Source organism: Carassius gibelio, chromosome B14 (genome assembly GCF_023724105.1).
Source record: "Carassius gibelio isolate Cgi1373 ecotype wild population from Czech Republic chromosome B14, carGib1.2-hapl.c, whole genome shotgun sequence".
Lineage (NCBI taxonomy): Eukaryota > Metazoa > Chordata > Actinopteri > Cypriniformes > Cyprinidae > Carassius > Carassius gibelio.
In genome coordinates, this window is record NC_068409.1 from 11,985,554 (window position 1) to 12,127,173 (window position 141,620).

The following is a 141,620-nucleotide window of genomic DNA, read 5'->3' on the forward strand; positions in this document are numbered from 1 at the left end:
CACTGTATACATTTTCCAAATGTCTGTTGTAGGAATATTGTGAATGATTCATCTGTGCATATTTTATTTTTTAAATGAAATTTACTTCATATTTTTTTCCTCAACATGTCATAGCTGGATCTTTTGGGGAAAACAAGATAACTTCAATTACTTAGTTAGCTCCTTAAGTCATATACTTTCATATTCATAATTACATTCTTCAATCACATACCTCACTTCATCTGCTTCCAATTTTTGGGGCACAACCTCAACATCTCACAATCCAATCAACATTGAAGCAAAGAGCCAAGGCTTTTTTGATGAGCCATTCACATCTATATACGTACAGGAGAAAAGATCAGTTTATTGTGAAACTCAGAATATTTTAATTTATCTTGTTAAATTTGAATTTAAAATGTACATTCTTTTTCTTTCTGAAAGTGTTTTTTCAATTTCACTGAAATTATTGGGTGTAATAGTGATCTCTACAGGTCAAAAGAAGTACAACACATCTGCAATGACTTTCAAATGAATGGACACTGATGCCTATTTTTAACATCTGAGTGCATCAAGGGTGCGATCAAACAGGAGGTAGGCCTTGGGTCAAAAGAGTTAACTAAGACTGATAACGGTGCAGACACCTGTCAATCAAAGGGTCAGATCCACACCTGCAGCCGCTATCCTTCAGTTCACCTGAGCAGAAGTGTGGCTTTATTCCAAAACCTAGTCAGCTGCCTTGCTAAGGCTTATAGACAGCTACTTTATAAGACAGCATCCTGAACAGCAAGGTTTTGACATGTTGCTAAGATAACAATGCACTCTAATAGACATTTTTTAAAGTCAAAATTAAATTGAAAGTGCCATAATCTTTTCTTCCATTTTGTGACGTATATCGACCTTCTCAATCGAGAGAAAAAGAAACTTAGAAAAAAAGAAAAAGCGCTACCTTAGAATTTGTCTATGGCTTGGAATAACCTGTGCATTAATAGCTTCCTTATGATTCTTTAAAATGGTGCATATGAAAAAAGGTCAGTGTTTTGGAACAGTGTGTTTTTCATCCTTTAAGAATCTGTTTTATGTGATACTAAGAGAACGTTTTTGATCAGAAATTATCTGTGAGATTCCGTCCATTTTCCATCTGTAGAAAAGTTTTTGACATTTTACTTCTACTTTGGCATTTGAGATCTTTGTTGACCCCAAAGACCTTCCCCCCCCCCCACTGTGCTGATGTCTGTATCATGGCGGTGTTGACTGATGGGAAAACTGAACATATTCTGCCTTGTTTCTACATGACCTGAAGCGGCTAAAATATCAGAACTCGATCTGTATTTCGCTTTCTCTGTTGAATAAGTCATCTCATCTGAATCAGGAAAGAAATTTGCACAGATAGTATATCTCAGATTATTATACATTCATATATTATAAGCCAAAGAGTTCTAAACAGATATGTTGGTGGATTTTGATGTATGAGTTCCTATGTAGAAACAAAATCATCTACATCTTTGACAACCAAAGAAGTAGTATATTTTTAGTGAATGTTCATTTTTGAGGGAACTGTTTCTTTAAGTAAGTCAATCAACCAGCTGTGCCATTTTTGAAGCTTTTTTGTACAAATACAAGTGACCTTATATTACATGCTAAAGAGCAGCATGAACAATCTTCCTGGTATCTTCTTTTGTGGTGTTATTCACATTTCAAAATGTACGATGCAGTGACTGACCAATCAGAATCAAGTAAGAATGGTAGTGATAGAACAAAGTTTCAACATATTTCTGTAGTGTTGGCAGCCACGGTGCAGCTCCATCCTATAGCTATACATAGAGCTTTAGCACAGATTATGATTTGCAAATGAGTCATACCAGCATGAGGGGAGGAGGAGGGGAGGAAGAGCTCTCATCTGCAGTCCAGTTCAGCTACACCTCTCTTCATTTTTACAAATTTAATTCAAGGAGTCATTCTTTAAATTTTCACTTGATCTCCCTTTATCATTCTGTCAGAAAAAAAAGCACTTCCACTTGCTGAAACAATTTGATTCACCTGCAAGATCCTTTTTTAAACATGTATGTAGGCCAGCAGTCTCTCTTTGGCAGGTCATTTGAAATCATCCACAAAATTCCTATCATCTCTCGCTCTTTCTCTGGCATGTGAAAAATCAATCCAAACGTGGCACCTTTTCAAGTGCTGCTCATTTTAGAGAAAACTACTTGCTTTAGGGGGGGAAAAAAATAAAGGAATACATTGAGACATTTGATAGCAGCGTTCATATTACTGATGATTATGTAAACTAGTAGATCTTTGTTTTTTCTAAAGGAAATGTAAGTGTTCTTTGTCATTCAGAACTCACTGCCACAATTCTAGAATGTTGTGAGAGGTTGCTATGGCATTGTGTTGCAGTCGCTAAGGTTTCTTGCTTTGTTGCTAGGTAGTTATTTACTGTTCCCAAGTCCAAAATTGTAGGTCTCAATGATACAGCTTGAGTCCTTCCTTCAAAAGCAAACATCCCTAACTTATTGCATTTGCCATGATAGCAACACCATTATTACTAATACCAAAAATAAAAGCTTATTTAAAGAATAATTTACAATAAAATCTTTCATCTTAATCTCTTAAGGAACCTGTTTTACTGTTCTGCAGTTTGAGTTTGCTCACACTAAAAGGGTGTGTATTGCCATCTAGTGGAAAGAGATGCACATCACAAAAACATTTAATGGCGACACGATACTAAACACACAAGAGGGCTGTAAACAAAATCTCCTTTATACTTTATGTGCAAAACTACTTAAGTTCATGTAGGAGTAATCATGTGGTACATGTTCAACTGAGCTGGAAACTCCAGTGTCATAATAACAAAGTGCATGTGTGTCCTCAAACAGCTAACTGCCTGTAATTTGAATTTACTGAGCCGTGCATTGACCTGGCCTACTGTGCTTTTTTGCTGTAAAGTCATGTGTCGCATGTGTCTTGTGTGCATCCGATGGATTTGTAATTGCATGGTAAACTTGAAATGGTTATTGTGTGTCTGGCCTTTCAAACCAGTTACATGCATATGATTCTCACAAAATGATAAATGACAACTGTTTCTGCTTGATTTAATAGCTGTTACTAATTGTGTTTAAGGTCATCTAGATCAAAGATAGAAAGATTTTCCTTGGATATTTCATACTGTTTGCATTTCTTAACAGCATTCCTTGTCATGTTGCCTCACATGCTGGTCATGAGTCCCAGCGTCGTCCCACTGGGATCCAGCTGTTCTTCGGACTGTCCGTTTTTTTCCAGGAACCGACAGTGTCACAGTCCATTACTGCAGGAACATTCATTAAAAAGGGATTGTTCATTGATTCGGAGCATTTTAGATTAATCAAAAGTCAGACGTCAGAGCTTCAAGGGCAGAGGAAAGAATCTCGCAGGAACTCAAAAACGGAAACATGAGCTGGTGAGAAATTGGCTGAGTTTTCATGAGGAATGAGGCAGGTTTGGGTCTTTGGTATATAAACCAAAGACGCCAACAAGAGCTGAAATCGAAAGAGAAAAGGAAGTTGTGAAGGACTTTTCTCAGATAGCAGCACAACAACACTGGACCGTTTGAGAGAAATAAATCTTAGTAAACATGCAGCCCACTGTGGAGGAGTTCGATTCTGAGGATTCTGGTGTTCAAGATGTGGGACCTCAAATCAACGGGCTGGTGGTCCAGATCCTGGAGACAATGTCAGTGCTTCTGTTGCGAATCAGACAGAAGCTTCTGGAAATTTCTATCCTGATCTGTGTGATTCTGCTGGTGTTCTGGGTGGCTTTATTCCTCTATGGCAGTTTCTATTATTCCTTTATGCCCACAGCCAATTTCATCACACCTGTCTACTTCTTCTACAGGTGAGGTGTTTACAGGTACCAAGCAGAGTAAGCTGCTTTAAATCATTTTCTTAATCAGGTTTTCTTCTCGCTTCTAAACAAGCTTTCTTGAAAAGCACATTTTTTAAGCATATGCCTAAATTGTTAAATATCTTGTTGAAAACATTAAAATTTGTCTTGTCCCATTCACAAAATCATTATTCATGATTGAAGCATTAACCTCATGAACATTATATACATTAAGCATACAAAAATATATTATTTCTAAAAGCAGGTCTTTTTTAAATGAATAAATGCTAAATTAATAAATTAATGTTTCAAAAAAGCCAATGTATCAAACTGTGCTCAGTTTATATGCTCAGCTAAGACCAGTTCATCTGAACTATGCTATCCACATTTTATAATTTAACAGGTTTATATTATCACTGTGTCTCAGCAATTGTCTTATATGTATCTTATTTTTATTGCTATATTAATTTAAATGCGCAGTAGATCTTGGAAAATGCTAACTTTAGCCTGATAGCACTGAAAGTGAACCAAGCCGCAACCGTCTGGTCTCTCACTTGAAACCAACACAGAAGTGACTTAAACTGCAATTCGTTGAATGGCCACTAGAGCCAAAGGGAGTAAGTTCCATGGTTCCCAACCCTGGTCCTGGATGCACCCCAACACTGCACATTTTGCATATCTTCTTCCTCCGACACAACAATTTCAGATCCTGGAATCTCTACTAATGAGCCAATGACCTGAATCAGGTGTGTTTGATTAAGGATACATATAAAATGTCCAGTGTTGGGGTGCCTCCAGGACCAGGGTTGGGACCACTGCAGAGACTACCCTTGTTAAAATGCCCAACTTTACAGCAGAAGAAAAAAGGTGTTTACAGCTTGGTACAAAAAGTGGTTTTGGTCTATATAGTTAATTTTGCCCTTTGTGGGGGTGTGATTTTTTTTTATAATTCGTCAATTTTAAATTATATCAAGCCTTAAAGTTCATGCATAATTAAGGGCGTGGCCACTTGAGTGACAGATGGATTGCCGCTGCTGTCACCACCGTTGTGTAAGGCAGGCATGGTTTCAGCAACCAGCTCCACCCACGTCCCGCCTTTTTGCCTATTTTCTATTATCTAGGTGTAACGCGCAGCCAAGATGACGGTGGCTCTTCAAAAACAATAGGTTACTTGCATAACCCCAGTTCTCTGATAGCATTATGTGAGGTGTCTCACTATTGGATTCACCCCTTCCATATACTCCTCAAAAGCCCAATTCCATTACGCCAGCCTCAATTGGCTGGCAGACATGACGTTGCGTCAGGGAGTGGCTCCCTCCCCTCTTTATAAAAGGGACGATGCAACGTCATTACGGCATTCAAAACAAGCACACCTCTTCCTCGCTTCACAGAGCAAGGAGGTAGTTCTGGTGAGACACCTCACTAAATGCTATCAGAGAACCGGGGGTTATGCAAGTAACATATTGTTCTCTTTCAAGCATACATTTCGTGGTCTCACTATGGGATCTCCTAACTCCTGTATTGCCTGTCTCAAAGTCTCCTGCTACCCAAAGAAACTATTATAGGGCTGGTAAAGTCAACACTCAAGATCCAATGCTCAATATGGCATGTGCAAACATTTGAACTGTAACATCCAGTTTATAGAATCTTGCAAATGTGTGCGGTGAGGACCAACTTGCCTCTTCACAGATATCTTATAGCCCATTACATAGATATTCCTTTCATTGAGTGAGCACATAAACCAGATGGAGGCGTAAGACCCTTACTGGAATATGCAAAAGAAATTGCCTCCACTATCCAGTGGGATAAACACAGTTTAGTAATTGGCTTCCTATGTGGCTTTGCCCAAGACACAAACAGCTGATCACTCTCTCTGAACTCTTTAATTATCTTTTTATACGTGAAGCACACACCAGACCTCAAATATTCAGCCTTTGCTGTTCTGCTAAAGCATAGGTGGTGGTGTGTTATAAGCTCTTACATTTATGCATTTAGCAGACACTTTTATCCAAAGCAACTTACAGTGCATTGAGGCTACACACACACACACACACACAAACACACACACAAACACACACACACACGCACACGCACACACACACACACACACATATATATATATATATATATATATATATATATATATATTAGGGGTGTAACGATACGCGTATTCGTATTGAACCGTTCGGTACAAGGCTTTCGGTTCGGTGTGCAGTATGCATTATGTACCGAACGGATCGTTGGACTAATTAATTATATTTGGGAAATAAAAAAGTGTGTGAAATATAATGTAATGCGTTCAACAATGTAGTGCAATAACCCAAATGATGTAACAGGCAATGCCCCTGACACCCCCGAAGAAAAAAAAACCTACCAACTTATGTTTATGTTATGATACTCAGTCAGGCGCTCGCTCACTCAGTACACGCTGAGTGAGCGAGCAGTTCATGCACGGTACGCGGTGGCCAATTCGTTTAACAGACCAGAAATAGAAGATCCTCCAATAACCAACAGGTCTGGTGTTTGGGTGCACTTTGGATTCCCTGTAAGCTATAATGGTGATGGCAAGAGAGTAGGGTACACCAGCGGGAATACAAAAAAACTAAACAAAAAAAAAACACTAGCGGGAATACTTAAAACATGTCAACTCATTTACGCCGACATCACCTTAGTGTGTCAGTATCTGGGAAAAGACGAAAAAAAGGAGAAACATACACGCAACAAACTATCCCCGCAGCATTTAGACAGACATTTCCAACTGACTCAAACAGGGCAAAAGACATCACCGTGGGGATTGGTAGGCTTCATTTACGTTGCATTTACATTATAGTCGCAGATATGAGACCTTACTATTTACCATTCATTCTATCATCACCATTATAGTTTACGGGGAATCCAGAGTGCACCCAAACACCAGACCTGTTGGTTATTGGAGGATCTTCTATTTCTGGTCTGTTAAACGCATTGGCCATTTTGTAAGGAGCCTTCAGCGCTTACTGAGTGAGCGAGCGCATTACTCTGTAGTGGAAAACGCAGGTTTTAAGAACATTCTTAATGTAATTGAGCCCCGTTACAATATTCCTTCACAAGCTCATTTCAGACAGACCGTAATTCCTGCTTTGCTCCAAAAAACATAAGCCCTATAGAGAACCAATTGAGTAAAAACACACTCCTCAATATAAACAGTTATAGAGTTCCATATAAAAAGTTACATCTTTGTATTTGTTCATAACTACTACAACAATATAACATTTTCATTTTTTTTTTTTTTTATAAGGAGCTGTTTTTGTTTTATACAATATGCTGCTAAGGAAACACCATAGAAGATGTGTAAGGAATAGCTCCATCAGTTCAATGTAAAAAAAAAAAAAAAAAAAAAAAAAAAAAAAACATTGTTAGTTTTAATAAAACATTTTTAAAAAATCAAGGAAATTTATCTGCCAATTTATCTGTGAACCGTTACACCCCTAATATATATATATATATATATATATATATATATATATATATATATATATATATATATATATATATATAAAATTTAAAATTTTACCAGTCTGTGTGTTCCCTGGGAATTGAACCCACAACCTTTTGTGCTGTTAATGCAGTGCTCTACCACTGAGTCACAGTGATACTCTCTTAACTCAAGAGGAATAATAGAATTGACCATCTTGAGCATAAAAGCAGTGTGTGAATGTCACTTACATGCTTTGCTGAAGCCAAAGCTAACAGCAGCACCATTTGAAACATCTTAAAAATAATTTAAGTCAGCCTTGTCCAGTGGCTCAACTGGAGTCAGAAAGCAGAAAGCGCATCAAGCACCAGAACCAGACCCCATGAAGGAGAAATCGGTTTTGAGAGTGGTAAAGCACAACACACGCCCTTCATCAACCTGAATAAGAAAGGATGCTGCTCAACAGTATTGTTTTCAAAACCTACATGACAGGCAGATATCATGTCCAGAAACACTATGGTTGAGAACGCTTTGCCCTGATCTATCAGATCCTGCAGAAAACATAGAATAACTTACATTGAACTCTGAATGGGGATTATGTGTCTAGCCGCGCACCAAAGCTCAAACACACCCCATTTACATTCATAGAGTGAGTGAGTGAGTGGACCGGGCCCTATAATTCTGTATACTTCTGATGACACTGTCTGGCAGACCAGCCGGATTCGTAATTTAGCCACTCACTGGCCAGGCCCACATTTCCAGGTGTTCTGGATAAGGATTAAAAATATTCCCTCGGCCTGTGACGGCAGATCTCTGCGCAGTGGAAGGGACTGTGGCTCTGCAGAAATATCATTTCTGTCCCTCCTCACTCACTCTGTGAAGGGCTAGGGATATCAATACTATCCATGCGAACGCATACAGGAGAGTGCAAGGCCACTCATGCACCAGTGAGTCTATTCCCAGAGGCACGCTCTGATCCTTCAGAGAGAAGAACAGAGGACATTGAGTATTGTCCTGCGACCCAAAAAGATCCACTGTTGCTCTGCCATATATGCTCCAAATTTGACCGACCACTTCCATGTTCAGCTTCCACTCTCCATAAAGGGGATTTCCCCTGGACAGCAGATCTGCACCCCGGTTCATGATCTCTTGTTAGTGCATCGCCCTCAGTGATAACAAAGGCTCCACAAAAATCTGTTTGCATGCCAACATGTGTAAATGGAGTGATCTGAGACCTCCCTTTCTCTTAATGTAAGCCACAACTGTAGTGTTGTCCATTCCAACGAGAACTTGATATCCTTTCAGAAAAGTAAGAAAATGCTTCAACATCAGAAAGACGCCAGCATTTCCAAGTAGTTTATGTGACAGTGGCTCAGATGGGGATCCCCAATTCATTGTTCTTCCCTTATGAAATTCCCTCCAGCCGAACAATGATGCATCCATTGCTATGACGTTCCTGGCCTGGACAACGCATAAATATAATATTATAAATATTCTGCCAAAGGGAAAGATTATTAGAGTTGAGGCCATCAGACTTAATAGTATGAGGCATGTGCGAAAATAAACACTTTTCCCTTTCCAAAATTTGGCCAGGAATTTATCTTATTTTGGGACTATCCTGAGTAAAACCCACTTTGACTTTCCACTGGTGGAACCACTCTTATTGCCTTTTTTTCAGCAGGGAGGTAATCTCGTCCTGAAGAACATATTCTAAACTTCCCAGCACCTGAGAATAAATTATTCCTTCGAACTGTGGGGAACAAGTGGCGAACTGAAGTCTGTAACCGTTCTGTACTGTCCTCAGCATCCAGCGGAACTGTGTGCACACTCGCCAATAGTTTACTTGCAGCGTGTTCTGATAAAGTGTTTTTCAACATTTTTGGGGATATTATGTTTTTTAAAAAATGTTTTGAGGAAACAGTGAAAACTTTTTTTTTACTTTGAGCATGTGCGTGTACCACTTTATCGTCTCTTGTTCTCTACACTGCTCTGCATCCCCTTGCACAACTCTGGTTTCCCCACAGAACATCTGTAAACATCCCTTTTCACTGAAATCTGAACAACTGAGGGTCAGGAACTAGCAAGGGGGGGGGGGGGCTGTGAGTCCCCTTTCCTCAGCAAGACCCCTTTTTCTTCCTCTACATCACCTGGGTAGGATGCGGAGCTGGCTGGTCCATCTGAGCTCTTGCGGGTGAATAATGTTTCCTGGGCCAGGTGGGTTTCTGCCCTGTTGCGCCACTCTGACCTGCTGCTGCATTCAAACATTATCTCTGTCACCTAGGAATGCGAAAACTGGGGGGTGGGCGAGCTGTAGCCTGCGCAAAGGTCTGCCGAGGAAGAGGAGGGGGTGCAGTCTGCATCTTCCTTGGCATGCAAAACTGCAATGCCTCATTATCCCTTTTCTGCATCAGTATCAGCGCTGAGCCGAAAAGACCTTCTGTGAGCTGAAAATACCTTCTTTAAATGCCGGTGCATCTAAAATGGCTTTTCTCTGTTAGAGAGAATAGCCAAATTAAATCAGCGTCCTCTCTCCTGAATGACCATTGTGGCCATGGCCTTGCCCACAGCCTTAACGGCATGGGCGTAGGTTTAGGGGGGGACGCTAGGTACTAGTCCCTATCAATATTTTGAGATGGCAAATTTGTCCCCACCAGTATTTATTACTATTTGGATCTTTGCACTCACTGCTATTTGGATCGATTCTAATGGCCAGGACGACGACAGTACAAGAAACGCCGTAATTTGATTGGAAGCGGGGTATCTGACAGGCTACACGCGCGGGCTACACGCGTGTCCCCACCAAAGCTGAGACCAAACCTACGCCCATGCTGAACGGCATATCCCTGAAGACGGAGCTAGAGATCTGTGATGACACAGATTTCTTCCCACTGTGTCTGACCTGGCGTGACAGACACCTTGACTTGTAGCTCCACCTGGTACGCGGAGAGCAGAGAGATGGCGTTCATTGCCTGGAATGAGAGAGCGATTGCTTTGACTGGAAGCGGTCCGCTTTTGATGGCAATGTCAGGTTTGCAGTCGCCATACGCTTTGGATGCAGATGCACGGCGACTAAAGGCTCCATGGGGGGCATGCAAAGAAGGCCCTCCTTCTCCACACCCTCCACGTCAAGTGCAGACCCAACCCCCCTCATTATCACTCAGACAGAGCGTTTTGATTGGATGGACATTTATTGGACCTACCCCTTCCACAGAATATATAAATACAGATAAATACATTTAAATCACTTAACTTAATGATACCGGGATGTGAAGAGACTTTCAACCAGCATTACAAAAAGTGTTTCTGAAGACAAATTTCCAAAAAATCTTTTTATTTTTATTGATTAGTTTATTTAACCTTTAGACAAAATAGAAAAAAAAGTTTGCATATGTGTTTTTGTTGAGTATTTATTTTAAACATTTAGTGTTGTGTAGTATAATGTGGACCTCATAATTGAAGAGGATAAAAAAAACTCAGTTTTATTCAGAGGCCTAACTGTGCCCAAAATATGAAAGTTGGTTGAGTTGCTGATATTTATATGGCCAAAAAAGTAAGAGCTTGGTTTAATAGGGGTTATACGATACGTGCTGCATTTTGTCTGATGTAGTCCAGACTGACAGGATTTGTCTTGGATGTTTCCTAACAGCATTCATTCTCATAGCTTGTAATGTAAATCAATGAGATCTTGATAACAGTGAAGCAGACTAACATAGATATCATTTGTCTCTCTATTTATCAACAATGTCTTAGTAAGATCAAGATGCTTAGTTTTATGATCAAAGCTCTGAAGTTTTTAATGTGGAGAAAAACATGTAATGCATTGCAAAATAATGATGACTGAAGAAATTAACAAATAAAAAATATCCTCAAAAGCCTGATGGATCAAATTTTATATATTGATTATATCATATATGATATACATATTTGATTTATATTTTAACTTGACTTTTTTTTCTTTTCTTTCTTTTTTATGAATAATTAAGTAAATAAGTTGCTCCAGTCCAGTAAGTGTTCATCCTGGAATATTGCTAATAATATAAACGTTGTTCTTATGCTTCATAGCAAAAAGACCTAAAGAAATACATTTTTAGATTTATACTTAAAGGCCTTTTACAGTTGTGTTCAAAATTATTCAACCCCCTTGACTTGCAAGGCAATTTGCTGTGGAGGACATTTTATGAAATAAATTTAACAAAGGCATCAGTAAAGTATTAGCGAAAGTTTGTTAATACACTTTTGAGTGATTCTGAGAATGGAACATTGATGAATCATGATAAAATACGAATTGGCTCTTAACATTGATGTTCAAAATCATTATTGAACCCCCTTTGTGCAGAATCTTTTATTCTTTAAAATCACCAATAAACGCTGTCTCTAAGTGTTTAGAAGCTTCTGTCACCTCTCTACTACAGTTAGGCCCATTCCACACCTGAAAAAGCTTTCAGATCACTGATAATCTTTGGTTTTCACATTGCCACTGCTTTCTTCAAATTCAACCAGATATTTGAAATGAGAATTAAGCCTTGAGACTGAACAGGTCACTCAAGTACATTCCATGACTGATCCCTGAACCAAGCAGAAGTAGATTTGGATGTGTACTTTGGGATGACTGTCCTGCAGGAAAGTCCATTGATCATCTGCTTCAGTTTTTGCACCAAAGGCATCACAATTCTTGTCAAAATGGCCTGATAATTCAAAGAATCCATGATGTCTTTCATACAGACATGATTTCCACTTCCTGCTACAGTAAAGAAACCCCATAACAGGACTGATCCACCTCCAAGTTTGAGGATGGAGATGGTGTTCTTCTGCTTATGAGTTTTGTCATTTTTTGCAGTAGACATACCGCTGATCCATGGATCCAAAAAGTTCCAGTTTGGTCACATCACTCCATATAACATTCCTCCAGAGCTCCACAGGTCCACACAAATGAATTGTATCAAGTTCAAGTTGGCTTTTTGTTCCTCTTGATCAAGAGTAGTATTTATCAATGTGTCTCAACATGAAGGCCATACTTGTCTAGTGTTCTTCTTATACACTGCATTGAAATGGTTTTCCTCCTTTCATCGGGTCATCTTGCAAGTCTTTGGCTGTACATTGCAGGTTTTTTCTCAGTTGCTCTGATTAAACATTTTATGATATTGTGCTTTTTCTTCCACACCCTCAAAGGTTTTCTGGTAAAACACACTTTAAGCTAAGAAATAAGGCTGAGAGCTGTGTCTCTAGGAACTTTCAATGTCTTGGAAATCTTCATATAGCCTTAGCCTTTCTAAAGTATTACAATATTTCTTCTCTTTTGCTTTTGTGAGATCTCTGTTGACATTTTTGCTACTCAACTTCAATACATGCATGGGCTAACTGTATGTGTAACGGCTCAAGCTAATTCTGTTTTTAATAGAGTTTCTAAAGGCTTAATTGTGTTTTGAGACTGTTTTATTCCCCACCATGCAAATAAGTGATTTAAAAACAGCAATGTTGAATAGGGGTTGAATAATTATGACATAGCAGTATTATTAAAAAATCTCATAACTCAAATATATTACATTACATATTGACAATATCACTTTTAATATGCCAGTGAACTGTTATAGATGCAAGTTTTATTATATCCTGGATCTTCAGAAAAGCTTGTATTTGTAAAGTACTGCAGTCTCTAGGGGGTTGAATAATTTTGAACACAACTGTACTTGCTATAATGTATAAACTATTGGATAAAAAGAGGCATGTATAGTTTTTTTCAGCAATGTTTTGATCATGTTGATAATTCAGATGCAGTCGAAATGAGAACAGGCTCAGATGGTAACAAGCTGTAGAATATTTGGATTACAGTAATATCACAGAATCAGCCTAGATTCATCAGAGGCTTGACTGTGGTAGCTCTTGATGGTTGTCATCTGCTTGTTCATGTCAAATGTGTTTCTGATCAGCAGGACTGATTGTCTATCTCCTCATCACTCTTTGTGTTCTTTCCCTGTGGCTAATGTCTCTTTACTGAAAAATGGAAAACATCAGGTAATCATCCTTGAACTCTTCCTTGCGTAGTTTCTTAATTTTAACCAAACTTTATTTTAAAGGTCCTTTTATTATTATAAATAATTATTATATATAATTATTATTATTATTATAATTTTTTTGATTATCTTTTATTGCTGAGCTTAGTCAAAGACTATAGCAGGGACTTTGGTTTAGTATAGTATGTAGAAATGTGTATATTATGTCATAAGTGTTTCAAATACTAGCATTCTACATTGTTCTCTAATGTCACTATGACATATTTATTTTCATTTATGTTCAGTGATGTTAGTAATAAATTTAGTTTGCATCTATCCAGCCTGATCAAATAAATCCGGGGGAAAATTTTGTTAAAAATAAAGGTTGACATCACTTTACTTTGCATACTTTGGTTGCATGCTGCACATATTGTGCAGTCCGAATATATGTGGACAAAGAATATTTGCATACTATGCACAGTGGATATATATGAGTATTTTAGTAGTATATTGTCCTAGTGAAATATAAATACACTAAATACATTTATTTAACCTTAAGCCAACTACATGCATGTTCTTAATAAAAATATACTGCAATTGAAATTTTAGTATACTAAACTGATATACTTAAAAGTCTGATAAATTGGAACAACCAGTTTTTTTAATGCACTTTAATTTTGTGGAAGTAGTGCTGAAGTCAAACTAAAGTTTTACTGATGTATATTTGATTGTGCTAAACTGGAAATACGCTTTAAATATCTTTCATTTAAAGAACAATATTATTTTAAATTCATACAATCCTCATCAATGACATTAAAACATATTTTACGCATTATATTTTGCACAAGTAGTTCTCCAAATAAAGTGTAATGATAATTATTATTTATATCAGCAAGTCTTGAGCAAAATGTCAGTAGATATGTTCATAGATTTGAACTATACTTGATGAAATAAATGTATTTTAGATACGTTTTTCTCTTTCCTGCCTACTACAGGTAATGACATACGGTCAGCCTTATCGGATCACACTAGAGCTGGAAATGCCAGAGTCTCCAGCCAACCAGGAGCTGGGAATGTTCCTAGTAAAAATGAATCCCTATTCTAAAGCTGGTCCGATTGTTGACAGATCGGCACGTTCTGTAAGTATGCAAACCAGGAGCCATGTACACAGAAAAAAAAAAAAAACCTTTTTACGTTTATTGTGTACATCAAATATTTTCTTCTTGATAGATTACACTCAGTATCTAAAATGTGAATTATCCAACCAGTCAAATTCATTTAATGCTTAAAAGGAATTGTTCACCCAGAAATGACATTTCTATAAGCATTAACATCATTCATGTCAAATGGCTTCAACAGACTTTGAATATAGCACACTTCAAGTCATTTTATGGTGCTTTTCCATAACAGAATTTAAATTTTCACATGACATTTCCTATTAAGTAACTGTTTCAAAATGTAGGTTCATCAGGGCGAGCCTTGTTATCTTTCTTCGTTTTCACAATGCATCTATGGTAAGATGTCAGATCGACTCCCATTCTCTCTCTCTCTGTGTGTGTCTCAGGCAATGCTCCATTATCGCTCCTCTCTTCTTCAGGCTCTGGGCACAGTAGCCTTCTCCCCCTTGCTGTTAACAGGAGCATCGGAGCAGAAGCAGTCAGTCATGGTGGAGCTGTACTCTGAATTCAAAGATGATTCTGTGAGTCATGGAGTCCTAGCAACCACATAGAAACTCTACAAAACTTAGAATACCTTTAGCAGCTTCTGTACAATATATGGGAAGTGGAACTAAATTTTAGAGCTCATTTAGTATATTTTTGACTCTCTTTTCTCTGTTCAGTACAACCCCATTGTTGGAGCCATCATTGAGATCCATTCCCAGCGTATTCAGATCTACAGAGCTCATCTCTACATCTTTGCTCACTTTACAGGCATCAGGTGTGTATATTCCTGTCTTTTTGCTGGGTTGCTTAAAAAGTCCTCACATTTTTCCATTTATTGTTAATTTAAATAATGTGCTCTGTGTTTGAGATCAGCCCAACATTTGTCTCGTCAAACAGATGATGAGGTCTTTATGAATCTGTCTGATCTTCATAGGTACCTGCTGTATCACTTCCCCCTGATCTCAGCGCTCATCGGGGTGATGAGTAACTTTACTTTCCTCAGTTTGATCATCCTTCTCAGCTTCCTGCAGTTTAATCTGGGTGGTCGCAGGACTCGTGGAAAGGTACGCTTCTCTAAAATTGAGCATTTAATGTTCAGTTATACAAGACACTGGCCAAGAGCATACTCTACAAAAGTATGCAAACGTAGATGTGAATGCGTGTAAATATGTAATGCGTTTGTAATTAATGAGGCTTTTCAAACCTTAGTACTCAAGGGAGAACAAATGTATGAAAGCTTGTTTTTGCAATAAAAAAAAAAAAAAATGATGTTCATGACATTTTTCTCACAATTCAGACTTTTTTCGTATAAACTCGGAACTCCAAAATGGTATTCCATAAATCTGGGCTACAAATCATAAAAACTAGCAATTACACTTTTAATCTTGTATACAGTATGTTATGGGCATTCTTGCCTTGAAATAGTGACTTTGTGTTTCTTCTGCGAATGTCTTTGATAACAACATTTTTCATACAGTGTTTTCATTGATTCAGGCTGTAATGCAACAAGAGGAAAATAATGAACCAGATGATGTAAATGATCAGTCTGAACCACAGGATGAAGGAAAGGCACCAGGTGAAGTCTGGTTTAATCACTGAAATTTTCACTGCATTGATCATATTTCTTTATACAGCCACTATAATACATTTGTTGGATTTCCCCCATTATTATAGAACGTTTCGATGACATAGGGTGTAAATCAGTGGAGGCGGAAGAATCCATTCCAGACGTGGGGGTGGAGGAGAGTGAGGATGACTCCATAGAACTTGCTGAAGATGAACCCACCTGTGAAGCTGGGGATGGAGAAATGATTTTGAGGCACAGGAATTTGTCCCAGAGCATGTTACAGTCATCTCAAGTGTTAACAGACACCACAGATAAAACTTATCAAAACAGTGTTGGTGTCTGTTCAAGCTGCTAGAGAGCGAATGGAGCTGTCTTTTAAATGAGGGTAAAGGTTATGAAAAGCAAAGGCCACCCACTGGATTTCATAGATTTGGTAACAATGTCCTTTTTAAAAAAATGTGGACTTGATGCTAGCCCTAATCTCTTGTATCATTATTGTAGACAACCACAAGTATTCAGTATATTAACCATTTATTGTCTACCAAATGTTGAGATAAAACTGACCCTTCTAGACATATCCTTTGTTGTTCTTCTTATTATTATTATATTCCACAATGAAAACAGTGACACTGTGCCAATAAATAACCAAAGGGGGAGAATGTCATTTGTTTGTGGTTTTTGTCTGGAAAATAACATTAATTTGCATTCATTTACATGTATTCCACTTTTAACCCTTTAACTGCCTTCTCAACCAAATGGTTGGTTTGTCACTTTATGGTAAACATAGAAAAGCTAAGCTAATGTTTTCAGATAATCCTTTCTGCTGTCAGAATGTACTATTTGCTGAGAAATATAACTTTCTGATCATTCATTATAGTTCATATTTTCTGATTTCCATAGTATGTGTATGAATTCCGGTACTTTTGCCATAAAGTGACATATCAACCATTTGGTAGAGGCCGATAGTTTAAAAATTACGGGACGTGTTGGAAAAAAAATACATTGAGTGTGGTAACTAATGACATAAGGAGATAAGAAATGCAAACAAAAAAAATTTCAAATGCTTTTTTCTTGGTGGGGCAGTTAAAGGGTTAAAAATGCTGAGAAAATTATAGAAATATCAATAGGATATTATTTTACTGAAATCTATTTATGGACATTTATAATCATTACTTTAACATGATATATATTTTTTTATATCTGAAAAACAGAATAAATAAAGTTGTAAAATGTCAATATTGGGTGTATTAATATGCATAATATTGTATTTTTATGCTAATTTTATACATACATAATTGTAGAGAGACTCTAATATGGCTCAGAATTAAATGGCAATTTGTGGCAAGATGTATACCCACCGAAAAACAAGTGGTTATTATTTTTATTATCTAAATCTATAATTTACTGTAAATGGTATCGCAAGTCAAGGTTCAATTCCTGTGAAATCTGTATGCTGATTAAATAAAAATTTCCACATGGAAACACATGTTGTATATGGATCGTTTGTCAGAGTATGAGCTGCTCTCACATTAGAGAGAGTGTGGGCCAGCCGTCGGCCCAACCTCAAAAAAGCTCATTGTCAGATATGTTGTGGAAAACCATGATGTCACATTATGCAAAACACTGCTGGAAAACGCTGACAGCAAGACTTTAAACTGGTGTCAAGTCTTTAGCTGGTTTAGCTGAACTACTGGTGGGTTCAGTTTAACACACAGGAGTGATGAAAGATTGGCGACTCAGGTACGTGGGAGTACATGCTTTTTCCCCCTACAAGTATTGTTTTGAACTTTGTGCCATTTAGCATATGTGGGCTATTTCCTGGACAAGATAATGTTTGTTTTTTTATCGATTTCTATAGGAAATCACAAGTGACGGCAATATTTTTTAGACCGAGGCTTTGTATATGTCAAGGAAATTCCCTACATAATGTGCCTCTTTAAATAACAATAAAGATATTGAATATTGTATTATGTTATTAAGATATCATCGGTCTATTCATCTGTCATCTTTAGGTATGGTTTATCAAATTTTGTTTATCCCATCAGATTCTTTTCTGGAGCTCAAAATAACAAAACAGGAGTTTTGTCCATTTTCTGATGAAAATTTCCCTTCAAGCAGCTTCATGAAATACTTGGATTCTCCTCCAGAAAGAATGAGCACATTGACAGAAAAGAGAAGCAATGGAAGTGATGGGGAGACAATGAGAGATGCCATAGAAGAAAGGATTTTTGATTTCTCACCATCCTCAATCAAGAAAACTGGCTTCAGAGCCAGACCTAAACTGGCTTCTGCTCATGCCGTCCTTTCATCCAAGCTTGAAGATCCAGCAGAAATGCAGACAAATGCAGATGAGGAAGCGGAGGATATGAAACCAGAACCTCTGAAGCGCAATTGCATGGATCCTCTACAGATACCTACAGGAGAAAAGACCAAGAACAAAGACATAGAAGAGCAGAAAGTGAAAGAGAGTATGACGGCAAGTGATAATCTTGTTGAAGAGGGTTCAAAAGTGGCAATGAATGCGGCAACAAAGAAAAGCCTGTGGAAAAGCAAGATCGAACTGAGGGAAAGACTGGGAGGAAGTCTGGAGAGTATCGATGAGAGTAATGAGGGAGATTTTAGCAACAAACGACTGCACAGGAAGAAGAGTTGGGGTTCCAGACAGAGAAACACACAAACGCTTGGGTCATCACGGGATGGAGAACATTTCTTGGAGAAAAGTATGGCGAAAGATGGGGAGGAAGAATTAGTTCCACACCCTATTCTCTCTCGGGTTCTCTTTCACTCCTCAGCTTCGTCCTCTTCTTCCTTCAACTCCTCAGCAGAAAGTGATGAGGTTTTCAGTGAAAATGAGGACACTGTTGCCAGGAGGCAGACCATGAAGAAGGTGAGTATAATTTTGGGAAGGCTTAGAAAACACAAAGCAGTTTATCTAGATTCTGCAGAATCTCTCAGGAGCAGTGAACTGACGTCAGGTTCAGTCTGATCTGTGGACTAACTGAAATGTTATGTATTTTTTCGGTGCACTGAAATGTATCAGACAATTTGCATGATTCTCAAAGTGGACCCATAGCACTGCGTATTTGAATAAGCTATTTGCATAGTACTGTAGACCGAGATAGGGTCAGAGTAGCGTGTCACAGTCACATTTCCAATATTCCCAAAACAAATTCAACTTATCTTCAAATTTTATACTTGATAAACATGCAATATACAGTACCCCATAATAGACAAGCAGTAGGCAATGTCTTCGGGTCTGAACAGTTTCACAATGGGTAGAGTATAACTGTAAAGCAAGCTATTTTATGAACCATTTTATGAAATGAAACCCCAAAAAATAGTTTTAAGGTACTGTTAGATCTCTGCCCCTAAATGACTCCCATTTCTTTCCCAGTGTCGATCTTGGAGAACGTTTTTGACCATAATGCAGTGGTCCAAATGTACACAAAGCTCATGGATCCAGCTTGCAGGACACGAAGGTACTCAGGATTTTGACCCTGACCATACCTACACTTTCTATCAAAATCCATTAGGTTATAGGTGTAAAATAGGTTTGAGCATTCCTTTTGTCTCTGCCTGGTCCAAAACCATTATTCTGAAGAGAGAAAATGAGTTTTGTATGTTCTGTCTAGGTAACGTGAGGCTGAGTGAGGGCGGTGAGGTGCTGAAGAGGTTTTGTGAGGTGGAGGCCATCTGTCTACAGGCCCTCATGTCTGACGCTCTCTATCAGTTTGTGCCTCATTATTTCGGGCCCATCAGTCAGGATGGAGAGCGATACATCCGACTAAAAGATCTGCTTAGCGGGCTCAAAAATCCTGTCATCATGGACTGCAAAATGGGTGTCCGGTAGGAAGGAAGGAACCCTTACTTCAAATACTGATTAATTTTTTACTTAATATATTTAGTTTAGATTTTATTTGTTCTCTTAAGCCATAGTGCTTACGGTAGCTGAGAATCTCAAAATGAGAGACAATATTTTAAAATAATGCAATTTGTGGGTAGGTTTTATAAAATCATGATGCGTTTGCCTGCAAGACAGAATATTAGTATTACACAAATTTTGGGAACTGATTTTTTAATTATTTTTTTTTTTTGGCTTTGGTCAAAATAATTTTGAAGGGCCAAAATCATTAACAGAGTTACTTTTCAATTAGTGCTTCTCCAATTATGCATTTTGACCTTGTGAGGGACTATTTTGTGCACTCAACATGGATAAGCTAACAGGTCAACATGTCAGCAGTGTAAACACTTAATGGTTTAATGTATTACCCAAGAACACCATGAACAGCATTCAATTCAATTCAAGTTTATTTGTATAGCGCTTTTTACAAAACAAATCGTTACAAAGCAACTTTACAGAAAATTATGTTTCTACAATATTTAGTAGTAGCTAGCATACGGAGTTCTACTGTCTATTACACAAATGTTACTTATTTCAGTGCATTTCTAGCTCTGATCACCTCCAAGTACCATTTTAGTTTGCTACTCTATGCTTCAATGACCTTTATAAATGTACAATATTTGAACAATGCAGTACCATCTGAACTTATGGCATCACTTGCAGGACATACCAAGAGGAAGAGATCATTAAGGCCAGGACCAATGCCAGTGTACGCTCTGATATGTATCAAAAGATGATGAAAATAGATCCGGAAGCTCCCACTGCAGAAGAACACGCACAGAAAGGTGTGACGAAGCTGCGTTACCTGCAGTGGAGGGATGACAGCAGTTCCACCTCCTCACTGGGATTCCGCATAGAAGGCATAGTGGTACGAAACATGAGGCTAAAGGCCTGATCACAATGATAACTATAACCAGGGAATGATTTGTCGATGGTTCCCGCCTTCTGGTCTAGGCATCCCTGCCTCTGCTGAATTATTTTTATCCCTGTTGGGGATAAAATCATCCCGCAAACCCACTGTGATTGATGTCCAGATCTGAATCAAATGATTCGAGACACTTGGTTTTAAGTCCTGATCTGAATCAAATGTTACGAAATCCAATTGGTATGAAAGCCCATTTCCACCACTAAATATAAAACAAAACATGGTAATTGCGACTTATTATCTTTTATCTCTTGAGTTATAGAGTCAGAATTGTGAGATTTGAACTCGCAATTCTGAGAAAAATAGTAAGAATTGTAAGATAAAAAGTCACAATGACCTTGTTTTTTTTGTGGGGAGCGCTTCAAAACAGTGAATCATTTTGCAACACAATGGTTTAACTGATTTGGAGTTTCAAAAAGCTCCATTGTGTTCTTTGCTCACTTTCTCTATATAATTAATTTCTACATTTGAACAATCGTGGAAATTAAATCATTACAATTAATAGGCCTAACATACAATGTTTTTATTAAACTGTGATCACATTAAAATACAGTTTCCGTCATATCAAAAACTTTTCATAAAACGTTTTCAAAAGCACCCCCCCCCCCACACACACACACACACAAATCACACCCTGGCTATAAAGATAATATAAGCATGTGCTGCATTTCTCTTGTCTGCTGCTTTAAATGCTCAAGATCTTTAAGGCAGGATTAATTCTGATTGGCTGTCAATGCTTTGCTAATGTCATTGATCAGCCAGAAATTAATGTTCTGGAAGTGATTGCAACAATTTTGCATTTTCATTATTTTTGTGCAGTGGACTCTGTTATTCTTTTCCATTTAAAACAGTTGTTAAACTGTATCATTATAGTCATTGTCTTTAGTGTGAGTGGACATTTATATTGATTTTTAACTTCTGTCACATTTTTTTTCCAGATGGGGAACGGTAAAGTATTAAGAGACTTTTACAAGACATGCACAGAAGCTCAAATAACAGAAACACTGTTAAACTTCACCAGGAGGCAGGTTCACATTCTAGTGAGTGCACACCATTTCATACTTAAAGGCCCGGTTTCACAAAAAGGGATTAGCTTAAAAGGTTAGTTCACTCTAAAATTAAAATTAGGCTTGACCCTGAAGTCATCCTAGGTGTATATGACTTTTATATGAATCCAGTAGGAGTTATTTTTTAAATAGTCTTTGATCTTTTAAACTGTTTGATGCCACTCAATGGGTGTTGTGTTGCATTCCTTCAGTCCAAGAGAAGTTTAATAAAAAGCACATCCATCAAAAAAGGTGTGAGTGCAAGCTAGATTCAAGTATATACTATGTTGTGATTATGGATATTTTCCTTTCAAAAATGCATCGACTTGCTACAGATTTAGCTCTCCCCCGGGAGTCGTGTGAGACATTTTTTTTTAAATGGATACCATTTTAATTAAACTGCTCTTGGACTGATGCAGTGCAAAGCCCGCTGAGTGGCATCAATCAGCTTGAAAGATCAAAGACAATTTTTCAAATAACTCAGATTGGATTCATCTGAAAAAAGAAAGTCATATACACCTAGGATGACTTCAAGGTGAGTTAATTACGGCCTAATTTTCATTTTTGGTTGAACTAACCCTTTAAGCCAGGACTAGACCTTAGTTAAATTTTGATATTTAAGGAACATTTACAAAAATTACTTAGAAGAAAACATTACAGGTATGCATCTTGACACAGAACAATGACAGTTATTTCTTAGTTGATAAAATTAAACCCACTCAGCCCATGTATGCACATCTTGTTTTACCCAATATGTGACTTTTATTGTTAAAAGTAAATTTGGTCTTGAATGGGGATTCTTGTTGACTTTAAACAGTTTAAGCATGCTTATATGATTATTTTTCTACACAAAATATGCCTGGTTGACAATATAATTTGAATACAGTAGTCAAAATTTGAAGTAGATCAAAAAAGTTCAAAGTTGTCCTAAAACAAGGACGCATTTTGGTTTTAGGACAACTTTTTACTTTTTTGATCTACTTCAAATGTTGACTACTATCAAAATAAAAACAATTACAGTACATCTTAAATACATCAAAATATCCTCAATTTATCACTTTGTGTATCTCAGGAGGCATATGAATCCAGATTACAGGCACTGAATGAAGCCCTCAAGGAGTCAAGCTTTTTCAACAGACATGAGGTTAGTGTGAAACTTTAAACTTGTCACCATTATCTGAGAATTGCCATTTTGACCTGAATTAACATCATCTCAATTTCTCACAGATCATAGGCAGCTCTTTACTTTTTGTCCACGACTGCAGCAGCAAAGCAAACATATGGATGATCGATTTTGGAAAGACCATCCCAACCCCAGTGGATGTCCAGCTAAGGCATGATGTTCCATGGGTGGAGGGAAACAGGGAGGATGGGTACCTCATCGGACTGACCTCCCTCATCACTTTGCTGGGTGAAGCCATCAAGCAAGCAGGGCAGCAAAGCTGAGAGTGACCTCATATGATTTCATGTTGGATCTATCAATAGACGACCGAACAGTCTTTTGGTCACTACACAGCTTTACAGGTCTATGAAGCTTTACTGTTAACAGTATTAATTAAGCACTTGTGTTGCTATTGTTCTTCAATTCTCAAAATGGAAATGTTCTTGTAAATCACCAGTTTTTTTTTTTTTTACATATAAAAGTTTGTATATTAAATATTTGATACCATAAAAGTATTGTATGTGTATTCTTTCTGTTAAGATACCCAGTTAATGATCATCCAAAGGGACAGTTCACCCAAAAATGTAAATTATATAATAATTTACTCACCCTCAAGTTATTCCAAACCTGTATGGGTATCTTTTTTCTGTTGAACGCAAATTAAGATATTTTGGAGAATGTTGGTAACTAATGATTGACGGTAGCCATTGACATGCAAATATTTTTTCAAACTGTTTGGTTACCAACATTCTTCAAAATATCTTTCCCTTATTAAGCATCAGCCTATTGCACATATTATGCTACAGACATGAATGATATCTCAAATTTTGTAGCTTCTTTAGGGGAGAGGAGTTATTTTATAAGCAATTGCACTGATTTTCACTTAGCAGAATACAACATAAATTTGCTTTGCACTGTGCTTATTAAAGATAAAGATATTTTGAACAATGTTGGTAACCAAACAGTTGGGAAAAAAATATTACGAAAGTCAATGGCGTCAACTCTTAGTTACCAACATTCTTCAAAATATCTTCATTTGCACACCAATCCATACCTAGTGACCAGGGTAGCATTTACTCCTGGAAGTAGGCTCTTTTGACTTGGATAAGTTGGCAAGCACCTACAACACACTACTACATAGCAAGGAACTAAAAAATTCAAAACACATTAGAAACTATGGCAAAGCCCTAGAAACTTGCCACAACACAAATCACATTTTCTTTCAAAAGTCTAAAAAAGTAGTTTTAAAATGGACCGACTTTCAAATGTCAGTTCTCAAAAAAAAAAAAGGCAAATTATTAACCCAGCTGAATAAATTATGCATAATGTACATTTAAACAAATCTGATTTATAGAAAGGTAAGTTAGAACGTGCAACTACCTTCTATGCTTGTGTTTTCGAACGGATCCATGGCCATTCAATGTTTGTTCTCGACCGAGACTTGCGCACGCTCGTGCTTTCAACGCAAGATGAAGCACATTTTCACGTGCGTCAGTAGAGCACGTGCACACGGTCGCGCGCAATTATCAAAAATTGATGAGTCGGTTGAAGATGACTCGACACCGGGAATGGTACCCCAACCTGTCTGTGATAACACGGGTTTGCGAGAGTTCTTCAGGTACAAATGTTCTCAGGATTTAAGTCTGAACATCAACATGTGGTTTAGTGTCTTGCGAAACAGTAATGTTGCTGAACAAAGGTTGCACGTCATGATATTAATGCGGAATTATTGACAAGTTTGATTGTGGTCAGCTGCTCATCTTTACATTTTCATTATATCATTGTTGTTTTTATATTATTAGTAAACCTTTAGTACGTCAACGTTATTCGGTGCAAAAAAGTAAAGCATGTGGTGATGATGATGATGATGAGTGAGTGATATGTCTCCCCCTATTAGTGTTTAATGCAAATACTGATGATAATTCAACGTGATTAAACGTGCAGTTAAAACTGTTGAAATACGTTTCTAAGTTGCAATACATGTAGGAGCAAGTGTTTCTGGGCTTATAAAGTTGTGATATTTAACACCACTGTGCACCAAAGATGAGAGAAATAGGTAATATTTTAATGTTTTAGTTTTCTATCATCGAATTTTGACAAACTTACAAAAGCAACTCGCTACGGTGCTAGCAATATTTGTGCAATTTAGTTTAACTTACAAATGACATATAAGCTAACATACAACCAGGAAGCATGCTATAGAAAAGGAGAACTGTAGAAAAGTCGGGAAAAACGATCCCACGATTATCTGCAAAGGCGACATTCTCCTAACAAAATGCATTGTTTGCACACAGCTAAATATAATTAATCTGTATTTGAATACGTAACAGGAAAGAAATGTTATGAATTAGATTTATTTTTTTGGCACCGAGAGACCCGAATGTAAGTGTATTTTGGGAATTGTAGTTTTTCATTAACTTAATGCTTGTTGATGCATTATGGGTTTTGATGAGCCTGATGTATTCTACTATTCATTTTTTTTTAATTCCCTTAAATGTTTTTTTTCTAGTTAACAAAATAAGAACTCTTTTCCTCCCCTCCTTTAGATCCGAGTGGCTCTTCTGTAGTTCGAGAAGTGTGGAGCACAGAAAGCTCTTTCACAGGTAAAACCGCACCTTGCTGCTATCAGACTTAAACTAAATATATATGCGCACATATAAAAAGTGAAGTGACATTCAGCCAAGTATGGTGACCCATACTCAGAATTTGTGCTCTGCATTTAACCCATCCGAAATGCACACACACAGAGCAGTGAACACACACACAGTGAACACACACACGGAGCATTTATGCTGCGGCGCCCGGGGAGTAGTTGGGGGTTCGATGCCTTGCTCAAGGGCACCTAAGTCGTGGTATTGAAGGTGGAGAGAGAGCTGTTCATGCACTCCCCCCACCCACAATTCCGTCCGGCCCGAGACTAGAACTCACAACCCTTCAATTGGGAGTCCAACCCTCTAACCATTAGGCCACGACTTCCCCACCATACAATCACATACATGTGAACCGAGACATGGCTAGAATACTATTCCACTCCTCATGATTTGTTTTGTGTTGTTTGACTGTGACTATTTCATGTCTTCTTTATGTAGTAGTTCTGCAGAAGATTGTTTTAGGATGACAAGTGCTTAAAAATATCCTAAACATAAATAGCAAGCAAATATAAAAATTTTAATAAATGTAAAAATGCATGACCGTCATTGTTAATGTTTTGCATGACTTCTCATTTAAATATTAACATGGAGAATATTGATTGTAACTTTACACATCTGTTGTATTTATAATTTTTTTAATTAAACAAAAAATTAAATAGACTTATTAAAAATATTAGATGGTGTGCTGCATTCAAGAAATGTAAAATTTTTGTTATGAAAACACGTTTCAACAGCATGTGCTAGAGGTGTTTTTATTATTATTATTTGACAATTTGCATGTTTTGCGTATTGAATATTGAAACCGATTAGCACATCTTATCAAAAATACAGTGGCACATTGCCATTTATGGAAAACCTGATATTTGTGATGCATGTTTGTGTTTGAGATCATGACGGCCGCTGGTTGGGGGTCCGTCGAGGTTGGGGGTCCATCAAGGCTCGTCTACACAGTGGTACAGTTCGCTTGCAGCATCGAGGTGCAGCCCCAGAGTCGTTCGGGCCGGTACCCCGCAGCAGGTTTCAGGGCGGCAGTGTCTGTGATGTGTCTGTGATGAATAATCAGTATGGGAAGTCACAACACAGATTGTAAGTGTTGTTGCAAATGATTCAGCTTCATAACTGTATGAATGTTTCATCGGTGTTATGCTTTTCCTGCAGTATTCCATATGACCGTCCCGGTCAGAGAGGAGAGGGGTGGATGGACAAGATTGGAGGGGGAAACGCACACAGATTCGGAGCAGAAGATGCAGAGAGAGGAGGGAAAAACTGGTTTAAAATTACAGTAAGACATAAACTATTCCTGTTAAAACTTGCATCACTTGCTCACCAGTGGATCCTCTGCAGTAAATGGGTGCCAGTCCAGACAGCTGATAAAATCCACATGACTCCACTCCCCATCAATTAATGACAAACCTGTGTGTTTGTCCGTCATTAAGGTTCATACAAACTTGCAGCTTTTCACTCGATTATTGTGATGTTTTATTCAGCTGTTTGGACTCCGCTGTTTTGGGTATTATGTCATCTAATGGCTACCGTCAGTTGTTTGGTCACCAGCATTCTTCACAGTGTATTCTTTTGTGTTCAACGGAAGATAGAAACTCTGAAATAAAAAAATAGATATATTTTGGGGTGAACTGTATTTTGGGGTGCAGACTGATTAATACACAAGAAGGTTATTAAACTAGAAAAATCTAGACTAAAAAAAAAAGTTTTTATTAAATGCAACCACAGCAGAAATTTTAATATAATTACATTAAAGGGGTCATATGATGTTACTTAAAAAGAACATTATTTGGTGCAATGAAATGAGTTTAAGGTTCAAAAAACACATTATTTTCCACATACTTTACATTATTGTTTCTCCTCTTTCTGAAATGCGTTGATTTTTACTAAGCTCATCATTCTGAAAATCGAGGTGTGCACTGATTGGCCAGCTATCCAATGCATTGTGATTTCCAATAAAACCCATCACAAACTAGGCATTTGGATACAATTTATGATTATAATGACTTCTAATGTCTTTTTATGTGTTGCGTTGCCTTGCATAAACATAAAACCATATCTGCATTTGTGAACTGAGAAAGGACAAACAAAACTCACGTTTGAATCATCAATGGCAAATACTTTAAATATGAAAACAAATTTACAGGCTGTGAGTAAGCATTATTTTTCAGAAAACCGGCATTGAAGGCTACTCTCCTCATCCTCACCTAAATGTGTTGAATACATCTGAATATTTGGGTTGAACTGTTCTGGAACAGCCTGTATATACAACTTAACCACTGATTTTTAGTTGTGTCCTCTTCTGGAAGACCAAACAAACTCTTTGCAACTTGAAGTATCATATCTATTCATGAACAGCTTTAAACAATCCAAAGAGAAAGGAAATCGCTTCATGTGACCCCTTTAACAACTGACTCTAAATTAACCAAAAAATGGGTGTTAACAACATAAATGTTATCTAAAAACATGTTTTATGTTAAAATAAAGTTTTGACCAAAAAAAAAAAAACATTTTAAAATAACATAATATAATACAATCTTCCATTTCAGTCCGTCTCTCCGGCTGGGAACCACTGGTTTACTGCATTTGAAATGTTTTACATTTATTTCAGATCCCACACGGAAAAAAGTATGATAAGAAATGGCTTCTAACATCACTACAGAATCTCTGCCCCATTGCGTTCATTCCATTACACGTAAGTGATCGCTGTGAATTGGTCAGTTTAGCTAAACCATATCGTTTGTCCACAAGGGACTAGCTGATGTGTCTCATCTGTGTCTGACAGTGTGTCTCTGTGTTTTTGTCTAGTACTCCACAGAGGGACATAAAGTTAATTTCTATCTGGAGGATGCTGCTGCGGCTAGCGCTCTGTGCAAACTCACACACAGAGTCACGGACAGTGAAGGGAACCGGGTACAGCGCTGTCATCTGCTGTAAAGCATTCATCTCGTTCTCACACTGTGTTCTATCTTGAAACTGCTGACATGTTTCTTGTTCTCCAGGTGGCCGTGCTTATGAACAGTTGGTCCAGTCCAGTCCTAAAAACCGAGCTGAAACCACAAGATCTGGAGCGTTTAAAGGTTTGACCTACAGCTGCTTCTTGCTGCAGTAACACTTGTGGCCTGCAGGTGGCAGCTGTTGCATTTAACTGTTCTGTTTTTGTGAAGGAATGCATGTCCAAACGCTTTGACGGTTCCCAGAAGTCTCTCGACCTGAACAGCATCCGCACTGATCCTGGTAAAACTATACTGTTTGAATAACCAAAACCCTGAATTACTATAGATTTCCCAAGTCAAGATTACCAGAGTTACCTGTTTGTCAGAAATTTAGTTGAGAGCTTTTTCTAAATTGTTTTTTGTTGTTGTTTTTTTGTTGTTGTTTGTCTTTTCCATCAGACCTGGTTTCCCATAATATTGAGATGATCTTAAATCAAGAAAACTGCATGCAAGCTGTGATCAAAATCATACAGGAGAATATCCCAGAGGTAAGACTTAAAGGGTTAGTTCAGCGAAAAATTAAAATTATGTCATTAATAACTCACCCTCATGTTGTTCCAAACCCGTAATACCTCAGTTCATCTTCGGGACACAGTTTAAGATATTTTAGATTTAGTCCGAGAGCTCTCAGTCCCTCCATTGAAACTGTGTGTACGGTATACTGTCCATGTCCAGAAAGGTAAGAAAAACATCATCAAAGTAGTCCATGTGACATCAGAGGGTCAGTTAGAATATTTTGAAGCATCGAAAATACATTTTCAAAAAATAGCAAATACATTTTCAGCATTGTCTTCTCTTCCGTGTCTGTTGTGAGAGAGTTCAAAACAAATCAGTTTGTCATATCCAGTTCGCGAACGAATCATTCGATGGATCTTTTTGAACCAGTTCACCAAATCGAACTGAATAGTTTTAAACGGTTCGCATCTCTAATACACATTAATCCACAAATGACTTAAGATGTTAACTTTTTTAATGTGGCTGACGCTCCTTTAATCCTAATTTTAATCCTAAAAAGTTTGGATTATTGCAAGTGACAGAAAAAAATGCAAACATGACCCAGATGTTTTTTTCTACATCTGTGAGTGTTTTACTCAAAGCAAAAGAAAATACAGATTTTGTGGAAAAGGCTTTTTATGGAAAAGGCTTTTTATTATTATTTTTTTTATAAACTTGTTTATGTAAAGTTATTTGAGATTAAGTATTTGAACCTGTTCACTCCTTTGCAAACTAAGTTAATTGTACACATTGAAGAAATGTTACTGCTTTTATTTTCATAAGTACAGTACATTAAAGCTGATTCATTCAATATATGTATATGATTTGAAAAATCGAAATTCTTATTTTGTGAAGCAATCTGTAAGTGAAAGTTTTGATTCATTTTGTGAACTCATCAAATTTGTGCATCATCAAATTCAGTAATATTAGGCCTTTCTTTTCTGCTTATTTCTTATGTATTTAGCTTTATTATGATTATTTTTATTGTTTATTTTTTGCTTTTTTTTTTCTAAGACACATGACTACTTTCTCTTGGCATTCAGACAATCAGCTAAATAATGTTTATGACAGAGTAGCTTCAAATTCCATGAAGGTTTACTATGATCGTTTCAGAAGTGTGTCAAAGGCCAGGTGTTCAATGCTTCATGACCGGCTTTCTTCATCTGGCAGCACTAAAGAATAAATATAGTAACTTCATCTAATCCAGTAAAGTTCAGCCACAATGTCTGGGCAAAAATAAGAAATCAAAACATCCAGCTGGTGAAAACTTGAAACTATGCAGTTTTATTTTCTAGGGTAAACAGCTGTGGGCAGGCCATGCTCAGACACTGATTCCAGGAATCACTTTATTTATCTGAACACTTTCATAATAGTAGATGAACAAATATAGTTGTTGATCAGAAATTATGTCACTTGTGATTCTAAAATCAAGAATCATCAGATCAGATGAAAGCAAAGAACAACTGTTAAGACAACGAAAAACATACTTTTCAGATTCATGATTCTTTGATGTGTGCTATTGCACAGAATATGGCATCGATACTTTCCTAATCAGGTTTCCGTTCGAATGTGGTGTTTAGAAATAAGATATTTTCTTGTTTAGATTGTTTTATAGTTTAGATATTTAAAAGTTCTGTTTTGTTTTTGTAATGTATTCTAGTTGGAATGCTCATGATTCATTCCAAAATGGAATTCCTAAAATTATAAAATGGTTTACTAACTGTCATGTTTCAAATTGTTGAGATGGTCTTCTCTGTGAAACGCAAAAAGAGGTTATTGACAGAGTGTTGACAGTATTTTCCATAAATGTTGCAAAAGTGACAAGAAAAGTCCCAAAAAGTTGATTCATATGACTATATTCTATATTCTTCTGAAGCCATACAATAACTTAGTATGAGGGAGGGATTCAGACTTTTTGGACAGTTGAAGCTCTTTTAAATAAAATGCTTTCTTGAAAAATGTCATAGTCATTTCTAAATGTTTTATACTTTTAAATATCATTTAAAAAATAAAAGTTAATATAAATATTGATATTTACATTTTTATGGTTTAATTATTAGCATTTCATCATCTCCTCCGCAGTTTATGTTCCTCATTTTGGAAAATCCTTTATTTTAAACAAATTATTAAGTCTCTCTTTCTTTGATTCTTCTTAGTTGTTGTGTTTGAATCTGAGTAACAACAAGCTGTGTAAGCTGACTGACATTGCAGAACTTGTGGACAAAGTCCCTAACCTGCAGTCCCTGAACCTATCTCATAATGAGGTGAGATTCGCTCAGGTCCTGCTGTTTTCATCTATTATTACTGTCGTCTCACAGTATTAGCCTCAATCTTTAATTCTTCAGATTCTATTTACTCGACTGCCAGCTCCACAGAATTTATTTTCCGCATCTATCTGTGTTTGCAGCTGAAGTCAGAGCAAGAGCTGGATAAGGTGAAGGGGTTCAAGCTGGTGGAGCTCTGGTTGGACAGGAACCCTCTGTGCGATGACTTCAAAGATCAGACCACATACATTAGGTCAGTGCCAGTGACAAGGGTAAATGTCAAACATTAGCTGAAATAATACTTAAAATAATCACAGTTCCTTATACTGTAGACATGAATCCTAGACCTGTTTGTACAGTAACTGTAGTAAAACGATTATAATCTATAGTAATTCTTTAAAAGCCTGGAGGTATAAGGTAGCCTAATTTTAAAAGTGATTTATAGACCTGAAAAAAATAAAATGTAAGAAAACAGGCATTTTGGATATCGTTGTGGACAATGGAAGGCCTTGAAGTCAGAAAGTTTGAGAACCTGACACAGTTACAGTCTTATAGTCCATAAAGTCTCATATAGTCCCATTCTGGCCCACACAGTCTTGTAGTGCTTAATATACCTGAAATATCATCAAAAATAATCATTAAAACATGGCATTGCAGATGTTAACACATGAACAACCATTCATAATTCATTGCTTGTGGTTTATTTAATCTGCTTCAGAGTATCCATCAATTAGTTACTGTGGTTCAGAAAAAAATTAAGTTGTATGAATAAATTGTGATGTTTCTGTCTTTTATATGGCACTCTGTTCATTTGTTATAAGTGCATTCATATGTGCAAGTGTGTGACGGACTGACATGTCCAGAAATTATTTTATATATAATTTTATAATTATCCAGAAATTGATTTTCTTTCTTCCTTCGACTCCAAATCACAGCAGCAGCTGCATTCTGTGTTGATTCTGGGGCTTTTTTCTCATTAGTTTTTTTACACATGAAGCTAATTACAGCCTTATCATAGGGAACTGAGTAAATAATAATAAATTTTTAAAAAATCAAGATCGAAAAAAAAAATTATTAATACATCCACAGGAAATAGTATGGTGGCATTTCAGTCCACAGGTTTTTTTTTTTTTTTTTTTGCTGCGTAATGTAGTAAAGTTGTTTGCTCATGTTCATCTTTTCCCCGTCACTGTATTCCTGCTCCAATCAGACTGCAGTTTCTGGATAGCCAGTGACTGATAAGATCCTGCTCTCTGTCTGCTACAAAAAGCCTACAGTGATGACAGTGAAGAAGGAAGTTGATGGAAGGAAGATGACTCTTCCAAAACTCTGTGTTGTTGTATAAAATGGCTTGGGGACAACTTTTCATGCTAGAGAGAGTGAGTTAAGAAATGCTCCTGAAAACAGGAATAAATTCATCCTACTAATAGTAAAATAAAATGAGTACTGGTGTAAAGAGGACACTGTTTTGGCGCTGTTGGGATCGGTTTCATTGTATTTCTGTTTCTCTCATAGCTAGCTTTGTTCATATTTTTAAGCTGGGGTTCATCAATGCCAAGACTACTTTAGGGCTATTCAGATAGCTTCGCTCGAGGGACAGATTTGCAGACTGAAGATTTGAGGTGGGCCAAGGGGAAGGAAGGCATATAAAATGAGAAATAAAACGGAAAAGCCTATTCAGCAGTAAAGAGAACTGATATTAACAATAGTAAAATATCTAAATGTTATAGGGTTAAATTGAAGTATTCTGAATACATGAATATGCATGGCTCCTTCTAACTTAATGGCTAAATGTAACTGATTTTGCTTAAAGAGGGGTCGAAATGGTCGTTTTCACTCAATATCCTGCTAATCTTGAGTACCTATAGAGTAGTACTGCATCCTTCATAACTCCAAAAAGTCTTTAGTTTTATTATATTCATAAGAGAAAGATAGTCTGTACCGTTTTTTCCCGGAAAAACACGACCGGCTGGAGGCGTGACGTGTGGGCGGAGCTAAAGAATCACGAGCGCGAGTAGGCTTTTGCGTTGAGAGCGTCTGGAAACTGTGACATTACCGTGAGGAAAAAAACATCATCCAAAACAAACCATGGCTAACAGTCAGATTCAGCCGTGTATTTATGATCCAGAATCAGATCCAGAGGCTGAAATTTAACAAGAGCAGCAGCAGCAACGACTACAGCAGGACGTCTCTATGTGGTATGTACTGAAACTGTATATATTTGCTTAGCGGTTTTGGAAAAGGAATAAGTTCCACTTTATGTCGTGTTTTTTTTTTTTTTTTTTTTTAAGCTGTACATGTGGAAAGTGCAGTTTGATGACAACATCGCATGTTGTTTACTTGATGTGCTTACGCGCCGATTGCTAAGTTAATAACACAGAGATATTTGAAGCAGTTTTACTCACCGCATGCGGTTCCAACACACGATCGTGACCCTTTTTCGTTGGGAATGCATTATCCTTAAGAAATAAACTATATGCAACTCCGGCGTCAAACTGGGCCTTCTTCGAAATGCAGGGAACAAACACCTTATATTTATTTGTTACCCCTCCATCCTAGTACATCCCTGCATCTTTTCAATCCTATCCCATTATCATTTATAGCACAATTGTTTATACACTTATTTATTTGGCTACATTTTTTATTTTTTTATTTTTTTTTGTCTGTGTGTTGGTGTCTCTGTGTACTGGAAGCTTATGTCACTAAAACAAATTCCTTGTATGCGCAAACATACTTCGCAATAAAGCTCTTTCTGATTCTGATTCTGATTGCACAACTCCGTTGATGCTCTGTAAAAATAAACTCCATCCACTGGTCCCTTAATGCTTTTTTTTTTTTTTTTTTTGGTAATCTGTGCAGGGTTGTCTTGCCCTGGCAACCAAAAACACACTTCTTTTGTGACATTTTGCTCTATCGCCCTGGTCATTGAATGTCTCTGCTCTGGTCTACGGGAGCGCGCGCTCTTCCGGCAAACGTGCCCTTAGGACCCATATAAGGAAATTCCGCTCCATCTTACGTCAAACAGAGCCATACTCGGAAAAAAAAACTTTCAGAAACTTGTGACAAACCTGAAGGAGTATTTCAAACATATAACTTAATTTTTGAAACTTTGTCCATGTTTAGCATGGGAATTCAACTCTTTAACAGTGTAAAAAACTCAGTATGCATGAAATAGCATTTCACCCCCCTTTAAGATTTTAGCAAAACTAAATTTGTTTTAAAAACAATAGTCTAAACATTGGTAAAGAACTATATACACCCACACCAACTGCCATAGTTTTATAACAAAAAATAATTATATTCCCTCACTCATAATAAATGTAATAAATGACTATATTATAATTTAGTTTTCAATGAAATATACCTCATTTCTGGCAAAACATGGTTAAAACGATTTGTGTTATTACAATACATTCATGGTAAATGTTTGTAAGGGTGGTGATTTGGGGATTTAATTCTAATTTGTTGATTTATAACAGTGTTTCTCCTGTTTTCTTCTGTCATCTGAGGCTGTTTCATCTGATTTGAAAATAGTTTAATTATAGAGTAAATTATGGCTTCTAAGAGATATGTGTGTCAAACTTGAATCCCTTTAACTTTAATGTCGCAAACCATTTAATGTTAGTGTCTGGGAGTAAACATTGCGTTAAATGCAAAATATATATAGGATTTCACAGATCCATTGTAGAATAAGTGTATAGCTTATTGCTTTTTTTGAATGTAGATCAATGGTGGGTCACTTTTTTTTTTTTCTTTCTGATAACCTATTGAGTCTGCAGTCATCAATTTTCCATGAATACACTCATGTGCATTCATACATGTATAATAAAGCCACAGCACCCAACACAATTTTTTTTCACTGAGCTTGTATGGCTTTCATTCACGAAGTTATTTGAGAACTCGTCTATGTCTGTTGAAGTAGAAATACTTTCTCGTGTTCAAGTTTAATATTCAGAAAATGTTTCTGTAAGCCATTTCAAGGTAAAAGATTTTCTTTTTTTCTTGTGATGATCTTGCATTTTGTACATGATCGGATGTAAGAGACTGACATTAGTAGGGTTTAAAATCTTAAAACTGAACCAATCCACCCAGAGAGAGTGTTGCAAATAGGGTTAAAATATCTAAAATGAAATCTATTCTGTGCGGAACCTGGTACAGTTTCAAATGATTTTATCGCAAGGCAAGTTTATTTATATTGCACATTCATACTCATGGTAATTCAAAGTGCTTAACATAAAAAGAAGTCAAATGAATCATAAAAAAATAATCACAAATAATAAAACTAGGAATTTAAAATGGATTTAAAATTAATTTTAAAAAGAAAATTATTATACATAAAATACAGTGCAATCAGTTCAATAAATGCACAGCTAAACAGATGAGTTTTGAGTCTGGATTTAAATATGGCTAATGTTTTAGCATATCTGATCTCTTCTGGAAGCTGATTCCAACTGCAGATGGCATAATAACTAAAACAAGCTCCCCTTGTTTTGTTTTGTGTGAACCCTTGGTTATTCTAATGGATTCAATCCTAATGATCTTAAGGCTGGTTCACACGGCAGGATAATTAGACCGATTTTAGCCCCGATTCACCCCTTCCGACAATTTTAGGATGCTCCGATTATCGTAAAATAATCTGATCAAATATTCCTGCCGTGTGTGGTGTGTTAAGACTGCTCTCCTCTGCTCGGAAGAATGTCGGGACCGCTCCGATCTCAAATCGGGGATATCCAACATGTTGGATTTATTTGGCCCGATTTCTTCTCGTTTGTGGTGTCCCCCGAGGACAAACAATCACGCAGCCTGTGGACTGTGGGTGTAGCCAATCAGAAAGCGAGGTGACGAGGCAGTGATAGTACCGGGAAACAAAATCAAAACAGCCGGCGTATATAATATAACAAATACAAATAAAGTCGATGGGCATAACTACATCCACAACTGCAGTCCACCAGAGTACAAACGAATATATGAACGTTTATTTCAACGGTTATTAATCTGTGTAGTACGTAACAACATTTCTATGAGATAAAACAACAACTTATCTCCATATTATGATATAGCAAGTATAGTCCATGCTCGCGTTGTCTCCACCTCTTTGACCATCGCCTTTTCTTGTTTTTCTTATGTTTTTTCCCTTTAAAAACAAAGCACAAACTATGACCACTGCATCCTCTTCGTCCGCCATGATTGTTTACTCTAAAGTCACGTTTGATCTCGAGGGATTTTGCGAGATTTCCAGTCTGACCTGGGAATGCTCGGGAGTCAAATCGGTTCGTGTGTGATGTGTTGATTTTGCCGTGTGGCTGCACACCACACACGGAACGACCAAAACTGTTAGATCCGTGATTTTTTATCGCTGTGTGTGGGGTCTCTCATATTTGGAAAATCGGCCGACAATTTTAAAATCGTCCCGTGTGAACCAGGCCTTAGTGGTCTGTTAGGCTTATATTCAGTGATCATATCTGCAATATATTTAGGTCCTAGGCCATTGAGTGATTTATAAAAGAGTAAAAGTACTTTAAAATCAATCCAGAAAATAACTGGAAGCCAGTGTAACGACCTGAGGACTGGTGTGATTTGCTCAGATTTTCTGGTTCTAGTCAGAATCCTGGCTGCAGCATTCTGGTCTTTTTAGGAAGACTGGTAAAGAGACCAATACAATAGTCCACTATGCTGGTTATAAAGGTATGAACAAGTTTCTCCAAGTCTTGACTTTTTTCTCCTCGTTTAAATGAAGAAAGTTCTAGCACATCCAACTGTTAATTTCATCAATGCATTGGCAGAGGGAGTCAGTGGGGCTGTAGTCATTTGGTGATAAGGCTACATAAATCTGGATAACATCAGCATAGCTGTGATAGACAATTTGATTTTTTCATATTATTTGACTAACTGGGAGCATATATGGACTTAACAAGAGCGGTGCAAGAATTGAGCCTTGTGGGACTCATGGACGTCCACTTAGACTTACTGTATTCTGTCCTATACTCGTATAATGACATCTCCCTTCGAAGTGACCTGAATCCTTTCAGTACCATTATTATTATTAGGCTACTTTCTATTAGTGCTTGCCTGATGGAAACAAGTTATTTCTGTGCTCGACTTTTAATAGTGACCAGTGGATTTGAAAAATAAACATGATAGTTTGATAAAAAATAAATTGATAGCCTTATAATTCATTGATAGTGTATTTGTGGTGTTGTCTGCAACCTGATCTCCAGTGAAAGGCTTCTGCAAACAAAAAAGAAAAGCCCTATATGAACCGACAGCATAATGAAGTGAGTGGATTTTGCTGATGGATCTCTTATCTATAAGATGATTTCTGTGTGTGAGGTTAATACTGACCCATGTCCGAGGTACTCGTCAAAGTTTTGGACCTGAACCTGCTCGGTTCTCGGGTTAGACCTTGGTTTTTCAGATCCAAGTGGACCCGTGAAGACCTCTAGTGTGTTTGCCTGCTGGAATGATTAGGTGTGTCACTGTTTTCCTTTTGTCTTTCTTGTCTTGTGACAGTGCTGTTCAGGAGAGATTTCCCAGGCTTCTGAGATTGGTGAGGTTTTTTATTTGTCAGTGTTTTGAAACAACATCACTCAATGTATGGTAAAGTTATTAGTGTTTTTTCAGAAATAAAGTCAGTTAATCATTAATTGGTCAAGGACAGGAAGCCTGATTCCAGGCTGGCTGCCAAAAGAACACATTGCTTAAGTGTCATTGTGCACTTTTCCAACTGTAAAACAGAATTTTACAATTTTTATTAAATGTGCATAATTAAGCAGTGCCTGTTATTTTAGAGAACTTTTTTTTGTATTTATAAGCTATCATCAAAATGTGATCACTAGCATTTGAAGGAGTGAATCAGATGTGTGTTATTTCTGTAGGACGGTCATATGCTTCCACCTCCAATCTGCTTTGACGTGGAAACACACACAAACATACCTGCTTGCAAGGTAGCTCAAGAGTCAGTGGTGTTATATTGACCTGAGGAGTGTTAATGTGAAGTTTTTGACTAGATGTGTGTGTGTAACTAATTCAGGGCAGCCACTTTGTATCGAATGAAATCCAGGGACTCATTCAGCATTTTCTGCAACAGTAAGTGCATGTGTGCAATTGTTTTCATGTAGGATGATCTTTAGTATTCTGTAAAGTATGCTTTTGTCAGCAGTGGTCTGTGTTTGTGTTTGCTTTGTGGCAGTTATTACTGTGTGTATGACTCTGGGGACAGACAGCCGCTGCTGGAGGCATATCACAGTGATGCCTGCTTCTCTCTCAGCCTGCCATCAATAAACCATCTCTCAAGGTAAAACACCACTCATCTTTGTTGATACTCTGCTGTCTTTAATAAGCAATTCAATATATATTTACACTCACTGGCCACTTTATTAGGTACACCGGTCACACTTTATTTTAGGGTCCAATTCTCACTATTAACTAACCATTAACTATGACTTTTGCCTCAATTAACTCCTTATTTGCTGCTTATTAATAGTTTATAAGGTAGTTGTTAAGTTTAGGGTATTGGGTAGGATTATGGATGTCATGCATTATATGTACTTTATAAGCACTAATAAACAGCCAATATGTTAATAATAGACATGCTAATAAACAACTAGTTATTAGTGGGAATTGGACCCTATACTAAAGTGTTACCGGTACACCTGTTCAATTGCTTGGTAACACAAATTGCTAATCAGCCAATCACATGGCAGCAACTCACTGCATCTAGACATGGTGAAGACGACTTGCTGAAGTTCAAACCACCATCAAAATGGGGAAGAAATGGGATTTAAGTGACTTTGAATGTGGAATGGTTGTTGATGCCAGACAGGCTGGTCCGAGTTTTTCAAAAACTGCTGATCTACTGGGATTTTCACGCACCACCATCTCTAGGGTTTGCAGAGAATGGTCTGATGAAAAAAAGAATATCCAGTGAGCCGCAGTTGTGTGGACGAAAATGCCTTGTTGATGTTAGAGGTCAGAGGAAAATGGGCAGACTGGTTAGAAATTATAGGAAGGCTACAGTAAGTGAAATAACCACTTGTTACAACCAAGATATGCAGAATACCATCTCTGAATGCACAACACGTTGAGCCCTGAAGAAAATGGGCTACAAGAAGACCACACCGGGTGCCGTTCCTGTCAGATAGGAAACAAGAAAGAAGAGACTAAAATTCGCACAGGCTTACCAAAATTGGACAATATAAGATTGGAAAAACGTTGCCTGGTCTGATGAGTCTGGATTTCTGCTGCAACATTCAGATGATACAGTCAGATTTTGGCTTAAAGAACATGAAAGCATTGATCCATCCTGCCTTGCCTTAATGTTCAGGGTTTGTTTGTGTGTGTGTGCGTGTGTGTGTGTGTGTGTGTATATATATATACTTAGAATATTTATACCTACTAAAATGACAAAACACAACAAGATGAAACAGGACATATATAGAAATAAATACTAAATATTCAAAATATTATCAATAGAATAATGCAAGTAAGTGTGTGTGTGTGTGTGTATGTATGTATGTGTGTGTGTATGTATATATATATATATATATATATATATATATATATATATATATATATATATATATATATATATATATATATAAATAAGGTAATGGTGCTTAAAGTAGGCTTTATTTGTCTTTACTGAAAAAAACTCACACTGCACAATTTTCTTTATATATAAAATAAATGTAAATGTAAAAAATATTTTTAGTGTTTGTAAATGTGCAGAATTGTATATGATATAAAAAATTTAATTTTGGTCTCATTTAATTTTTCCTGTAATTTTGCAGGTGCAGGTTAAAAAATTATTATGAACACAGCCGCAACATCAAGAACATCAAAGATCCCTGTATGTTTCACACATGAGAACTGAGCAAAGAATAGAGTAAAAAAAAAAAACAGATCAGTATGTGTCATGTACAGTTATCTTCTTAACAGCCGCTTGGTTCCACTTGCTAAAACGCTCCCGCCTGACTGTAGTCGCCTTCCTCAACGAACTCCCAAAGACCCAGCATGACATGAATTCAGTCAATGTTGATGTCAACACATACTCCGTGAGTTCCTCAATGATTTTATTACTGCTATCACTGGAGCTTTCTTCTTTTTTATTTTTTTTTTGACATTTTGATGTTCTCCTGCCTTCTCCATAGAGGACCTTATTAGCGTTCACAGTCAGTGGAGTGTTCAAAGAAGGTGAGTGTTGCTTGAACGCAGTTACATGTGTCAGCATAACAGTGGATCAAATAGCGCTGTGTTCAACTCAATGTTTGTTTTCCTCTTTTCAGCTGATGACAAATTGAGAGACCGTGTCAAGGCTTTCTCCAGAGTCTTCATCACAGTTCCAGCTCGGAATTCTGGGTAGGAAAAGACAGCAGCAAATCACAAGCATGAACAAATAAAAACTCTCTCTCACTCTCTTCTCACTTATAACTTAATATGTTTATCTTCATCTACTGGCTTTCCATGTGTTTGTCTGAACTTTCAGCTGACAGTTAAAGCAGTCATCCTTAGTCACAATTAGCTCTTAGTAACATAAAGTTGATTGGTTAATGTTTATTGGTATTTGTTGCCTTCTGCAGTCTGTGTATTGTGAACGACGAGCTCTTTGTGAGAAATGCCACCAGCGAGGAGATACGCAGTGCATTTGCAGCACCAGCCCCCTCGAATTGCCCAGTGTTGCCCACCCTCATGCCATCCCAGCAGGAAATGCTGCCTGCTTTCTCCCAGATGTCTGGAATGAACCTGGAATGGTCTCAAAAGTGAGCAGAGGGCAAAAACCATGCCCATATACTTGCAATTCTTAATTATAGAACTAGATATAAAATTTTCTTTCTAAGAATGATGGGAAAAACTAGGGCATAGGCCATATGAGGCTTAATACAAAAACGGCTATTTTGCTATTTATTTTATGTTTATTTGCATCCAAAGAAGTAAGTTATACTCCATTAGCAAGACATTGTTTTCAAATGAGTGTCCCGAAAAGTGAAGCAGTTTTCATTTGAAAAATGTTTAATTTTAAAATGGGTATTATCATATTATTGTTTAGAATAATAAATGAATTTCCAGTGAAGATGGTTATATATTGTTACTTTTGATATAAAGCTGACCTTACTTTGATGTAAGATTTTGGTAATACTGCCCACCCCTAGTCAGTATTATCCAACCTTGTTGTTAAGGCTTGTGTATTGCTGTCAGATGTCTGCAGGATAACGCATGGGATTTTAACCGAGCTGCTCAGATTTTCTCAGAACTCAAGGTATGAATTTGTTTGGCCAGTTGATAGAAATGTAATATGTTAAGTATGCCCTCAGTTCGCAGTTCAGTTTGCTGCTAATAAATAAACAGAAATTAAAAGTTATTGGCTTTAACCATTGAAAGCCCCACTAGTTTAAATGTTTCGAAAGCTGATTAACCTTCTCAAAACATTTTGCCAGTCTTTGACTGGATAAGCTGAAGAATTTATCTGAATCTCCTCAGAGATCAGGTGACTTGTGAACATGTTGTGAATCATTGTTGTTAAAGGGTTACTCCACCCCAAAATGAAGATTTTGTCATTAATCACTTACCTCCATGTCGTTCCAAACCTGTAAAACTTTGGAACACAAATTAAGATATTTTGGATATTCGGGAGGCTTGTGACAAGTGTCAAGGCCCAGAAAAGTATGAACAGCATCTTCAAAATAGTCCATCTTCCATCAGTGGTTCAACCGTAACATTATTATGAACGAGAATACCTTTTGTATGCGAAGAAAACAAAAATAATTACTTTATTCAACAATTTGTCTCCTCTGTCTCTCCCCACATCAGAAGCATCAGTTTTCATCCAAAATATATTGAATTGTATACCGAAGATGAACAAAGCTTTTACGGGTTTGGAACGACATGGGAGGTATTATCATTTTGGGTTGGAGTTTCCCTTTAATTTATGTTGATTAGTGTTCAGATCTGAGGTGGACCATGTGCTTTTGAAATCTAATTGCATCCATTTTGAGGCTTTGGGGTTTGAAATGTATCATATTATTCATTATAATATTTTGTCTCCTTTAGGCTCAAGGAAAGATACCTGAAGCTGCTTTCATAAAATGAAAACAACAAACATACAGAAATGCATATGTATATAGTTAAATTTTTTTGTTTAGCAGGCATTTAATTATGATGTGTTAAATTGAAATATAACAAACTTGTTTTATATTAATTATAGAGTTTTATTTGTTTGATTTTTTTTTTAAGGGTTATACCTCTGTTTTATGCTTGAATAAATTAGAGCACTGTTCCTGCATTAATTTTAAAAGCACTTTTTCTGTTTTAATTGTGATGTCTGAAGTATGTGCTGAGCTTTTGTTGGTGTTGTGTTAAATGTGATGTTTTCACAGCAATAAAGTTTGTTTACTCAGCAAGATCAAGAAATCAATACCATATCTTGTTGTTTCTATATTAAAATAATAATTATGATTATTGCTAAATGAAACACACAAAAAAATGACAGCACTGGAGGAATATTTGGCCCTTACTGGACAAAATTCCAGGTAAACTTTTGGCCACGTGATTAAATTTGCTTTTGTTGAAACTGCTAAAGTTAATCAATACAGTAGGTATGTGACAATCTGACCTATATACGCACGAGCGCTTTGTTCCCAGCAGGTAATCAGCGCCAGACGCGTCGGCGACTTAGGAAATCTTTCTTATCTTTGCTTTGTGAATACCTCTAAAGCCCATATACTAGTAACGTAAATTACGTCCTCATGTTGATTCTCACGTTCGAATTTCCAAGTTATCTGCCGTAAGAAGAAAGTTATAAGCGAAGCAACATTTTCTCGTGTTTATAATTTCATTATAGGTATGATTTTGTCAAACATATAAATAAATACCATGGATGGTTATGTATTTATTTAGGAACAACTGTGCTTCTAGCTGCCTGCTAGGTCAAGTGACCCGTTTATGGCAAAGTGATTAGTCGAATCTTACAAACATTTCAGCCCATGTGTGCTGTATTATTCTTACAAACATTGTGAAAATAATTAAATTTTACCAACTCTGTGCAGAATAATACAGCACACATGGGCTGAGATGTTTGTAAGATTTTTTTTTCAAAAGTAAATTAAAGCAGCAAAAAAAAAAAAAAAAAAGTCTGTAGTACTTGTAGGCTTACAAGTATATATTATACATAAGGGTATATTACTTTTTGAAATCTAAATATCATATACTTAAAAATAAATAAATATAATATACTTTTGATATAATATGATATCATATTTTTAAAAGGCTGTTTATTTTTTATGTGGAAATATATGTGTGGATTGATGCTCTCGGTTTCATTAATTAGTGGTTAATTAGAAATAATAAATTTATTATATTTACCTTTTAAAAAGAGGTCATCTTAATCTTGTTGGGCAATTTATTACCTACACTGTGGGGTTTGAATTATGCAAATAGACCAAGAAATGAGGATGTTATGATATTTTGAAGTGTTTAATCAAGCGGAAGAGGTCACAGTTTTTCACTGTTTTATTGTTATAATTAGGTACAAAATGACCCCTAATTTCCGAATTTAAAAATTCCATAACTTTCTTAATAATTATCCGATTTTAATCATTTATAAAACATTTTAAAGTTATTTTTATCTATCATATGGTTATGATTATATATTAATTTTCTTATTGATTTTTTTTTTGTCACATACCTAAATACAGAATTAATACAGAACGAGTTAGAATGTTGAATTTGTTATTATATAATCATTAATTATGTGGAACTTAATCGAATATTTATTACATAAGGCTCGACACAATAAAAAAAAATACATTAATCTACCTAAGTTTGGGTACAGTAATTTTTAGTCATACGTCTAAATCTGAATGAAGCGTTCAAGTTGACCGTCCCAACATGGCGAATTGACACATCCAACTTCCGGCATCTTCAGCTACGGTGACGTCATGACGCATACTTGTTCTGTACGAAGATGAAAACAATAAACAACCCGTTAGCCAGAGGACCTGTCGCATATTTCAGTGACATTTATTATTCAAAGTAGAACCGTAGAGCCCCGTTTTAACACAAATACCCTATTTTAAACGCTGCTTTGGAAAACCGACCGTCCAAAAAAACGAAGAACCAGGGGATTTTGGTGTCAAAGGACAGGAAGTTAAACGGATTCACTCCTTCTTGTCCATCGTAGTACTCTTGTATTATTCTATTTTCATATTCACACACTACCGAGTGGGGTTTCGGTCTGTTATGCAGGACTGGAGTCTTGATCCGCCACCTCTCTGCTCCCTCTCCCCGTCTGCTCTGGCCCCATGTCTCGGTGGCTCTTCCCCTGGTCGGGCTCGATAAAGAAACGGGCCTGTCGGTACCTCCTGCAACACTACCTGGGCCACTTTTTGGAGGAAAGACTCAGTTTGGACCAGCTGAGCTTGGATCTGTACAATGGCAGCGGTGTCATTAGAGAAATTAACCTAGATGTGTGGGTAAGTGTGGGGTAAGACACCCAGGCCAGTTTCTTTGTCCAAATGGCCCTTATTTCCAGTTTTTCGCAATATCAAAACATCTTGTTAGTTGAGGGAGCACTCAAGTTTCCAAGAGTTTAATTACTTGTGCAAAAAAGACTGCGTCTTAGATCTTCTTCCTGGTCTTAAATCACATTGATCAAGGCTTATTAACTTTTGCTTTAACATTTTAAGTCTAATTTCTTTATTGTCTTCTTAAATTCTTGTGGAGGTGTCATTTAGTTTAGTTTTAGATTCTCTGAATCCTCTTTTCAGGCAGTGAATGAGTTGTTGGACTCATTGGGAGCTCCGCTGGAGATTGTTGAAGGTTTCGTGAACAGCATTGCAGTGACAATTCCTTGGGCAGCACTTGTGACAGAACACTGCACCCTTGAAGTCACTGGATTGCAAATAACATGCAGACCCAAATACAGAACCAGTGAGTTCTGCGGAGCTTTCTTTGTGCACTCATTTGATTTTATACATAAAGCCATATTTTACACAGGACTGAGTTATTGTTTAATTGTTTTCTCTGATCTTGTTTAGACGGAAACTGGGATTCCCAAGGGTGGTCATCATGCATGACGTCCAGCATGCAGCTGGCCCAGGAGTGCCTGAAGGACCCACCCGAGGCGTCAGAAGAGCCTCCTGCTCCACTGGAGGGGCTGGAAATGTTTGCACAGACCATCGAGACAGGTGTGTAGGCTTTATTTTGTCTAGGAGTGTGATTCTGTACATTTGTATTGTTGCATCATGAAGTAAAACTGTTCAATGACTGGCTAACTGTGTATTGTCACATAATGTGTGTTTGCAGTCTTGCGTCGAATAAAAGTCACCTTTCTGGACACTATCGTGCGAGTTGAACACCATTCCCTGGACGCTGAGACTGGGGTCGCCTTAGAGATGCGCATTAAACGGTGAGGCCATGAATTACATCTTTATGCATTTTATTGTTTTTATTATTTATTCATAAAGTATGGTGATGTGTCAGATATGGTTACCCAGATGTGCCATTGAAGAAAGGATTTTTAAAACTTTGATTCTGGTTATTGAAAAATGTTCAGAAGTTTGGGTTCAGATTTTTAAAATGTTTTTTTAAAAGTCTCTAATGCTGTTTTCTATTTTAATTTATTCTAAACTGTAATTTATTCTTGTGATGCAAAGCTAAATTTTCTGCATCATTACTCCAATTTCACATAATCCTTCAGAAATCATTCTAATATGCTGATTTGGTATTCAAGAAATGTTCTTATTATTATCAATGTTAAAAACTGTTGTCCTTAATATTTTTTGTGGAAACTGTGATAAAAAAAAAAAATTCAGAGTTCTTGTCTGAACAGAAGGTTCAAAAGAACACATTTTGAAATAGAAATATTTTGTCACAATTTATCATTTTATGTATACATTTATAGGCTAAATAAAATAATTAATTTCTAAATTGTAGTGACCCTAAACCTTTGAACTGCAGTGCTTGTTACTGGAAACACATATTTGTCCAAGTCAAAATACTTGAAAATCTTTGCATTATTTTAGTAGATTCACAGGTTAAACTAAAAATGCTCAGTGACTCATAAACATCAGTCATGTCCTTCTGAACAAACCTTACATTCTTGAGTTTCTAGAGCAGTGCTGCCAAAGTCTGTGGTTTTTCCGGAGAATAGGGCTACTTTAACATTGTTGCAACAGGTTTTTTTTTTTCATGCCTGTGGGTTGATGCAACCCAAATATGTGATATTTATTTTACCAGGGGAAACCCGACAAAAAACATGTTTTACCTTCCTGAATGCCATTTTTACTAGTGGACCCCTCGAAGCACGATTGGGCTTGTTTTGTAGCAGTTGCATGGGTTTTGATGTGAAATCCTGGCAACCCTGCTCTAGAGTGAATTCCCTTTTTTGTGTTCTGACCCTGGTGGTAACATGATACTGCAGAGTGGACTATTGTGATGAGGCTGTGAGAGACTCAAGCCATACAGTGCCTGTAGATATCCACCAGCCACCAGCCTTCCTGCACAAGATCCTTCAACTCAACTCCGTACAGCTGCTCTATGAGACTCTCGGAGGATCACAGGTCAGGAAAACTATGCAACCTTTTTTTTTTTTTTTCTGCATTTCACTTACACACTAGCTTGTATATTCATATTTAACACAATGTACTATAAATATTGTTGTTGCCTCTCATGATAAATTGCTTGTGATGTTCCTTATTTGTAAGTGGCTTTGGTTAAAAGCATCTGCTAAATGAATACATTTAAATGTTGCTATGGCAAGAATTTAGATATAATGGACAATGATTTTAAATTTCTCAATTTAGGGGCTAGTTCATTCTGATGACATGACGAGCAGCAGGGACACGGATAAGATGGATGAAAATGATAGAGGTGATAATGCCTCTGACGCCTCTCAATCAATACATCCCACCCCAAAGCCCCCTGAGCCTCTGCTGATTGGACAATGCTCTGGATTCATAGAGACGACGGTCAAAATCAAACAGAATGAAATGCTGCCTGGACCCAAGGTTTGTGTGCACAATAAAAATGAAGACTGAATGGAGATGTTTTAAGCATGATCATGAATCTTCTTTATCAGTGAGATCAAATGATCAAATAATGCAGCTTCTTCATGAATGAAGGAGTTTTATTAGTGCCAAACAGGGGATTTATATTAATTTCCTTACTAACTGATTTGAATGTCCTCTTAGTTTGAGTTGGATGGTAAAGTCGGATGTCTCCACCTGCTGTTATCCCCCAGTCAGATCACACACCTGACAGACCTCATGTCCTCCCTCTGCATCGAGACATCAGGTAACATAAGCACTCTGCTCTGTGTTTGCCCATCGCTTTTAATATACTTTGTCTCATTTCTCAATTTCTAAATTTTCAAATGAGACATATCAGCAATCATCATATGGCTGTTTGCTCCAGCCTAAATGGGTACTTAATCCAAAAATTGAAATTCATTTACTCACTCTCAGGTTGTTCCAAACCTGTATATGTTTCTTTTTTTGTTGTTATTGAACACAAAAGAAGATGTATATAGTGGGGAAAATGTTTATTTGATCCCCCGCTGATTTTGTTTGCCCCCTTAAAGGATCTGTAATTTGTATGGTCGGTTTATTTCAGCGCATAGATACTGAATACCAACCAAAAAAATCCAGAAAAAATACACATTATATAAAGGTTAGAAATTGAATTGCATTTCAGTGAGTGAAATAAGTATTTGCAAACAAAACAAAGCAAAACATGAATTAGTACTTGGTGAAGAAACCCTTGTTGGTAAGCACAAAGGTAGGAGGTTTTTTGTAGCTGGTCACAAGGCTTGCACACATCTCAGGAGGGATTTTGGTCCACTTCTCTTTACAGATCCTCTATAAATCCTTAAGTTTTTTTGGCTGTTGTTTGGCGACTCGAAGTTTCATCTCCCTCCACAGATTTTCTGTAGTATTGAGGTCTGGAGACTGACTATGCCACTCCGTAACCTTAATGTGCTTCTTGAGCTTTGTTGCCTTGGCGGTATGTTTGGGGTCATTGTAATCCTTGAAGACTTATCCATGACCCGATCTCTGGGAGAAGGATGTTCTCGTCCAAGATTTTACAGTACATGGCCCCGTCCATTTGCCCCTCAATGCGGTGAAGTCGTCCTGAACAGCCCCAAAGCATAATGTTTCCACCTCTGTGCTTGACTGTAGGGTTGGTGTTTTTGGGATCATAGTCAGCATTTCTCTCCCTCCAAACACGGCTAGTTGAGTTTATGCCAAAGAGATAAATTTTGGTCTCATCTGACCACAGCACTTTCTCCCAAGCCTTCTCTGAATCATTCAGATGTTCATTGGCAAACTTTAAACAGGCCTGTACATTAACTTTCTTGAGCAGGGCTTTTTTGAGCAATATTTGCTTGGTGACTGTGGTCCCAACTGCCTTAAGGTCATTAAGATGCTCCTCCCGTGTAGTTCAGGTCTGATCCCTCACCTCTCTCATGATCATCTTTACCTCATGAGGTGACACAGAGCTCCAGACTGAAGTCGATTGAGGGTTATTTTGTATTTCTTCCATTTCTGAATAATCGCACCAACAGTTGTCTCCACCTCACCAAGCTTCTTGCTGATGGTTTTGTAGCCCATTCAAGCCTCCTGCAGATCTACAATCTTGTCTCTGACATATTTTGACAGCTCTTCGGTCTTGTCCATGGTGGTGGGAGAGGTTGGAATGGAAGATACAGATTGTGTGGACAGGTGTTTTATTCACCTAATGAGCTGACATTAGGAGGAACTTCTTAAAGTGGCAGGACTAATCTGTGTTCCACATGGATACGTAACCAATCTGTGGGAGCCAGAATTCTTGCTGGTTAGTAGGGAATCAAATACTTATTTCACTCACTGAAATGCAAATCAATCTCTAACCTCTATAAAATGTGTTTTTAATGTACTGGATTTTTTGGTTGGTATACTTTCTCTATCCATTAAAAATAAACCTACCATAAAAATTACAGATCCTTAATTTCTTTGTAAGTGGGCAAATGTACAAAATCAGTAGGGGATCAAATAAATATTTTGCCCACTGAATATTGAAGAAACAGTTGATGGTCCCCATAGTAGTATGGAACTTTCTTTCTTTAGAATATGCTAACACATATTCTACTGTTAGGATATTGATCTATAAACATCAACTCGACTAGTGGTGGGTGTGCTAGCTGCTGTTCAAAATGGAGATTGCCTGTGGAAAAAAACAGTTCTTATGCCTGGATGTACTTATCTAATTGACAGTGTCCAGTGGGATGACTATGCTCTTTCTCTCTCTTTTGTCAGATGGCAGTGGCAGTGGTGGTGGTGGTGGTGTATCCAGTGGGGGTGTTTCTAGGCCTCTGGGTTCTGATGATCTGCGATTGATTGAAGAGGATCTTAGTAAGCAGCTGAACTCAGAAGTGTATGACAGAGATCTGGAACTGGAAGCAGAACCATATGTCACCAGCATGGAGAATGGAGGTGAGACGAGAATAGTCAATATTTTGTTAGGTTTGTTGTAGATGACTGATTGTAATTATGGGTATGTTCAGATTGGTATACTACTATATTACTACTAGATTTTTTTTCAGTAAGTAAATTAATTCTTGTTATGAATGACATACCTGTTTGACATGCAGCATTTGCTAAATTGTGTAGTGTGCAACTAGATTGTGGAATAATGTATTTCACAATGCAGTATGCTCAACCTGACCTTCAGTTTTGTGACAGTAGCTATGTTTTCACCCATTTGTATGCATATTTTTAAATATTTTACAAAAACCGTTGGATGGAAACGCCAAGCTCTGCATAAATTCTAAAAATGCAACTTTTTGTCTGATTAAGAAACGATGTGCATAAACTATAACGGATACACAATTACTGAATAAATTCCACCTTGCGTATTGAAAAAGTAATGTGACTTTACGCTATGAGATGGGTTAACTTGACTGACCAGTGAACCGATCTTGTTCACAGCATCGATAAGTTGCTTTGGTCGTTCTGAAATGCCTGAGGAAAGTCTGTCATCAAGTTATTTCTGTATAATTACTCTCATACATGATCACATTCCCAAACAGCAAGCAGAAAGCAATGACTGCATTTATTGTGTTAAGTTTGGTCGCTCTGAGGTGCAAATTAGAGGTCGACCAATATATCGGTTGGCCGATATTTGTCTTATATATATATATAATATCGGCATCGGCCGATATCCGTGTTTAGTAGCACCGATTTAAAGTCAGGCACATTGGTGGGCAGCCCCGTATTAGTGGTGTGGTGGAAAGTGCTGCTGCCGCATGTGAAGGACCCCAAGCCAAAAAATTTGGAAGATTCAACAACAGTCCTGGGAGATAAAGGTAGTCAGAGAATTTCCCTCTGTAAATGGGGTGGAGAAGTTGTCAGCTCTCACAAACACTGCAGCGTGATTGAGGGCTACGTTACTTCGCCCTGCTCACCGAAAGCACCATTGTTTAAATTAACGATCAATTAATAACATTAATGCTGCAAAATGCTTCTGCAGTGGTATTATTATTATTATGTGCAAAAGACACTTGGAAAAAAAGCTTTCTCACCCGAATTAAAGGGGTTTTTAGTCTGAATAAAATGCTAGTAAAATGAATAGATGTGTTTTTTTTTTTTTTTTTTTTTTTTTTATAGTAGGACATATACTGCCATTTTCTCCAAGGGCCTCATTTATAAAGATGTATAATGATCATGATAGTGAATGTGCAACAGTTTCTGAAATTTATAAAACATCCATATGTATATATCCCTGTTTATTTTTACATTTTCACATACAATATTTGTAATGCATAGGAACATTTTTACGTCAGTTTCTGTCTTAATTAAACCCAGTTTGTTCCTCACTTTGACATTGGATAAAACCCATTAAATTTTGGTTTAAATCTGATCATACATATATTTTACATTGTACAGATTCAGACTCTTGACTAAAATTGCAATGTCTAATTTTATTCTACTTTTTATTCTCATCATTTAAATTTTCTGGAACTATTCAAAGTTCAGTGTTTTGCCAAAATGTCTAATTTTTGTCTCTTGTTTCTCAGAGATGTTTTATTCGATGGGTCTCGGCTGTATGACCAGCAGTGTGTTGTCAACACGCTCTGGGAGTGAACTTTCAGACAGCGATATGGAGTCGTCCATTCATAGCCAGAGCAGCCTGCTTCAAACAAACCCTCTGTCTCCACAGGTGAGTGATGTTATGAACTCAAAGGTGTAAAGGTCTTCTCTAATGAAGTTCAACATATTTAGTATTTCTAATGTTCATTCAGGTGTCCAAACGTTTTTCAGAGAATGACAAAAAATTGACACCAGACTTGGTTTGAACAGCTTGCAAAAACTCTGTGTAAAGACGCATTCGATTTGCTGTATAGCATGTCAGATCCGTTTAGCTAATTACTTTATCTTTTATTCTTATTATTATGCAAGCATTTTTTCTGACCACATATTAATTGATGGGCTACATTTTCAAAACTAACTTGCAACAATGTTTAACTAAAAAATCCATCAATCTGTTATGCATCAGCTATCTATGTACAGTGTATGATTGGCTTGCAGTTATATATGTCTCTTACAGGGGATGCTCAACTGTCCTCGTCGTTATCCTGTACCAGGATCCTTATCTAGTTTGCCTCATTGTAGCAGACCTCCCAGTATGTATCTTAACCTGTTTTAAACCATACCTTGTGTGTCACTGCTCTCCATTAAACTCTTTTTTTTTTTTTTTCAACAGAACGGTCATCTCGAAGCAGTCAGTCAGAGCCGCTGAAACCAGACTCCTTGCTCCGCCTCTCTCTGGGCGGAGTCACACTTACTCTGTTAGAGCAGGACCCGCCTCCCGGGCCGGATGGACTGTCCTCATTAGCCGAGGTGTCACAGTTGTTTTTCCGTGAGCTTGGGTTTTTTAAGGACAGCATGTTCAGTGAGAGAGACTTCCACAATCTGAGAGGAAACTTTGCTAAAGCATGTCCCCACTCCCACATCAGGTATGGCAGGAATTACCTGCTATGCTCAGCTACAGTATATGCATGTCCACACACTCTCTCTGATCATCTCTGGTCGTTAGGGTGACCGGTGCAGCAGTGCAGCTGGCTTGTGAGATGCGTAGCGCAGGGCGGCACACCCGAGCCACGACCTCTGACCTCTCCTTCAGCAGGCTGGAACTGCTGGAGTGCCTGTGGGACTCGGGCGGTCCACATTACACAGAGGTAATCATTTTATTTTTAATAATAATTTGATTGTTGAGTCATATACACACACACATATATATATATAATATTTCTCTTAAATCACATATAATCTAATGCATTCGCTAATGTTAAGGGATTAAACCTTATTGTTAAAGGTATAGTTCACCAAAAAAAATCTGACATTAATTGTGTTATTAGTGTTCCTGTAGCTCAAGTGGTAGAGCATTGCATTAGCAAGCACAGGGTTGGGGGTTCGAATCCCAGGGAACACATGTTAGGAGAAAATTGTTAGCTTGAATGCAATCTAAGTCACTTTGGATAAAAGCGTCTGCTAAATGCATTAATTTAATTTAATTACTCACCCTAATGTTTTTCCAAAACTGTAAGACTTTCGTTTCATTTTTCGATCTTCAGAAAACAAATTAAGATATTTTTGCTGAAATATAATAGCTTTCTGGCCCTGCATGAACAGCAAAACAACTGACATTGTTCAAGGTCCAGAAATGTAGTAAGGACTTAAAATAGTCCACGTGACATTAATTTGTGTTCCGAAGGGACTTACGGGGTTTAAACGACATAAAGGTGAGTAATTAATGACAGAATTTTCAATTTTAGATAATCTGCCCCTTTTAAGTGTTGTTAAAATTGATTTTCTGATCTTTTCCACCCATTCTCTGACTCCTGGAAATTCAAATAAGCTCGGAATTAAATAGCTGGATCTTGAAGAATACATGCAAATGACCTCCACTGTGTTTGGCTGGCCTTCACATACTGGCCAAATGCTGAATAACTTTTTGAACTCTCTCATTAAAAGCAAAGAGCAAGTAAAGTTCTTTTTTTATTCTTTAATTATACATTCTCTTGAAACACTTTTGTTACATTATTTTGTAGAGTATTGTGTTTAATCTTTAATCACTGTTGCCCTCTAGACCACAATCTGGACTGTCAAAACAGTCAAACAGCCATTAAAATCAGAAAATTACCAGTTGGTCACCAGATTATTACAGTGGTGTAATGGTGTAATACAGTCACATGTCCAAAACATGTTTGCAAATCCAGCAGACATCACGCAGTCTGATTAAGGTTCTGGAAGAGTTCCTTTAAAATGTGCATTTGTGTCCGCACGTTTTCTTTTCTCAGCTTTTGCAGTTCCAGTCAGCTGGTCTCTTCACGATGGGCACCACTGCCAGACCCTGTGCCCAGTTCCACCACAGTCTGTCTGAGAAGCACATGCGTAAGGTACTACAGTCCTTTTATACTTTTAAACTTTCAGCCATAGGTCTATATGAAACAGTTTTTTCTGTTTTCCTATAGAGTGGAAGCAGACGTCGTGTTATACGCAGGGACAGCTCTCTGCGAGTCGAGCTCGGAGAGCTCAGCTCTGAGTTGGACCTGGACATTATAGGTCGACTGGAGGACATCCTGCAGGCCTTGAGGCACAGTCCAGCACCTCCTCGAAACACAGCTCAGACTGCAGAGGTCACTAAACTCTCCTGATAAAAAAACATCAAAATAATACCCCTGCCTCAGGATTTTATTTTTTATTTTTTTAACCTTACACAGTAAAATTGTTTGTGATGTATTGTTTAATCCTCTGTTTTTTTTCTCTGCAGTCTCATTTGTTGGAGCTCCATTCTTCTCTCCTGCTTCAATCTCCTTATGCCGTGTTGAAGGTCCGTTTCCCCATCCCTGACCTTCGACCCCTGGGGCTGAGGCGGCCCCTGAACCAGCGTGCAGTGCGAAATGAGATCTTGAGCCTGCAGATCTCTAATCTGGAGCTGAAGTCTCAGCAGGGGCCAGACGTTCAGCAGGACGGCCCCTGCAGCCCGGGGGCCAAACTCACCAAACTACTGGAGGCCTGTTTCACTGATTTGCATGGTGAGCCATCCATTCATTTCTCATATACGCTAGGTGAGTAAGATTTTTTTTTCTAAGTAATTAATACAGCAAAGACACATTAAATTAAACAATAGTGACAGTTGATAATGCTTAATTGTAAAGGGATAGTTCACCCAAAAATGTCAAAATTTTCATCATATATTAAATTCTCATGAATCATTCTTTTGCTCAACAAAACAGTTGCTAGTAGCCATTGACTTCCATGCTTTTTTTGTCCATGCTATGGAAGATATTAGCTACCTGAAGCTGTTTGGTTGCCAACATTCCTCAAAATATATATTTTTACTATTCTTTTAATAAGAACAATTCACTCAAAACCTTTCAGCATTTTTTTATTATTATTATTTTTTTTTATCTGGTTGGATTCATTTTAAGGTCTAGTGTTCAGGAGACAGTGGTATTTTCTCTCTAAACTCACCTGGAGTGTGTATGTGTGTTTTAGGAGTGTATGAGGGCTGGGAGGGAGAGGCGTTTCCCTGTATCCTTGTGCAAAAGAGCCCAGATCCACAGAACCCTGATGGCATTCCCAGGTGAGATTATGCTTCGAGTACAGTACAATGTGTCATACAAATCTTTAGTTGGAAGAAAACAGCGAATCTTAGGAAAGCATTTGTAGCTCCCTCTCTTATTTCCCTCTCTTTCCGATCTATAGGATTCAGATACGAGTGAATGAAGGAGTGTGTTCTGACAGTACGGGTGTTTGTGAAGGGGTGAACAGGGATCTGGGGCTGGGCTCCATGTCTCTAGAGAACCCCTGTGAACTCCGAGAGAAGAACAGCTCTCCTTTCTCCTCCAACCGCACTATGTTTGAGACAGAAGAGGTACGTTCATCTGTCTGTCTGTCTGTCTGTCTTTCTTTCATTCCTGTACTTGACTCGTTCTCTGTCTCAGATGGTGATCCCAGCAGACCCAGAGGAGATGGAAGAGTTTCAGACTCAGTGTATCTGTCAGTGTCAGTATGTGGTTGATATCACGTTTCCTGTAGCCTACATTCTCCTTCCCAGTAAAGAGGCTTTTATGAGCATCTATAACAGGTATTGCGCGACTCACGCACATACAAGAGAATTAATTTTGGGGGAAAAAAAAGATCTTTGAAATGCCCTTTTCGGAATTAATATTCATTTTAGATTATATGTATGTTGTGTTGGGTACAAATAAAATAAATAAAATAAATGCCATGTAAAAAAATAAAGCCATGTTTGTATCTATTTCTCCCCAGGATTAATAATGATCTGTTGATGTGGGAACCTCCTCCACCTCCTCCGGCCCCTCCTCCGGCTCCTCCCTCTTCTTTTCAAAGTTCCCGTAGCTCCTCCCACCAACACAGACCTGAGGAGGATGAATTTTACTTCTGTAAATCTGCCTTCAGGCTGGGTCAGTCATGCTCTTTGGTTTCATATGTTGAGTTATGAACATTTTGACTTGTTTTATATACTATTTTTGCAAATAATAATATTTTGTACGTGCTTCTACTTTTATATAGGTTTTTTTATATCTTTTTTTTTTTGTTTGTTTTAGTTAATTGCAACAACAATGTTTTGGCTTCAGTTAAAGAATATTCTTCTTTTTTTTTTACTCATTATTCCAGAATCTGACTCTGAGGAGGAGGAGCCTCCGTTCTTCTCAACCGACCAATCAAAACGAAGGAAACCAGTAGAGCCTCAGTCCAGCCACGCCCTCAGTCTGCTCTGTTTAACGGTGCTGATTGGCAAAGGTCGCCTCCAAGCCATGACGGACTGCAAGGTAAATGCGGAAAAAAACAGCATGTAAATTGGAGCATTGTCACCATAGCAAAATTAAGTCGACACCAGTGGCAGTAATATTTCACTTTACTTCCATCAAATTCTGATACCATTCCTTTGAAGAATGAAGCTGGATGTAAAATGGACCTCTGTCACGGAGAACTCATTTTGGACTTGGAAGGAGGAAAGATTTTTAGTGTAACGCAACACCAGAACAATCCCAATCTAAACTTCCTCACCATAGAAAGCAGAAGAGTAGAGCTGTACCATAAAGGTGAGCTGTTAAACCATTTAAAATGACATCTAGTCACTTATACCCCTATAGTTCTTGGATGGGAAAAAGTTATTATCCTGTTCTGAAATAAATAAAAAAGTTGTTTTTGTGTCTTTGGATCTTTTATAGCCGAGGTCCCAGACTCCCCTATTCCTGCGAAACTGGAAATGCCCAGATTCACTTCCCCGGGTCATCTGGCCCCTACCATTTATCCCACAGAGGTGGGGGTGAGCAGTGTTGGTGGCCGAGAAACCGACGTTCAGATGCTGTCGACTGCCATCAAGATCACATTAGATCTTGAAAGGAATGTGAAGGTCTGTTATCTCATCTTCGTGTCACCTGTCAGTTAATTATGTGAGGATTGTTGTTTGTTTGTCCTATAAGTGTTCATCTCATTTTCTTTGCAGGAGTTTCTGGTCGCACTGCGGCTCCATGGTGCTACTTTACAACATCACATGGCGTTAACCAATCATAGCTGGCATGAGCAGGTACCTGTTGGTCACTAGTTTAGATATCAACTTAAAATTTGTGTGGATCTGGCCTGAATGTTTGGCTAATGTGTTTTTTTATATATATTTCTATATAGATTTAATCTGTTTTTATTTCAGTTTCAGTGATTGCAACAGAAATGTATTTCAATTACTTACCATGGCAAGTTTTTCTTAAAAGTACTCGTTTTAACATCACTGTTTTGACTTTTGACAATTATGTGTTATTAGCAGTAATGGTAATTATTTACTTCTAATAGTTTTTTCTGCATTCTCCATCAATGCTATTTTAGTAACATTGAGATACGGTTTTATATAGGTTTTATTATTTATTTATTATATACAGTATTGTTCAAAATAATAGCAGTACAATGTGACTAACCAGAATAATCAAGGTTTTTAGTATATTTTTTATTGCTACGTGGCAAACAAGTTACCAGTAGGTTCAGTAGATTGTCAGAAAACAAATGAGACCCAGCATTCATGATATGCACGCTCTTAAGGCTGTGCAATTGGGCAATTAGTTGAAAGGGGTGTGTTCAAAAAAATAGCAGTGTCTACCTTTGACTGTACAAACTCAAAACTATTTTGTACAAACATTTTTTTTTTCTGGGATTTAGCAATCCTGTGAATCACTAAACTAATATTTAGTTGTATGACCACAGTTTTTTAAAACTGCTTGACATCTGTGTGGCATGGAGTCAACCAACTTGTGGCACCTCTCAGCTGTTATTCCACTCCATGATTCTTTAACAACATTCCACAATTCATTCACATTTGTTGGTTTTGCTTCAGAAACAGCATTTTTGATATCACCCCACAAGTTCTCAATTGGATTAAGGTCTGGAGATTGGGCTGGCCACTCCATAACATTAATTTTGTTGGTTTGGAACCAAGACTTTGCCCGTTTACTAGTGTGTTTTGGGTCATTGTCTTGTTGAAACAACCATTTCAAGGGCATGTCCTCTTCAGCATAGGGCAACATGACCTCTTCAAGTATTTTAACATATGCAAACTGATCCATGATCCCTGGTATGCGATAAATAGGCCCAACACCATAGTAGGAGAAACATGCCCATATCATGATGCTTGCACCTCCATGCTTCACTGTCTTCACTGTGTTCTGTGTCTTGAATTCAGAGTTTGGGGGTCGTCTCACAAACTGCCTGTGGCCCTTGGACCCAAAAAGAACAATTTTACTCTCATCAGTCCACAAAATGTTCCTCCATTTCTCTTTAGGCCAGTTGATGTGTTCTTTGGCAAATTGTAACCTCTTCTGCACATGCCTTTTTTTTAACAGAGGGACTTTGCGGGGGATTCTTGAAAATAGATTAGCTTCACACAGACGTCTTCTAACTGTCACAGTACTTACAGGTAACTCCAGACTGTCTTTGATCATCCTGGAGGTGATCATTGGCTGAGCCTTTGCCATTCTGGTTATTCTTCTATCCATTTTGATGGTTGTCTTCCGTTTTCTTCCACGTCTCTCTGGTTTTGCTCTCCATTTTAAGGCATTGGAGATCATTTTAGCTGAACAGCCTATCATTTTTTGCACCTCTTTATAGGTTTTTTAATCAAAGTATGCTGTTCTTCTGAACAATGTCTTGAACGACCCATTTTCCTCAGCTTTCAAATGCATGTTCAACAAGTGTTGGCTTCATCCTTAAATAGGGGCCACCTGATTCACACCTGTTTCTTCACAAAATTGATGACCTCAGTGATTGAATGCCACACTGCTATTTTTTTGAACACACCCCTTTCAACTAATTCAACTAATTGCCCAATTGCACAGCCTTAAGAGCGTGTATATCATGAATGCTGGGTCTCATTTGTTTTCTGAGAATCTACTGAACCTACTGGTAACTTGTTTGCCACGTAGCAATAAAAAAATATACGAAAAACCTTGATTATTCTGGTTAGTCACATTGTACTGCTATTATTTTGAACAATACTGTATTAGGTATAGATATAGGTTTTATTAATATGATAATTAGTTTTTTATATTTTCCATTTTTATTAGATTTTTCTTCATACATTTTCATACATTTTTACTTATTTTAGTACATCAAGTTAAACTGAATTAAATGAGAAATGTTGCTACTATGTTGCAACCAGCTGAATAATTGTTAGATTTGTATATTATTTCATTCAACATTTTTTAATGCAGTTAACTCAAATGTGTTTGGTTTTAGTTTCAGTTAAATATAATGACACTGTTCTCTATACAGATTGTTGATTTCCTTGATGTCATTGATGATGAGATTTTAGGCTACACCCCACCTGCCGTCATCACGGTTCTTCACACTCACCTGGCCACCTGTGCAGTGGACTACAGGTAATGTAGTAACACTGAATGTTTGCTCTCACAAATCCTCTTAGTTCATTCTGTAAACGTTCTTTTCATTTCTCCCTCCAGGCCGCTTTATCTTCCTCTGCGAGTTTTGTTTACAGCTGAATCCTTTTCTTTATCCAGCAACATCATTGTGGACACTGCGACCTTTCACCTCAGGTACTTGTCACTGTGGTGTGATCTTAAATGGTTGCGCTGAATTTATTTGATTGGACCTGACAGCTCTGAAATCTTCTTTTAGGTTTATCTTAGATGACTCTGCATTGTACTTGTCCGACAAATGTGAAAGTGATATTGTGGATTTGAGACGAGGTACAGAACAAACATAGCTTTTAAAATCTTGTTTTTGCATTAATGTTTATAGGTGGAATACATCTAAACATATCGGTTTTGTTTGTCTCAGACTATGTGTGTGTGTTAGACATTGATCTGCTGGAACTGGCCATAACAACTTGGAAAGGAACTGACTCGAGTAAACTGGTTAGTTTCATGACAGCCTTCACTGGCCTGAAGATTTCTTAGCATTTCTATTATATTATTTAGAGATTTAGAGTTTTGTTTTACAATGTGCATTGTAAGTAAATAATAATATTAATAATAATATTAATTATCATTATAAAAAATATATTTTTTAAATATTTTTAATATAATGCATGTTATTTTAAATATTTTAAATTATTAAATTTAATCTAAAATAGCTAGTTTATTAGGTAACACCAATCTCAGGGTTTTGAGTTAAAAATTTATTATTATTATTATTTAAAATTGTATAAACCTGTGAGCATTTTATTTCACATTTTATCTTTCTGGCAATTCTCTTAATCATGGGATGTGACAAATACATTTTCCTGCATGTGAATAAAAGTGCATGTATTATATTCCTTTTAAGGTTACAGAATTATACAATAATTACATAAAATGTTGTTTTAGATGATTTATCGCCTGACACAATGCTGGACTTTGCAGTAGCAGCATTTTTTTTCTTTCATTTTGTTATCTGTGTTTCTTTAATTATATTTGCAGACTCAGCCGTTGTTCGAGCTTCGTTGTTCTAATAATGTTGTTCACGTGCACACCTGTGCCGACTCGTGCGCTGCTCTGGTTAACATGCTGCAGTACCTGGTGTCCCAGGGCGATCTTCACCCTCCCCCTCGCTACACATCCCCCACAGAGATCGCCGGACAGAAACTTCTGGTGTGAATTTTTTTTTTTTTTTTTTTTTTTTACAGCTATAGAACAGCTTCTTTCTCACATTTGTCTTCAACTCTAAAATCTCTCTCTTTCAGCTGTCAGAAAGTCCTGCCTCGCTTCCGCCCTGCCCTCCAGCAGAGACAGCAGAGATTAACCAGTGTGACCTCACAGATGCCTTGATTGACACCGAGAGAATCCTACAGGAGGAGACCCAAGATTCTGGTAAAACTTTGCAAGCGTGTGGCGTTGAGTTAATGTAGTTGTGTTTCATGACTAATTTTTTTCTAAATTTGAAAATAGTTTGGGGTTGGTATAATTTTGAAAGAGCTCTTATGCTCACCAAGCCTGCATTATTTAATCTAAAAGACAGTGAAATTTATAATATTGTGAAGTATTATTATAAATTAAAATAACCTTTTTTTCTGTAAGAACATGTTTTAAAAAGCTATTTACCCCTGTGCTTCCAAAGCTGAATTTCCAGCATCATAACTGCAGTCTTCAGTGTCACACGATCCTTCAGAAATCATTCTAATATGCTGATTTCTCAAAAACAGCTGTTGCTTCATATTTTTGTGGAAACTGTGGTACAGAAAAGTATAAAAGAACAGAATTTATTTGAAATAGAAATCTTTTGTAACATTATATGCATTTACTGTCACTTTTGATTGCTTTAATGCATCCTTGCTAAATAAAAGTATAACGAAGAAGACTCCAAACCTTAGTGTTATAGATTCATGGTTATTTACTTCTGTGTATTTATAAAGCAGGTTCTCCCTCCATTCGCCGAGCCTCACCTGTCTCAGTCTACCTGTTCCCGGGAGAAGCCCCCAAGCTTCGCCCCTCTGTTCTAGAAGGGGAGGAGTCTGATATTGATGGACTGGTCAGCACAGCTATGGAAGCTCATGCAGATATGATGTCAGAGGAAGGATCAGAGGGTTCCACTGACAACGACGACTTCTGCATCCTAGAGGCTCCTGGGATGGGCATCCCAGTATGTGCCCTCAGTTTTCACATTCTTCTCTAGCCTTTAATTAATTAATTTAATTAGTGCAGTTTCTCTCTCTCTCTCTGACAGCCTAGAGACGGTGAGCCTGTGGTGACGGTGCTTTCCCAGGGTCCTGTTAAGGTGCGGGATGGTTACTACTCTCGGCCCCGGGGCAGTTCAGATCTTCTGCGCGCCCCAGCCCGCTTCCCAGTGCCTCAGAACAGAGTGGTGCTCCGAGAGGTCTCGGTCGTCTGGCATTTGTATGGCGGCAAAGACTTCAATGGCAAACCCGGCTCGGCCCACACACCACACAGCCATAAGTGAGTACAGCAGAAGGTCTGAGAAGGCCGACTTGTTACAGATTGTTACAATGTTGCATTTTCTTTATGGATCAGCTTGTTTTCACAAGGCAACAGGTTCTGAAACAAGCGCTCCAAACAAGCCAGGTGTAAAAAAAAGATTTGTGATTTGTTTGTGTATGACAGAGTTCGCTCAGCTGCTCCCGGAGCCCGTGGTTCTCCCTCTCGTTCAGCGGGGCCCTCGCGGCCCCAGAACTCTTGGCGGTGGGTTGGAGGAAGTGGACGGCAGCACACACTGCTCATGGAGATACAACTGACGAAGGTATAACGTATTGCAATCAGTGATTTGAAGATTCAGAAAGCCTTGTGTCTAGTTCTATAAACTCTTTCTCTCTCTCTCTTCAGGTCAGTTTCCAGCATGAGACGTACCCAGTGGTGGCGCCCTCTGCTGCGGGACCAGATCCAGAAGTACCCCTCCTCGGAGAACAGCCTAGTTCCCGCCAAGTGTTTATTGTCCAGGAACTGGAGGTGCGAGACCGCCTTGCTTCCTCTCAAATCAACAAGTTCCTGTACCTGTACACCAGTGAGAGCATGCCCCGCAGAGCCCACTCCAACATGGTGAGATAGAGAGCAGGAAACAAAGGGAAGGAGTTTGTGTTTGTGTTCTGACCCGGCTCAATTGTTGCCGTAGTTGACTGTGAAAGCGCTGCAGGTGATGCCGGAATCGGGTTTGGGCGGACCCGAGTGCTGTCTGAGAGTCAGTCTGTTACCACTGCGACTCAATATCGACCAGGTACTCATTATGCGCTGTTTTTCAACACAGAACAAATAATGTTTCATATCAGGCTCCGTAAAAGTCCCATTCGTTTTCATTTCCTAGGATGCACTTTTCTTCTTGAAGGACTTTTTCAGTAACATGGCTGCAGGAGTTCATCCTTACCTGTCCATCGACCCTGCAGCTGAGGGTAAGTCTGCCCCCCATTAATGAACTTTTTATTAGTTATTATTGGTTTATGAATATTATGAATTGGATTTTATTTTTTTATTTTTAGTTTTCATTTTAAATTGTTTACTTTCAAATAATTTGTGTTTATTTTACATTTTGTCTGTTAACCTATTGCTATTTTGGTTTCATTAATAATAACTTATTTCAGATTGTTGCTTTAATATATTTATATATATATATATATATATATATATATATATATATATATATATATATATATATATATATATATATATATATATATATATATATATATACACTCTCACACACACACACACACACACACAGTTTTATTACTAATTAGATTTTATATTTCATAAGTTTCTATTACTTTGTGAAGTTTACTATAAAGTTATAGTTAATATGGTTCTGCCAATTTTTCATTTGTTTCTATTTTATTTTATTGCAGCCGTTTAAAATTGTATTAATATTTTTTTTATTCTAAATATATGAATTTAAATGTATATTTTTAATTGCACACATTTATTTGAACTGTAATTGTGTGGGCATTGTCCCAGTGAGAAGTGACGCTCCTCAGAAGGCTTCAGACGACTCCGAGCCTGGCTCTGGACTGGGTCATGATCTGGCTGCGTCTGTAGAAACTACCTTTAGTGAGCAGAGTTCCTCCTCCGCTGGCTCCTCGTCCTCCTCGGACCAGCCCATCTACTTCAGGTAGAAGATCTGCCATCTAACCACATGACAGCACCCAACAAAACAAATGTGTCAATCATAATCAATGTCCTTTTGCACTCTCTCTCTCTCTCTCTAAGAGAGTTTCGGTTCACCTCTGAAGTTCCCATCTGGCTGGACTATCACGGGAAGCATGTGGTTATTGAGCAGGTTGGCCATCACTTATATCAAATAACTGATGCTCTGTTCATGTAATCATAGTCCGTTTATCTGTGTAGTTTGAGTGCTAAGCTTAAACACAGCGACAGCATTTTCTGAATAAGATCAGTTGTTTAGTTTAACTTGTATTAACATCTCTGGTTTCCTAGGGAACGTTTGCAGGCATCCTGATTGGTCTGGCCCAGCTAAACTGCTCCGAACTAAAGCTGAAGAGATTGTGCTGTAGACACGGGTAAACTCCTCTTCATCTGAACTCTTTTAGCTTTGAATCTAGATCTGAAGAGCGAGTTGTTTTGTTTCAGGCTGCTGGGTGTTGATAAGGTGATTCAGTATGCTGTGAACGAATGGCTCACAGACATCAGGAAGAACCAGCTGCCGGGGATTCTGGGAGGAGTTGGTCCCATGCATTCTGTCGTACAACTCTGTGAGTATGACAGAGTATGTAACATCTTAGTTAGTTGCACTGCTGTATTTCTTTTAACTGCTCTGACTATTTAAAGGAAAGTACTGAGTTCAGACTAATGGTTATTAGACTGATTTCAGAACTTTCCTTTAATATTTTTTCAGTGATTATTTCTCCCGTTATGTTGGAATTAACTGATCTTGAGGTCTTGAATAGTCAGATTGCTATAAGGTTTTGTGTTCTCTGCAGTCCATGGTGTGCGGGATTTGTTCTGGATGCCGATAGAGCAGTACCGGAAGGATGGGCGAATTATCCGAGGCCTCCAGAGAGGGGCAGCATCGTTTGGGACCTCCACAGCCTCTGCTGCTCTAGAGCTCAGCAACAGACTAGTGCAGGCAATCCAGGTATTACTCCACACTCACACACACAACTAAAATAGTGCTAAACCATACTAGTAATTGTAATACATATATAATTATATATAATTACATACATATATATATATATATATATATATATATATATATATATATATATATATATGTATATATGTGTGTATATGTAACTTTATTATTAAACATTTATTTTTAATTGTATTTTTATTTATCATATTTGCATATTTTTCTTTGTTATTTTTAATTATATTGATTTTTATTATGTATAATTTATGCTTATATATTTTATTTTAATTATTATATTCATATTTAACTATTATAATTATTTATCTCATTTGTATACTTTTCTATTGTTACTTTTTTTATTATAAACATTTTTATATTTCTTAAATTATAATAATAATTATATCTTAAATTATTTAATTTGTTACTACATATTTTGAATGTATAAATATTATCATTATTTTTTCTTAATCGTTTTATTTAAAAAAATAATTTTGAATGATATTTTTATCATATTTGTAATATTTTTCTTTGTCATGTTACTTATATTTATTCATAATTGAATGAATTATGAATAATTCATAATTGTATTTTTTCAGTTAGATTATATTTTAAAATTATTTATTATAATAGTTGAACTTTTTACTGTGTTACTAGATATTTTAGTTAATTATTTTACTGATAGATTTGTTATTTTTAATTGTATTTTTACATTATAATTATATTTATCTTTTTGTATATCTATCTATTGTCATGTATATATTTTTTATATATTCTATTTTATATTTAAATAATATATTATATTTGTTGGCTTAATCACAATTTAGAATTTGTATTTATATTTATTTATTTAATATTTTATATTTTTATGTATATTTCCAGGCCACTGCGGAGACAGTATATGACATCTTATCTCCGACTCCACCTCTGACACGCTACATCACTGAGGGACGTCCCGCTCCTCGTCCCAGACGCACCCCTCAACCAGCTGACCTCAGAGAGGGTGTGGCCAAGGCCTATGATACCGTCAGAGAGGTACATCGCTGAATTATTAACAACATGTGTATATCTGTTTAATAAATGTATAATATAAAGTGTTTATGGCTAGTCCTCATGCCATTTTCTCATTTGCCAGGGAGTGATTGACACCGCTCAGACCCTGTGTGATGTCGCGTCTCGTGGTCACGAGCAGAAAGGTCTTCCTGGAGCAGTGGGCGGGGTTTTGCGTCAGATCCCGCCCACTGTAGTCCGTCCACTTATAGTTGCCTCAGAGGCCACTTCAAACCTACTGGGAGGAATGCGGAACCAAATTAAACCAGATGCACGGAAAGAGGACTTCTTAAAATGGCGCACCGAAGATGGCCAAGAATGAGATTAACAGGCCTTAATGAAGTCTGATTTTTGTTTGTATGAATGTGAAATGTGAGTACCAATGCTAAAACAAAGGACAAAAAAATGGAAACTGAACCATTTTTAAGTGGCTTCCACATAGTTGCACACATTGTTTCATGGAATGCAAATGTTTTGGTCTTGCACTTTTGCTCTAGACAGCCAAGTGCAGCTCAGTCTCTTCTTGTTGTATTGAATCGAATGCATTCATATCAGTCTGTGACTCTGTTTACCTGTTAGCTCAAGACCAGATGTTTCTTTTCCCTCTCTGAAACCCTGATATTCTCCCTCTCAAGTATTTCAAACATAATGTTGAAGTTGATTACTCATTTAGGTGAGGTGAAGCACTTATTAAATGCGTTGAGGTGGCCTTACCGTACTTTTCATTAAACACTAGGAAAGAGATTCTTCTTTGCCCTCTCATCCTGATGTCTTTGTGCCATATTTCTATTTCATTGACATTATAAAGATCTTGCTTTAAACTATTTTAGCCTAAATAATGCATTCGTTATTTGAGTGATGTCCAAAATGTCCAGGACAGATTTCACCTCAAAATCAAAAGATAAAAGAAAATAGATTTTATATAAAGAAAATAAAGCCTATGTTAGGTTTTGCATTGCAGCATCATTTTCTTGATAATTTATATATTCCAATCTGGATATTGTACATTTAATTCTTAATTTTATTTTCATTTCTGTAATGCAGTATTTTTATTTAAATCAGCATAAAGTCAGTACATATATATTCTTGGCTATTTTATTATTTTTTCACATTGCAGTAGATTTTTTTTTCTTCTTCACAATAATGAGATTTGCGGATTGAAATGTTGTTAAATTGTCCAGAAAAATAATGCACAATGCAAACTTTACAATATAGGGTACAATATTTTTTTCTAATGTTTTTGTGGTGAAATATGACCCAGGCATGTTCTTGCCAGATTCAGCCTTTAATCTGCCACTTACTCCTCAATCAAACATGCTTGCTTTCGTCTCATTAGTTGCCTTCCTACGTGTTTTAAATATTTGATTTCATGTGTAATAATGGCTAGTGAAATGTAAAAACTGATCATGTTAAGCATTCAATGTCCTTGTGCAGGAAGAAGTGGAGTGAGTTGGTTGACAAAGGGCTTATGGGGTAATGTTACATTCACTTTTTTGTTAATTGTATAACAGTGTGAGGGGAGTGAGTTATTGCTGTCTGTTTTTATTTGTGTCTAAGTATGTACAGTGCGTGTATGAGCGAGTGTGTCAGGACATGCATGTTGTATTGATGGTTGGCTGGCTGGTTATGTGATTCATAGCTATCAGTGTGCGTTTGTTTCTTCTGTAATTACAACGATATCATACGCTGTAATAATTACCTGTATAGTACCAGACGATGTGTAAACAAATTAATACAAATTAAAAAAAAGGAATAAAAATGTGCATTTGAAAAATATTTTAATTTACTGTTGTAAATGTTGCATCCACAGAGCCAATAATAGTGTGGTTTAATAAATAATTTTAATAGATTTAAACAAATATATTTTATGCTATGTGACTAGGTGTTTGTCCCACAGCAAACAGTCATTTTTATTAAACCCATATGCAACTGGATTACAAGTTAAGTTGGTTATTTTTTTATTATTTTTTTATAAAAAGGGAAAAAATTAATAAATGGTGTAAAATTTTGCAAAATAGCCTATTACAATTAGCAGAAATGGCAAATATGATCAACTGTAAAGTTATATCGAAACCCTGTTTTACCTGTCGGATATTGTCTTTTACATTTGTAGCATGTGTCATAATGTTCGAGTTTATTGTGTATACTTGTTAGTTTGTAGGACATTATATTTTAGCACTTTTTTATTTTTAACAAGACGTTTGAAATCAGCATTCAGAACCACTCAAGAAACACTTTTGTATAGCTAATTGTAATTTAGGCTCAAACTATTCACTGAGATTTAACCATGATATTACATCTTAAATTGAAATTATTGCACATTCTCCACTTATAACGACGTAATGCAGTTATTAGCCAGTTACTAACAGTGAAATCTGCAGGCGGAACCAAACACACCGCGCTTTGTTTCTCAGGGAGCTTGTTTCAGAGGTTGCATACAGTCATCGGCAGAACGCATGTGCTTGTTGTTTATAACGTAACACGTTAAAATAATTAAACTTTGTTACTGAAATAAATAGCCACGTACTGCGAAAATGAAGCTGTTAACGCATAACATGTTAACATCCCACGTGAAAGGTGTGACTAAAGGATACCCACTTATTATCAAGGTGAGCTTGACGTACGGTGTTTTCATTAATGATCAGTTTATTTTGGAGATGCACACTAATACAGCGTGCAGCAGTCATTTAGTGTGGAGTCCAAACGGCTTCTAGCTTTTATACTAACTCATCTTCTTTTTTCTTTTTTTTTAATCAAACATTTAAATCAGAAAGTTACAGGGAAGCTCTTTTTATATATAGACACAGACTATGCTTTTGAATGCCAGGCCTGACTCTTGTTCTGTCTTGGCTCATGAATGAAGGCAACAGAAGTGAAAGTGAATGAGCTGGAGTTCAATTCTCAGTTTGTGAGCCGGATGATCCCTAAACTGGAGTGGGGTGCACTGATCCAGGCAGCAGAATGGGTGAGTGAAGATCGTGTGTTTCGTTTCAATGATATTTGATGAGGAGCTGTGAATTGAATTGTCTGTGAATGATACATCAGTATTGGCTATCAACATGTCTCCCATTGCATTTACCTGGTGGATTGTGGGATACTCATGGGGTGTTTTTAACAGCTTGGACAGTCTCAAGACCTGCCCAGTACTCTCATACCAGACTATGAAAAGGACGAGGAATTCCTGCGGAAAGTTCACAGAATTCTTCTGGAGGTGAGACCAATCAGATGACTTGTATAAAATATTTAATGTGTTATAGGTTTATAGTTTAGTCATTTCCTATGGACTCTTTTCACATGTCACGGGTTTTTTTAAGTTCCCATTTGCCGCAAAAGAAATAAAAATTAAATCCAGTATAGCATTTCTGTGACTTTCCGAAAGAGGAAAAAATATTGAAAGATTGATTCCATTGGACTGAAGCGAGTAAGATGTCAAATTTGGTTTTTGTGGAAGTGAGTTAGTCCTAATAGCGGTGTCCTCTTTCCTCCCAGGTTGAGGTTATAGAGGGATCTTTACAGTGTCCTGAATCTGGCAGAGAGTTCCCGATCTCCAAAGGTGTTCCCAACATGCTACTCAATGAAGGCGAGTAGTTCAAGCTGCTTCACGTGTCCCACAAGAAAAGATACCGAATATCAGACCAACATTTTTGGGGTGCCATTTTATTCAAGGGATAATGGAGTGAAACATAATTCAGGAGTTATGCTGATTTATACAGTCATGTTCAACTACTGTCTCCAAACATGTGGTTGCTATGAGAATTTACTTTTGTGTTGTTTCTCTCATTGTATATTGTGCTTTGTAAAATATGAAATAAATTTGTATTGATTTAAGTTTTGAATCTCTGTTACTTGTTGGTGCTACCTGCAAATAATAATGCCAAAAATGTCTTTTTTATAATGATAATAATAATACATAATAATGTGTGTGTGCATATTTAAAAGTTAACAATAAGATAAATGTTAAAGATTAATTGCACATGCACATATATACAGTATCTGTGCTGTCAAATGATTAATTGTGATGAATCGTATCCAAAATAAGTTTTTATGTATGTGTACTGTATTTATTTATTATGTATAAATAAATATGCACACATTCAGTATTTATTATGAAAATATTTACATGTATATACATTTAATAGTCAATATATAAACAACAATTGTTTCTTAAATATAATAATCGTTTGACAGCAGTAAGTATATACATACACACACCTTTTATTGTTTTTATTACTATTTGGGTTCATTCATTTTATTAGTTCAGTGAGTCAGTATTTATTTTGAATTAGTAATTTTAGTTCTTTAACTTAGCGTACTTAAAAAAAAATAAGTTGTCAAGTTAACATTTCAGTTTTACATTTAGTACGTTTTTATCTAATATTTATAGTTTATTTTATTTCAGCTATATTAAGTAACAGTAAGTTTATTTACCATAATAAGCCAGTACCTCATGTCATAAAGCTGCTGTAAAGCGTGGTCTTCCTGCTCGTCTGAGATTATTTAGGTCAGCTGTAGTAGTTTCACGAAACAAACTCTGCCAAAGACTTATTCATATCACACAGAAACCTCTGAGAGCAAGATGACGTGGCAAGGCAGCAACTATATTTAGTCTGAGGGAGGTTAAAAGAAAAAAACGGGATAAACTGTTTTCGAGCTCTCTATATTTAAATCTTATATTGCAATACCGCAGCGAACCACCAGAGCGGCCCCGCTCCTTTCATCCGTCCGCGGCCGCCTGATGGCGCTCGAGGCTCCGCGTCCACGTCACAGGATTCCACGTTCTCTCCGATTCAGAACCACAGAACGCTGAATTCATGCTTAAACAGGAAAATATCAGTTCTTTGGAAATGGTTTCAGCCTTTGAAAAATTCCAACTCTCTGGTGTCTGTTTTTGGTTCCTAATATCTAATTTCTTTGAGGCTTTTGGTGTCGTATACCTTCTGCCTTCTCTTGAAGTTCAATTACAGCCCTCTTGGCCAAACTATAATAATGTCATAATGGAGAGGTGGAGAGAGAGCAGCTACAAAGCTGTTTTTGAAAGATTAACGATCATGTAGATGGTGAACTGTAATTAACAATGAGAAGAAAGATAGGGAGTGGAAGTAAAGCAAGGAAGGGTGTACAAAATGAAAGGATGCGAAAGCTTAAGATTGAGGCCTTGGATATCTACCATTTCTCTCCAGGAAACAAAAAGGAAGGTGAAATTAATATCCAGTGAATCTATTTTAAATGTGTCCATGGGTCTTTTTTTAAATGGGTCTGTTAAATGCATGAGGGAAATATTGGATTAGAAAAGCACATTGTCTTATTTCCAAGGTAAACAAATGAAGAAAGTCAGTCAGTAACTTCAGCCTGCTGTGGGGGATATTTGACTGTTTGTTCAGATTTTTGTTAAATATCAGGCTTCTGCTTGGAAACACAGTTGCCAAGGAAAGATTCCAAAGAAGTGTCACCATTGTTATGTAATGATGCCATCTGGAAAAGTCTGTGAGAAATACTAACGTAACATAAATAGACTTCTGCAGCTTTGTTCTGGTGACTTCTTATGATCTGATTAAAAGGCTGGCGAAAATTTTTGCAGACCAAATCAAAGTCAGTTTGGCATAACCTGCATGCACTGTAAAAAAAAATACATAAAAATCTGTGACATTTATGGTATAATACCGGCAGATGTGGTTGTCAGAACTTCACCATTAAAAATATGGAAGCAACATTTTAGGTTTTACAGACCTAAATTCACAATAAAATACCGTATTTCATTAACTGATCTAATGTTCTAATGTTAATAAATCAATATATTTAAGTACTAATATCTGTTTTGAACCATTGTAATGCACTAATAACCACCAAAAACTGGTGGTGATGAGGAAGTAACATGATGTATCAAAGCTCATCACCAACAGCTCTTCCACAAGCTGAGAAGGGATATATAAGATAGAGCCCAAATATAAAAAAACTAAGAAGAAACATAGTTGTTTCAATTAAAAAAACATAAAATATGAAGTGTCATGCAGGGAATTCTGGGAGTGTCAGTTTACAGTTTTTCACTGTAAATTCAACAATTATTGTTTTTATTTTTCACTTCCAAAAACTAAGTTTAATGTTATTTTACTGTAAAATTAAATGCAATTACAGTTATTCACTGTATATAGTATGGAAACTGATAACCAATTAACAGGTTTTTACTGTAGCATTTTTACAGTCTTTTACTGTTAAGATCACAATCTTTTTTTACAGTGTGCACTGAAATGGAAATTCATGAATTTTACATAAATATTAAGTTGATGATGAAGTTTAAAGATGTGCACACCTTAATTGTATTCAGTGTGCAAAATATTAAAGCTTTTCACATGTTCAAAAATAATTTAATTTTTAGTATTGTAGACATCCTTAGTCCTTTTATTTTTCTTGTCCTTCCTTCTCTCTCTCTCTCCCTCCCTCCCTTTCTTCCACACTGTTGTATGTTTTTTTTCTTCCTTTCAAACTTCAGAAAACTTTAGGGACTTGTTTTGTTGAAGAGATGTTTTTGGTAGCTCTGAAAGCCACGGAGGTTTGTGTTTTTAATTACAGCAGAGTAGTTAAATTCACACCTTCAAATACTTTCTTTGACATCTGACGTTTTTGTTGACGGTCTTGTCATTTTTTCCCCTCTCTCCTTTTAAATGGATTACTCTTTGCAAAAGATGCCTTCTGGTACGCCAAGCCTAGACTAGCATTTATTCATTTTGTTTATATTAAATCCAGTTCAACTCTATGCTGGAGACAGTCAGTCTTTGTCATGGGATCATTTTATTTTCCTTAAGCAACTTCAAGGGCTTGATTGAACATTTGGATGGCAGGTCTGCATCTTGACTCGAGGCTGTAAGGAAAGAGAATAAAATCTGACCTGATCTCTAATAGCTGTCACGGGAAAGGAGCTGAAGATTCACTAAAAGAAAAGAAAGTACTAACCCTCCTCACTAAAGCTCCAAGACTAACCACAAGAATTCAAAGCAGCACTTGGAGTTTCTCTCTGAATCATTGGATAGCCTACCAGACGAACACGAGACAGTTCATTTATTACCTTACCGGTAAATGCTTAAAACCAGGGAAGCATGATGGAAAGTCTGTGTTTATAGATTGCATATGGATTCATATTATTAAGATGTTCTGTAATAATGGACTCTTGTATTCCACTTGTCATCACAACATGCAGAGAAATCTGGCCAATATTTAACATTTGTTTCACCTTGAGTAGCTCATGCAGGGTGTGAATCACGGAGGGTTTTTGGCGAGGGTTTGAACCATAAAAAGTGCTTATACTTAACTGTATAAGTTCAACAGATCTCTCTGCTTACCGTTAGGGACGCCAAAATACGTAAGATGTAACGTTACCTTAAAAGTTTGCGCCTCGAAAATTACCTTGAGGTTACGTAAATCCTTTCAAGTTACTTGGAATTCACACATCTAGCTCAACTAATGTCCTCTGCGCAATATTCTTTCCTGATGGTGTGTTTTTTTTTTTTTTTTTACTACAAGAGTACATAAATGGCAGTGTATGAGGAGGTAAAAGCTCGTATCTGACAGCAGAGCGGCTCATTCACCTGGTGAACACAGAGCGCCAGCAGCGCAGCCTACGCACTTTGGGTTTGTCCCATTGCAAGAGACGCGCTCAGTGCGCGGCGCGCCCTCCCCGAGGACATCCAGCGGACCGGGCGTTATAGAGGAGCGCACCCGAGCCTCTCATCTGTCAATCAACCATGTGGTTCATCAATCTAACTTTGCTCGTTCTCAAGCTGTCTGTGTCTGCGGAGGGATTCTCCACGTGCCAATCCTACAGCTTGGACGACCACAAATCTAAAAGGATCGAGGCGGTGCGCGGACAGATTTTGAGCAAGCTGCGCATCCGGAGCCCTCCGGATCCCGAAGCCAATCCTTCACCGGAGTCGGTACCGGTGGAGGTGATGTTACTTTACAACAGCACGAAGGAGCTGCTGAAGGAGCGCGCGCGCCAGGCCGAAGTCGCGTGCGAGCGGGAGAGCAGCGAGGAGGACTATTACGCCAAAGAGGTGCAGCGGATCAATATGATGCCACTGCGCGCAGATACGAGTGAGTGATATGCAGTTTTATATAATATGGTTGCCCATTCAAAGAATGCACTCTGATTCTGGATGTGTATGCTAATTAAGCCTAATTCTAGTGCAAGATATAGCTTGCCCATATCAAAATTGGTTGTGCGTGAGAGATGATGATTAGATTGTTTAAAAATATCTTACAATGTTAAAGCAAACTCATGGAACTTTGAAACGACATGGTTGGGCTGTATTTCACCATCGAAATATTCAGAATTATATTTTGCTTCATGAAAAAAAAATAAAAATAAATGTCAATTTTTATGCCGATAACCGATATACAATATTTTCAATATTTGTTTATTTCTGCTTTTTAACAAAATGACATGATTCAAACTGCATTTTGTATAATTCAATTATATTCCGTGTAGTATTATTTAGGCCAGTATTGGCTTTTCATGAATGATAACTTAACTAATATGCAATATTTTAATTCCTGCTTTTTGACAATAAGATAACAACATGATTATTAGATAACCACAACAAAAATATAATGTATGGGCAATTGTAATGCCATTGTATTTCAGAATATAGTTTTGCAATCTAATTGGTAACAAACTTTTTTTTGTCTTTGTTATTAATACATTTAGTTATTTTATATATTTATTTATTTATTTAATGAATACCCTTTTTGGTGCTTTTTTTAGAGAAATATGTGCCCTGAAAAAGAAGTTTAAACTATAATGTTTGCATATCAGTATAATATCAAACAGATTACCAGTCTGTAACAATTATTTATTGTTTTGTATTGTGGTAGTATACATACATACATACATACATACATACATACACAACTGTAATGCAATATTTCTAATCTGCATAAATCACGTATTGCCGAACTAATAAACTATTGAAAATAATGTCAATTACAAAAAAAAAATACATTGTAAGTAATAAGTCAAACATGCTTAATTTTCATTACAAAAATGTCAATGAAAAGCAGTTGTTGTTGCCCTAAAAACATTTGCCACATGCAAAAAATAATTATTGTTTTTCTTTAGATTTTTTGGGTGAAATATGACATGCATCTGTGACATTCTCTTACATACATAGTTTATATACAATAAAATTATCAGATTCGAAAAATGTACAGAGTTGAAAATATCCCTGAGGCATATACTTGATCTAACAACTATTATATATAGTGTACCTATAATATACAATTTAGTTGCTAATAATAAGGCAGCTTGAGTTCAGTGAGGCCTCTGGGAAGCTGAAAGGGGTTAGTCATTACATCTGCTGCTTTGGCACCAAGACAAGTTTTATTTCCTTGAGGTTGACCCTCTGAAAACCACGCACAGACCACAAAGTGTAAACAAGGCCAAAGTGAATCCTGCTTTTGTTCCACAGACTCAATCCACCCGGTTCCTCAGAGCCCGTACTTCAGGATAGTGGGCTTCGACGTCACCAACGTGGAGCGAAATTCCAGTACTTTAGTCAAAGCAGAATTTCGCATCTTCAGAGCACCAAACCCACAGGCGCGCACCACAGAGCAGCGTGTGGAAATATACCAGGTGAGAGAATCGCATGTGGTTTTTCTAGACAAAAGGCTTGGATCGTCCCAAAGAGCAGCAGCAAGTGGCAACATCTGATTCCTCAGGGTTTGATTCCTCACATATTTTTTCATGCAAGTGGCAACATCTGATTCCTCAGGGTTTGATTCCTCACATATTTTTTCATGCTGTACAGTGCAAATAGACCAGCAGATGAATGCATGGGTAACTCAAATAAGCTTGTGGTTTTTTCCCTTCACACCCACAGATTCTCAAATCTGAAGACGTGACAGCACCGTCTCAGAGGTACATTGACTCTAGAACAGTTGAGCCTCGTGCCAAGGGGGCGTGGCTTTCTGTCGACGTCACTGAGACTGTGAAGGAGTGGATGGCGTTCAGAGGTCAGTGAGTTCATCTGGAGGTTTAAACATATACTTACTGCTCGATGAAGCAGAAGAGCAAGTCAAATGAGATTTCCTTCTCTAAGAAAAATAATCTTTTTCCCGTTTAGAGAGGAATCTCGGACTCAAGATCAGTGTTCACTGTCCCTGCTGTACATTCGTCCCTTCCACAAACAATATTGTCCCTAACAAGAGCGAAGAGTTGGAAGCCAGATTTGCAGGTCATTTTCTCATCAATCTAAATTTGAATGAAAACAAGAAAGGCAATAGAGTGGTAACAGTGGTAACAGTTTAGTTCTTACAATTAATGCAAAAACAGGTAAAACTTTTTAAGGTGTCCTTGTTACACGTTGCATGTGCATACTATTATAATTATGTATAAATGTATAATTACAACACCACTTTTTGGCCAACTTCAATGTCTTCACCAGACATCCTTAATACATTTTAAAGCAGTAAAAATACTGTTCCAAATGAAGACAAAAAGTGAACTTTCCTAGCTGTCAAATTAAGTGTAACATTGTTAATGTCATAGGAAACTGTTCATTTGTTGTCATTGATATTTTGGATCGATTCTTTCCCAGGTATTGATGACGACATTATAAAGCATAACAGAAGACCAGGCATGACTTCTGGACAGATTGAATTCAGCACAAAAACTCCCCATTTGATACTCACCCTGCTGCCCACCGACCGTCTGGACATTCCCACTAAGAGAAACCGCAAGAAGAGATCAGCAGCGGACACATCCATATGCTCACGGTACAGAGAGAAAGAGTGCCGGAGTGTGTGTGTGTGTGGCATGTCTCTGGGATACTGAGAATCAGATATTTTTGTATAATCTGTGTAAACTGTATGTTCCGTACCAGCACACATTATAAAAGCTAGAATGTGACAAAATGAATGTTAGTATAAAAACAGATGCAAAAATCGAATATAAATGGTTCTGAAGGATTGCAGTATTACGCTTAATATACAGTATTTTGTCAAGTTATAGAACTTTATACAATACTGTTAATGCATACAGTAAACAGAAAAAGAATTATGCATACTTCATCATTTCCAAATTCTGCAGTAAAGCAGCTCTAATAAGACATTATGCAGCCTAAGCCAGCTCAGTGTTGATTCAGTTCAGTTAAATTATTGCGTAAAGTTCATCAATTATAATACAAGTCCAATTCAGCTATAAGAAGCTCTATTGAATACAGTATTCAGGAGTCCCCAGTGAATGCAAGAAAACATTAACACTGCATGAAAAACCAATCAGGATCCAACAGAGACACTCAGAGCTGGATGAGATTGATCCCAATGCGTGAGCTTGTAAAATAGTAGTCTAGATTATATTGCATCACACACCCACAGATCGCATGCAGCGACTCGCCCAGGGAGTGTCACGTCTGATATGCTGTCTGCTTCTTGTCTGTCCTGGGACTAAATGCTCTTTTAAATTGTATTTGTTATTTGGAGTGGTTCCTCTGTGCTAAACAACATAGAAATGCTCACATCTAAGTCAAATCTAATTTTGTTGCTGTAGTCAAAACTAGACAACAATTATTCAAGGGTTAGTCCACCCCAAAATTAATATTCTTTCATCATTTGTTCACATCATTTACAGTGTTGTTCCAAACTGGCATTACTTCTTCCATAGAGCACAAAGGGTGAATTATGTATATACACTGTAAAAAATTTCTTGTTGTTTTTACAAAAACTTTTTGGCAGCTGTGGTTGCCAGAATAATTTTGTAAAAATACAGAAAACTGTAAACACATTTACGTCAAAAACTGTTAATTTTACAATATAAAGCTGTAATTTACAAACAAGAAAATGTGAATATGAAACCAGTAAATTCAACAACACACAAAAATAAATCTGTTTTGTACCTTGAAAATACTGACAACCACCATAATAATAAAGATGGTACTGTATAAGAGAAAGCCACATGAAGTATCAAAGCTCATCACAAGTAGCTTCACCACAAGCAGAAGTATATTTTAACATATAGAAGGTGCACATTTATGGAAACACAAAACACCATCATGGTAACACACGTGATACTTAAATAATGCAAAAAACTTTCATTAAGCAACAGAAGATGTAACATAAAGCTCAAATGTACATAACTGATAACAAGAACTATTTAAAAACATGATTATTTAAACAAAATACTTTCAAACGTGGAGTGTCACGCAGGGAATTCTGGGAATATCAGTTTACAGTTTTAGACTGTAAATTATACATTGATTTGTTTTTTTTTTACTTCTAAAAGCTGTATAATTAACAGAATTTTACTGTAAATTTACATTAAATGCTTTGTTAGATCTTTTACAGTTTTTCCCTGTATATAGTACGGGAACTTACTGTTAACCTATTATCAGTTTTTTTCCGTAGCGTTTTTACAAAATTTTACAGTTAAAATTACACTTATTTTTTACAGTGTATATATATATATATATATATATATATATATATATATATATATATATATATATATATATATATATATATATATATATAAAAGAATATACAATTCTAGAATGAAGAATATAGAGTTGTTATTGTTAACTAAAATGAATTGTTAATTGAAATCAAGTTGGAATAAAATAAAATATAAATATTAGATCCAAAAGGTTTAGGTTAGTTTCATTTAGTTGCAGCACTAAAATAACTGGAAATAAAATTAAACTGAGATAAAAAAAAATATATATATATAAAACTATGTAGTTATACTTAAAAAAATTAAAAATAAACTAATAAAAATGACAAAAGTACACAGCACAATTAAATTTCAGTCTGCTGGTCTTATAAAATATTGTAGAATATATTATTGAATATATTGATATATATATAGAAAATATTGTAGAAACTACCCTTTTTCTGTAAAGTTGCTTTCCAACGAATTGTATAATAAAAATCACTATACAAATAAACCCGAATTGAATTTAATTGAATAAAAACACTGTTGTATTGAAACCAATCATTCTCCCTCCTCCAGAACTGATCAGGGCTGCTGTCTGAGGTCTCTGTATATCGATTTTCGTCGGGACTTGAACTGGAAGTGGATCCACGAGCCAAAAGGGTACAAAGCTAATTTCTGTGCGGGGAACTGTCCTTACCTATGGAGTGCAGACAATCACTACAACATGGTAAATATTGATCAGACTTAGCATGTTTGCAGGTTGGATCAGGACTCCCAGCTAAAAAAAAATGACACCACCCTGCATCATATTTGCTGAAAGAAATCCAGTGCTGGTTTCTTACTAATTTAAGGCTGCTGATTACAAAAATAGTGTCTGTTTTGCTTCAGCACATCAGACTTTCTCACATAATCTGATTCGCGTTTTGTAGCATTTTTGCAGTCAACAGTCATTTGAAAGGTAAACAAGTCTCATATTCCACCATGATCGGCAGAAAAACTGCAACAAAGACATGACTCATTTCTTTCTCTAAACTAGATTACAATTCTCAGCTCATTTTCACATGTATGATTGTTCTCAATGCTTTTATTTGTCTTTAAACTTGAAAGGCATTGACATCTGTACAGTATGCTTGTATGTGCAGTGTTCTAGAGTTCAGATGTTGTTTTCTGTGTCTGCTCACAGTGTTTCTCTTTCTGTTTTAATTTTAGATTATCCCGCTGTATAATAAAATGAATCCAGAAGCATCAGCATCTCCGTGTTGTGTTCCTCAGGACCTGGAGCCCCTCACCATTGTTTATTTCCTAGGCCGAACCCCCCGTGTGGAACAGCTCTCCAACATGGTGGTCCGGTCCTGCAAGTGCCGTTGACGCAGTGGAAAGAGAAGACATAGCGTTCTCAGACAGAGCACAGAAAAACAGGTGGATCAGAGGAGAGCAAACTTACATCTCAATGTATGGCATCTTAAAGGGATACTACACCCAAAATTTTTAACTGTCCTCATTTACTCATTTACATTCCAAAACGGGATGCATTTCTTTCTTCTGGCACGCACAATATAATCTGAAGAATGTTTGGAACCAAACCATTGACTTCCATTGTGACACTGAAACATTTCACAAAATGTTATCATTTATGGTCTACAGAAGAAAGAAATGAATCTTTATTTTTTTGGGTGAACTATACCTTCAAACTTGTGGAAAGAGGAATAGCATATAATCATACATCAAGCATCTTCAATAAAGGAGCGATAATCGTCTCTGCATTGGTAATAGTCTAATAAATAAGCTTTTTTAACAAGTATCTCCTCGCATTTTCAATATCGCACACAAAGCACACGTCAGCAGTACAGTTTTTTTTTTTGATTTTGTACGAAGTTTACTGTAGATCGGTTTATATTTTTGCAAGTGTAAATAGTTTTCGGTGATGTTTATATGTGTTTATTTGCTAAATACAATAAATTTTGATTAGATAATAATATTCTGTGGCCTTTTCATTCATTTTCGTTACATTTATAGAAGTAGATTATTGGCTGTGGCTTCGTTTATTCAGTATACGGCCCAGCGAGTGGCCTGCTCTCAAGGTTTCCTTTTTTTCTTCAAACGATAACTGTGTGGTCTGCACTCGCTGAAAATGCAGATTTGACTAGTGGACTCAACAGCCAGATGCGGTTCGAGGTTAGAAAAGCTGCGACGTAAACAGGATGTGAACAATTTCCAGACACCGACCACTCACGGAACGCCAAATTTAAACGCTTGGGGTTCAGGGTTTGTGGTGACATGGGAGAAAGAACAGTGGGCGAAAAGCGGGCGACCCACTGAGTCGAAATGGCCTGTTGGACGCGTTTCAAACGCACCGTGTGATGTCTTTGATTTGTATAATCTGGCAGTGCCATTCACACCCTATAATGCTGTGCGATATAATTTAGTCTGATCTGTGGGAAGTTCGGAAGGAATGTTGGCCTACATATCTCCTGTTTGTGTTCATTCTGTCTATAAAGCCTCAACATGTCCTTTAAAAACCTATAGCTGCTGGCATCGCATTACAAGTTTGTTTTTGAGTAAAAAACACCAAATGTTTATCTGTGGCCGGTGAGAATGATCTGTCGGGAATGACAGGGTTTCTGTGTTTGGCTGCCAGAGCTAAAATGAGCAAATTCTTCTGCCTCTTACTCAGTGAAAACAACTTTTATAACTTGATAGGAAATGGGGGATGCAAAGGGAGAGAGGGAGAGCGTATTGTTACATAACAGTCCTTAAAATGAACCGACTGAAATACTTATTGTCGCTTACGCAACGTTGACTCAGCGTCCTCCGCAAAAGGCTGATTGGTGGAGTGCAACTTTGAAACCTCGGGGCACGAAAGAGGACGATCATCAGCCGTCTGAGGGCCGTGTGGTTTGGGAAGAGCGGGCTGGGTGTGAGAGCAGCTTCGGGACACATGGTTTTGACGGGGTGTGAATGAGCAAGTGTTGTGAGAGTTGTACAGCAGTCTAGACACAGCAGACTGTGATCTCAATTATCAGCCATTGGTTGAATCCTTGATCCTGTAGATCAATATTTTTAGGAAAATCTTAATTGCTTTACAATTTCACTGCATTCCTGTAGCTGAAATCTAAATGCAGTTATGTTTTATATTATCTTTTTCAGTTTAATTTTAGTTAAAGGTTTTAGTCTTTCTGTTTTTTTGTGTCTTTTTTGTAGTTGTTTTTATTGAGTATGTCTATATAGATTTTATTCATTTAATTTCTGTTTTAGTTTTTAGTTATTTTAGTACATAACATTAAAGCTAAATTAAATGAAAAATGTTAAGCATATTTCTTATATATACTTGCAAAGAAAGTTACATAAGTGAGATTTTTATAGTTTATATTTATGTTTTTTTTTTAGGATAACTATAATAATCCTGCATGATATTCTGATCGGTTTAGGAAAACAAGAAACTTACTGTATATTGAATATTTCTTTGTAAATATGCAATCTGTAACACAAAATGAAGTCCAAAAAAGCCAGATCTCTAGATGTGATGTGGCATTAATGGGGCACCATGGCCACTTATCTTCATCAAGAACCTGGGACAATGACAGATTTGGTAATAAATATGTATCATGTCCAATCACTATTTTTTTTTTTTTTCAAATGATCTCTTTGGCATTACTGATTGAGTCTTTGTATTTGTCTGAAGCAGAGTCTAGATGGAGAGACAGACAGATATTCTGGCAGTTCATGTCTATAAACAAGGAAGATTCTTGGCCATAGCAGAGTCTGTGAGTACTCTTATAAAAGACCTTTATATACACAACAAAATCACAAGAAAAGCTTTTACAGAGAGGATGTCAAGCAAATTCTTTATGCAAACTTTCAATGCCCCCATGATTATAAAAACATGCTAAAGATAAGCATCCACTGGAGAAGTTACAAAACAGCTTCTGAGAAATAGAAAAAGCACTTATTTATAGTTTGTTTATATATTTATAAAGGGGGAGCAGCGAAATGTTGCTTCACACCTGCATGATATATAAAGCTAATGTAAAGCTATACAGCTTTCCACATACTGTATATACATATATACCACAAAATAAGACCTGAAACTATTTAAGATTATTTTATTAAATGCAAGCTTATGCTAGATTCATTTGGTTATATACCAGTTTATCATATATGTACTGCAGTTTTCACTACAGAATATTAGATTTGTGTATTTTAGAAAAGTTAAAGTTCAGCGTGTTTGTTGAATGAGCAAACAATTTCTGCATTTGCCAATGAGGAAAAAACTAGAAAAAGAAGAACAGAGAACGCATTTAGAGACACTATAATTGATTTGAATTAAAGCATTATGTCACTTAGGGTGTATTTGGTTAGACTGTCGGGTTCTTGACATCTCACGACATGAACTGCGCTTGGTATTCTTGAAATGTTCGACCCATAATGCCCAGAAGCTAATCTTGTGGATGAGCGCTTCAGCCAAAAGTGAATAATGTTTTTAAATGTAAACCGTAGCATGGAAACACCAATTAAGTGGTTAAGAAATGACTTGATGTCATCTTAGACAACTTCATAGTAAGATTTTGTTTGTGACTCATAACTGTTGATGGTGGAAATTTCATTTATTTCGACTTTTCTAGCCGCTGTCTATATAAATGTGGTTTTAGCTAATCAAGAAGAGTGATACTGACCCTTCAGAAGTACAAATTTCATGCTCTCACTTGCTGTTTAAAAGCATAAACTTTCATTCGCCCATGTTGTGGTGCCGCATATAGTATTGCGAATCATTCTAGAACGTTCTTTCAGATACAAACCAGCACACCGCCTCTTTGCCAAGGTTTTAGTATTCTTTCAATTCAGAATGCAACCACTCAAATGGAAACGAACGAATCAGAAAAACAGTAATGGAATTTATGATCTGATGTCATGTTCATGCAGTGAAGCTGATGAGATGTGAAGTGTTGGACGCGTGGAGCTTTTCAGAGGATACTTGAACATGTCTTGCATCCTGTTTTTACATCATCGACTCCCAAGACAAAAACGATATTTGAGAATGTAATTATGTAGTTACTAAGAATTCTCTGTGCCAAAATATCTAAACAGTATCTGCTTCAACAAGCAACAGCTGTTATTAGTTAGAGTTGCACTGTAATAAGTGGAAAGTATAGAGTGAATGTACTAGAAGACTTTTCTGGGCAGTAATGTCGATGAGGTAATCTGAACTTAATACTTAATACATCTTTGCTTTAGTTGTTATATGTTGTTTGATGGTATACTATTATCATCTATGCAAATTATTTCTGTTTCTGTCTCTATATGAGGCTTGATCCTTTAAACTAATCATGTTTTTTTTTGTAAAAGTGTAGTAGCCATGGTTTGGCATATTGATGGTCATTTGTATAACCATTAATATGTGGTTTCCATGGTTTAACTATACTAATACTAACTATAGTTATTATAGTAACCCTTTTTGGTCTTGGTTTTATTTGTAGTGAATGGTTAAAGGGATAGATGTGTTTTACTGCTTGAGGTAAAATTTCAACATTAAGTTCTGCTGTTTAAATCTCTTTGTGAGGACTCAGTTTCTTTACATTTGAATCACATTTTGAGGGCCTAAACATACTCAAAAACTCATGAAACTGCACACGCGCCACTGTCAGGAGTGAGTGTGGCAAAATGGCTCAATATAGTGCCACCTATAAAATTTCAAAAGGATGACCCTCGAGCTAATCTCTAAAGCCCTTAATTTGTTTAGATCTTGAGTTTTCATTGAAGGGCATGTCCGTGGCAGCCTGACAAACAAAAATAGGATGATGTTATAATTCTGGCATACAATGTCTGATCTGCCACAAACTTCACATTTGATAAGAGTCCTGTCTTGAACACCTGCCCATATTCAGTTATAGTGATAGCGCTACCTGCTGGCAACAGGAAGTGGCATGTTTTATATTATGAACTCCACCTAGAGATTTTGATGACATCATTATATTTAGTCAGACTACTCGAATGGCCTTTGCAAAGTTAAATTGTGAATATCTAGAGTTTTTCGTTGAAGTGTGTGTCCTTGGCCGTGACAAAGTTTAGTTTCGCCATGGAAAGGGAAGTTGTTGCAAAGGGAAGTTGTTGCAAATATAATGTCTGATCTGCCCCAAACTTCACATGTTTGGTAAGAGTCCTGGCCTGAACGCATCTGAAGGCCAATATTCATGGGCGTTTTCAGCAGAGCGCCTGGCATTTTCAGCTGGCTAAAAACGCTTTGGTGGACACAGGGCCTAATGGTCATAGCGCCACCAGCTGGCAGTAGGAAGTTTGCCACAAATAAAAGACTTTGACATATTTCTCATAAGTTATGTATATATATAGTTATATATTTACAAAATTACATAGTTAAATGTTTACTTCCATTAGATTGCTTTCCAAGTCCAGGTGCATCACCAAGCACTTCTGAAAAAAGACATTGCTAAACATTTTCCCTCAGAAATGGATCGCAGTCACGCTCAGTTTACAAAAGGAAACAGCTTCCGGTTCGAGACATTAGTATTATGGGTGTTAGTTGTGTTAGGTGGGGCTGAAGTGCAGAGGTAGAATTTAAGGGTTCTTTGAAAGCCCTGCGGAAAAGCTCCTCCGTAAACCTCCACCATGTGTTTGTCCTCTACCCTCTAAATACCGCCTTTACTCGGCAACCGGCATTTATCCCCACAGCCAGGGCCTTACAAAAGCCATTCCTGGATCTGTCTCACGCTGGGACATACTCGCTCCCTCTCTCATTCGCCTCGTCTTCCCACACCAAGCCCATTTAAAAGCTCATCGAGCTCCTGCTGTGCAAATTCACCATCGAAATTGCTTTTTTTTTTTTTTTGAAAATCATTCTGTTTGTGTGCTGTAAAATGAGTTTGGGTAAATGTATAGATATGTTTTCTGGAAAGTGAGCAATGTGAGTACGCCACAAACCTGCAGGGCAAATATAACATTTGTACAAACAACAGTCTATTTTATGCCCTGTTAAGATTTTTTTTAATCACGTGATAAAACTTGAGAAAACCTTGAGAGTTGCCCAGTTCAGATGACCACAAGAGGGCGCCAAAGATTTCGCCATTTTCTCCTGTTTTTATATATTTTTTAGCTCTTTGTCTGAAATCAGCTGTGGAAAAAAGGGAAAAGTAATTTAACATCAATCAACAACAAAACATTTGTATTCATGACAATAGAATAATAACTAGTTTGGCACACAAATAAAATGACATTTCAGTAAACAATATGCATCTTACAACAAATTGTCTCCTATTTTTTCAAAGTATATAATGCAAAATATAAACAGTATTTTATATAACTAAAGTATATAACTATAATACTAAAAACTATTAGAGGATTAACAAGCAAGACGCTACAAATAAAATATCATTCCTAAAAACAACAGCATTTACCATTCTTTGTGTGTGTGTGTGTGTGTGTGAGTGTGTGTTTGCAAATCGGAACACTAACATATTACCTGTTACACTGACAGCATGAAAGTTACAGTGAATTCAATTAAATATTAAGACTAAAATATAACAATTGGTGTCAGTGACAAATTAAACATTTAAACAAACATCAGATTTTCCACATTTCTGGCTATGTTCAGAACAGAATACTACATTTATTAAATATATGTAAAATAACATATAATGCATCTAATTTTAGATAGTGGGATACACTGTTGACACATGACTTCATGAAATGACTCACTTAGTACAGTGTGCTTTATTATTTATTGCACATTTCAACAAATGGTGTCGGCCATCTGGAGTCTGGACATTAGACCTTATGCACAGTTTGCACATCTGTTTAAAAGTTTGGGGTCAGTAAAAAGTGTTTTAATGAAATTCATGGTTTTATTTAACAAGGATGCATTAAACTGATTAACAGTTCAATTGATGACAGTTAAGACATTTACAAAACAACATTACAAACATTTCTATTTTGAATAAATGCTGTTATTTTGAGGAAAAAATGTTACCCAACTGTTTTTAACATTAATAATTGATAATTTCTTGAGCAGCAAATCAGCATATTAGAATGATTTCTGAATGATCATGTGACACTGGAGTAATTATGTTAAAAAAACTGCTTTGCATCACAATAAATTACATTTTTAAATACATTACAATAGAAAAGTCATTCTGAATTATAAAAATATTTCACTATATTATTGTTTTTAGAGTATTTTTGATCAAATAAATGCAGCATTGTACACTTAAAAAAAAAAAAAACTCAAAAAGTCACCCCAAACTTTTGACAAAAGTACATTCGGCAGAAAAGGTAGTATGCTATTCTGAACAACACCACTTTATCTTTGTCTGGGAGGCATGAACTGTTTTTGTACAATGCACAAACCATTTAAATTGAAACTATATTTGCACACATATTTGTGATGGTCTGCATCAGTCGCTCTGTGAAGCTGAAAGCTAACAGGCCTTCGGTCAGATGTTTATTCATCAGGTTTGAGGTGGAGGTGTTGGAGGGTGCGATGGAGGTTGTAGTTCACTAGTGATCTCCCTCTGGAGTCCTACAGGATACGAGTGGGGAATCTGTCTCGTCATGTTCCTTCTCTTGGCTTTGCGTTGGCGGTTCTGTCCAGCAGGTTTGACCCGATCACTAAGAGTGTCCGAGGACTCGTCGATGTACGCCAGGTTCTCACCAAAGAAGTCCAGAAGGGAGGGACGAGGTGGACTGCAACTGTCAACCACGACGACAGGAACATCCCTCCGACTCTCTGATCTAAGAGACCCTTCAGCTCTAGACTCCACGTCCGCTGAGTTACGGGAATTTGATTCATTTTCATATTCCGACCAGGATTCCGAAGGTGTCTCGGATCCCGTTCCAGATTCTGAAGGGGACCTGGAAATGGCTCTGGATACGGGTCTTGATGGTGGATTCAGCTCTAATCTTGAGACGGATCTTGACGCTGGTCCGACTGTCTGCCTCGATCCTGGTCTCACCTCATACGCCTCATCTAACCTACACCACGACCTGGACCGGGACAGTGCTTCAGACCTGATATCAGACCCTGGGGTGTACTTGCACACAGGCCATCCGAGAATCAGGTGTCCGTTCTCTCGGATGACATCTGCATCGAGGGAGATCCCATGAGCCAATCTTGGGAGGCGATGACGGCGGTGACGCTTCCGTCTACGTCGCCGCTGGAGCTGAAAGGGGTCATTGAGATCCAGTGGCACGGGAATACGGAAGTCCATGGACATGTTCTGGATGTTCTGAGTCCAGTCTGTTGCATGGGCTCTCAGCTCCTCCATCTAAAAGAAAAACACAGTACCATTAAAAAAAAGAAAAAACGTATGGGAAGATCTTATAAGAATTAGTGTTTTATTGCAATACAAGCAGTCAAAATCTGGTTAATAAGAGCCTAAAAACATGCAAATAAAAATTCATTTGGGACAAATCCTAATACTATATTCACTGTCATTCAAAAGTTTGGGGTTGGTTAGATTTTTTAAATATATAAAAAAAAAAGTTTCTTGTTCACCAAGGCTGCATTTATTTATAAAAAAAATAAAAAATAAAGTGAAAACAGTAATATTGTTAAATATTTTTTACAATTTAAAATAACTGTTCTATATTAATATAATTTAAATTTAAATTTATTCCTAATGCAAATTTAGATTACTCCAGTTTTCCTTGTCTAATGATCCTTCACAAATCATTCTAATTTCCAGATTTTTTGTTTAAGAAAGAATTCTTATTAATATGTTGAAAACCTTTTTTTTACGTTATACTTTTTTTCCCCATGAAATTTTAAATGTAATTATTTTGTAGTACTATTAATGTCTTTGCTGTGACTTTTGGTCGGTTTAACGGATCCTTGCTGAATAAAAACTTTTGAACAGTAGTGTATATATCAAATACAAATTTGGTCAACTTTGAAGCTTTATTTTAAATAGTCCATACCACAATAGTAGTCCACTGTGGAAAAACTGAAATGAATAAATCCATTGTTCATTCAGTCTGTCTCACCTCTGCACGTGTTTTCTTTGACAGCACTCTAAGCCAGTTCCCAACCATAGTGAGGATAGATGCGAAATACGCCAGACCAAACACTATCCACAGCCACACCAACGGCTTGTACAGGGGCGTTCCATCTCTCCTATTCTCTGAAATAGAGGAAAGAGAAAGATAATGACACAGGGTTTGTTCACGGGGTGATGTGGCCTGGTGGTTGAAAGCTCTGGGCTGGTATAATGGGAAGATTGCTGGTTTGAAGATTGAGCCATGGGCAAACACCATTGTTCAAATGAGCAAAGCACTCAAAGAAATATTCCAAGTTAAATACAAGTTAAGCTCTACCAAAAATACACACCACCACTCACATGTTTTGGGTTGGTTTTTGGTGTTTTTGAAGTGTCTTATGCTCAACAAGGCTGCATAAAAAAAAAAAAAAATTTAATACTGTAAAATAATTTACACATTTAAAATTACTGTGTTCTTTAATATATCAAAAGAAATATATATTTTTTTATTTTCAGCAGCAATAACATGATATTTCAGAAATCTTTCTAATATGCCGATTTATTATTTTAACAATGAAATATTTATGGAAATTGTGAATATTTATGGAAATTTTTTATGATTCTTTGATGAACAGAAAGTTCAAAACAGCAGCATTTACTTGAAATAGTATATCTTCTGTATCTCTGTGACAATATAAATGTCTTGACTGTAACATCTGATTTAATGCATCCTCACTTAAAAGTAATAGTCCTTTATTAAAAGATATTACATTTTTTATTTATTTATTTAAAAGGGTATATATATATATATATATATATATATATATATATATATATATATATATACTTTAAAAACAACAACATTTCTACAAGCAAAACGTATTATAGTTAAAACTATTTTAAAAAGTGGTTAAATTTGGTCTGTTACAGTTCACAAAAAATACTTAACAGAAAATGTAGGCAGTAAACGGGAAATGGATTTAATGAAAATGGCATGATAAAATATATGATATAAATTTAAAGTTATTTTTTTGTCAAAAGTCATCAAGTATGACTAAAGCAAAACTAAACAAATGTATAGAAAACAAATGATATATATCTATATCCCTCTAGACGGAGATTGGAGTTTGACTGATGATTAAATGACATGAAAACACTGAGTCGATGAGACCGTTTCTTATCAGGTCTACTGTAAGTCCCTTTTCATCTGTTAAATGACTAGATAGATTAGAGATAAGTGCCTGCTATGGTCTAAAATTAGAGCTATTACAATTAATTATATTACAATTAGTGTCTATGGCTTAAAAACAGATAATCAGATGATGTAAATGTCTGCAACTTCATGGCTGTCTGGATCCAATGATCCCAAAACATCCTGCAATCCCAGGCGTAATACAATATTGAGCTCCTTAACAGCATTATGATACAGTCACATGACGCAGTAAACTAAATCATATGTAATGATTATTGTATGTAGACATCATATATCTGTGCACCTGCCACATAGTCCCCGAAGCCCACAGTGGTCAGGGTGATCACGACAAAGTACACGGCTTCCAACAGGCTCCAGCTCTCCACTTCCTGAAACACCATGGTCGGCACGGCGATGAAGACTATGCAGCCAATCAGGATGGAGAAGACCGCGGAGATGACACGGACACTGGTGGGCTTCACACCCTTCCGCTGTTCAGCAGGAGAACACAGCACAATAGAGTTATCTTTGTTATTGTGGAAATGATCTGATGCGTATTAGTATTTGTGAAGCAAAAAATACTTACGATATATTCGTTCAGACATTCATAAGAAAGTGTAATTCTTAACAGGTTTTCAGGTAATTTCTTAAGAATGTCTTTAGTGTGTTCTGATTGTAAGGGGGTTCTTGCTGAAGACTTGTTGATCAACTCCGTCTATTTTCACGCTGCATGCAGTTTACAGTAATAATAGTAATGAAGCAAGACACTACAGGCAAAAACATTGCTTTTTCATGCACTGGTCATTTTGAAGATTTTGGGTTATTTGGCTTCTCATGTGTTGTTTAAGACTAGTAGAAAGAAAACTACATAGAAAACTACTTTAAAATACATATTAAAGTGTTTATTTTATTGCACTTTATCTATTTTGCGTCTGCACATTTCTTACAATGCATATCTTTGAAGAAATCTCCACTTCAGCAGCACTCACAATACACAAGACTTTACTTTTTTACTCCTATCTATATTGTTTTTATAGAGGGGTTTGTTCACAAGTAATTTGCCCGATGTTGTACATTCCTAAAAACACTGATTTTTTTTTCTGGAAATTGACATTATTTTTCCTCCATAAAAAAAAATAAATAAACAATGCAATTGTGACTTTTTATATTACAATTTTGTGATATTTTTGAAGATTATTGTGAGATATAAACAAACAAACAAAAAAAAAAAATTTTTTCCAGCGATTCAGAATTTACATCTTGCAATTTTGTCTTTTTTCTCTGAATTCACATCTCGCAATTCAGCATTTTCTTCTCTTAATTGCAAGTTTACACATAAAAATTGAAAAAAAAAAAAAATCTTATCTAAAATCTAGAAATCTAGAAGATTTTTTTTTTTTTAATTTTAAGAAATTGCAGTAAAAATGTTCTAATGCAATTTCTAATGTAATCAAATCAACTGCAGAAGTATGATGATATCTATTAGTGGTTGTAGTAACTGTCTGGAAGTTACATTGATCTTTATTATTACTATGAAATGTTTCATAATACAAGACAATTCTGTATCAAAAGTTGATGTTGCAAATGCTCTTTACAATGAGTTGTTAATACAATGTCATCACTTACTGTTTTATCTCTTCATCCACATTATTAATCACATTTTCTAATGGTCTGAAGACACTTACCAAGAACAGAGGCTCTATCTTTGCCACTGCTCTCCTCAGGAGGGTGCCCAGGTGGTCTCCAACCCCTGCTAACAGTATCCCAAACATGGGGATCCCCACCAGAGCATAAAAAATACAGAACAACTGACCGCCTTTTGTCTTGGGCGAAACATTTCCAAAGCCTAGAGAAGAGGAGAACATGTGAAATCAAGCTCCTAAGATGAAAACAAAACTCTGAAGTGAAAGAGCTCACCGATAGTAGTGATGATGGTACCGCAGAAGAAAAAAGCATTGGATGGATCCCATCTGCTGGTATAATTTAATGTGCTTCTGGCATCTACACCTGCTTCAATGGCATCAACCACTTTCTAAAGTGAAAAGATGATACATTTATCAATGATGCCCCAGTGTACATATAGCTACACACACACACACACACACAGAATATTTATAAAAAATACCTGTTGTTATTAAAAAAAAAAGGTTAATTAAAATAAAGCTCAAACAAAATCAAATATTAAAAATAAAAACGTACACTTTAAAATATAAAAATGAAATTTAAAAATGTTGTCTTGACAAGCAATTGAAATAAAGTATTCAATCAAATTAAATATAAATATAACATATTATATAAAACAACACCACAACAAAATTTAAAAGGACAAATGCATATTACAAAATTTGTAAAAGTAAAATTTGCTATAGTATTTGAATAGCAATGTAGTATTTTTCATATTTTAATTGCCTTTTACTTTATATTTTGTTTTCAGTCTAATTTTATTAAATTAAATTTTATTGCTTTTAAATTTATATCTAATATTTTATTTTAGCTTTATTTTATTAAACATTTAAATTTTTAATAGCTTTACCTAGACAATTACTGGTTGTATACACTATAAATAAAAAATTTTCTAAGGAGTAATTAAAAGATTATTAGAAGATGTTTTACATAAAATACTCTTTTAATGCCATGTTTAGTTCGATGAGTTGTTTGTCATTTCTTTGTAAATATTGTGACACTTACTAGCAATTTTAGAATGTAAATTATTTCTACACTAACTCCCCAGGTTACAGATTGGAATTCCACTGAATTTTTTTACATTTACATTTTCAAACAGACCTCTGTGAACGCTCTCAGACTGTAAGGGGTGACGCAGCTGTGGTTCTGTAGGAAAGTGATTCGAGACGTCAGCAGCTCATGGTGAGCCCATTCCTCCCTGGACGACTCCAGCCAGCCGAACACCAGAGCCCCCAACACCAAATACAGCAGCACGGCTGCCAGGATGGTCAACAGTGTTGTGTACCGCATGGCTACAAGACACTGATAATCATGTGTCCATCAGGTTAGGTGGAGTGAAGAGAAGAACATCAAGGGAAACGAACACAGTAATGAAATTATCTTATACACTCTTCTTGTGTCTGCACAGCCTCTTCCACTGGCACACAAAAAAACCTGAGACATAATGGTCAAAAAATGCTCTGAGTGCCCTGAAACTGACTCCAGATCAGCTTTGAGCTTCAGGAGCTTTGACCCAGCCCAGACACATAACAGAAGATGGGTAAAGGCACAGAGGTAAGAAGACAACACATGACACCATTGAAACAGAACTTCTGGAAAAGGTCTATGTAAACAAATTGTTCTACTGACAGAACCCTGATGCACACCAGGGCTCTCTAGGACTTGGTTACCATATATTATGGTATACATTATGTTGTCACTTTAAATATATGCAATCATTTATTTTACTTAACTGTGTGTTTTACATTGCATTTATTATGATTGTAAATATGCACAACTTGCATGTGTGAAATTCTTAATTTTTGCAAAGAACATTAAATGGTTACAGATCTAACAAAATAGACAGTTACAGATGAGTAGAGCACAAAAAAAAAAAAAAAATGAAAAAAAAAATATGGGTTTCTCCCAAGATCAGATTAAAGCCTTACATTTATTAAATTCAAATGACTTTGATATTACACTGAAAAATGATACAAATTTTTTTAAGGTAGTGCAAGTGGTTGCAAACAATTTATTTTAGCTAAAAAAACATTGAAAGTTAGTCAACTACATTTCTTTATCTAAATGTATTTCAAATAAATTGATTGCATCCACTTACCTTAAAACATTTCGTAAATTCAATGAATCATTTTTTTCATTGTACGTTTCTCAGACCTTCCTTTATTAGGCAAGTGATATATATTGATACATCCTATAATAAATACAAATGGGTATACAATATTTGGGTTAAGATTTACATTCAAAAAAAGCAAATTCATAATAATTAATAATTAATCTGGACTCAAAATAAATTAATATAAAAAAGAACAAAAGCTGTCAGTGGGTTGGTAGGCTACAGCTCTGTACCTTGTTTAACCCTAAGAAGTGCAGTAGTCCCTCGAAGGTACATGTTAGTCCTCAAAGGATGCATATTTTGAAAAGGTACTGTCCCAGAGACAGCTTTTGTAATTTAAAAATATTCTACATGCAAAAGAAATTACTGTTATTGTTTCGTTTTTTGCAGTGCAACATGCAATAAAAGTAGCTGTTCACCTTAATATCTACATTAAAATTAACTATTAATTTAATCAGTTTCAATTTATGCCAAAACAGCATAAAAACACGTGTAAAGTTTGTGAGGGAGTGTTATCTTACCTCAGCGCGCGGTTCCGTCGGGAGTAGCGGGGGTCGTGAGGAGTTCCCTCTCTAGTGCAGACCACTGTGAGGATACATGCACTCATCAGGACTTCCCCCAATCCCCCATTCCCAAGTCTAACGTGGACCTGCCAACATGAGAGAAGAAAAAGAGAAGGGAAGAGGGGAGGGAGGGCGGGGGGGTGTTTGATACTAATGAAACCTGACAGTTTATTTATCTGTTTCAGGTCTTTAAAACATTTTTGTTGAGCACTTTTTTTTTAATGATGTACACTAAAGCATTGGGATTACGTCATGAAATCCCAGCAAACACTCCGCTTGGTTAATTTATGGGAACCAATTATTAACGTTCTAAGAACGTCTTTTGGGAATCAAACATGTATCGCTGTGATGGACAGGTTTGTAAGGTCCATGTCCAGGTTTGTCCGATTTATCAGAAAATTTAGGCAGAAAATATATTTTTTCAGTTTCTATAGGCATTCAGATACTTTATTGCCTGGCAATGACATGAAAACACATAAACCATAGCTATATAAACAGAGTATAAAGGAAACATTAGCGAGTATGTTCACATCTCATTTCAGATACGAGTAAACAGGCACGTGAACACAGACATCAGAGGGCGGAGCACCTGCCCTTTTTCTTTCTCCACAGAAAGTGCCCTTCTTTTTTTCTGGGGAGGTTTTTCTTTCAGTAAATGAATATATGTATAGGTCAGGAAATGTTGAAACTGTCGATCGAGTTCCGATGCCTTTCTCCCTCCGTGTCTCTGCAGCACACAGACAGCAGTGTAGCACACATTGATCCCAGAGCCGCAGAAGTGAAGCTCTCCCTCCCTTTCCAGTTTTGTTTGCCTTGGTGTGGAGGTGAGTGGTGATAAACAAAAGACTAAGCTACCTGTGCCTTGAATTTAAAGCTAATTATCCTATCCATGACTCATGAGAGTTACCAAGTTAGCTAAAGTACTAGTAGGTTAGAACAGTGCACGTTTTTTTTCAATGCACGATTCAGTTTATTAAAATGCTTTTTGAATGATCACAAAATTCAAGATTTGGCGGCAGAAATGTTTATATATTTATAATTTCATATCGATAATTGGTATCACGAGAAGACCAAAAAGCAGAATGATTACAAATGTGATATTGATTTAATACAACAGTTCAATAATTGAATATTAAGACACTTACGTTTTAGACACAATATTGACTGTTTTTGCTTTAGTTTGCCAACAAATATAAATTCAATTTGCGTTTATGAGCAACATGACACTGTTTTGTTCCTGAATGAATCAACCGTTTAAATGATTAGGTTCAGTCAAAATAAATCACTTATTAACAGTGACTTGCTGCAGTCTTCTGGCAGTTTTAATTTACCCTTTTAAAGTAGCTTTTCTTTTTTTATCTACTAGAGGGCTGCATTTATGAAGAAGGAAAAAAAACACCTAACCCTAAAAAATTCTAACTATAGGTCAGCTGTTTTTGGTAATATTAGGTGTACAAGTTTACCAAAGTTAAATGCATCTGAATGTCCCTTCTAATGCAGCTTCTGTGTTTCCCCTGCATTGCAAAGATTCATTTTGTGAATACTGATTTTGGACTGGTAACAGCCCAAATTACTTATTATTCTGACTGATTAAGTTCAAGAATTTGACTGAAAAGATGATGCACACTTTTAGAAAAAAGTGCTTTATGAAGGTAAAATGCTAATAAAGGGTAAAAAAAAATCTATTCAAACTTATTGGAAAAGATTAATTTCTATCACTCCTGTGAATTGATCACCACACAGAATATGCAGAATATGAAAAACTTTAGGAGTCAGCTGCCAGGATAGTCCTTAAGATACCAGCACAATACACACTCAGCAAAATATAATATAATTACCGTTATCGATAAAATCCCAGAATATATTGAGACATATAATACTGCACACCTCTAATATATGTAACATTTTGTTTAGAATTTGTTTTTAAATAAATATGAGAAGTGCATTTTTTTTTCCACTTGAGAACCTTCCCCTCAAAATGTCTGTGCACGTCCCTGCGGACTAAACACCAGATCATGCATAGCCTTTTTTTTTTTAAGTTAAATTTACATGTATTTTTATTTTGCTGGAGCACCACCAAAGTCTTCTCCTCTCATTTTGCTCAATTCCCACGTCTGCTACCTGCACAGACTGATGATGGAGAGAGCGCTGTACATTCACTCCTCCCACCTACAATTTCTGCCGGCCAGAGAATCAAACTTGCAATCTTTGGATTACGAGTCTGAATCTTTAACCATTAGGCCACGACTTCACCAAATATATAGAACATTATAATATAGAACAGTGATCAAACTGAACGGTATTATTGCATAGGCCTTGTCACACACACAGGACCAAAAGTTCGGCAGTGACAAATTTTGTGTTTTGCAAAGATTGATGCTTCAGTATTTGTCGATTTATTGTTCCCCACATGCTTCTGACTATGGTATTCTTAAAAACAATGATAAGCAAAAGTATTAAATGCTTTTATTGGAAAATAATGTATATAATTAAAAATAATTAATTTACAGTTGACCCTTGTTTTTCATAAGCTCTGCACAGTTCACTCTGGCATGCTGGATATTAGTTTCTGGGCCAAATCCTGACTGATAGAGTTCCATTCTTGCCTTATTAGTTCTCAGAGTTGCCTGGCCATGGATCCGATTTCAATGTAGCCAAATGATCTCCGAGCCACTTCTTTTGGTGCTCCAGCATGCTGGAAAATGTACGGATCATAACCAAATGCTCATGGACCGTTGATAGAAGTTGCTCTTGCAGGACATTTTGAAACCATTCTTTATTCCTGGCAGTGTTTTTGGGCAGAATTATGAGAGAGCCCACTCACTTGGTTGAAAAGCAACTCCACACATAGAAGGTCTCAGGATGCTTCACTGTTGGCACAACACAAGACTCGTGGTAGTGTTCACCTTTTCTTCTCTGAACAATCGATTTTCCAGATGTCTCAAACTGTTGGAAAGGGATCTTCATCAGAGAAAATAACTTTACACCAGTCTTCTGCTGTCCAATTCTTGTACTTCCTGCAGAATTTCAGTCTGTCCTTGACATTTTTCTTGGCTTGAAGTGGCTTCTTTGCTGCCCTTCTTGACACCATGCTTTTGTCCAAAAGTCTTGGCCTCACTGTGTGTGCTTTCACAGCAACATGCTGTCATTCCTGAGCAAGCTCTGCACTGCTGGTGACACGATTCCTCAGGAGGAGATGGTCCTGGTGCTTTCTTGACACTCTGGGAATTCCTGAAAGACTTCTTCACTGCAGTCGAACCTCTCTTCTTGAAGTTTTTGATGATACGGTAAATGGTTCTTTCAGGTAAAATATTTTTTGTAGCAATTTCCTTACATGTGAGGCCATTTAAATGCAAAGCAATGATGACTGCATCAGTTTCTTTGGAGGTAACCATTGCTAATAAAAACACAATGTGCGCTTCTTCCCTCCTTTTATAGTAATTAGTCTGCTCTAACAAACCAATTAGGATGATGATGATTTCACCTGACTAGAACTCACTCAGCACAAACTTCATACCTAAAATAATGACATCAGCTAGGGTGATGACCTAGCACTAAATGAACTGGATGTCTGTCATCTGTGGACAGAAGTGCAATACTAAATCAACGTCAAACACTAAAGTTCAGAATTCAGAACATCCACTGTAAGGACCGCAGTGGGCCCTCTGGACCCAGCCAAAGCTCAGGAGAGAATAAACAGAACCCCCTGACCGAGCTGAAGCAAAGACCAAAATGGCCTTTAAATCTTTTGAAAGCTCTGATATGTGATATCACATCCCTGGCCATGCCTTTGATTTCTGCTCCAACAATGACTAACATTCGGCTTTTGAAAACACCATGTTCATGAGTTATCTCAATCTATTATTACATTATTCCTCAAAACAGGTTGTACTTTAACTGTGGAAATTTCTTGTGACTGAAGGAGGTTTGTGTAAAATACAATATGCCAGAAGTACATTTCTTACAGATGACTAGATATGTTATGAACCAGAGGAAAGCATCCACTGAGGACTAAACATTGACCCTTCGAACAACCGGTTCACTCAAAAGACAAAAACGAAGAGTCTTTAAAAATACAGAAAGCCCATTACTCTCTTTAAATGACTGTTCGAGGTTTGGATAACATTTGCTTACACTTAAAGTGTTGAATCCACTTAGTTTTTTAAGGCTGCATTGATCTGCTTCCCATGAATCTTACAAATTGGAATAAAAATATGTAAAGTCACAAACATATGGTGTAAACTGAGCTTCAAATTCACAAAATGTATGGAAATTAAAGATCAACAAATAAATGATGTTTCAGATGAAATTGAAAATTATATAAAATGACATTTCGTTGTGAGCACTATGTAATGGAAAATAATGAAGCAAAGCTGACTTAATTTGCATTAACGACTGGCTGACTGTAATTAGATGGCAACTTAAATCAAAAGGACTTGATATATTGATGCAAGTTTTAATGATTTAAATATGAAAATAGAGTGTGTATCTATTATATAAAACTTTTTTTTTCCTACATTGCATCGCTAGACCAATTAATATGAAATGTCTTCAAATCGTTATGAAGTAAACTCCAAATTCAGCTGGTACAGAAAAAAAAAAACAGCAACACATGGACAATTGGATTTCATTTATGTTTAATAAATGTAAACATTCCAAACTGAAAATCCTACAAACCATTTGACATTTCGAAGAACCACATTCAAACATATGTACACAAATACACAGATGACAGTGAATCAGATAAATAGATTAATCTAATCAAAAATGTATCCAAGCTTCTCAAATGCTGTATTACAAACAGAAAATGATATAAATACTCCACTGTGCATTATAAAGCTGTTAGATGACAGAGAGAGAAAGATACAGCCTGACAGTGAATCGCCATACAAGGATCGGAAACAGGCTCAGGTTGATCTGAGTCATACCACACACACACACACACACACACACACACTCTCTCTCTCTCTCTCTTACAGTAGTGCACAAAGGCAAGTCTTCAAGGCGGGTCTGTCAATAAATAAGGCTATTCACAAAGTGAATATTCAAGTGTCATAAAACGGGCTAACGACTCCTCTTTGCAAACAAAAATGTACTACATTGGTATTTCAGAACTAATTTATAAACTGCTCCAACACTCAAAACTATACAACATCAATATGCACAATAAGGCATTATCTATCAGCTAACGTGAATGGTCAGAAAAAAAAAAAAAAAAGAGATCACAAAACTTCTACATCAAATGCTACAGGCAGCGCTCAGATCCTGTCGACTGTCATGGCGAGCAGAAGACACTGTTGACGTGTACATTATGATATTCCTTCAGCATGGAGACCTGAGAACATGCACAGATGCTGCTGCTCTGAAATGTGAGTCATATTAGAGTAACTAGCGAAAATTATGATGCGTTCCAAACACATGTTGCTAAGCATTCAGAGTAAATACCTACGAGAGGTATCAGGTGTGTACGAGTACTACGGCTCGATGTCATCATCATCATCATCATCTTCCTGGGGCACGGCTTCTCTGCGTGGGAGGGGCACTGCATCAGTTCCCAGAAGCCCCCTACGCAGAACGTATGGACAAGCCGCTCCGCTGGGAATGTCAGCAAAGCCTTCAGGAGAAAAAAACACCGTTAAAGGAAAAGTTGTTTCATAAAAGAAAATTAACAGAAAATTGACTCGCCCTCAGGCCATCCATGATGTAGAGGAGTTTGTTTCTTCATCTGAACAGATTTGATTTGAGAAATTTAACATTACATCACTTGATCAGCAATGGATCATGTGCAGTGAATGGGTGCCATCAGAATACACGTCCAAACAGCTGATAAAAACATCACAATTATCCACATGACTCTAGTCTATCAACGTCTTGATATCAAAAGCTGTGTTTATAAGAAATAAGTCCAACATTAAAGGCGTACTTCACTTCAAACTGTTGTTTCCTGTTAAATTTAAGTCAAAATTTCTACAAATCTATTCCAAAAACAAAACTAACTCATCTTGGATGGCCTGAAGGTGAGTCAATTTATAGCAGGTTTTCATTTTGGAGAAGGTTAGGTTTTTAATCTAGTATCTAACCTTTCATGACAACCTCTGGCAGGCCATACGGTTCGTATTCGGTCTCGTCGTAAGCGGCAGACATGCGGCTGCGGTTTTGCCGGATGCGTTCGGCGAGGTGAGCTGGGTTACTCATGGGGAACGTGCTGGATAACAGCAGTTGGTTCGTAAGAGGCTGTGGGGTTGGAGAGACGGGTGGCGAGTCTGCAGGCTGTTTATCGCCTTTATCTTCCTCCATCTCCAGCTGTTCTACATCTGTTTGTGTGCAGGTGTGGATGGGTGGCTGTTTGTCCCCCAAAATCAGATCTTGGCTCTCCTCGGTCTGAGTGGATACACTCTTCACCTCCGTTCTGACCTTGATGACCTCTACCATTTTACACGGAGCAGATTCATTCTTGACTGGCTTTTCCGCAGGTTTGTTCGGTTTATCTGTTGTTTCTCCATGACAATGTCCGTGTTTATCCGAATCAACAGTTCCCATGGTTTCGATCTCATTATGCTCCGAGCATAACACACCAGAATTCTGGGAGTCTGCAGTCCCACAGGACTCTGGGATTGGATTGAGGTTGATTGCCTGATATTTGGTTGAGATGGAAACACTGATCAAGGCATCGTCCTGGCTGTTCGGACTAGCACTGGCTGCTTTGGTCTGATCCTCGGGAGACAGTGAGGCAACTGTCGGAGAATCTGAATTACTGTAATCTGCTGGTTTGGTCTGTGGAGGTGATGGCTTGTCTTTAGTGTTACTACTCATTATACTGGAGACACATACAGGAGGACTTTTGTTGTTAACAGAGCTGCTTTCACATTTGTGTTGAGCATGTTCTTTGGTCAATACATTCTCATTTCCAGTCATAAGATCCTGAAAACAATTAAATGAATAGGTCTGTGATCATTTAAATAGCATTTTATTGCAGACAAAATGAAAGGTCTGTAATTTACCAAATGTAAAATGCTTTTGACTATATTAGGGCTGCACAATGAGTGTGTGTTGGGGGGGGGGGGGGGGGGGTCATTCCATTTCGTAATATAGAGACATCAATACTAATGGCTTAATTTCTTAATTAGCAAATGTTAAACCATCAATCATATATTTAGTTTGTCTGAAAACCACAGAGAGCACTTATGGTTTGAGTTTGATTAATCATACAGCCCTGGACTATATATTTATTCAGTCTATATTCACAAGAGATCAGCAGAACGTTCATGCAGTCATTTTCTACATAATAAAAATGAATGAGGAGTTAATGCACTTTTGTCGTCACTTTCCCCAATCACACTCATTGTATAAAAAAGGCAATCCATAATAAAAATGAAAACAAAGAACATATACAGGTTTGTAGTGACATGAGGGATCAAAATTTTTATTTGTGGAAAACTCTTTTTTAAAAGTACAGTTCCATACTTTTAACAGTTCAATGTTTCTCCATATGTAAATAATAACATGCATTACTAAGTGTTATTTACCTTATCAGGGGCTTGAGATTCTCTCACATTGTGTGTCATTTGAGTTTCAGGTGACACATGCTTCCCTAAGTTGATTTGGTCATTAGTGTTGGCCAATCCGGACCGATTTGTCACATCTTTGACAGTGCACTGGTGCATCATGGTTCTACAGCAGACAGAGCACAGACTGAAGGGTCTTGCATTAAGGGTCTTACATAAACATCACTCATTTCCTGAACCTGTGTTTACCTTCCTCATCTCAGGATCAACATACACATAATTCACATTAAGCACCTCACACTGCCTTTAAAACTATTATGAACAAACGCGGTTTACATTACTATGTTGCTTATCGCATATTTATCTTCAACAAATGACAGTCAAAGGATGTTACCTTGTTATTTGGGACTGCGTGTGGAGCTTTCTGGGACTGCAGGGGAGGTACAGCTCGAACTCTTTTAGCACGATGGAGGGCGAGCTGTTGCCCACAGTTTCTTCTGAGAGCTTCCAGAGTTCTAATTCTTCAGCTTGTGTCCTGTTCTGCTCAGAGAGGTGCTGGATTTGCTCTTGTAACGCCTGGATCTGGAGGACACAGCAAATATGAATTAAAAAATAAAAATAAATGAACATGACCTACATGTACTATACATGAAAATAAAGGGGTTTTCCTAATTAAGTAATCTTTGGATCAACACAAAGTGTTGCATGAAAATGATGCATGACGTATCAAAATCACAACAGAACATATTTTGTTTAATATACAGTCATGCCAATTTAGAATAATTTCACTATGGGGGGAAAAAATGCCTTGTGCTCATAGCGGATTAGGACAAGATCACAGATTAACATGGAAGGGATTTATCACTTTCTGCTTTGTCACATTGCACCCTGGTTAGGAACTTTCTTCCATATTGTCTGGTACATTAGAGTGAAACGGATTATTGAAAAAGAAAAAATTAGGGGTGGGGCTTGGTTCTATCCATTGGTTATATCTTAATGTGAACTTGCAATCAATATTAAAAAAGGGCCTGGGTTTAAACAAAATAACTGGAGATGTTTTGGCATACAAGAGAGAATCCTGTAATTCCAAGATTGAGGTCAAAAATGTAACAAAAATGAAACTGAAGATGCATTTAGAAAAACTGCTAGAGTGTATTTCCAATTCACACCAATAAAACATTTCCATTTTAATAAAACGTACCTGCTCCTGAAGAGACTGAACCTCAGCTTTGGAGTCTGCATGAAGAACAATCAACTCCTCCTGTCCTAGTGGAGAGCCACTTTGTAACCCTTCCTTTGTGCTTGACAATTCTTCATTTTCAGTGTCCACTAAAAGTAAGGCACCATCTTGTTTAGCACAAGTGTCTTCAGCCAAGTGTTTCAGTTTCAATTTCAACTCCTCGTTCTCTTGTTTAACAGTCAGAAGCTCTTCCTTTATCACATCTCCCTGCAGAGCAAGCTCTGAATTCTGAGCCTTCAACACATTCAGCTCAAGCGGAGCATCCTGTAATTCCTCTGTTACTTGTTCTAGCTCTTTGATATCACCCGTGGAAGGTTCTGGGACGTGATTTTGGAAGTTAAAAACATCCAACTGTTCATTTTGCAACAGAGAACTCGTGTTCTCATCAGTTACCTCAGAAAGTCTGGCTGCTTCTGAATCAGCACTAGAATTCGGAGCATTTCCACAATGTTCATGTGGCTTGGAAGCTTCAGTTGCTTGCAGCTTATCAGATATCTTACTAGTGTTGATTTGGTCAATGTTTTGACTAGCAGGAAGTTGTACAGAAGGCCGTGAGACATTTTCCTTCAGAACCGGTTGTGTATCATCACTAAACATTTCAAGGTCACTTATGCTTGTGTTGCTGAAGACCGAATCACAGCTTAGTTCTCTCGAGATCTCTGTAGACAGTTCAGGAGGCGTAGAGACCTCTTTGGGGACAATGGTCATGCTAGTGTGTTTTTCCTCTTCTTCAAGAAGAGCGATTTTCTCTTGACATTTTTGCAATTCTGTGCTCTGCTCCTTTAGGGCGAAGTCTTTATCGTGCAACTCTTTCAGCAGGTTCTCAATGTGCTTGCTCTGGCTTTCAAAAGCTTGGGTAAGGTTCTTGGTCTGAGTGGTCACTTGCTTCTGTAGGACCTCCAGCTTTCCTTGAGCTAGTTTTGCCTTCTCGGACTCTCTGTCTCGCGCTGCCCTCATGCGCTCCAGCTCTAAAACTAAAACGGTAGTGCTGTCCAAATCGGAGGCATCTTTGCTCAGTGCTTGAGTCCTGCCCATCTCTGCAGCAGAGGTCTCGTCATCGGTTGGTTGGGTTTGTGCTCCAAAATCCATAATCAGCTCTACTGTTCTGGTTTCTTTGCAGACCATTGTGTTCTGAAGGTTCACAGAATCACAGGTAAACTCTTGACTGTCAAGAGAAGGAACAAAGTCTTTGTTTTCTATAACAGCAGGATTATTATCGGTGTTTGGATGGTGTTCTAGTTGTAAATATGTGAGGGGAAGATTGTCTTTTGAGATCTTCTCTTCCAAACTCCTAGATTTTCGAAGACTGTCAAGCTCTTCTTGAAGCTGTGCAATCTTTAGTCCTTCCAATTCCTCTTTTCTGATCCGTTTCCTTTCCTCTTCTCTCTCCCTCTCTCTTTCCTCCCGTTCCTGTGCAAGCTTGAGCTGAAGGTCTTGCAAGTCCTTTTTCATTCTTGTCATTTCTTCCTCCATGCAAGTCTCCTTTTTCTCCATTTCAGCCAAGTCGTTCTTCAGCTGGGTACCTTCATCCTGGTCTCTCTCGATCTCTTCTAGCTTCTTCTCCGCTTCTCTTTCTAGCGAATCAAGAGTTTCTCTCAGTTTTGTGCTCTCTTTCTTCTCTTGCTCCAGCTGGGCCTCCAGTTTTGTCACGCTGTCTTTGAGTTCAAGAGCTTTGGCACGTTGCTGCTCTGTCTGTGTCGAGTGTTTCCGGCTCAACTGTTTCAGTTTGGTCCTAGCCTCGGTCTCAGCTCTTCTCTGGGTTTCGAGGTCTTCAAGACGCTTCTGAAGCTCATATTTCACATCTCTAAGTTCATCACGAAGTTCTGCGTTCTCCTTCTTCAGATCTTTTATAGGTGCAGAGTCACGTTTTTCAGTTTTGCCTGATGTGTCATCTATCTGTGGGCTACAAGAGATGGCCGATTCACTTTTAGGCATTGTGCTGCTGGTTGACTCCGAGTCGGTGTCCACATCTTCAATACCCGTGTCTTGTTCCGTCACTGAGGTCTCTACATCAGTCTCACTCAATCTCAGAGAGTCAATTGGATGTGTTCGGACGCCTCTTCCTTTAAATTTCTGCGATTCCTCAGACTCAAATTTTCCAATGTGCTCTGAGTCGATGCCTTCTCCTGGCTCTCTGCCGGAGGGGTACTTAATTCTCTCCTCTTCTCTTGTTTGCCCTGCTTTAGGGGCTTTCTTCCTCTGAGAGGAGTTGCTGTATGGAGGAGAGCGGTCACGATGAAGGGAAACGGAGGGAGAGAAGCAGTCTCCTGAAGAGCTGAAGTGAGGAACAGCCACAGCTGGAGGAGGAGCAGCCAGTTGAGCTACAGGGAAAAAGAGGAATCAACTAAATAAAATAAAAAATTGCAAATGATATGCTAGATATTGGCAGTTATTTGGTAAGTTTAGTAAGTTTTATATACATTTTATCTCATATAAATTTATCATTTAATAAGATTAAAAGCTCTGGCATTTGTTTCTTCAAGTCAGAGTAATAGTTCAATATTATCACACCCCAGAACAGCAGTAATAAAGTATTCAACTAATGACACATTAAAATGTATGGTCTTAAAAAACAAATGTAAATAATAAAGGTTGGGAGGATCTGGGTGTCCACTGTTTTGATCAGCTTCACACAACCCATTACAGACTTTTCATAATGTACAGTGATTTTTGAAGGTGCTCTGTCAAGGTTTGGTCAGAAGAGGGAGGCAAACACAAGGGGTGTGTATAAGAGGGCGGGGCCAATACACACAAACACAGTGCTCTGTGTGAACCAGATTCCTTTCCTACGCACCCTGAAGTTCTTTAATGAGCCTGAGGGCCTCGGCAAGCTCTTCGGTCAATCGCTTTACTTCTTCCTGTAGAGCTTTCTCCTGTTTCTTCATCTGCCCCAGAGACACAGTGAGACTCTCACAATCCCTCAGCGCCTCCTACAGGAGAAGAGGAGAAGTGCGCATATAGAACAAAGAACAACAGGCTCCTCAGATGAGATTAATCATTAAAGAGTCGACACACATCACATCTGAAGAGCCATAAAACCGCATTATACAATTGTGTTGCTACAGCGGACAGAATTTTAATGGTGAAGAGCAACAATCCTTAGGGTGAGGCATGCTGGAAAAAGACACACACCTAGATACACATAATGAAAGCATTCAAGTGGACAAAGACGTTATCCAACTGCAATCCTGATCTGCATGTAACATCACACTGCTTTTAAACATCACAAAAGCTTTTGGTTATTATAATACATGACTCTCATATTGTATGCATACTGTCTAAAAAATAAAGCGCTTAAACCCAAGCCCCAGCGTGAAACAGAAGTCATAAGGAGATAATGGTGCTATATCTGAGACTGCATTCAGCTGAGTCAGTAACGGCATTGTTGCACCGGGAGATTCATCTGTGTGTGTGTGTGTGTGTGTGTGTGTCTCTCTCTCTCTCTTTGACTGGGTCTCGCTGATCAGTACGTACTTGTGTTTCTGATCTAGCTATGCACTACTGTTCAAACGCCTGTGGCCAGTAAGAATTCTTTAATATATTAGTACTTTTATCCAGCAAGGACACATTAATCAAAAGCAACAGTAATTTTTTTTACATTATTATAAAGATTTTTGTGTCACATAAATGTTGTTCTTTTGAATGTACATAGAGTAATACTGAAAAAAAAATCATGGTTTCGACAAAAATATTAATCCGTACAATCGTTTTCAATTTTGTAAGTTACTTTTGGGGACATTCCCAAAGATTAAATAAAGAAGCCATTTATCATTGTAATAATAAAAACTTTATATCACTACTAATATAAGTCAAAATTACGCAATTTAAACATGCTGTCTAGTCTTAGTTTGTCTCTCTTTTCTTGACAGGATCTCTCTCTGATCATGTTGTTTTCTGACAGGGTGAGGAATCAGCAAAACAAAAATTCTCATTCTGTCATAACTGAAAACATCCCTGCCTTATCTACCAGACATTGTGACAGGGGACTTTAACTGGACTTTGTGTTGTTGTTACTGAACAGCATCTCGTCACTCGTTTAGATAACCTAACACTTATATTTTGATGAATGTGAAAGAAAAAAATGGTGAGGCAGATTGATTAAATAGCGTGTCAGATTGGTGAAAAGTCAGTGCATCTCTGTCCCATCATTCTTAATTATTGATTTTATTTACTTGACCTTTAAAATTAGCACACAATTTCAGAAATCATTCTAAAAAGTTGTGGGGATGAAAACAGTGATGCATTTTTTCAGGATTCACTGAACAGGTTTAAAAGAACTGCATCTGTTTAAAAACTATTCAAACTTCTGAATAGTAGTACAACTAAACTTGTGTTGACTCTGATGAGTGTGATATGTTGTCGTACCGTGAGTTTGGCTTCAGTCTGTGACTCTCTCTTCCGACTCTCTTTCAGGTCAGACTCAGTGTTCTTCAATTTTCCTCTCACATCCTCTAGATCTCTCTCCAAACTCTGCTTCTGCAAACACACCTGAGAGAAAAACAAACTGTCAGCAAGGATTAGTGTGTGTGCCAAAAAAAAAAAAAAAAGGGAGCACGGATCTTCACCATGCCGTGTTTGTGGCAGACTAGATACGAGTCACTCATTTTCATGCAGGATGCCACATAAACCAATGTTATGGAAACCATTTTAAACAAATGATGAGATTTATTTATGGAATGTAAAATGCAAAATGTCCCTTCACGTCTTGTAGTTCAACCAGATGTTGTACAAACCATGCAACATTTATGAGTCCAAAGGCACATTCATGTAAATTAGACATTCATGCAAAGCACACATCTGAGATGTTTATGCTCACTTTGTTTTTATTTCTCTATGTTAAACATCCAAGTACGGCCATAAGTAGTGTTATACAATCTGTAACTATCAGAATTTCAAAACAGCACATTCTATGAACTCAATTCAGGTTATGGTATTGGTTTTGTGTCCCATCAGCACAGAAACACAATTACTGATCTCTGTATTTACAGACATGCTTGCATCACGTGTCTTTTATTTTAACACACAGTATCTTATCAGCAAAACAGGGCTCAAACAAGAGTTTGTTATATCTTGGTGAAATATGGGTGAACTGTATGGGTAGAGAGTGATATTTTTACTACAAAAATACACACACACACACACACCAAACCCCTGGGTCATATCCATATCTTCTTCCTGTACTCATGTCTCTGGAGAATATAAGCATTTCTGAAAAACCATGCTGTGTGTTTCAAACATACATCACACTGAGATTACAACACTGACCTTCGCTCTAGTGTCCTCTGAGGAGGAAAAACAGAAAGAGAGAAAAAGGAATAGAACTGTGTGAGAAAACATAAGCAGTGGGAGAGGGGGAGAGAGAGAGAGAGAGAGAGAGAGAAAGAGAGAGAGAGAGAGAGAGAGAGAGAGAGAGGGGGGGGGGGTGACATTAGTGCATAGACCAGAGGACACCCATACTGGAGCTCTCATGAGACAAAGAACAAGAGCCAGAGAGAATAAAGAGAGACAGAGGAAAAGGAAAGAAGCTACAGTTTAATACGTAGAAAACGTCTAGTTTCTACAAATTACAAACAAAAATTAACTGACTGAACCAAAGCTATTTAAGGAAATAGGAGAAACGAGTGGTGTTTGTCTAAACACTCATCATTACATTATCCTGTGTGTTCTAATTGGTTACTAGAGCAGCGCTATGTGGTTTCTAGAGGCCAAATTATACTGCGTACACTAGGGTATGCACACGCGGTATGTGACAATGTGCACCCAAACACCAGACCTGTTGGTTATTGGAGGATCCTCCATTTCTGGGCTGTTAAATGCATTAGACAATTTGCAACGAGCTTTCAGCGCGTGCTGAGTGAGCGAGCACCTTAGGGGCCGTTCACATATCGCACCTAAAAACGCGTGGAAAACACTAGGCGCATCTTTCTCCTCTTTTCCAAAGCGCTTGGGCAGAAGCGCTCCTGAGGCGTCTACCTTTGCTAAGCAACAATGACCTGCTCTCTCCATGAAGACGCGGAAATTTCAGCAAAGAATAAATGGATTTGCAGCTCTAAAAATCGCTTGCAGTAGCTCTGCTACTACATTTATTTCAAAATTGCAATCCATATACAACTATGATCAGCTGTTCCTTCATCTTGGCTGAGCTTTCAACGTTGTTACGGGAAAGGATGAAGCTGATTGGTTAGTTCTTGTCACATGACCCGCGGTGCGCTTGCGGCATTCTGAAAAGTTGAGATGTTTTTACATTTTGCTGTATCTAAAACATATATATATATAGGGGTGTGACGGTTAGTATATAACCGTGAGACCAGCGGTTATAGTTGAACACCGTCATTAGAACTCTATAACCGCCAAAACAGTGTCATTAAAATATTTTTTACAAACATTTTTTATCAAAAATTATTTTCATTTTTTAGATAGGATCATAAGATGCGCAATATATTGGGAGACATGGTTTTTACCACTTAATAAAGTTTTGTAAATCGTCAGACATGATATTTACCACTTCATAAAATTTTGCTTTGTAGAAAACCTTTCTTAAAAACGAATTTCGTTTTGTACAAATTTTATCTTAATTTTAATAAATGTTTCATCAACCAATTGCATGTATTTTGATAAATAAAAAGCAAATATAGCAGACAATGATAACCGTGACATGGAAGCACCAGCGCGCCGCGTTCACTTGCACTGCACTGTGAACTAGAGCACATCTCATCGTAAATGAAACTCAGCGTAGGCCTATGCTTCATACATTAGCATTAAATATCTTTGCTGCATCCTTTCTAGAACAGACAATGGCTTTTTTTGCGGCTCGCATCAGCAAAGCATTGCATTGCAAAACAATCAGTGGATGGCGGGCGGGTGCGGCTTTGAAATTTGCTCAAAAAACGTTGGTGCGGATAATGAGTTTTGTGACAGATCTCCTTAATAAACGGAGGTCTGAAATCTCTGCCCCTTTACCGATCAGAGTGGCGCTGATACGGAGTTAACCCGCTATCTCCAAGAACAACCAATTGACTCTACGGCAGATCCACTAACCCCCCCCCGACGGTTATGTTATGAACCGTCACTTTTGACTCACGTCATAACCGTCATCACCAATTCTGAAACCGGCACACCCCTATATATATATATATATGCAATTTAATTCTTTGGCAGCAGGGGGCGCTTTTAGAGCAGGAGAAATAGAGGTTTTCTGGGTTATCCCCTTTTTTTAGTTTTGTCATCTGGCCGGCACTTCAGAGCCACAAACACCAGAACAGCAATGCACAAGAACAGCTTCTTCCCCCAGGCAATCTACCTCATGAACAGTTAAATAAAATGTGCAATAACCTTATATTTATTTGTTACCACCTCCATCCTAGCACATCCCTGCATCTCACTCTATTCTCTTCCATTCTATCATCTATAGCTGTTAATAGAATTTTATTTTTCAATATTTGACTATTTATATTTGCATATGTGTACATATTTATTTATTTGTATGTGGTGTTGTTGTGGTCTCTGTGTACAGGAAGCTTATGTCACTAAAACAAATTCCCTGTATGCGCAAGCTTACTTTGCAATAAAACTCTTTCTGATTCTGATTCTTTAAAAGCACCTTCTGCTGGCAGATAATGAATTTGCATAATATTTGCTGACTAAGTCTATGGGAAACACTGCTATGTCATCCACATCCACGGTCATCTCATGAACGAGGAAAAACGACATTTAGCAGAAGCTTGAGATTACGGTTTATAAAGTTATAAAAGTGGATACTTTTTTTACACAAGTGCAAAACTTTGCTTCAGAAGGTTAATGGAGCTGTATGAATACTTTTTATGATGGATGAATGTACTTTTTTGGACTTCAAAATTTTGACCTCCATACACTGCCATTATAAAGCTGAAAGAAGAAAGTCATATACACCTAGGATGGCTTGAGGGTGAGTAAATCATGAGGTAATTTTCAGGTGAACTATCCCTTTAAATGGTTTTTAGTGTGTGGCTAAGCGGTTACAAAGGTATTCACAGGGTGATTGCTAAAGCACTACCAAGTTGTTAAAAGGTGGATCCGAATTGTAAGGATTTTGCTCTGGTTTCTTAGGGGTTTCCTACTAGATCAAGGCTTGCCTAGATATGTGTGGGACCCCTGTTTTAAAGTTGAATGTATTTTTTTATTACCAAGGCAAACACAAAGTAATCCCATTAACATAACTTCTAAATAAATGAAACTTAATATAAAGCTAGACTATTTACATAAAGGCTGAGCAACGCCTAGACTATTCTAGTCAATTCAGCAGGGTCGCTACATCTAGTTACTCTTCAGCCCTAGTACCTTGTCGTGTTGAGCCTGCAGGGTGTTGTGAAGCGTTCTGGCCTGCTGGATCTCCTGGTTGAGTCTGTTGGTCTCCTGCTGATGTTGTCTCTCCTGGGCCTGTCTCTCTCTCTGCAGCTCCAACAGCTCCTACACAACACAAATCACAACCATCTCCAGTCACTCTGGGACTTTTCCGTACATCTGTACTGAAATAACATACATTGTGAAAAGAGCTATTATTAAGGAAACAAAATCAATTCCAAGACAGGACCTTAGAACTTGAGGCTAAAAATAAAAGAGTGACGAGGCTGTGTATTTAGCAGCAGGGCAGTGCAGGAAACAATGAATCAGAAGCGTGTCCATGTTCTCCGTCTCACCCTCTGATGTTCTCTCTCCATGTCTTTCCTGCGCTGCTCTGCGTTGCAGCGGCTGCTTTCAGCATTCTGCCTTTGACACTTCAGTTCCTCCTGAAGGTGCTTCACTTTCTGCTCAGAAGCTTGGGCCTACAGACACACAGCGACATTTTATAAACATTTAATCCACAGTACAGGCAGTGATTTTGAACAAAAATTTTGATTAATTACTGACCCGGTCAGTCTCTTGTGTGATGCGGGTCTGTGCACGGGTCAGCTGGTCCTGCGTGCGTGTCAGGCTCTGTTCTTTGGTGCTGATCTCTCTGTTAGCCTGAGCCAGACGAGACTCCATTTCCCTTAAGCGCTCAGACTCCAGCTGTGCCTCACGCTGTAGATCTGATACCCGCACACGCAGCTCTGAGAGAGACAGACGGTCACTTAATTATTTATATGTTATCATTCTGAATGATATTTTTGGCTCTTTTGAAATAAGTGTTTGATGTATTTTGAATTAAAACAGTAAAATATTAAATAAATAAAAAACATTGTAGCAAAAACAGCCTGTTTTAAACTTTACTCAGGTAAACAATAACTTTCAGTGAAAAATCATGGCTAACCTAGAATATTTAAGAAATGAATGGATTGGATACGACCCTTTTAAAACCCTCTGAACCACCTGCTACAGCGACAGTTTATTACAGCCCATCTTGAGGAATTTACATTCCAGAAAAGTTTACATTCCGGATCCAGGGGCCATTGGAAGGGAAGTGTTTATTGGGAAGAATCAGTGATCATGTGTTGTAGAGCTGCAGAAAGCTGTCTGTGGAGATGACCAACCCTGATGACTCACCAACACAAAGAGACAAAACAATGGAGAGCATTCATCCCAGGCGCGCACACACACACACACACACAGTGTATACTGATCTATCTTGCTCACCCACTCTCTCACTAAACCACCTCACAAATGTGTCCCATTCTGGCAACAGATAAGACCAGCATGTGTCACTGTGTACAATTCCCTCCTCTCATATTTTGAATTTTACACTGCAACAAAGGTCAATACAACAAATCTGCCAATATTAAAATTTACCCTAAGTTATGCTATTTATCAGTTCATCTGCTTAAATATTGGAAGATAAGAACAATGACGCTGAATGTTGATGGTTTACTTTTCGATTGAATTGAATTAGCTAAATTACTAAAGAAACATCAATCTTATTCACTGTATGCAATTGTGTTTTGATGCTTGACAACAGATTTAGAGTGAAAAAGGTAGGAATATATATTATATACTACGATTTACAAGTTTAGCTCAGGCATTTTGTTTTTATACATAAATAATTTTTAAGCAAAGATGCATTTCATTCAAAAGTAACAGTAAACAGTAATGAATGCTGTTTTTTTATATTTTCTAATCAAAGAAAAAAAATCTAAATGTTAAGCAGCACAAATAATTAATAATACATCCTTGGGAAACATAAAATTGATAAATCTTACTACCCTCAAACATCGGAACAGTATTTTATGTGCTTTTAATAATTTTTAGCAATACTTATATTATAGATCCCTGCTTTTAAATGTCACAGAAAACATACAGTTCTTTTTGGATTAGATTCTGTAGATGTTCTAGGATATTACTGGAAACCGGACTACTTCACTCATTAGGTAAATCCACCTGACATTCAGTGAATAAACATGATACTTTCTCTTGCTTAATGGGCAAACAAGAGCTGCACAAAATAAATAAAACTGCACTTTATTTCCTTAAACTACCTTAACCTTAGACACATTCTTATGGCAAATGTAGGTATGCAACCAATTTATTTCCAGCACAGTCTGAAGCTCCGACTGCTGTAAAATCTACCTCCTTAAACATGCAAATACAACACAAATCTGCTCATGCCACTGACGAGGTTGATCTCATTGGCAGCCATGCCAACACATTGTAAATAGTGACTTTGGACTGCTTTCATTTATGATTATTATGATTATTTACAAGCAAATGTGGGATGGAAGAGAGATGTTACTCAAACTGTAGTTGAGTATTTAAGAAATATATAGAGCATTGTCTGGGCTGGTTGCAAAAAGATTCCTTGTTTTGTTTTACTCCTCGATGCCTGAAAAACTGATTTAAATTCAGCGTTTCGGTGCAGAACTTCTTAAACCCCTAATAGTGTGTGGAGAAGCTCACCATCTATCTCATTCCTCAAGGCTTCCTCCATCCCCGAGTCACTGTTCTTGATTATGACATCACTGGATGAAACCGAGGAAGCTGGTCGTCCTTTGGGAGTGGACCACAAATCCACACGTTCCCAAGGAAACACAGAGGAGGGGGTGGATGGTTCTGATTGGCGGATGTTGCGCCGAAGGGGTGGGGATTTATGAGGTTGCTGTGGAAACGGGGAGAAAGCCCCACCCACTGAGGGCTTGGGAACATCTCCAAACTGCAGCTGTTGCTACAACAGACACAAAACAGTGAAATGAGTCAGGAAGTAAACTCATAAACAACATTTCTTATTAAGAGGTTGCTCTTAATGTATACATGACTTACTCTGGCATGCTGTGTTTTGCTTTCAGTCTCTGCTCTGAAACCACCTGCTGAGTTAAGTAGGTTAAAACAAGAGCACAAAAATTAAGATGAATAGATCTTTCTAAATGCATCCCACATGTAGAAAAGCAAAGTTAAACTCAGAGAGAAACCATGCCATCACACATTGTGTACCACGCAATCAGTCCTTAGGGACCTTCAGAAAAATTCAACACTCCTTAACCTACTTAATCAGTGGATGCATTTTTGCAATCTTTGAAGTAGAGCTTGAGACAGAAAAGTGAAAAACAAATGCACTGAGCGTGAGGGGTGCTACCGTTGTTGTCCCAGGGAGAGCTCATGTTCCAGCAAGGTGTGGAAAACAACATCGATTCCCCAGAGCTATTTCCCTTCTGTAGCTTTTCCAGCTCCGCCTCAAGCCTACAAGCAGAGAAAGAGAAAGAGATGGTGCTTGTTATAGGTAAATATAGACAGAGTAATGGGGAAAAAAGGTCTCTCAAAAACAAATTTAATTCAGTTTGGTGCTACTAGTAGTACAGAAATCCCTACAGCACCTTAGGCCTGACCCAACACATGTGTATAGCATTATCCTATTTAGTAATATTTTGAACTGGCTTTTATTTTTATTTACATTTCTCATTTTAACACATTTTAAGTTAAGCATCTTTTGCCATCTTTATTAGCATTTCATTTTTTTATTTAACTTTTAATAGTTTAAAATTAAACATTTTATTTAATTTAGCTTAAGACAACATTTCTAATTTTTGTTTAATTATTTCTAATTAAAAAAAATATTTTGGAATGTTTTGAGTTTGTTACATTTTTTATTCTCAGCCTCATTGTAATTAAAGAAAACTATTTTGTTTTAGTTAAGGTTTTAAAGGAATAGTTCACCCAAAAAAGAAAATTCTCTCATCATTTACTCACTTAGGCTTAAATAACAAATGTATTTAAATGTTATCACTTTAGAAAACAGACATAACTAGAAACTTAATAAAAATACATAAAATTTCCACTTTAAAGGGATACTTCATATAAATGTAAAATTCAATTTTTTGGTGAAGCATTTCTTTAATGGGCGTTCATATTGACAGTGATATGCAGCAACAAAGCAACCAATGGTCATTCATTTTTAATGAGAGTGGGTGATGAGGCAAACCAAACACCTTTGGCTATGCAACACAATTTAGCTGAGTTATATTTTACTTTGATATGGGGTTATAAAAGGTTAGTTACATTTTTTTTGCATAACCCTAATTTGGAACATTCCTTATTTTTTTTTTACATCGATAAATAAATACAGTAGTGATGCAAGGATCAATGTAAGAATAAAATGACATTTCAACTGCTAATCATTGTCATATGATTTGGTTCAGTCTGGTGTGTAAACAGACAGGTTGATTTGTGTGTGCGCATCTCACCGTTTGATCTCCTGTGTGAGGTTTTGAGTCTGTTTTCTGGCAGACTCGAGTTGTCCCTCCAGCGAGTGCACCTGACCGGTTTTCACCTGCAGGTCGTGAGACAGTCGCTCTCTGGCCCGCACCTCCACCTGCACTGCTTCACGCACTCCTCCCAGCTCCCTCTGAACCGCAGCCAGCTCCACACGCGCCTCCTCATACTAACAGAGAGAAGATCCTACATAACACATCCCGCATTGTTTGTGCTACAGCTGCGCTGGAACTCCCAGCCAACTTTCCATTTGGTGTCCTTACAGGCAGCTTTTCTGCATTGCTAGAGTGCCTCTGATAATATTAAGAAAAGTCTTCTAGATCATTTTTCTTACATGAGTGGCTAAAGCCTCAAAATTATTAATATTATAACTCTGCTCAGAAATGTTGCACACAATCTATCAAATGTCTTCTGTTGTTTGATCAATGGTTCGTTTGTTTTAACAAGCAAAAGGCATTTAAATATGATTGTAAAAACATGCACCCTCACATCGTGGTTCATGTTCATTTTTATAAAGTAAACAAGAACACATTTTAGATTGAGTAATATTTCAAAATGAACACTGGACTGATACAACTTTACTTGATTACTCATACTTTTTTTTTAATAGAAAAATCATGTTTAAATTGATGATCCATTAAGAATTTGAGGAAAGTTTATTTGTTCTATTTTTGAGTTTATTTTGTTGCATGGTGTATTGGGCAAAGGCCAAGTTGTGTAAAATCAACCCTGGTTTTGATCCATCTAGTGATCGTGGTCAACAAGCTCCAGCTACTCTTTATCTTACTTTTTGACTTTGCCTAGCACTGACCTCTTACTGTGCATACATTTTTTTTAGAAGTCAAATTCTGGATGTTTTATTTTAGATATTGAACCATGTGCCCTCTTTCTCCATCCATGGCCTTTACGGTTTCTTGGCCCTGATTTATTAATAAATAAAAAGCTCAAAGAAAAAAAAAAACATACTGTTGAAATTTTTATGTACTTAGATCGTACTTAAGTCGTTTCTCCCTTTTTTACTTCATCAGAATTGTTCTAACTAGTGCATTTTATGTATATATTCATTTTTATTTAAAAAAAAAAATTCTTATATGTATGGTTTTTGGTGCTAGCATTCAAATTTGTAGGCTATTTTGTTTATGACTCAGAGAGTAAGGAAGTTTTTTACTATTTTCATTTAATGTTGATCTGTGTTAAACTACTGTTGCATCTCTCTGATCGAACAGCATCAATAAAAAGTGTTAAACTAAAAAACTACAGAACTTTAATCATGCAACTAAGAATTTAAATATCATCTCAGTACTGGAGAAACTGAGTGACTTATAAATATATCATTGATTTACATTAGCATTTCATCTTTCTTTCTGGACATAAATACCAGCAACTGAAATTAATTGCATATTTCTGCTCAGCTTGGGCAAAATTTGTTTTTTATTTTTCAAGCTCAATATTCTCAGTATAAATTATATAAATTATTTCAAATAACATGCACAAAAAGAAGGCTGAATAAACTGATCCATTAAAAAAAGTTTTTCAGATATATCTTTATATATATTGTAAAGCCTGACATATACATATATAGCTTTACAAGGTTAAAATGCTCATGTACATATGGCTCAGTTAAACCGCCATGACTCACCCTCTGCTTCTGTTTGTGCAGAGCTGCTTCTGAGTTGTCCAGCTGCAGTTGCCTCTGCTGCTTCTCCTTGTTCAGTTTCTCATTCAGAGCCTGAAGCTGCTGAACCTTCTGTAGGACGTGACCCGTCAGACCCACGGTCCAGTCGTCTCCGGCCCAGCTCATCGCCGCAGGTGCTTACAGACTGATGCTTCAGAAAGCTCAGCTGCTCATCTTCCAGTGCTGAGACAGAAGAGATATAGACAGATCTTCAAATGTTGTTCACGAGGATCTGGTGTGCTGCCTCAGGGGAGACGCTCTCAGCTGTCTGTACATGTTTCAGACCAGAAATATCAGTTCACATACTTTTAACATTCACTAATGACAAAAAGGACAATTAATCCTTGTGTCCACATTTTTATGTAAAGCAAAATTGCAGCGATGGTGAGGGTGTGTGTGTGTGTGTATGTTAGAGGGTTTCATGGAAACACTCTTAAGGGAGTTTTGCTGACAAAACACCTCAAGTTCAACTAAAAACAGAAGATTCTGTGATAGTTTCCTCATCCAAACCTGTATGGCAAGTTATTTTCTTAGTAACACAAAAGAAATACTAACAATTGTACTGGTTGTTTTTATCCATCGAATTACAAAGGACAAGGACTGCCAGTTAAACTAAAAACCAGATTAGTCTGATTCATGAATGAATCATTCAGAACGTCTTTTGTGTCACAGATCAATAAATTCAATGAAATTATTGGACTCAGTTAAACAATTAATTCACAGAAGCAAAAGACGTCAAGAGATATATATATATATATATATATATATATATTTTTTTTTTTTTTTTTTTTTTTTTTTGTGCATGATCAGTTATTTCGGTTTGTTTTGTGAACAATATTTTCATAAGGTGTCAGAAGATTTGGATTATGCACCAATTTAATCATACTTGGTGGTTTTATTTATTTATTTTTTTTTTTTTGGGGGGGGGGGGTAATTTTACAGCTTGACAGGTCCAATTTGCTTTCATTATAACTGAATATATTTCATAAACACACACACAAACTACAAGCATTAGTCTATGTTTGTTCAACAAAAGAGGTAAATAAAGACATTTTCACAGTTGGGTGAACCATTATTTGAAGGGAACTTACATAATTTCACTAAAGCAAAGGTCTGGGCAGTCCCACAGGCGCGCGCTCGCACACACACACACACACACACACACACACACACACAGTGAAAGTGTCTATTTACATTAACCCGCAGTCTCTTGTGTTTGGTTTCTCTTCTCAGTCAGAACTGAATTGCCAAAAGCGAGGAATGAGGAAAATCCGGCCCATGAATCTGTGAACATCCTGGTCAGATCTCTCCATGCGCCTTCATTTCCATTACAAAGCATCAAAGATGGTGCTTTCAAACACAGCTGACGCTAGACTGGGTTAATAACCGTGTTCACTACCGAGATGATTATACACGTTCAACAACAGGCTTGCCTTACGTTTACAGCATCCACTGTATATTTACGAAATTAAACCTCAGCGAATTTATGAATCCTACTATGGCGAAGACATCGCTCATGAATATCAATTAAGCTTCTTGAATGAAAACAGCGAAAAAGTCTCTAATTAATATTCATGAACTGAACCTTCGCCATAGTAACATTTGTGGATTTGCTGACGGGTTTTGAGCAAACTAGAAGCTGAAGACTTTCAGCAGTGCAATAAAATTGCTTATTTATTGAAAAAGACAAACGCAAAGCAAAATACTGTCTGATAAAACGAAATGCTAACTTACAGCTAAATCAAACAATGTGGCATCACTTACCGGGACTTCTGATATGTTGATCTTTTAAAACACAGCGTTCCTGACGTCTTGAAATCCGTTTACGTGGCTGTTAATAAAGTAGATCCGACCTGTAGCGCCTGATCGTTTACAGATTGTCGTTATTTTTAAAAGTCAAAACTTAGCGCACGCGGTCACTGTATCTCGTGCCCCTCGGAACCGCCGAGCTTGATTTGACGAAAGGCGTGCGCGGGGGTCCGTGACGCTCATAAAGAGGCGGGGCCTTGAAGCGCAGTGTCACCTGCAGGTCAGTGACAAGAACATAGACACATATATATGAGTGACTAAAAACAGTGATTCTATAATTGCGGGTACATTTGGTGTCGAAGTTTATAACGCATTATGATTTACAAGATGTTAAAGTCCATAAAAATATAATATTTTTTACAAAACGTCTCTTAAATAGCTGAAAATTAGCATTTCTTGTTTTCCGAATTCGTCAGTGCGTTTTTTTTCCATTGTGTAATCAAAATATTTTATTATACTTTTCTTTTGGTAATATTTCATTAATTTTATTTATAAAAGCCCTAAATAGTCATTTACCTAGGCTTCTTTCACAACATTATAAAAAGGTGTGTCCCTAAATCTTGCATCAACTCTGTTACCCATACTTTGCCTTAAATTAGTGGAATTATCTCCCACAACTATGTAAGATACAGGAAATTATGTCATATTCCCTCAGTGTTAAGATCTGAAGCTCTGAAAAGTCTGTGTTCTCAATAAGAAAATATTTTAATCTAAAAAGTTCTTACACCTAGAGTTATTTTATAAAGTGTCAAATCTGTTACCACAATATCAAAAGAAAAACAGATTTGTTCATTGATCACACTTTGTTTTATTTAAAAGTATTTTAATCATGCTAGCAAGTGGAGTTTTTCTCCCAAAATAAAGAAAATCGTCAATTCTGTTAGTCAAATTATGTTAGGTAGAGTAACAATGAACAGAACTGAATTTTGTTACTTTACAATTTTGTGACTAAAGGGTCAACTCTGTTTATGTACTATTTTCACAAAATAAACTAAATTTTTGTTTAAAATCTAATAAACATTATTTTTTTGCACCCTTACAATATTTCAACATTATTTCTTTTTATTTTTTTATATGTATATTGTGTATAAAAAAATTGTTTGAAAAATATTTGCTCCAAGTTGACAATTCCGTGAAGACATGGGTATTTTTTTATATTATTTTAAAAATGTTTAAGGTATGTAAAATATTATCTATGTTTCAAGTAATGGAATGTTAGGACTGTATTAAAATTAAATATGTTTTCAGTAAGATACTGAAAAAAATCTGTTAGTGGAAAGTTTTTTTCTTAACTTTCTGCAATGCTATGTATCTCCAGTTACAGAATAAACCATATACGTAGATGCCTCATTAATCTATGGGCCACTATACGTAAACTGTCGTCTTATCTTGGTTAGGCCTATAAGGAGTGGGAACCATAAATTTAATATGGTTTTACTTTTAGTGTAAACACAGAGATCTACAGATATTTCACTGATATTTTGTCAAAAACATACAAATGTACCATTTGTTATTTACCATGATATGATTTCTTATGGATATTTATGGCCAGTTTAGTATTGTATTTAATGGTAATTTCATACAATTATAAAAGGATAAATATAAAATCAGTACTTTTGAGTCAAAACTACGAAGGTTCAAATAAACATAAGAAAAAAAACCCTGCAGAAATTGATAAGAGAAACTAGATGCACCTACAAGTACGTCAGTCATGTATTATGTAACACTACTGATCACTTTCACTGGTCTACACCAGCATAAACAGCACATAATCAGATTATGTCCACGGCCACGGCCCTTGAGAAACGTGTAGGAGTGCACTGTAATCCATGATCACGCATATGCAGATTAAACCTCTGAAGTGCTGAATAGCGTGGAAACCATCTCAGCACCTACAGTTTTGTTTTGTTGTTTCGGGCTGTTCAGACACAGACAGTTGGGTACAGATACACTATGATTAAGACAGCATGTGCGTGGGTTACGCAACTCTTTAAGCATCTGTGAGTAACTGATGCTACCACCTGTTGGTGTCGAGCAGAACTCAAAAGAATAGATAGACAAAAATTAGCATTTGCTGAAAATCTACTCACCTTAAGGCCATCCTAGATGAGTTTGTTTCTTTATCAGAACGGATTCATAGAAATTTAGCATTACGTCACTTGCTCACGAATGGATCCTATGCAGTGAATGGGTGCTGTCAGAATGAGAGTCCAAACATCTGATAAAAACATATCAATAATCCATCAAGTACGGTTTATAACGAAAACCACCCAAAAAAATTCAAATAAATATGATGGTGAATTTTATATGAGAGAACAGGGGATGGACTTTTTTACTTGCAGAGGATTCATTGATGGGCAAGCCATGTAATGCAGAATTTCTCCAAAACTCTTTTCAGATGAAGAAACAAACTCATTTACATCTAGGATGACCTGAGGGTAAGTGAATTTTCAGTACATTTTTATTTTGGGTGAACTATTTCTTTAATGTTTCTTATAGTCATAAATTATTTAAATTTAACAATACTTTCATTGCATCATTTTGCATGAAACTTATAAGTTGCTTTATTACTCTCCAAAAGTGCCACAAATTAATTAATTAGAACTTCCTTAACCCCTTAACTATCACTCACATTTTTGAAGATAGACTTGAATGTGCATGATACAAACCTACATTTTTATAATTCATGACTGAAAACATTTTGTAACATGATATTGAAGTACCATTTTCATGGAAATGCAGTGCTTGAATTTAAAATGGGTTTTAAATTATGATTTTAAGTTTTCAGTGGATATATAATTTCTGATGATTTCTAAAATGTGATAGAGAAAAAGGCAATGAAGAAGTCTTTTTTTTTTAAACAAAGGTCAAAACTCCTGTTATGATGTAGATTTCTGAGGGTGCACTCTTGTCATAAATTGATCCATTACTTTTCCTACATCATTTTTTACAAAAAAACATTGGTAAAATATATATTTGGGAGTCTAAGACCTTTCCAACGATATATAGTTTGTCAAGATTAGATTAGATTTGATTGTTATATAGTGAAGTAAACCTAGGCATCCTGTAATCGGGACGGGGTGACAGTTAAGTGGTTAATAATAGTCTAAAATTAACATGATGCAATACAATTTCAGTGCATTATTTTTTTTATTTTTTTTAATTCAGTGCATTAATTCTGTGCACACGTTACACACGAGAAGATATTGTGCAATCAGCTCCTGTGGATGAGCAGGAGATCGCAACATATACCAGCTTGTGTATTTATATAGGATTACATACACACATTTACAGTGTCTAAAACAGCACAAAGGAGAGCGGTCTTCCTGGAGAGCTTAGATTGGATACCAAACCCTGGAATTTAATATTTTGGATCTACATTTACATCTTTGTGTCCAATTTGAAGACATTTTACATTAAAACGGGAATAAAACTCACGTTATCTGAAAGGTAATATCCTTTTTTGCAACTTCAGTATATATACGTGTGTTTGTGTGTGTATGTGTGTGTATATATATATATATATATATATATATAATTTTGCATTTGCAAAATAAAATTCAGCTGCTATATCAGAGTGTGGCTATTTACATTTGTTCTCCTATTTTTGTTGCTTTGTGTCCTGCTCCTGTACTTTAACTTTTGTTGAACATCCAAATGTTTTTATGTTTTTGAATAATAGCTACAAGTAACACAATAAAGATATTTAAACCCTGAGCTAATTTGCACTGGATAATTATCCAGTTAACTATATGAAATACAATGTTTTGATAATTATCTACGCACGAGTACAAGGGTGCAAATGCATGCTTTATAGTACAATCCTATACAGGGTGCAAACTGTATATTACACAATACTATTTAGCACTGAAACAGGCCTTTAAATGTGGACCAAACTGTCAGACATTCACTAGATATGTCTATATAAAACATGAATAATCTGAGGGATCAAAAAGTTTTTTTGTTTTTGTTTGTTTTTTACAAATAATTATAATAAAAACATATACAAGAAATTGTTATAATTATTAATCTATAAACAATAAAAGTAATAATAGTAGTTAAATTGAATTATATTATTATAATATAATTAATTTATATTAATAAATTAATTTGTAATTATAAAATATTGCATTATCACCAATATTATCATATTAGACATTACATGTTTAAAATTAGTATACTGTATGTATACATTTAGATTGACAGACAGACAAGATAGATAGATAGATAGATAGATAGATAGATAGATAGATAGATAATCAGTTTGACTTGGTATTAGTGCACCAAATACAGTTTGATGTAATTTCTACATTTTTAACAAAAAAAATAAATAAAAAAAAGTCTGTAAAATAAATTGTAAACAGTGCTCACTGTTCAAATCTGAAGGTTATAACTCAAATCTGAATGGTTGTTGCTCTCACAGATGTTTCCCTGGTCAGTAGTGTTTTCCCTGGAGCCTAAGGTTCCCGGCCAGCGCACTTCAGAGGAGCTGGTGTCCAACACCTTGATGCTGGAGCTGGGTGCCGTGGTGAAACGGACCGAGCGAATCAGGCTGGAGAAGGCAGCAGAGACTCGCAGACGCCGCAGATCTTCCTCTGTAGACTACAGCTGGCTGGCCGGCCCTCAGCCACACGTCCACTACGAGCTCACGCCAGGAGACGTGCTGGAGCTGCAGGACCTCTGCGCACAGATCCCACCTCACCTGTGCGGCCCCGTCATCGTCAGGTGACTATCAGTGTTTTTCAGCATCACTCAGATTATATATTAATTGTATGAATAGTTTGAATGAGGTTTTTATAGTTTTATTTTTTATTTTAAGTCTTGTGATAGTTTGTTTATTTAGTTAATTTTTTATTTCGTTTTGGGTTTTTCAGTACCCCAAGTAAAACTAAATGGAAATAAGAAATTTTTCATTGGCAACAACTTAAGCTTAAATAAAACAAGATTTAGTCATATTTTATGTAAGTGAAATTATATGTATGTGTTAGTGTATTTTTATATGTGAATTTGTGTGTGCATGTTATAAATAAATAGAATAAATAAAATTAATCTTATTTCAGTTAGTTTATTTTAATATCATGAATACTATATATATATATAAATATATATATATATATATATATATATAAATATATATATATACACATATATATATACTATTAGAATATTAGAATTGGTAGTAAACAAATAGCTTGTTACACACTGAATTAAACATTACATTTGAAAAGACTAAACTGAATTTTCTTGTAAAAATATTCACTACAATAATCTTTTTTACTTACTGTGATTATTTTATACAAGGTAAATGTACAATGAGTTATTTTTATATTTTCCATTTTAATTTTGGTTATTTTGTCTTTTTCTTTACATCTGTATTATTTCAGACAGTTTTAGTTATTTTAGTACATCAGATAAACTAATAAAAAATGAGAAGTATTTCCTTGGAAACTAACTGAAAGTTCCATTTATTTTCTTAATATTTTATTTTATTTCCATCAAGATTTATAGTAAACAAAAATGTTTCACGCTGGTATAGTTTTACTTAACCCTGGTAGGTATTGCCCAGTAAGACATAGTGACCGAGGTTTTGATGTTTGTTTGAAAGGTTCAGGAAGCTAGTGTCAGAGTTTGAGCCGGAGGTGCATGACGTCCCCAAACTGTTCCGGGGCGTCCTAAGAAAGTGCCTGGACGAGCTTCAGGGAGACGCAGCGCTCCAGAATCGGGTGTACCGTTGGGAAAAACAGCACAGCAAGAGCCTCTCCTTCGTTACGTTTCGATCCAAGTTCGGCACCCGGAACCATGGGAAGGGAAGCTTCGGTGGTTCCCACAACAACCTGCAAGAGGAAAACACATGGTCTGATGAAGACGAGGAAGCAGCTGAACAGGTGACAACCGTCATGCGCACCAGGAAGGGACGGAGCCTCAGCATGCCAGAGATCACTCCTCCCGAGCAGACGGCCCAGTGCTGAACAAGAGGAAGAGATGGAGAGAAAGACAGAGGAAAGAAGGATTCAAAAAGCTTGAAGGAAATGTAGCCTTCAAGGTAAGTTGGCAATGGAGGAGGAAGAAAAAAGGTGGTGGCAAAGAATCAGAGAAGGGAAGAAAATCAGATTCTAGGAGACATCCTGAAAGACTAAAGCTTACGCTTTCAGATTGCAAGACAAACATCGAACTAAAGAACACTGGCCTAGCCTTTTTTTTTTTTTTACTTTCTAATGTGTGCTTAAATATTTAGAATATTTAGATGTAAATATAAATGTGAATATCCGGCATGTGTATTTTCAAAGCTAAATTTTTCTGTGACAGTGAAGCTCACAAAACCTGTCAAGAAAAAGTCCAGGTCAAATTTCTGAAAAAAAAAAAAAAAATAGATAAAATAATATTTATATTTTATCTGTAAATTGTACACTTTTTAAGTAATACATAAAAAAAATAAAACCCTCCAAAGGTGAAATGTGCAGCTGAATTATTAAAACAATGTCAGCTTTCTTCTTATTTTGGTGCGACATATTCCATTTTGTGAGATTCACTCCACAAAAATCACAAAAGCAACATTAGCCATAATTAGTTTCTCAGATGGGTTTTAATATGTACTGTTTGTCCTTACATTACAACAGTGTTTGCTCAGTTTATACAAGAGATGCAGACCATTCAGCTAAAAAAGCCTGGAAACGGGAGTCCCCATAAAAAAGTGCTCATTAAATAATCACTGTACATCGTTCATGAGTTTGATTTGAGATAGTGTGGCATGTGAGAGAGAAAGTCTGTGATTTACCAAATTAGAAAGTTTGACCTAGAAAATCCTGCTTCTAAGTGAAGAAGACATCATGTCTGCCAGCTCCCTTTCCGGTTTCATTATTCACAGCATGAAGGAGCTGATCTTCGGTTCTTTGTGCAGGCGGCCAGAATGTTCATCCGGCCAAAGCTGCTCCTCACAAATGAAGGAAACACATCCAGCGTTCAGTTCTCAGAGTACCGGTCGGTTTCATCACCAAACATATCCTGATGTAATGAATGAGCCGTTTATAGCTTTAGACCTGTCTGGAGTCTCTTTGGGCTACTTAAACCACAGTATGATCTTTTAAATTCTATAGTACTGTATAAAACTCTGGTCTTCATTCGCACCTTGTTTATTCCTGCACAAAGCAAAATCATAAGACCAGGCAATTTCCTTGAACTCCTTCTTGTGTATTTGGCAGAATAAAAGAAAGAAAAAAAGAAACAAACTGAAATTCTCTAAACAGTATATAACATTACAGACCCCATATTTACAGAGCCTGCAATCAAAAGGCCTTAACACAAGAAAGAAGAATCTGATGAAAATGATCAGAAAATATCAGACTTATATTTCCCCACCCACAAAAGAAAAATGTCTATTTTTTTAGGACCATCAAAATATATATCTTTTTTTGCATTGTGGCATTATCTTAATGACAACTAAGCACATTTCCCCCCAAATTCCCATAAATGTAATGTGAAAGAAAAATATTCAATTTATAAATATATTTGTACATTTATTATAAGTACATAATAAGGTAGCATTGTTTGTACTTAATTTAATTCATACTATTATTAATAATTAAAATAAAAATCATGCTAGATATAGCCTAATAAATATCATTATACAGTATTTTTTTCACATTACATATAAGAACTTAGTTTTCATAAAAAAAGTCATAAAGGTCCTAGAAACATCACTTTTTGTATTAATTATTTTTCCTATCAAATTTTGGGGGGTAAAATATGACTGATATTTCTTTGTGAGATTCACTTATAAGTTGCAAATAACTGCCTGTATTTATGATATAAATACAATAACAATATTAATAAAGATTAATGGGGGAATTATTATTATCAGGAGTATTTTATGAGGATAACCAGGTCACATTTAATTCAAAGGAAAAAAAGAAAAAAAATATTGTTATCGCTGATTCCGGATAACATTGAGAAATACCAACTAAAGCAGTTTGGAGAATCAAACCACTTGGGGAAAAAGCCTTCTCTTTTAATATGCGATCATTAATAACAAACGAAGGCTCAACTATTCATTCAGATGTAGATGAAGCTTAAAGAGAACAGAGTGAATCAGAACACTACCTCTCTCTCTCTCTCTCTCTCTCGCTCTCTCTTTTTTATAAATACACAGTAAATCTCAGGTCCTCCTTCATCAGCATCATCCTCCATCACCCTCTAGTGCAAGAGAGTGAAAGTCGACAGTGACAGAATTAACATCTGACTCAAGTCCCTCTGACTAAAATCATCCCACCCCACCACACCCTCCCCCCGGGAGCCAGAGTCCCCTGTGGCACAGTCTACTTGTGTTTTTGCACATTCGCCCATAAGTCCATAACCTTCTCCTCCCTCCTTCAAAACCTTTGGCTCCGTTTTCATCCCTCCTTACACTCAAGGTCGCTCCTTCTCAGGCGAGGAAGACCACAAAGATGATGAAGAAGATGATGAGAACGAGGAATATCTTGATCATGAGCCAGCGATTGGAGGAGACAGACTGGAAGTACTTCAGTATCTCAGTGTGGGCCATTTCCACATTCAGCTGGGTGTCCTCCACATTGGCGTCAATCCTGGAATATTTGCACACATCAACTTTTAATCACAAATGCAAGTGAAACTCTCACACTGACTTAAAAAAATAAAATACTACTGCTGCTGTAACTGTTTGTGTGTGGTTTGGTTTATACAGCATGTATCTGAAGCATGTACTGTGCTGCTGAGTCTGTGGTTTTGGAGTATGTTATGCCTGTGGTGTGTGTGTGTGTGTGTGTGTGGTTGTCTGACCTCTGAATCGTCTCTTCCTGCTCTTTGACCATGTGGGCCAGCTGTTGAAAGATGGAACCCAACTCCACAATGGTGGTCTCGATGTTCTGCATGGTATCTGCTCGGCTCTGGATATACGAGTCCTACAAGAACATAAACAGACATTTGATGTTGAAATCAATCATTAAACATAGTCTCAAACCTTCAGCTCCAAACAGCAGCCTAGACTGCATTCAGTTCCTGATTTCCTGTGAGACTGATACCTGTTCATCGATGAGCTGCAGCTGCATAGGGTTTGCTCTAGAGTCCATGTCGATGGCCACCTCTCCTCCCAGACTCCTGGACTCATCCTGCATCAGAACGGAGCTGTCTGCGAGAGCCAAGACATTGAAAACTATTAAATACAGAATAAAGACTCCAAGTTTACAAACAAAACCATGAGACACTTCGAAGAATATGACTAGGTGAAAAATTATGTCACTACATAACTAGCATTATTCCATAGTTGTGAGTGATCAATTTACTATGAAGAAAATATTTATACAGAATGAGTAAATGTGTCTAAAGGTTTTCTGCTGATGGCACTGTAGTGAATTATTGTATTGGCACAATCAAACACTATTCTAGAATATTAACTAGCAATAAATCATAATAGTTTGACTCATTATGGAGATCTATCTGAAATCAAAAGGCAAATGCTGGAACCTAAAGGGATAAATGTTCAGATGTGTGAACCACAAAATCAAAATCAAATGAAAACAGCAGTACTGAAGAGGTGACATACTGAAGTTATTGGTGAGCAGAGGAGAGGCTGAGGCAGGGGCCTGGGAGAAATGCTCTCTTCTGCTGCGCTGCTGCTTCAGATTCTGAACACACGATAGGACAGATATGCCTCAGTTTAAAAAATAAAATAGCATTCGCTCATTAAATGTCTCTTGTACAACACAAGTTATTTAAACAAAATAAAACTGACATGAAAATCATACGAAAGAGCAGGTGGTTTCATAGGACCGTGGTGAACAGTAAACATACTTAAAATTATTTAAAAGCCTAACAACAGCTTGGCATGAAACTGATTATGTTATAAAATTGTGGCACTGATCATAAAAAAAGACACTCACCTCTGTTCTCACTTCCAGGACTGACTTGAAATCGTTTGACATTGATGCCAGCTTGGACTGCAACACAAACATTTACAGATATAACTGTTCTTTAGCAGGAAAATGAAAGGTGTGGTAGTCATCTCATGTCAATCAAAATGAGATCAACCACATCTACTGTCTGTCTACAGCTAGGGATATCAGAGATAACGCTTCCTGGAGAGTCTGGAATACCTGTGCACTGCAGCAATATCAGATATAAGATTGTACCTGCAGGGAGACAACAATTGTGTTGGAATGTGTCTGGATGTGGCGGCCGTTTTGCCCACTGCGGGATCGTACAAGGTCTTGCAGCTGCGCTATCTGCTTGTTCAGACTGTTGATGTCCTGATGAGAGACACAGACGGCATATATCAGATCACTGCAAGAGGTTTGCTCCTACACAGTATTATAGTTAGCTGAAAGATTCTGGTAAAAACAGATACCATAACAGGCAACTTCAAAGTCGATAGTGAAAGTGAAAAAGTGAAATAAGTAAGAACTGAGATATATGGAGAATGACAACAGAGATGTCACTGACCTGTTTAATGATGTACGTTAGTTCCTCAATCTCCACTGCTTTATCATCGAACAAAGACTTCCTCTTAGCCACTAGGAGTGAGGGAGGAATAAAAGTTTATAATGACACCAGACCATAAAGTGCAAGAAATTGATAACTCAATCATATTAGACCCCAAACTAAACTAGGGGATTGCCAAATAACCATGGACAAGCATCAGAACAATACTGTTAAAATGCACATTCGTACATCACCAATAAGGGTCATGTTACTCACAAATTGTAAGCTTTTCAAGCTTGGCAAACGTGTTGCTCAAGTCTTTCCCAATTCGCCTGTTATGGAGAAAAAGAAACAAGGTTTCAGCGGGGCAAAGTTTTGAGGAAGAAAGATCAGGAACAGTTTCCCTGAGACAAAAAAAAAAAAAAACCAAATAAAAACATAGATATGAACTCTTACTTGGCCATAAGAGTGAAGTCACTGCGCTGTTTAATGGCATTAATGGCAGGTTTAGTGTGAGTCCCATTCTGAAAAGACAGAGAAATTTTTTTTTTTTTTTTTTACCAAAAATATAAATGTTTTGTTATTATGCACCAATATTAACAGCATATAAAAGATATCAGTTCAGCCAAACATTTACTCACCCCCAGACCTTCCAAAATGTTTTTTTTTTTTTTTTTTTTTTATCAGCACAGATTTGGAGAAATTTATCATTATAAACAGCTGATAAAAACATGACAACAGTGGGAATCGTGGCATATTGTGATGTTTTTGTCAGCTGTTTGGTTTCTCATTCTGTGATGTAATGCTGAATTTATGTTCCAATAAAACAGATAAACAACACCACCACCTCATCTACATCTTGTATGGCCTGAAGGTGAATAAATTGAGCAAAGAGTAACATGAAAATCTAAAAATATGATGAGAAATTTTTTACTTCCATGGAACAGCGAAGGAAATCTAAGGCAGAACCTTGTGTTTTTGACTATCCTTTCAAAAACTTTTAATGTAAAGTGTAATATTACTCTATCCTTAATTTTATTACTTTATATTTACACATAGTTTTAAGCATTTGTGAAAACCACTGCAGAGTTCACTGAATATCCTTTGTAAGACACTATGTTTGCAGATGTATTTAATATTGTCATACCTGTAACTGTCTCCCCTGCAGTGACTTACAAGCCGACTGGAACTCAAGTGTGCGGTCCCGACACGTCATGATAATGCTGCAGAGCCTCCTTCTCTAAATGATATCAGGACGTTTTTGTGTGACAGTGAGTCTAAAGCAATCCGGATGCTGTAAAATTCTCCGCTGGTGTCTTTATGAGGCCAAAGCAAACACTTCAGACTTCAGATGTTACTAAGAGCTTGGAAGAGCGGACTGTTCTTCAGCAACTCCGCACATTATCTGAGGATCAAAGAATGATTTAATCAATCACCTGAACTTTGATTGTCATTGCTGAGAGGAGACTAAACAATGTTTTAGAAAGCATTTAGAAACTTAAAGGGAAAGTTCACCTAAAAATTCTGTCATTTACTCATCCTCAAGCTGTTCAAAACCAGAATGAGTTTATTTCTTCTGTTGAGCACAAAACATTATATATTTGAAGAATTTTGGTAACCCAAGGAGTTGATGGTATCTATTGACTTCTTTAGTTTTCTATCACCACCATAATATGAAAGTCAATGGCTACCGTCAACATTTTGTTATTGTTTGGTTTTAGTAAATGATCAAAATTATCCTTTTTTTGATTACAAAATATTAAAACAAATGTCTATAAATTATGCATTTACTTTTCCTATAACTGATTTTCAACCACTTGGAGTCAAATTCAACACTCTAGGTACATGGCTGCTGTCTGTGAATCCAGATCAAATAAGCAACTTAGGTAAACACACTTGTGTGGATGACATTCCCACATCTGTTTATATACCGATCCCAACACCTCAGCTAACCCTTCTTTATAATATCAAAAAAGAAACCCACTCTAGATAATGTTTACAAGTAAGCAGATCATCAGTCATATGAGCAGAGAGGTGAACTGAACTCATGTTATCGGATTATAGGCCACCTAGAATATTCTGGCTTCGCAGATAAACATTTAATAACACAATTTAATGAAGTACAGCTCATTCTTCGCGAAGATATATTACAAACTTTTACTTACATGTTCTAAACACGAATTATATCCTTCAAGGTGTTAACAGGTTTGTTTACGTCTGTATAGAGACTGAACCCGTCTTCAGTCCAGCAGTAACGTTACGCATTCCTTTGGGCGCTAATTGGCCCAAAACTCGACAATGTCTGTCTTAATTTTAACTATAAACACTCCAGATGGACCTTAAGCACTCGCTAACACATTCCTGACATGGGTTATAATCGTTTACTCACGGTTACAGTATCATTTCGTCGTTTTTTCAGTATTCCCGGCTTGTCGATATTACGGAGGTGGGGGTTTCAGTTCCAGTCCTTACCACTTCCGGTGTGCGTAACGTCACTGCCACGTCCTCGATTGCGCACGCGCACTGCCACTTTCCGAAAGCGTGACTTGTGACGCAGATAATACATTTTGTGCGATAGGACCTTGAAACGGGCATTTCTAATTGTATTTAATTTAAACATAATTAGAGTTTAGTTTTTACGTTTTCCAGTTTGTTTGTTTTCCCAGTAGGCCTATGCATTTATTTATTTTTGTTTAAATATTTTAAAGCACGCTCACTCTTTTATGTTTAATCTAGTTTTAATTATCTTAAGCTGTCACTTACCAAAATTACTGTTTTGTAAACCAATTACCGGTAATTAAATAACGAAATTCACGGACCTATCTACTGATGCTTTTGGTTCTCCCAACCACGTGACATCTGTGTTTATTATTTATGAATTAATTGAAACTAAAATATTTTATATTTAAAATAGGGCTGGTGCCATGGAAATAAATTTAATTTTAGTTTTAGTTGGTCCTATTATTATTGTTATCTTTATTTAACAACAACAGAATAAATACATTTTTAAATGTAAAAAATATATTTTATATAAAAAATAATATTTAAAAAAAAAAGGTTTTGGTTTTTGTTAAAGTGTAATTTTTGATGAATATTCGTGGTTTAAAGACAATTTCTAAACTATTTTATTAGCAAATCTATTGACTGCAACGTTTAAAACACCACCACACCAGCAGATGTCGCTAAAAGAATTTGAAAAAAAAAAATCAAGAAACTGCACATGATGCCAATGAAACCACGAAATGAATCATTTTGAATGTGATTTTAAAGATTAAAAGACTACTCATGCACATTGACTAAAACATGTTGTTCCTAGTACTATCACCAAGCCAAATAACACTGGTCGAAACATAATTGTGATCCTTTCAAATAACAAAACACAATCATTTGTGTTTTATGACTGGGACAAAACTACTCTTATTTTCTATTCCCTAGCCCTATACCTAACATCAAACCTTAGATTTTCATCAAAATATTTTGCATGATTCCTAATCCATTTGTAACAATTGGCTGATTACCATTTTCAGATAAAGTGAACACTCGGGTCTCCACAGTATAGGAAAACATTGACCTACACACACACACACACACACACACACACACACACACACACATTATCAGCTATTCAACATGAAGCAGCATGTAACCTGTTTGATGTCCTCTCAGCATAAGAGCTTTTTGTGCTCTTTATCTCCTCTGTATCAATCAGCAAACTCACTTTGAATCCAGCAAACCCTGTAACTTATCTCAGGATCTGCATTATTTTGGACTGAGATCGATGACACAGCTCTTTTCAGACAGGGTTCAATAGCATCAGTGTTCCCTCAGAGCAAAAAAAATCACATTGGAAAACCACTTTAGTGGCCTAAATGTGAAGGTTTACATTTTTCTCTTACACGCTGACACATACACACACAAACAGGCTGCGCTCAGACAATGTCCTCGTCTCTGCCAGATAACATCACAACGCACACATATTCATGTTGTCCAGATAGCATCCAGGCCTGCTAGAACACAGCTGCTTCAACAAAGAGACACAAGGAAAACACGACTGATGTTTTATCATTAGTGCCACTTTGGGCATCAACACACTCACACACGCAAGAGCAGGAAAACAACACAGGACTGTGTTTTTAGCTGGAAATGAAAAAACAGGTGAGCCTGACAGAGGAAGAGGGCGGCCCTGGAAAATATCATTTCTATAATCCCTATAAGAAGACATGCAGGGAGGAAGGGAGAGAAAGAGGCACAAAAATGTATTCCATCTTCTGGACGGATGAGTCACTCTGCGTTTTCTCCCTCTCCCGTTTTTTCGTAATCTTGCAGGCGGGCTGCTAAATTTAGTCTTGGCACTGAGCCCTGACAGACAGGTAGGCCAGCATCAGACTCTAAATGAGTCTACACACACTCTGAACAAACACACACATATTTGAAAATGGCCAAGCACTGAATTTGGACATAAATCCATACAGGCACTGCTGCACACACACACACACACACACACACACATGACCTCGCTGCATCAAGCACAGTCATCAAACATGCTGTGAAATATTTATATGAGAACTCGGCTCTCCAGCATCTCTTGCTGCGTCTCGCTGCAGGTGATGCGCTGGAGAGGATGTTCTATTTTGATAATGTCACTGGAATCAGATGTCTGGCTCTCTATTAATACAAAATCCCATTTGAGAGTGTGATGACCAGACAGTGAATAAAAGCCACTCAGCATGATAAAATATGACCTTTACAAAACTGTCAGCAAGCACAGGCCAACAAAAACCCTTGTTTGAGTCTGTAATATGGCAGAACATGTTTAGATTTACTCTAGATTTATGAATGGAGTCTCATAAAAACTTTAATTGTAAATCTTATTTATAAATGAAGCCTTTTATGTTTAATTTTGGTTAATTGTCATCACATTTAAAAAAAATAATATTATTAATAATATTAATAATAAATAGAATGTACAATTTTATTAGTCAAAAAAAAAAAAAAAAAAAAAACAGGCCTTGTTTTTACTTATGATGATTTTGGCCCACATAACCCACCAATACACCATCTCAACAAATTAGAATATGGTGACATGCCAATCAGTTAATAAACTCAAAACACATGGAAAGGTTTCCTGAGCCTTCAAAATGGTCTCTCAGTTTGGTTCACTAGGCTACACAATGATGGGGAAGACTGCTGATCTGACAGTTGTCCAGAAGACAATTATTAACACTCTTCACAAGGAGTGTAAGCCACAAACATTCGTTGCCAAAGAAGCTGGCTGTTCACAGAGTGCTGTATCCAAGCATGTTAACAGAAAGTTGAGTGGAAGAAAAAAGTGTGGAAGAAAAAGATGCACAACCAACCAAGAGAACCGCAGCTGAGGATTATCAAGCAAAATTGAATTCAAGAATTTGAATGAACTTCACAAGGAATGAACTGAGACTGGGGTCAAGGCATCAAGAGCCACCACACACAGACGTGATAAGGAATTTGCTGAACCACAGACAACGTCAGAGGCATCTTACCTGGTCTAAGGAGAAGAAGAACTGAACTGTTGCCCAGTGGTCAAAAAGTCCTCTTTTCAGATGAGAGCAAGTTTTGTATTTCATTTGGAAACCAAGGTCCTAGAGTCTGGAGGAAGGGTGGAGAAGCTCATAGCCCAAGTTGCTTGAAGTTCAGTGTCAAGTTTCCACAGTCTGTGATGATTTGGGGTACAATTTCATCTGCTGGTGTTGGTCCATTGTGTTTTTTGAAAACCAAAGTCACTGCACCCGTTTACCAAGAAATTTTGGAGCAATCCATGCTTCCTTCTGCTGAGCAGCTTTTTGAAGATGCTGATTTCATTTTCCAGCAGGATTTGGCACCTGTCCACAGTGCCAAAAGCACCAAAAGTTTGTTAAATGACCATGATGTTGGTGTGCTTGACCTGCCAGCAAACTCACCAGACCTGAACCCCAGAGAGAATCTATGGAGTCTTGTCAAGAGGAAAATAAGAAACAAGAGACCAAACAATGCAGATGAGCTGAAGGCCACTGTCAAATAAACCTGGGCTTCCATAACACCTCAGCAGTGCCACAAACTGATCACCTCCATGCCACGCCAAATTGAGGCAGTAATTAAAGCAAAAGGTACCCCTACCAAGTATTGAGTACATGTAAAGTAAATGAACATACTTTCCAGAAGGCCAACCATTTTATTATTGTTCTTATGAAGGATTCTAATTTGTTGAGAATTGATGGGTTTTTGTAAAAATATGAGCCAAAATCATCACAATTAAAAGACCCAAAGACTTAAACTACTTCATTATGTGTGCATTGAATTTATTTAAAACACGTTTCACAATTTGAGTTGAATTACTGAAATAAATGAACTTTTCCACGACATTCTTATTTATTGAGATGCACCTGTATATAGCAGAAGAAGAAAAAAACATACAGAAAATGTTAAGGGTTATAAAAGCAGACTTCGTTTTCTTCAACTACATTTTTTATTACTTTTTTATTTTATTTTATTTGAGCCAGACATTTCTTTGTGAGGTCTGATTCACAGGTATCGCTGCATGTACTTTTAGTAGCATGCCTTAGCTTTTCACTCCTGTTAAAATCCTTTAAAAGACAGAATGAAACAAGTCTCAGTGAATCATCAGATAGGAGATATCAGGTAAGGTTTGTGCTGTTCCACAGGCACTGGGCAGGTGGCATTAGCATTCATCAGTGTGTGTGTGTGTGTGTGTGTGTGTGTGTGTGTGTGTGTGTGTGTGTGTGTGTGTGTGTGAGCCAGTCTGACTCAGCAGCAGTCAAGCGAGAGGAGGGAGAGAGATAATATTATTTCTCACATCATTACGGTGCTGGCGGCCCTCTGCCTGAGACTCCCAGACCCAGGTGATAATTATCACAATGTTTGTCTTTCATTACCATTAAACGGCAGGAAAAGAGAAGGGAAGGGGTGGATGACACAAAACAGGGAGGTTGAATTGAGAATAAAACAAAGGCTAAAGCAAATATGTGCTTTCCCTACAGAAAACTGCTGTTACATTATCATGGTACAGTGATGCTATCAGATACTAACGCTAGTTATTCTATATGTGTATAATATGGAGCTAAATGATTACTATTCACATGTACCATGTTGTTTACATCCAAGGTCAAGGTCTTCTTCAAATCACGTTACATGTCCAGTTATAGAACATATATCCACAATATATCCAATCTCACAACAACATGTCCAGGTCACATTTCATCACAAAAATGAAGTCTATTTTTAGGCCCATTAAGATTTTTTTGCATTGTGAACATTATTTTCATGACAAATGACAATACAATAAACACTTCGATAATGCATTGATTTTATATGTAGCCCAATATATATTCTATGTATATAGAAACCTATATCTTTGTTTGCAATACAGTAATGAGATGCAGAATAAAAATGATTTGAAATCTGACCCAGACATGTCTTTAACAAGTTTTATGAGACTCATTTTGTAAGTGACACTTCGGAATTACCTAATAATCACAAATCTATCTCAAAAATAAGACATTTCACTTTATTTATATTAATATATAGCACATTGCTTTATGGCTGTTGTGTGTTGTATATACTGAATGTGTGACCAGACCTACGTTTGAATTTATACACATTGTAGACAGAAAGCAGAGCAGGTTATGTCTCTCTGTAACAAAGATTATTATACACATGTTCACACACAGGAGAACTGGGCACAGATGGTATAGCAGCAATAACCATTATTAATTACGTTCAAACAAACACTCAAAGCTTATATCGTTTATAGACTGTGGTGCAGACTGGGTTCTGTTGGGTCCTGATCTACCTGGATACATATCGGACAGATAGGGTTCTACGCACAAAATCTCGGAACAAAGCGACAGGATTCTGGAATTAACTTTACACAGAAGAGATCGGAAACACTGAAGTTCTGTCGGTAGGTACATTCATATGGTATGCATTTTGTGTACTTGTTTTATATATTTTCACGCTTCTATAATCTTACTGTGATAGTTACGTTAACTGTACAGACACAGAGGTAGTTGATACAGGTTACTGTGGAGAGAGAGAGAAAGAGAGAGAGAAAACGCTACGTTTATAGCACAGGATATTTTACACGGAACATTTCACAGCGGCAATAGATTTGAAGGAAAGCCAGTCATCACAGACGAGGAAACAGGACAACATATTGACCAGTTCACACAGAGAAGACCTTAAAGTCAACATCAACTCAAAATCAACCCTATTTACTTTCATTCACACATCCATGGTCTTATAGCACATGCATATCATTCTAAGGAAAACAATATTTGCATTCGCATCATACATTAAAAATAACTTTTAACTTTCCAGCTGATGTCACTTAGACCACATGAACTATTGGATAATGCTAACCAATAGTCCAACAGCTATTTAGGCAAACTAACATTCAGGTTTAGCTCCATTTTGTTTTGGAACAGCACTTTTCACATTGTAAAAAAAAAAAAAAAACCATTGTCTTTCTATTTCAAAATTTTACATTACACTTATTGTGTTACTTAACATTTGTAAAATTTACTAGGAATTTCTGAGTGAAAATTGTAGTAAATCCTGCAACATTTTTTTTTCAGTGCAACATTCAATCAACTGCCAGTGCATACAATTAATTGCCACCCTATATATTTTTTCTCACTGAAGACCAGTTTCATTAAAACCACATAATATACTGCAGTAAAAAGGGTTGCTAATGAAATTTAATGTTGACTTTAACACAGATCAGTAGTTTGGGGATGCTGACAACTCGTGGATATCTTATATTTGTGTAGATTGAAGAGTGAAAGGGTGCTGAGGGATCCTAATCATTTACATTATTGCAGATAATGGCTAAACAAATAATCTGAGAAATCACTTAAAGTGAGTTCAGCCTTGCTTTTGGAATTCATATTTCATTCAATAATGCTACATATATATGGTGGAAAGAAGTGTTTGGTTAAATGACCACCATTAAAAATGTTTTAATAAAAAAGTGATTCTTTCATGTTCGCGGCTGATGGAAACTGACAATCCTCAACACTGACTGACAGCTACATTATCCGATCTGCGTGATTCTGAGGAAATCTGCCAAAAATACGGAATATTCTCGAATCATCAGCCGCAGCAGATAACTAATTGTCCAAAAGGAAACAGGGCAAAGCATAACACAAAATGCATTTCAATATAAAAAATAAATACATCAAACTCCCAACGCTGTGAGATGATTAAGACAAAAAACACAAACAGAAAGAGCATTTCCCTTTTCCTAAAGACTTTCAGAGCTTTTTACTCAAATTCAACACACGGCCGGCCACCCAGCCTGACTCTATGGATTAACAGAGATACACAAAAGAAACATTCTTTAAAACAAAATGGACTACAATAACATTAGTATTCTTTACAAAATGAATAAGATAGATAAAATAAATTCTTCTTTCAGAATCAATACAGAAAAGCTTATATTTACCTGTTTGCATTTGTATGTGTATGCATGACTGTGTGTGTGTGTGTGTGTGTGGAGGGAGAAAGAATGAAAAAGCGACAGATCAAGTGAAAAGGGATAAAAAAGAGACGAAAAATGAGTGTGATCGGGGGTGTGGGAGAGAGAGGCTTGTGTTTGGTGAGCACCAATGGAATATAGCCAGGTTTCTATACGATTGGCATTCCTCTCACTGGCTAGCCAGTGGGAAAAAGCTTTCAATTCCCAAAGGAAGGAACCGAACAAAAAGCAAATCAAACAAACACAAAAAAGACTCATTGATACAGTCTGTGAAGCCACATTATGGACTTATAGAGGCCAGGAATAAATTAGGATAGACGCACAGATCCTTATTATGCACGATTCAGACCACACAGACACCCGTCGATCCGTCTAATCGACCCATCCATCAATTTATCACACGAGGAGGGTCAGAAGGACACGCCGGGGATGTTCTCAGGATGAGATACTCTGATTGTGTAGCGAAACACTTGAGTTCTCTCAACACTGAAGGTCTGTCAACATCCATCCCATCAAAAACTCTCCACTTTAAGTAGTTTGGTAGAAAAAAGGACTCCTTCCGTATTCAGATTTCCCTTTGAAAGTTCTCAGCACACTTGTCATCCTTAGCATCAGCCTAGCTGTGTGTCCGTGCCTACATGAAGCTGAACAAAATCCCAAACTGGTTTTGGATAAAGCTCAATGGCGATACGCTTGACCCATTCTATGTCCATAATACAGCGTCAAATGGTTAAGGTGGTCTGAAGTTTGGATCATAATGGCGAAAAGCTTCAATAGTAGGATCTGGTGATATTCCGTACACACACACGGTACAGAATTAATGAATATGGATCTAATACTGTCGTAATGGTGTGTGGGACATAGCCAGATGGGCCAGGGGGGTGGGTCTGTGATTTGTTCTCAAATGCAAACTTTTTTTTCTTCGTGAGACCCAAACTTCAGAGTCCATGACAAAAGAATAAGCAAACCTTTGACCTCCTCAAAGCTGTGCAAAGTTTGAGCGGTGGATTATACTGGTGGTTTGATTTCACTATTCGCTTTGGGTTTCACATCTGAAAGAGAATAAGAGATTACTCATGTTAAAAATACTAGTCAACACTTTACTTCAAGCCTTTCATAAACAATAGTAACCACAATGGTAATGCATTCAAATTGTTAAACTACAGTTCAAAAGTTCAGGACTGGTAACGAGTTAAATGTTTTTGAAAGAAACAATTTACATATAAACATACCGTATATATATATATATATATATATATATATATATATATATATATATATATATATATATATATATATATATATATATATATATATATACAGAAATACAGACAATACTGTGTGTTTGTCAGATACTATCAAATATGTTTTGTCATGTTTAGTCTGTGTTTATTTATAAAGAACTGTGTGTGTGTTGCAAATGCTAACAAATGCATTTTTTTTTCTGCAGGTCACTGATTGAGAAACACTTCCTTGTGCAATAAACTTCCAGATGGAGGGCATGTCATTGTGTGTGAGGGTCTATTTTGAGCACAATAAGCTACATTTGAATAAGTTGTGTGTATATATATGTGTGTGTGTGTTTACCGGCAGCTGTGCTGGTTGAGTGTCTTCCCTCTTTTTGTACAGCTCACCTCCCTCAAACTGCACCTGCATTCACAGGAGGGAGGCTGTGATGTCATTCTGCGGGTGGGACATGGTGGACACGCCTCTCTGGCAGGTGGTGGAGGGGCGGAGCTAGGCGGTAGAGTGGGAGGGGGAGGAGGAGGGGGTGTAGTTGGCACTAGAGTCCTGTTGGCACGAGAAGAGAAAAAAATCAGCTGTCGGTGTGAAATAAAGAGACATGCGACGTTCATGTGTCTTAAAGGAACAGTTGGACCAAACATAAACATTTTGTTATTGTTTATTTTACATTAAAAAGTTACAAAATCTTTAAAAAAGCAAGGATATGTACTAATATCCATCTTTTTAAGAGTAAATACAGTACAAAGGTGAAAGTTTTGAAAAAAAGTACCACCCCAGTGACAGCTTTTGCATCTTTTTTTTTTCTGAGAGTGCAGTATGAGAATAAGTAAACTATGACACAATTTCATTTTTGGCAAACTATTCTTTGATTTCAGTTTCAAGTTGTGAAAACTGTAAAGAAGTCCTCAAGTCAGGAGGAATTTTAAAATAGTAAGAAAAGACTCCAAGTAATTGAGTAACACAATTCTGATTATAATACTGGTTCTGACAAATCCGGCTCCAAGAGAATTATGTAAAACGGCTACAATGGACAAAGAGCACGTCGGTTCTTGCAATCATTAACTTTGCAAAACCAGACCCAAGCCTGCATCTCCACATTAGGCTTGAAATTAAATTCAGTAGCAAGCACAAAAAGGCCCATAATGCATTCTGATCATGCACAGCCCTGATCTTCTTTTTGGACGGCACCAGAGATATACTCTGGATTGTGTCTGTGGATGTCAGTTCTTTGATGTCTCATTTGTGACATCTCTGATGGGATGGTGGGCTGATGGGGCTCTTTTTTCCCTCTTCCCTTTTTTAACTAAACCAAAACTGGAGAGAAGTGTATGGGTGAGAGTTAATTAAGGAAGAAAATCAATCTTTGTGTGGAAGTGGTTTGAGAGGCTGAAGGGAGGCCGGGGAAAAGGGAGGGGCGTTCTGGCTGCCAAATTAGCCTGATTTCACACTTGCCACTGACTCCATCCATGGAGGAGTAGATGATGGATAGCAGGGAGGGAAAGTCAGTCCAAAAGAAGCGCCCTCCACTTGCCCTCACCAAAGACCAATGACGAAAATGCAAAAGTAGAAAAGGAAGTCTTTCCCTGACCAGAATTAATTAATTGTTGTCTGAGTAGAAGTCAATGTTGCGTGCATAAACATATGAAAAAGAGGGATTTCAAGGAAAATCTTTAGCTCTCATTGCCAAGAAGCATGCCTATCATTAAATGTCTATCATTTGTAATTTTTACAATGACAAAAAGGTACCAACATGTACCATGGTATTCTTTGAACCCATTTACCATGGTAAATAAATCTGCTATTCCATACTGAAGTACATCTTAAAATTCAGGGGGAATTTCTTTAAATTTTTATTAATTATTATTTTTTTCTTGTTTTCCAGTAAAAACATATAAACAATATGAAAATTAGATTCATTTGAGAAGTCAAATTAAGTACAATATCAATATCATCTCTTTTTTCTTGTTTTAAGCATATCCCTCACTAAATTTTTTTAGATGTGTGCTTAAACACAATTTGTCACTTA

At 36.9% G+C, this 141,620-nt stretch overlaps 11 protein-coding genes across 27 annotated transcripts in view; 7 read left to right on the forward strand and 4 right to left on the reverse strand.

Moving 5' to 3' along the window:
* Positions 1-3,211: 3,211 nt before the first annotated feature.
* On the forward strand, positions 3,212-17,451 carry bscl2l (BSCL2 lipid droplet biogenesis associated, seipin, like). 4 transcript variants are annotated; one of them, XM_052575066.1, is made up of 8 exons: positions 3,212-3,846; positions 13,219-13,300; positions 14,274-14,417; positions 14,843-14,977; positions 15,119-15,216; positions 15,376-15,505; positions 15,936-16,017; positions 16,116-17,451. In XM_052575066.1, the coding sequence occupies exons 1-8, from the start codon at positions 3,587-3,589 to the stop codon at positions 16,361-16,363; spliced, it is 1,179 nt and encodes a 392-aa protein (XP_052431026.1). In that variant the 5' UTR covers positions 3,212-3,586; the 3' UTR covers positions 16,364-17,451. The 4 variants fall into 4 exon arrangements, with proteins under 4 accessions (XP_052431026.1, XP_052431023.1, XP_052431025.1 ...); XM_052575063.1 differs by having other exon boundaries at positions 3,239-3,846; positions 13,216-13,300; positions 14,741-14,977; XM_052575065.1 differs by having other exon boundaries at positions 3,239-3,846; positions 13,216-13,300.
* Positions 17,452-17,501: 50 nt separating this feature from the next.
* Positions 17,502-23,326, forward strand: si:ch73-22a13.3 (inositol-trisphosphate 3-kinase B). Its single transcript, XM_052574170.1, has 8 exons — positions 17,502-17,748; positions 18,054-18,895; positions 19,403-19,487; positions 19,641-19,854; positions 20,573-20,777; positions 21,773-21,874; positions 22,953-23,024; positions 23,108-23,326. The coding sequence occupies exons 2-8, from the start codon at positions 18,131-18,133 to the stop codon at positions 23,324-23,326; spliced, it is 1,662 nt and encodes a 553-aa protein (XP_052430130.1). The 5' UTR covers positions 17,502-17,748; positions 18,054-18,130.
* A 1,185-nt stretch (positions 23,327-24,511) lies between these two features.
* On the forward strand, positions 24,512-42,861 carry nxf1a (nuclear RNA export factor 1a). 3 transcript variants are annotated; one of them, XM_052575061.1, is made up of 22 exons: positions 24,512-24,660; positions 25,589-25,645; positions 26,581-26,779; positions 26,852-26,975; positions 28,308-28,391; positions 28,505-28,609; positions 28,699-28,776; positions 28,864-28,933; positions 29,092-29,180; positions 31,344-31,451; positions 31,595-31,704; positions 37,962-37,998; positions 38,327-38,395; positions 38,482-38,537; positions 38,641-38,745; positions 40,241-40,299; positions 40,389-40,504; positions 40,601-40,643; positions 40,736-40,808; positions 41,030-41,209; positions 41,627-41,706; positions 42,498-42,861. In XM_052575061.1, the coding sequence occupies exons 1-21, from the start codon at positions 24,579-24,581 to the stop codon at positions 41,658-41,660; spliced, it is 1,878 nt and encodes a 625-aa protein (XP_052431021.1). In that variant the 5' UTR covers positions 24,512-24,578; the 3' UTR covers positions 41,661-41,706; positions 42,498-42,861. The 3 variants fall into 3 exon arrangements, with proteins under 3 accessions (XP_052431021.1, XP_052431020.1, XP_052431022.1); XM_052575060.1 differs by having other exon boundaries at positions 41,646-41,706; XM_052575062.1 differs by lacking the exon at positions 24,512-24,660 and adding an exon at positions 25,000-25,098 and having other exon boundaries at positions 41,646-41,706.
* Positions 42,862-44,385: 1,524 nt separating this feature from the next.
* atg2a (autophagy related 2A) lies at positions 44,386-67,351 on the forward strand. 2 transcript variants are annotated; one of them, XM_052574522.1, is made up of 42 exons: positions 44,386-44,917; positions 45,212-45,374; positions 45,482-45,631; positions 45,750-45,852; positions 46,867-47,005; positions 47,249-47,452; positions 47,636-47,738; positions 49,739-49,915; positions 51,499-51,641; positions 52,029-52,104; positions 52,185-52,437; positions 52,518-52,659; positions 53,782-53,880; positions 53,956-54,120; positions 54,255-54,519; positions 54,983-55,070; positions 55,193-55,361; positions 55,432-55,574; positions 55,760-55,914; positions 56,129-56,283; positions 56,406-56,556; positions 56,686-56,870; positions 56,964-57,044; positions 59,273-59,379; positions 59,461-59,553; positions 59,636-59,706; positions 59,798-59,874; positions 60,418-60,588; positions 60,681-60,807; positions 61,353-61,576; positions 61,661-61,890; positions 62,056-62,191; positions 62,275-62,487; positions 62,561-62,662; positions 62,750-62,834; positions 63,394-63,547; positions 63,646-63,715; positions 63,874-63,956; positions 64,027-64,148; positions 64,377-64,531; positions 65,408-65,560; positions 65,661-67,351. In XM_052574522.1, exons 1-42 carry the CDS (start codon positions 44,747-44,749, stop codon positions 65,895-65,897), a joined length of 6,090 nt encoding a protein of 2,029 aa, XP_052430482.1. In that variant the 5' UTR covers positions 44,386-44,746; the 3' UTR covers positions 65,898-67,351. The 2 variants fall into 2 exon arrangements, with proteins under 2 accessions (XP_052430482.1, XP_052430481.1); XM_052574521.1 differs by having other exon boundaries at positions 44,387-44,917; positions 61,350-61,576.
* Positions 67,352-67,978: 627 nt separating this feature from the next.
* trmt112 (tRNA methyltransferase activator subunit 11-2) lies at positions 67,979-69,403 on the forward strand. The gene is made up of 4 exons (XM_052574847.1): positions 67,979-68,184; positions 68,439-68,540; positions 68,694-68,786; positions 69,065-69,403. Exons 1-4 carry the CDS (start codon positions 68,110-68,112, stop codon positions 69,161-69,163), a joined length of 369 nt encoding a protein of 122 aa, XP_052430807.1. The 5' UTR covers positions 67,979-68,109; the 3' UTR covers positions 69,164-69,403.
* Positions 69,404-72,052: 2,649 nt separating this feature from the next.
* Positions 72,053-79,952, forward strand: tgfb5 (transforming growth factor, beta 5). 2 transcript variants are annotated; one of them, XM_052573640.1, is made up of 8 exons: positions 72,053-72,642; positions 73,091-73,660; positions 75,034-75,197; positions 75,445-75,577; positions 75,688-75,798; positions 76,162-76,339; positions 78,570-78,720; positions 79,203-79,952. In XM_052573640.1, exons 2-8 carry the CDS (start codon positions 73,312-73,314, stop codon positions 79,359-79,361), a joined length of 1,245 nt encoding a protein of 414 aa, XP_052429600.1. In that variant the 5' UTR covers positions 72,053-72,642; positions 73,091-73,311; the 3' UTR covers positions 79,362-79,952. The 2 variants fall into 2 exon arrangements, with proteins under 2 accessions (XP_052429600.1, XP_052429599.1); XM_052573639.1 differs by having other exon boundaries at positions 72,053-73,660.
* A 5,762-nt stretch (positions 79,953-85,714) lies between these two features.
* On the reverse strand, positions 85,715-93,591 carry kcnk4a (potassium channel, subfamily K, member 4a). 2 transcript variants are annotated; one of them, XM_052574940.1, is made up of 7 exons: positions 93,486-93,591; positions 91,953-92,153; positions 91,086-91,200; positions 90,854-91,014; positions 89,473-89,659; positions 87,984-88,120; positions 85,715-87,265 (listed from the first exon to the last, which is right to left on the reverse strand). In XM_052574940.1, the coding sequence occupies exons 2-7, from the start codon at positions 92,139-92,141 to the stop codon at positions 86,450-86,452; spliced, it is 1,605 nt and encodes a 534-aa protein (XP_052430900.1). In that variant the 5' UTR covers positions 92,142-92,153; positions 93,486-93,591; the 3' UTR covers positions 85,715-86,449. The 2 variants fall into 2 exon arrangements, with proteins under 2 accessions (XP_052430900.1, XP_052430901.1); XM_052574941.1 differs by lacking the exon at positions 93,486-93,591 and adding an exon at positions 92,950-93,010.
* Positions 93,592-98,147: 4,556 nt separating this feature from the next.
* On the reverse strand, positions 98,148-118,568 carry si:dkeyp-115e12.6 (centromere protein F). 6 transcript variants are annotated; one of them, XM_052574860.1, is made up of 17 exons: positions 118,363-118,568; positions 116,563-116,781; positions 114,896-115,092; positions 113,791-113,894; positions 113,478-113,521; positions 113,118-113,382; positions 111,159-111,340; positions 110,948-111,073; positions 110,589-110,717; positions 106,638-106,760; positions 105,067-105,202; positions 102,234-104,593; positions 101,427-101,614; positions 101,054-101,198; positions 99,608-100,448; positions 98,977-99,141; positions 98,148-98,889 (listed from the first exon to the last, which is right to left on the reverse strand). In XM_052574860.1, the coding sequence occupies exons 2-16, from the start codon at positions 116,722-116,724 to the stop codon at positions 99,002-99,004; spliced, it is 5,142 nt and encodes a 1,713-aa protein (XP_052430820.1). In that variant the 5' UTR covers positions 116,725-116,781; positions 118,363-118,568; the 3' UTR covers positions 98,148-98,889; positions 98,977-99,001. The 6 variants fall into 6 exon arrangements, with proteins under 6 accessions (XP_052430820.1, XP_052430819.1, XP_052430815.1 ...); XM_052574859.1 differs by having other exon boundaries at positions 98,148-98,862; positions 113,478-113,524; XM_052574855.1 differs by having other exon boundaries at positions 113,478-113,524.
* A 3,004-nt stretch (positions 118,569-121,572) lies between these two features.
* On the forward strand, positions 121,573-124,984 carry LOC127971639 (protein RD3-like). The gene is made up of 3 exons (XM_052574808.1): positions 121,573-121,857; positions 122,831-123,132; positions 124,013-124,984. Exons 2-3 carry the CDS (start codon positions 122,831-122,833, stop codon positions 124,374-124,376), a joined length of 666 nt encoding a protein of 221 aa, XP_052430768.1. The 5' UTR covers positions 121,573-121,857; the 3' UTR covers positions 124,377-124,984.
* On the reverse strand, positions 124,972-131,374 carry LOC127971638 (syntaxin-5). Of its 4 annotated transcripts, none has more exons than XM_052574803.1 (12): positions 131,228-131,326; positions 130,354-130,414; positions 129,986-130,243; positions 129,295-129,362; positions 129,115-129,170; positions 128,860-128,930; positions 128,550-128,666; positions 128,301-128,357; positions 127,964-128,045; positions 127,443-127,549; positions 127,201-127,322; positions 124,972-126,986 (listed from the first exon to the last, which is right to left on the reverse strand). In XM_052574803.1, the coding sequence occupies exons 3-12, from the start codon at positions 130,052-130,054 to the stop codon at positions 126,827-126,829; spliced, it is 909 nt and encodes a 302-aa protein (XP_052430763.1). In that variant the 5' UTR covers positions 130,055-130,243; positions 130,354-130,414; positions 131,228-131,326; the 3' UTR covers positions 124,972-126,826. The 4 variants fall into 4 exon arrangements, with proteins under 4 accessions (XP_052430763.1, XP_052430767.1, XP_052430764.1 ...); XM_052574807.1 differs by having other exon boundaries at positions 131,004-131,309; XM_052574804.1 differs by lacking the exon at positions 130,354-130,414 and having other exon boundaries at positions 131,228-131,374.
* Positions 131,375-136,357: 4,983 nt separating this feature from the next.
* Positions 136,358-141,620, reverse strand: part of vegfba (vascular endothelial growth factor Ba) — an 18,612-nt gene continuing 13,349 nt past the window's right edge. Inside the window, exons 7-8 of the mRNA XM_052574995.1 lie at positions 139,937-140,140; positions 136,358-139,401 (exon numbers count right to left, since the gene is read on the reverse strand). Coding sequence (XP_052430955.1) covers positions 139,380-139,401; positions 139,937-140,140 — 226 coding nt within the window. The 3' untranslated portion in view covers positions 136,358-139,379. The remainder of the gene's footprint in view (positions 139,402-139,936; positions 140,141-141,620) is intronic.

What these genes read in the sequence shown, in the direction of transcription:
- bscl2l (XM_052575063.1), top strand. Translation starts at nt 3,587, where the DNA reads ATGCAGCCCACTGTGGAGGAGTTCGATTCTGAGGATTCTGGTGTTCAA. An exon ending in TGAAAAATGGAAAACATCAG is followed by an intron (nt 13,301 to 14,273) that starts GTAATCATCCTT and finishes TGCCTACTACAG; the next exon opens with GTAATGACATACGGTCAGCC. An exon ending in TTGACAGATCGGCACGTTCT is followed by an intron (nt 14,418 to 14,740) that starts GTAAGTATGCAA and finishes TTCAAAATGTAG; the next exon opens with GTTCATCAGGGCGAGCCTTG.
- si:ch73-22a13.3 (XM_052574170.1), top strand. Translation starts at nt 18,131, where the DNA reads ATGAAATACTTGGATTCTCCTCCAGAAAGAATGAGCACATTGACAGAA. An exon ending in GGAGGCAGACCATGAAGAAG is followed by an intron (nt 18,896 to 19,402) that starts GTGAGTATAATT and finishes TTTCTTTCCCAG; the next exon opens with TGTCGATCTTGGAGAACGTT. An exon ending in GGAGGCAGGTTCACATTCTA is followed by an intron (nt 21,875 to 22,952) that starts GTGAGTGCACAC and finishes TGTGTATCTCAG; the next exon opens with GAGGCATATGAATCCAGATT.
- nxf1a (XM_052575060.1), top strand. Translation starts at nt 24,579, where the DNA reads ATGAGTCGGTTGAAGATGACTCGACACCGGGAATGGTACCCCAACCTG. An exon ending in TACAGGAGAATATCCCAGAG is followed by an intron (nt 29,181 to 31,343) that starts GTAAGACTTAAA and finishes GATTCTTCTTAG; the next exon opens with TTGTTGTGTTTGAATCTGAG. An exon ending in ATTCAGCATTTTCTGCAACA is followed by an intron (nt 38,538 to 38,640) that starts GTAAGTGCATGT and finishes GCTTTGTGGCAG; the next exon opens with TTATTACTGTGTGTATGACT.
- atg2a (XM_052574521.1), top strand. Translation starts at nt 44,747, where the DNA reads ATGTCTCGGTGGCTCTTCCCCTGGTCGGGCTCGATAAAGAAACGGGCC. An exon ending in AAATTAACCTAGATGTGTGG is followed by an intron (nt 44,918 to 45,211) that starts GTAAGTGTGGGG and finishes TCCTCTTTTCAG; the next exon opens with GCAGTGAATGAGTTGTTGGA. An exon ending in AAATGCTGCCTGGACCCAAG is followed by an intron (nt 47,453 to 47,635) that starts GTTTGTGTGCAC and finishes ATGTCCTCTTAG; the next exon opens with TTTGAGTTGGATGGTAAAGT.
- trmt112 (XM_052574847.1), top strand. Translation starts at nt 68,110, where the DNA reads ATGAAGCTGTTAACGCATAACATGTTAACATCCCACGTGAAAGGTGTG. An exon ending in GATACCCACTTATTATCAAG is followed by an intron (nt 68,185 to 68,438) that starts GTGAGCTTGACG and finishes TCATGAATGAAG; the next exon opens with GCAACAGAAGTGAAAGTGAA. An exon ending in TGATCCAGGCAGCAGAATGG is followed by an intron (nt 68,541 to 68,693) that starts GTGAGTGAAGAT and finishes TGTTTTTAACAG; the next exon opens with CTTGGACAGTCTCAAGACCT.
- tgfb5 (XM_052573639.1), top strand. Translation starts at nt 73,312, where the DNA reads ATGTGGTTCATCAATCTAACTTTGCTCGTTCTCAAGCTGTCTGTGTCT. An exon ending in AGCGTGTGGAAATATACCAG is followed by an intron (nt 75,198 to 75,444) that starts GTGAGAGAATCG and finishes TCACACCCACAG; the next exon opens with ATTCTCAAATCTGAAGACGT. An exon ending in GACACATCCATATGCTCACG is followed by an intron (nt 76,340 to 78,569) that starts GTACAGAGAGAA and finishes TCCCTCCTCCAG; the next exon opens with AACTGATCAGGGCTGCTGTC.
- kcnk4a (XM_052574940.1), bottom strand. Translation starts at nt 92,141, where the DNA reads ATGCGGTACACAACACTGTTGACCATCCTGGCAGCCGTGCTGCTGTAT. An exon ending in GTCTGAGAGCGTTCACAGAG is followed by an intron (nt 91,201 to 91,952) that starts GTCTGTTTGAAA and finishes TTTTCACTTTAG; the next exon opens with AAAGTGGTTGATGCCATTGA. An exon ending in TACCATCATCACTACTATCG is followed by an intron (nt 91,015 to 91,085) that starts GTGAGCTCTTTC and finishes CCTCTTCTCTAG; the next exon opens with GCTTTGGAAATGTTTCGCCC.
- si:dkeyp-115e12.6 (XM_052574859.1), bottom strand. Translation starts at nt 116,724, where the DNA reads ATGAGCTGGGCCGGAGACGACTGGACCGTGGGTCTGACGGGTCACGTC. An exon ending in CTTGAGGAATGAGATAGATG is followed by an intron (nt 111,341 to 113,117) that starts GTGAGCTTCTCC and finishes TGTCTCTCTCAG; the next exon opens with AGCTGCGTGTGCGGGTATCA. An exon ending in AGACTGAAGCCAAACTCACG is followed by an intron (nt 105,203 to 106,637) that starts GTACGACAACAT and finishes CTTCTCCTGTAG; the next exon opens with GAGGCGCTGAGGGATTGTGA.
- LOC127971639 (XM_052574808.1), top strand. Translation starts at nt 122,831, where the DNA reads ATGTTTCCCTGGTCAGTAGTGTTTTCCCTGGAGCCTAAGGTTCCCGGC. An exon ending in TGCGGCCCCGTCATCGTCAG is followed by an intron (nt 123,133 to 124,012) that starts GTGACTATCAGT and finishes TTTGTTTGAAAG; the next exon opens with GTTCAGGAAGCTAGTGTCAG.
- LOC127971638 (XM_052574804.1), bottom strand. Translation starts at nt 130,054, where the DNA reads ATGACGTGTCGGGACCGCACACTTGAGTTCCAGTCGGCTTGTAAGTCA. An exon ending in TGCAGGGGAGACAGTTACAG is followed by an intron (nt 129,363 to 129,985) that starts GTATGACAATAT and finishes CTGTCTTTTCAG; the next exon opens with AATGGGACTCACACTAAACC. An exon ending in TGCAGCTCATCGATGAACAG is followed by an intron (nt 127,323 to 127,442) that starts GTATCAGTCTCA and finishes ATGTTCTTGTAG; the next exon opens with GACTCGTATATCCAGAGCCG.